The 111,544-nt window shown below is 33.7% G+C and overlaps 5 protein-coding genes, 2 long non-coding RNA genes and 2 pseudogenes across 9 annotated transcripts; 6 read left to right on the top strand and 3 right to left on the bottom strand.

Annotated features, from left to right (window-relative positions):
* The first annotated feature begins 20,754 nt into the window (after nt 1-20,754).
* LOC146938925 (uncharacterized) lies at nt 20,755-24,180 on the top strand. 2 transcript variants are annotated; one of them, XR_015031449.1, is made up of 4 exons: nt 20,755-21,024; nt 21,190-21,268; nt 21,839-21,954; nt 22,919-24,180. It is a non-coding gene; the product is annotated as an uncharacterized LOC146938925 (long non-coding RNA). The 2 variants fall into 2 exon arrangements; XR_015031448.1 differs by lacking the exon at nt 20,755-21,024 and having other exon boundaries at nt 21,130-21,268.
* A 21,539-nt stretch (nt 24,181-45,719) lies between these two features.
* On the top strand, nt 45,720-49,432 carry LOC146938924 (protein NRT1/ PTR FAMILY 8.1-like). 2 transcript variants are annotated; one of them, XM_085752772.1, is made up of 5 exons: nt 45,720-45,818; nt 46,195-46,316; nt 47,118-47,335; nt 47,412-47,965; nt 48,473-49,432. In XM_085752772.1, exons 2-5 carry the CDS (start codon nt 46,211-46,213, stop codon nt 49,305-49,307), a joined length of 1,713 nt encoding a protein of 570 aa, XP_085608898.1. In that variant the 5' UTR covers nt 45,720-45,818; nt 46,195-46,210; the 3' UTR covers nt 49,308-49,432. The 2 variants fall into 2 exon arrangements, with proteins under 2 accessions (XP_085608898.1, XP_085608899.1); XM_085752773.1 differs by having other exon boundaries at nt 45,773-46,067.
* A 2,035-nt stretch (nt 49,433-51,467) lies between these two features.
* LOC146938923 (uncharacterized) lies at nt 51,468-52,474 on the top strand. Its single transcript, XM_085752770.1, has 2 exons — nt 51,468-51,679; nt 51,822-52,474. The coding sequence occupies exons 1-2, from the start codon at nt 51,646-51,648 to the stop codon at nt 52,250-52,252; spliced, it is 465 nt and encodes a 154-aa protein (XP_085608896.1). The 5' UTR covers nt 51,468-51,645; the 3' UTR covers nt 52,253-52,474.
* Nucleotides 52,475-55,265: 2,791 nt separating this feature from the next.
* LOC146938922 (protein OCTOPUS-like) lies at nt 55,266-57,256 on the bottom strand. Its single transcript, XM_085752769.1, has one exon. The coding sequence runs from the start codon at nt 57,158-57,160 to the stop codon at nt 55,457-55,459; it is 1,704 nt and encodes a 567-aa protein (XP_085608895.1). The 5' UTR covers nt 57,161-57,256; the 3' UTR covers nt 55,266-55,456.
* A 12,403-nt stretch (nt 57,257-69,659) lies between these two features.
* LOC146938921 (uncharacterized) lies at nt 69,660-70,332 on the top strand. The gene has a single exon (XM_085752771.1). It carries the CDS (start codon nt 69,670-69,672, stop codon nt 70,288-70,290), a length of 621 nt encoding a protein of 206 aa, XP_085608897.1. The 5' UTR covers nt 69,660-69,669; the 3' UTR covers nt 70,291-70,332.
* A 629-nt stretch (nt 70,333-70,961) lies between these two features.
* On the top strand, nt 70,962-72,211 carry LOC146938920 (uncharacterized; annotated as a pseudogene).
* A 331-nt stretch (nt 72,212-72,542) lies between these two features.
* Nucleotides 72,543-73,160, top strand: LOC146938919 (uncharacterized; annotated as a pseudogene).
* Nucleotides 73,161-73,590: 430 nt separating this feature from the next.
* Nucleotides 73,591-77,304, bottom strand: LOC146938918 (uncharacterized). Its single transcript, XR_015031447.1, has 5 exons — nt 75,471-77,304; nt 75,068-75,207; nt 74,785-74,899; nt 74,608-74,688; nt 73,591-74,410 (listed from the first exon to the last, which is right to left on the bottom strand). It is a non-coding gene; the product is annotated as an uncharacterized LOC146938918 (long non-coding RNA).
* A 6,622-nt stretch (nt 77,305-83,926) lies between these two features.
* LOC146938917 (E3 ubiquitin-protein ligase RSL1-like) lies at nt 83,927-95,953 on the bottom strand. The gene is made up of 3 exons (XM_085749704.1): nt 95,169-95,953; nt 84,473-84,561; nt 83,927-84,075 (listed from the first exon to the last, which is right to left on the bottom strand). Exons 1-2 carry the CDS (start codon nt 95,951-95,953, stop codon nt 84,483-84,485), a joined length of 864 nt encoding a protein of 287 aa, XP_085605830.1. The 3' UTR covers nt 83,927-84,075; nt 84,473-84,482.
* Nucleotides 95,954-111,544: the final 15,591 nt, after the last annotated feature.

Raw genomic sequence — 111,544 nt, 5'->3', positions numbered from 1 at the left:
GAAGGCCTGTGAAAGAAGAAAAGTTCAAATGCATGAGCTTGAAGAATTGAGAAATCAAGCTTATGAATCTTCAAAGCTCTACAAAGAAAGGACCAAGAAGTATCATGACAAGAAGATCATTCTGAGACAATTCATGCCGGGGCAAATGGTGTTACTTTTCAATTCAAGACTAAGACTGTTTCCGGGCAAATTGAAGTCTAAGTGGTCTGGACCTTTCATGGTTAAAGAGGTCAAACCATATGGAGCTGTTGAGCTTGAGGATCCAGTCACAAAAGCCAACTGGACTGTGAATGGGCAGAGACTTAAGCCCTACTTCGGTGGTGAAATTGATCGGTGTTTGACGACGATTTCACTAATCGAGCCATGATTTCTTCAAAATGCGTCAAGCTCAGGATGTAAAACAAGCTCTTGCTGGGAGGAACACCCAGTTTTGTAAGTATTTTTAATGTTTATTGCATATAGTAGTAGTATATAAGCATTGAAAGCTGAATTGAAACAACAAAGAAAAACTGATCCTGAAGCATCACGCTAATAGCGTAAATTTCGCTATTAGCGTGGGAGCTACAGAAAGCTACGCTAATAGCGTAGGTTTGGCGTAGGAGAAAAAAAAAAAATTTTGGTGGGCCCAGGGGATTAACTCCCCTTAACTTCCCACCACCCACTCCTCTTCCCTTTTTACGGTTTCATTCTCTCATTTTCTCACAAACACACACAAAAACTTTTCTCTCACACACACTAACCCTAAAACTCAAACCCACTTTTCAATTGGTTCCAAGCATTCATCCTTGCATCATTCATTCTTGCTTGCATCCAATCACTACACTAACAGGTTTGATTCTCTTTCCTTTCCTTGTTTTTGAATTGAGAAATACATGTTTTGACATGATTAGCAATGGTTAGGGTTAGGGTTAGAATTTTGCTTTGTGATTAGAGACTGTTATTCATTAATTATAGTTTGAAAAGGAACAAGAATCATAACCCACATGCAACAAACATTCATCTTTTGATTTTGACCCATTTTGTAAAAATTGAAAAATAAGGGTTTTGAATGATTTGTGTGCCAATGTTGTGATTCTGATTCCTTTTCAAGATTATATTGTATTTTAGAGACATAGGATGAAACCTAGGGTTGAAAATTGCTGGTTTGTGCTGTGAAATTGCAGGAACAAGAATTTTGAAAATTTGAAAATTGCAGGTACGAAGAAATACGCTAATAGCGAAATCTACGCTAATAGCGAAATTTTTCCAGAAAAATTCGCTCTTAGCGTGGCTGGCGCTAATAGCGTAGTTCTTCATATTTGCCCAGATTTTCAAAATTTTTGATGTTTTTAAATGACCAATTCTAGTTTGTGCTAATATTTTCTATGCAATATGTTGGTTTTTCCTGGTTTTGTTGCAGATGGCACCTAAAAATGTTGAGAAAACTACCGGGACCAAACGTCCAAGAGAAAAAGCTGCCTCGACCTCAGCCACACCTGTAGCCCCAAACCGTTTCCCTACCCCTGTTCACTCTGCCAGGTTTAAGAAGATGGTTCAATACAAAACATGGCACGAGAAAACTTTTGACATTCACCCCGATGGTGAACATTGTGACCTCCTTTACATTTTCACTGATCGTAAGTGGCATAAACTCCTTTTTCCTACAACTGAGATTAACACTGATTTAGTAAAGGAGTTCTATTGCAATGCTACACCTGATGCCTCACCCACTACCCTTGCTGATGCCTTTTCTTGGACTTCATATGTGAGAGGGAAGCAAATCCCTCTTGATAGGGATTCAATCAATGAATTCTTAGGCAATCCCTTAGTCCTTCCACCTTCAGAAGATCTAACTGTCCATCCTTTGTGTACTTATGCTAAGAGAAATGCTCAAGGAAACTGGACCTATGAGCAAATTGAGCGAGACATTATGAACAAGGGTAGGTTCTTTGTGAAGAATGATAAGGGAGAGATCAGGCATGCTCTCACAAAAGAGATGAATGCTAAGGCCTGCTTAGTGTTCCAATTTCTTGTCCACAATGCTTTACCCCGAGCCCATACATCCGATGCCCCAAAAGCTGTCCTACCACTCATCTGGTGTATTATGAACAAAGTCAAGGTTGATATTGCTCGCATAATAGCCAATGAGCTGAAGGCTGTGGCGTTAAAGGTTGCCACCGGTGCTAAGAAGGTTGCACTATTCTATCCCGGACTTATCATGGCCTTGCTTAAGGCCCATGGAGTACCCATTACTGGACCCTTTGATGAAGACATTGAGGGGACCATTACTGATACTTCTATCCGCACCTGGGAGAAGAGAGAGCAGCGATGTGCCCAAAGCCACTTTGATGATGATGAGGGTGGCCCATCTGAGGGCCCTGGTTCCTTTGATTTTTCAGGTTTGCAGACTTTCATGCTGGAGCAGCAGATGCACAACCAGTACGTGAGGGACCAGAATAGCTTCTTAATGGATCAAAATGAGGCAATTTGGAGGAGCAACATGGGCATACACCAGGACCTCTACAATGCTCACATGTATCCGGGAAATGCTGATTACCCGGTCATGACACCTGACCAGTACCAGAGCTATGTTCATTGGCCTGAGGGCAGGCCAAATCCTTATGTGGGGGTGGCAGATGCTGTTGATGATGAAGCTACACCTGAGCCTGAAAATGCTGGAGGTGAAGATGATGATGTGGAGGGAGGATCTAGAGATGGATGATGCTGATGATGATCAGTGATGTGATTATGGCTTTTTAGTGATGTTTTTTCTTTTCGCTTTCGAACTTTTGCTTTCCTTATTTCATGTTGGAACTTATTTAATTTGGTTGTATTTTGCACTTTGGTTATATTTTGTACTCTTCGAGCACTGTGGTTTTTAGTGCTCGACCTGATACTTTAGTACTTTATATTATTATGGTTTAATAACTTAGCTTGTGGATTTTAACTTATGTTTTGGATGAATTTTTTTGTTTACATCTTGCTTGTGTCTCTCAAAAGAAAATTGCTCATGAACAATAAATTTTAAAGTGCTCCATGGAGCCATGTTTGAGCAAAAGCAGGTGAGTGATAATGATATTACTTGTGAGAAAGCGTAAGGCCAAGGTATTGGTTTCCTGTTATTCTAGGTTTTTAATAAGAATTTGAAACTTGTACTTTGCACAAAACATATATCATTTAATTCTTTTCATAAACATAAATATTTTTGAACCACTTAGTACTTAACATAAATGTGAGGTAGCTTCAATCTGTTGTATATATGCTGGAGACCGATAATCACCGTCTAACTTGTTTTAGTTATGTTAAATCTGATAATCATTTTGAATTGTGTGAAAGCATGGAAAGGATCAAGGCACTTTTTGAATTGAGAGTAACCTACTTGACCACATAAAGCCTACCTGTGAGAAGAGCGAGTATCTGATACCCCAATCTGAGCCTAATGAATCAAGTCCTCAAACATGAACTGTCAATATTCATAAGCACAATGCTTAGTGAATTTGTCTGAAATTTTTCATAAATCCAGTTCATGCTTGTCTTTGAAAGGACTTTGATAATTTTTAATTTGTTGAACCCTTAACCTCTTTGTACTTTGTCCCTTGCCTTAGGATAGGGGAACATTCAATTAGAGTTTTGTTGTATTCAAGTTGGGGAGAAAAGGAGGCATTATATGTCAAGTTTATGGTGAAAGTGTTAAAATAACCTGACAACATTGAATCAAAGAAAAAAATTGTACATTTGAAAAAGAAAAGAAAAAGATAGAGAAAAATCAAAAATAGAATAAGTTGTCAAGGTTATAAGTTTGATTGTTAATCACCAAAGGTTGTAATTCTTGGTAGGGAAGTATATGGATTTCAAGTTGTGATACAAAAAAATGTTCCTCTTTGATAGGCTTTCTGATCAATTGCCCCACATATGACATTTCTTTTGTAGCCCGGCCAAGTTATAACCCTTGCAAGACCTTTTGATCCATGCTTTTATGCTTTTTGAGACGATATTTGGATGGACACCTAACTTAAATAGGATGTTAGCATGATTGTTGGATGTGTGTTCATGACCTCACTTATTGTTATCATATCAATATATTTACTTTTAAAGAAGTGTGTTAGGTGTGGTTCATAGATAGATATGTTTATGTTTTGAAGTTTATGATGTATAGTTTGTGCTTAGGACATTTTTCGCATTCTTAGTTTGAATTTAGAGTAGCGGAGGGCTTCATGCTTGTCCACGCGATCTTATTTGAATCACCATTTGTTTATTTTTGTTTTGAATTATTTGACACCATGTTGAAAACCTTGTCCAAAGCCTTGTTAGTTTCCTTTTCAATTGATTTGTTTGAGGACAAACAAAAAGCCAAGTTGGGGAGAGTTGATAAGTGTTTAAAAGTGATATATTTCATATAGGAGTTTCGGCATTTTAGTGACTTGTTTTGCAAGATTCTCTATGGAAAACTCCAAATATTGTGTTAATATGTCATTTATGCTTTTGAGCCTTATTCTACCCTTGTTGTGCAGGAAAATACAAGCAAGGAGCAAGAAAAGTCAAAATTCAAGGAAGCCACGTCATTAGCGTAACCTACGCTATTAGCGTGAGGAAGAAAAGCCCAAGGTCAGAAGGGTACGCCAATGGCGCACCTGGAGCGTGAAATCTGGAGCACTTGTGAAGAACACGCCATTAGCGTAAGCTACGCTATTAGCGTAATCACTCCAGAAAGGTACGCTAATAGCGTACCTGGAGCGTAGCAGACCATGAAGAACCACGCCATTAGCGTGAGAGACGCTATTAGAGTAACAAGTCCAGAAAGCTACGCCATTAGCGTGGCTGGAGCGTAGAAGCAGGGCAAGGCCAACGTGGCAGCAGCCCATTGGCCAGATTATAGGCCGACTTACCACGCTATTAGCGTGGCAGGCGCTATTAGCGTAGGTACAAAAATACAGGCCCATTTAAATAGCATTCTTACCTCTCTTTTAGGTCATTCACTATTCCATTGATATTTTCATACATTTCTAGAGAGAGGTTAGAGCTATTTCCAAGAGAGAAACACAAAGCAAGTGATTAAGGATTAGATTCAACCCTAGATTCATTGAGACATCAAGGATCTTGGCATGGAATCTTCATCTTTCCTTCATTCCTTGCATTAGTTTACATGTCTATGTGTAACTATCACCTTCTTTGTAGTATTGAGGTAACAATCAAGCTATTATGTAATCTTTTGATCTTTTAATATATAAGGTTCTAGCTTAATGATTCAATATTGTTGTTATTCTTGTATTTAATGCTTTCAAAGAGATTCAAGATGATTTGGACACGAACTCTTGAATCTAGAACTAGAATAACAATTTATCTTATGTTTTATCACTCTTGACAAGTTTGTAAACCTTTGATAATTACTTTTAATCAAGATTTTAATGCTTTCGGATACTTAATCAGGCTGGACACGGTCGATTAAGTTATCCGATCGACTTTGTTATCGTTTAAGGAATTTGGACACGAATGTTTAAACGCTAACTTGGAAATAACGATGTTGCTTTGGACACGAAGGATGTTGTAGAAATGATTGTAATAATATTGGTTATAAAGCTAGAGTCTGTTAATCGATCGAGAGATTGCTGCTGTTATGCTTGCTCGTTATCTTATACCGCAAGCGAAATAGTTCGATCTCTTCTCGTTTTTACTTTTGTCATCTATGGATATAGTGTTACAAACAAACATTTTATAAATGATACCTTAATGTGAAAGATTGTGAACACGCTTATGATATACCGCAACTCCCTGTGGAAAACGATCCTATATATACTCACGTGTACATAGTTATATGACATGTAGAAATCCTACATCAAAATGGCGCCGTTGTCGGGGAGTAGCGTATTTTATATTATAAGTTTTGAAACAATTTTGTCATGTTAAGTCAATTTTGCACAAAATTCTTTCATGCATATACTTATACACATATATCATTCATTATTTTTGATGCTAACCACTTGGTATAGTCTTGGTAAACTTTGTTTATGCGAGGTACCGTTTCTAAAGAAGACCTTCAATTTGATCCAGAAATAGAGAGAACTGCTAGGTTACTTAAGAAGCAAGCAAAGGAAGCTAAGAGATTAGCCAGGCTGGCTCAGCCGGAATCATCTAGTTCTATTCATTCTCCTTCGGGTTCGGTTCAGACACTTACTCCGGGTGGTTCTCTACACACAACTCCACCATCATCACCGGAAAACGAAACTATTGTAACTATGGCTAATGAAGATGAGAATGCTCTTCCAAGTTGGGTTAGTCCAAGAAGGCTTGCTAACCTTGGTAATCAAAATGCCAAGCAAGTCGAGTTGAAATCGGGGTTGATAAATTTGATAACTCAGAATCAATTCACTGGAATGGATCATGAAAACCCTTACAAGCATCTCACAAATTTCTATGTTACCGCCGGTACTCTTGGTATGAAGGAAGATGAGGAAGAACCAATGTTTTGCAAATTATTTCCTCATTCTTTGATTGGTAAGGCTAAGGAGTGGTACTTAGATCAACCTACTTCTTTGATGAAAGACTGGCCTGCATTAGAGAAAATGTTTCAAGAGAGGTTCTTTCCGGAGGATAGGCATCTTGAAGCTAAAACATCACTCACAACTTTTTCTCAAGGTCAAAGTGAGTCTTTATGTGATGCTTGGGAGCGATACAAGTCTTTGCTTAGGAGTTGTCCTAAGCATGGTTATGATAGCCAGATGCAAATCTACTTATTTCGTCAAGGGCTTCAAGACATGTCCAAGACGATGCTAGATGCAAGTGCTGGAGGATCTATTGCTTTGAAAAGTCCAGCTGATGCTGTCAAAATCATTAACCAAATGGCTCTCAACACAAGAAAATCTTCTCACAACCGGAATCCCAATCAAAGGAAAGCCGGTATCCTTGAACTAGAAGCAAACGATGCAGTTTTGGCTCAAAATAAGCTTCTCACTCAACAAATAGAAGCCATGCAAAAGGAGATGAGAGCTATGCCAAAACAAATTCTTGAATCTCTCAAACAAGAAGGAGGAACATCTCAGGTAAACGCTTGTGAGCTTTGCACGGGAGATCATCCCACCGGCTTTTGTCCCACACCCGGATCTTTTGAAGAAGAGGTGAATTATGTGGGAAACCAACAAAGACCAAACCAACCACAACAAGCCGGAACTTCAATACAAGCTCAAAATCCGGGTACTTCCAACTTCCAAGGAAGATATCCGGCCAATCAAAACCAACAAAGACCTTGGAGAACACCTTACAACAATAACTACCAATATCCACAATCAAACTTCTACCAACAACCTTCCCCTCAATTCCAACAACCATTCAATAATCAATACCAATTTCCACCACCAAATAACCCCCAACAACCTAACAATTCCCAAAGCACCGAAGAAACCTTGAAGCAATTCATGCAAATGTCTATGGCTAACCAGAAAAACACCGATGCGTCCATCAAAGGCCTTGAGACGCAAGTTGGCCAGTTAGCACAACAAATGGCTCAAGGTCCTCCGCAAGTGGGAACTTTCACCGCTAACACTCAACCAAATCCTAAGGAGCATCACAAGGCATAGCAGTCAAAAGCTATTGCTACAAGGAGTGGTAGAGTAGTAGGTAAAGGGGTAGGTGTAGATATTTTTGTTGAAGAGAAGGATGATGAAGTTGTCAATGAGGAGGTAAAAGAGAAGTTCGAGGAGGATAAGGAAGAGATAGAGAAGGAAGTGTATATAAAGAATAAAGAAGAATTAGTTGAAAAAGAAAAAAATCAAAAAAGAGATCTAGAGGAACAAGAGGAGATGAAGAGGAAGAATAAAGATGTGGGGAAAGATAAAGGGAAGAAACAAGAAGTTGAGAAGCAAGTGGTGGCTCAACGCTTACCATACCCACATGCTCCATCGAAGAAAGACAAAGAGCGGCAATACGCAAGGTTTCTTGAACTCTTCAAGAAGTTGCAAATTGATATACCATTCTCAGAAGCCTTGGAGCAAATGCCGGTCTATGCAAAATTCATGAAAGATATCATTTCCAAGAAAAGAAGAGTCAACGATGAAGAGACGATCCAAATTGATGCCAATTGTAGTGCTATTATTCAAAGAACGTTGCCTAAGAAAGAGCAAGATCCGGGAAGAGTCACTCTATCGGTAGCTATTGGCACAACACATGTAGGTAAAGCACTACTTGATCTTGGATCAAGCATCAATCTCATGCCTTTGTCGGTTGCCAAAAGAGTTGGTGACCTTTGTATAAAGCGGACTAGGATGATGTTGCAATTGGCCGACAAATCCTTTGCAAAACCACTAGGTATGGCCGAAGATGTTCTTGTAAAAGTGGACAAATTTATTTTTCCGGCTGACTTTGTGGTTATGGATGTCGAAGAAGATGAGGATGTGCCTATCTTAATGGGAAGGAATTTCATGCAAACGGCTCGGATGATGATTGATCTTGATGATAATATCATGAAGGTCAAGGTAAATGATGAAGAGGTTACCTTCAACATCCGAGAAGCTTTGAAGTACTCGAAAGACAAGGGTGCATGTTTCAAAATGGATGCAACCGAAGAAGTCATCTTGACTACTCGGAAGCAATTACACAATAGAACACCCCTTGAGAGTGCTTTGGTGGACGCACTCAACGCTATTGATGAGGATGAAGCAAGTGCCATTGAAGAGTGTTTGAAGGAGCTAGATTCCTTGAAGGAGGTTCTTCCTAATCAAGCCATACTTGAAGATTTGAAAGAAGAATCCAAGGAAGAAGCAAAAGTTGATGACACCAAGGTAGAATTAAATGTTTTACCATCTAATTTGAAATATTTTTTTCTTGAGAAAGATGGTACAAAACCGGTGATCATTAGTAGCTCCTTGTCCATCGATGACGAAACAAAGTTGGTAGAGGTCCTCAAGGCCAACAAGGAAGCGATAGGGTGGAAGTTATCCGACTTGAAAGGGATAAGTCCATCTTATTGTATGCACAAGATTATGATGGAAGAAAACTACAAGCCGGTAGCACAACCACAACGCCGCTTAAATCCAAACATGAAAGAGGTGGTGCGAAAGGAAGTAGTGAAGTTGCTTGAAGCCGGCATGATTTATCCTATCTCGGATAGTGCTTGGGTAAGCCTGGTTCAAGTAGTTCCTAAGAAAGGAGGAATGACGGTGATCACTAATGATAAAGATGAGTTGATCCCAACTAGAACCGTCACCGGATGGAGGATGTGTTTAGATTATAGAAGACTCAATCAAGCAACAAGGAAGGATCACTTCCCCTTGCCCTTTATGGATCAAATGCTTGAAAGACTCTCCGGTCAATCCTTTTATTGCTTCCTAGATGGTTACTCCGGTTATAATCAAATCGCCATGAATTCAGATGATCATGAGAAGACGGCTTTCACTTGCCCCTTTGGTATTTTTGCTTATCGAAGAATGCCATTTGGCTTGTGTAATGCACCCGCAACTTTTCAACGGTGTGTTCAAGCAATCTTCTCCAACTTTATTGGTAAATGCATGGAGGTGTTCATGGATGATTTCTCAGTTTTCGGTTCGTCATTTGATATGTGTTTGAATAGCTTGGATGCCATGCTGAAGCGGTGTATTGAAACTAGCTTGGTGCTCAATTGGGAGAAATGTCACTTCATGGTTACCGAGGGTATTGTCCTTGGTCATAAGATTTCTGCTAAGGGTATTGAGGTAGACCAAGCAAAGGTCGATGTTATTGGAAAGCTTCCACCACCGGTGAATGTCAAAGGTGTTCGGAGTTTTCTTGGTCATGCCGGATTTTACCGGAGATTCATTAAAGACTTCTCAAAGATAGCAAAGCCTATGAGCAACTTGCTCAACAAAGATAAGTCTTTTATTTTTGATAATGAATGTCTTTTAGCATTTGAAACTTTGAAAGAAAGATTGACCACTGCACCAATAATCATTGCTCCTAATTGGAATTTAAATTTTGAATTAATGTGTGATGCAAGTGATTATGCTGTTGGTGCGGTCTTGGGTCAACGTAAGGACAAAATTTTTCATGCTATTCACTATACAAGTAAGGTTTTAAATGAGGCACAAAACAATTATGCCACAACGGAAAAAGAGTTACTTGCAATAGTTTATGCAATGGAGAAATTTCGTTCTTACCTTGTAGGTTCCAAAATTGTTGTTTATACTGACCATGCAGCTATCAAGTATCTCCTTACTAAGTCCGACTCAAAGCCAAGGCTCATCCGTTGGATGTTGTTGCTTCAAGAGTTTGACTTAGAGATCAAAGATAAGAAAGGCACGGAGAATCTTGTAGCTGATCACCTTTCAAGGTTGACAAACAATGAGGTAACCAAGAATGAACCGGAAGTTCGTGAAGAATTTCCCGACGAAAGGTTGCTTGCAATCAATGTGAGACCGTGGTTTGCCGACATGGTGAACTACAAAGCAACCGGGTTCATTTCGGAAGATTTTGAATGGCAACAACGCAAGAAGTTCCTCCATGATGCTAACCACTATGTGTGGGATGAGCCTTACTTGTTCAAAATTGGAGCGGACAATCTCTTGCGTAGGTGTGTGGATGATGAAGAGGCAAAGAAGATCCTATGGCAATGTCATAATTCGCCCTATGGAGGTCACTTCAACGGGGAGAGAACAGCCGCAAAGGTACTTCAATCCGGGTTCTATTGGCCAACTCTATTCAAAGATGCCAATTTACATTGCAAGCATTGTGATGAATGCCAAAGAACCGGATCAATGTCAAAGCGAAATGAGATGCCTCTACAACTCATCCTTGAAGTGGAAGTGTTTGATTGTTGGGGTATAGATTTTGTTGGCCCTTTTCCTTCATCATATTCAAATGAGTACATCTTGGTAGCTGTTGATTATGTTTCAAAGTGGGTGGAAGCCGTAGCATCGCCTAAAGCCGATAGCAAGACGGTAGTGAAGTTCCTAAAGAAGAATATTTTCACCCGGATTGGTACACCAAGAGTTCTTATTAGTGATGGAGGGTCACACTTTTGCAACACACAACTTGCCAAGGCCCTAGATCATTATGGAGTCAAGCACAAAGTAGCATCACCGTATCATCCGCAAACGAATGGACAAGCCGAAGTTTCCAACCGGGAGGTCAAACGAATACTTGAGATGACGGTCTCTACATCTCGGAAGGATTGGTCGGCCAAACTTGATGAAGCTTTGTGGGCATATAGGACTGCATACAAGTCTCCTATAGGCCTCACTCCTTTCCAAATGGTCTATGGCAAATCTTGTCACTTACCGGTCGAGCTCGAGCATAAAGCATTTTGGGCATTGAAGTTCCTAAACTTTGATCAAGAGAAGGCCGGTGAAAGAAGAAAAGTTCAAATGCATGAGCTTGAAGAATTGAGAAATCAAGCTTATGAATCTTCAAAGCTCTACAAAGAAAGGACCAAGAAGTATCATGACAAGAAGATCATTCTGAGACAATTCATGCCGGGGCAAATGGTGTTACTTTTCAATTCAAGACTAAGACTGTTTCCGGCAAATTAAAGTCTAAGTGGTCCGGACCTTTCATGGTTAAAGAGGTAAAACCATATGGAGTTGTTGAGCTTGAGGATCCAGTCACAAAAGCCAACTGGACTGTGAATGGGCAGAGACTTAAGCCCTACTTCGGTGGTGAAATTGATCGGTGTTTGACGACGATTTCACTAATCGAGCCATGATTTCTTCAAAATGCGTCAAGCTCAGGACGTAAAACAAGCTCTTGCTGGGAGGCACACCCAGTTTTGTAAGTATTTTTAATGTTTATTGCATATAGTAGTAGTATATAAGCATTGAAAGCTGAATTGAAACAACAAAGAAAAACTGATCCTGAAGCATCACGCTAATAGCGTAAATTTCGCTATTAGCGTGGGAGCTACAGAAAGCTACGCTAATAGCGTAGGAGAAAAAAAAAAAATTTGGTGGGCCCAGGGGATTAACTCCCCTTAACTTCCCACCACCCACTCCTCTTCCCTTTTTACGGTTTCATTCTCTCATTTTCTCACAAACACACACAAAAACTTTTCTCTCACACACACTAACCCTAAAACTCAAACCCACTTTTCAATTGGTTCCAAGCATTCATCCTTGCATCATTCATTCTTGCTTGCATCCAATCACTACACTAACAGGTTTGATTCTCTTTCCTTTCCTTGTTTTTGAATTGAGAAATACATGTTTTGACATGATTAGCAATGGTTAGGGTTAGGGTTAGAATTTTGCTTTGTGATTAGAGACTGTTATTCATTAATTATAGTTTGAAAAGGAACAAGAATCATAACCCACATGCAACAAACATTCATCTTTTGATTTTGACCCATTTTGTAAAAATTGAAAAATAAGGGTTTTGAATGATTTGTGTGCCAATGTTGTGATTCTGATTCCTTTTCAAGATTATATTGTGTTTTAGAGACATAGGATGAAACCTACGGTTGAAAATTGCTGGTTTGTGCTGTGAAATTGCAGGAACAAGAATTTTGAAAATTTGAAAATTGCAGGTACGAAGAAATACGCTAATAGCGAAATCTACGCTAATAGCGAAATTTTTCCAGAAAAATTCGCTATTAGCGTGGCTGGCGCTAATAGCGTAGTTCTTCATACTTGCCCAGATTTTCAAAATTTTTGATGTTTTTAAATGACCAATTCTAGTTTGTGCTAATATTTTCTATGCAATATGTTGGTTTTTCCTGGTTTTGTTGCAGATGGCACCTAAAAATGTTGAGAAAACTATCGGGACCAAACGTCCAAGAGGCAAAGCTGCCTCAACCTCAGCCACACCTGTAGCCCCAAACCGTTTCCCTACCCCTGTTCACTCTGCCAGGTTTAAGAAGATGGTTCAATACAAAACCTGGCACGAGAAAACTTTTGACATTCACCCCGATGGTGAACATTGTGACCTCCTTTACATTTTCACTGATCGTAAGTGGCATAAACTCCTTTTTCCTACAACTGAGATTAACACTGATTTATTAAAGGAGTTCTATTGCAATGCTACACCTGATGCCTCACCCACTACCCTTGCTGATGCCTTTTCTTGGACTTCATATGTGAGAGGGAAGCAAATCCCTTTTGATAGGGATTCAATCAATGAATTCTTAGGCAATCCCTTAGTCCTTCCACCTTCAGAAGATCCAACTGTCCATCCTTTGTGTACTTATGCTAAGAGAAATGCTCAAGGAAACTGGTCCTATGAGCAAATTGTGCGGGACATTATGAACAAGGGTAGGTTCTTTGTGAAGAATGATAAGGGAGAGATCAGGCATGCTCTCACAAAAGAGATGAATGCTAAGGCCTGCTTAGTGTTCCAATTTCTTGTCCACAATGCTTTACCCCGAGCCCATACATCCGATGCCCCAAAAGCTGTCCTACCACTCATCTGGTGTATTATGAACAAAGTCAAGGTTGATATTGCTCGCATAATAGCCAATGAGCTGAAGGTTGTGGCGTTAAAGGTTGCCACCGGTGCTAAGAAGGTTGCACTATTCTATCCCGGACTTATCATGGCCTTGCTTAAGGCCCATGGAGTACCCATTACTGGACCCTTTGATGAAGACATTGAGGGGACCATTACTGATACTTCTATCCGCACCTGGGAGAAGAGAGAGCAGCGATGTGCCCAAAGCCACTTTGATGATGATGAGGGTGGCCCATCTGAGGGCCCTGGTTCCTTTGATTTTTCAGGTTTGCAGACTTTCATGCTGGAGCAGCAGATGCATAACCATTACGTGAGGGACCAGAATAGCTTCTTAATGGATCAAAATGAGGCAATTTGGAGGAGCAACATGGGCATACACCAGGACCTCTACAATGCTCACATGTATCCGGGAAATGCTGATTACCCGGTCATGACACCTGACCAGTACCAGAGCTATGTTCATTGGCCTGAGGGCAGGCCAAATCCTTATGTGGGGGTGGCAGATGCTGTTGATGATGAAGCTACACCTGAGCCTGAAAATGTTGGAGGTGAAGATGATGATGTGGAGGAGGATCTAGAGATGGATGATGCTGATGATGATCAGTGATGTGATTATGGCTTTTTAGTGATGTTTTTTCTTTTCGCTTTCGAACTTTTGCTTTCCTTATTTCATGTTGGAACTTATTTAATTTGGTTGTATTTTGTACTTTGGTTATATTTTGTACTCTTCGAGCACTGTGGTTTTTAGTGCTCGACCTGATACTTTAGTACTTTATATTATTATGGTTTAATAACTTAGCTTGTGGATTTTAACTTATGTTTTGGATGAATTTTTTTGTTTACATCTTGCTTGTGTCTCTCAAAAGAAAATTGCTCATGAACAATAAATTTTAAAGTGCTCCATGGAGCCATGTTTGAGCAAAAGCAGGTGAGTGATAATGATATTACTTGTGAGAAAGCATAAGGCCAAGGTATTGGTTTCCTGTTATTCTAGGTTTTTAATAAGAATTTGAAACTTGTACTTTGCACAAAACATATATCATTTAATTCTTTTCATAAACATAAATATTTTTGAACCACTTAGTACTTAACATAAATGTGAGGTAGCTTCAATCTGTTGTATATATGCTGGAGACCGATAATCACCGTCTAACTTGTTTTAGTTATGTTAAATCTGATAATCATTTTGAATTGTGTGAAAGCATGGAAAGGATCAAGGCACTTTTTGAATTGAGAGTAACCTACTTGACCACATAAAGCCTACCTGTGAGAAGAGCGAGTATCTGATACCCCAATCTGAGCCTAATGAATCAAGTCCTCAAACATGAACTGTCAATATTCATAAGCACAATGCTTAGTGAATTTGTCTGAAATTTTTCATAAATCCAGTTCATGCTTGTCTTTGAAAGGACTTTGATAATTTTTAATTTGTTGAACCCTTAACCTCTTTGTACTTTGTCCCTTGCCTTAGGATAGGGGAACATTCAATTAGAGTTTTGTTGTATTCAAGTTGGGGAGAAAAGGAGGCATTATATGTCAAGTTTATGGTGAAAGTGTTAAAATAACCTGACAACATTGAATCAAAGAAAAAAATTGTACATTTGAAAAAGAAAAGAAAAGAAAAAGATAGAGAAAAATCAAAAATAGAATAAGTTGTCAAGGTTATAAGTTTGATTGTTAATCACCAAAGGTTGTAATTCTTGGTAGGGAAGTATATGGATTTCAAGTTGTGATACAAAAAAATGTTCCTCTTTGATAGACTTTCTGATCAATTGCCCCACATATGACATTTCTTTTGTAGCCCGGCCAAGTTATAACCCTTGCAAGACCTTTTGATCCATGCTTTTATGCTTTTTGAGACGATATTTGGATGGACACCTAACTTAAATAGGATGTTAGCATGATTGTTGGATGTGTGTTCATGACCTCACTTATTGTTATCATATCAATATATTTACTTTTAAAGAAGTGTGTTAGGTGTGGTTCATAGATAGATATGTTTATGTTTTGAAGTTTATGATGTATAGTTTGTGCTTAGGACATTTTTCGCATTCTTAGTTTGAATTTAGAGTAGCGGAGGGCTTCATGCTTGTCCACGCGATCTTATTTGAATCACCATTTGTTTATTTTTGTTTTGAATTATTTGACACCATGTTGAAAACCTTGTCCAAAGCCTTGTTAGTTTCCTTTTCAATTGATTTGTTTGAGGACAAACAAAAAGCCAAGTTGGGGAGAGTTGATAAGTGTTTAAAAGTGATATATTTCATATAGGAGTTTCGGCATTTTAGTGACTTGTTTTGCAAGATTCTCTATGGAAAACTCCAAATATTGTGTTAATATGTCATTTATGCTTTTGAGCCTTATTCTACCCTTGTTGTGCAGGAAAATACAAGCAAGGAGCAAGAAAAGTCAAAATTCAAGGAAGCCACGTCATTAGCGTAACCTACGCTATTAGCGTGAGGAAGAAAAGCCCAAGGTCAGAAGGGTACGCCAATGGCGCACCTGGAGCGTGAAATCTGGAGCACTTGTGAAGAACACGCCATTAGCGTAAGCTACGCTATTAGCGTAATCACTCCAGAAAGGTACGCTAATAGCGTACCTGGAGCGTAGCAGACCATGAAGAACCACGCCATTAGCGTGAGAGACGCTATTAGAGTAACAAGTCCAGAAAGCTACGCCATTAGCGTGGCTGGAGCGTAGAAGCAGGGCAAGGCCAACGTGGCAGCAGCCCATTGGCCAGATTATAGGCCGACTTACCACGCTATTAGCGTGGCAGGCGCTATTAGCGTAGGTACAAAAATACAGGCCCATTTAAATAGCATTCTTACCTCTCTTTTAGGTCATTCACTATTCCATTGATATTTTCATACATTTCTAGAGAGAGGTTAGAGCTATTTCCAAGAGAGAAACACAAAACAAGTGATTAAGGATTAGATTCAACCCTAGATTCATTGAGACATCAAGGATCTTGGCATGGAATCTTCATCTTTCCTTCATTCCTTGCATTAGTTTACATGTCTATGTGTAACTATCACCTTCTTTGTAGTATTGAGGTAACAATCAAGCTATTATGTAATCTTTTGATCTTTTAATATATAAGGTTCTAGCTTAATGATTCAATATTGTTGTTATTCTTGTATTTAATGCTTTCAAAGAGATTCAAGATGATTTGGACACGAACTCTTGAATCTAGAACTAGAATAACAATCTATCTTATGTTTTATCACTCTTGACAAGTTTGTAAACCTTTGATAATTACTTTTAATCAAGATTTTAATGCTTTCGGATACTTAATCAGGCTGGACACGGTCGATTAAGTTATCCGATCGACTTTGTTATCGTTTAAGGAATTTGGACACGAATGTTTAAACGCTAACTTGGAAATAACGATGTTGCTTTGGACACGAAGGATGTTGTAGAAATGATTGTAATAATATTGGTTATAAAGCTAGAGTCTGTTAATCGATCGAGAGATTGCTGCTGTTATGCTTGCTCGTTATCTTATACCGCAAGCGAAATAGTTCGATCTCTTCTCGTTTTTACTTTTGTCATCTATGGATATAGTGTTACAAACAAACATTTTATAAATGATACCTTAATGTGAAAGATTGTGAACACGCTTATGATATACCGCAACTCCCTGTGGAAAACGATCCTATATATACTCACGTGTACATAGTTATATGACATGTAGAAATCCTACATCAATATCTAGCATTTTCCATATCTTATATATCTATATAGAAAAGGGACACATACATGATTTTGGGCTGCCTTTTTATCTTTCAATTATAGCCTTGATTTTAGCTCTTCGAATTACAATTTTATCTTTTGTATTATATTATTTGAATCTTTAATTGAAAGATCAGTTAAATTCCATTATAACATGACCAATTTCACTACAATAAGAATAATATAAGTTAAATATTCATTTAGGCTTGTTTGCGAGTTTTGAGGGGAAGGAAAGGAAAGGCTAAGGAGGGGAAGCGAAGGGAGGGGAGGGGAGGGGGAAAGGAGGGAAAACCCTTCCCTTGTTTGGGAGTTAAGAAACCAACAAGAAAGGGAAAAGGAAGGCTTATGTGATAATTTTACTATTTTACCATTTTTTTTCTTCTTAAAATCAATAATTGTGTTATACTTTATAATTATTATATAAAAATAATAGTTTTTTTTTTTTACTAATCTTATAAAAAATCTTGAAAACATTTTTTAAAAAAGTGACACAATAATGATAAATTAATTTCACTATATATACAAAAATTATATTTTCTTTTATTTGATAAGTATTATTTTTGGGTACAAATTTCATTAATAATTTAAAAAAAAATAAAAGAATGATAAAAGAATTGGAATTTTGAATTATTGTGAGGGTAAAATTGTCAATTTGTATGTTTAACCCCCCAAAATCCCACAATTTGGGGGAACTATCAAAATTGGACAGAATAAGCCCTCCAAAACCCTCCAAAACCTACCTCTCTCTCTCTCTCTCTCTCTCTCTCTCTCTCTCTCTCTCTCTCTCTCTCTCTCTCTCTCTCTCTCTCTCCTTTCCCTCTTGTGAGCCGTCACAAAAACCCCTTCATCCACCAAAGAGGGGTGATTTAGGGTCAATTTTTGACCCAAAATCATCCCTCTAACTCGTTTTTTCTATTTCCCTTTTATTGAAATAAGTGATTTTCACATCTATTTCGTTTTATTTTGTGATTTCGTCGTCTTCGTGCGACGTTGGTTGTTCGTCGTCTTTGTGCGACGTTGTTTGTTATTCTTGTTTCTCTCAGGTATTTGATCGCTTCAGATTGTCAGATCAGCTTCGATCCAGTGCAGATCCAATCAATGACTTTGGCGTCATCCACGTTGCAGATCCGAAAACATGGTTATTCCGGAGATTTAAATAGTCATATGTGTAGGCATTTGTACTTTGCCGTTTTATGCTATTAACATGGATGTTGTGAGCCTGTTCACAAATTCATCCTTTTTGTTTTTAGCGAATTTGCATTATATCGATGTACTCTTTCAATTTGAATGAATGAATATCTTTTATTTTGTCAAAAAAAAACCTCCAAAACCCTTCCTTGTTTTTTTTAAATTCCCAAACAAGAGTTTATCTCCCCACAAGCCTTCCCTTCCCCTCCCCTTCCCTTCCCTCCAAAATCCAACTCTCAAACAAAGCCTTAATGGTTACTAGAGGAATGACGGGCAGTGCATGCTCGTCTATCCACATATTTCTGTTGTATTTTCTTGTATTTATATTTTATGTTGTTTTTCAATTTGAAAAAAAAAGTTAGATTGTTACGTGAAAATTTGTAGAGAAAATATTCAACTAATAGATTGTTTTTCTCTAAAAAACTAATAGATAGTTTGTTTTCAAATTTTCTATAATTTAGGTATAGATTTATATTTAAATTTGAAAAAAAAATTGGTTTTATAAGGGTAATTTTGTCCATGAAAAAGTCCAACAAAAAATTAGTTAACTTTGCAGTTGTCTTTATATAATGGTATAAATATTCCAAAATATTTGTTAGTAAATAGGTTAAATAAGCATACAATTAAGCATAATAGAAAAGTGGAATTAGGGGCATGTTAATGCCCGTATTGACGCTAGTAGATATAAATGGGATATATGTGTTTACTGGTGTTTTTGGTAAACAATAAGACTAGTTTGATTATTACAAGCAGGATCAAACCAGAAATCCTAAAACATGTTGTGCAATATTTTTCCATAATAGATATAAATGGGATATATGTGTTTACTGGTGTTTTTGGTAAACAATAAGACTAGTTTGATTATTACAAGCAGGATCAAACCAGAAATCCTAAAACATGTTGTGCAATCTTTTTCCAGAAAATAGTTGAATGTTCATCATATTCATAGTTTCCTTTATGAACATGATGAATAAAACCGCCTTTCGACAGATTTCAATGAAGAAAAATGCAAGAAAAACTTTAGAATGCAGAAAATAAAGACCACTTAAAGAAAAGTAAATTGCATTGCATTAAAATAAAGGTGGTTCAACAAATCTTTACATACATTCTGACTCTTTTCTCTACGTTGGTACTGTGAGTGTGTGAATTCTGTAAATGAGATTTGTGACCCGATTTTGCTATGAAAAACTACTATGTATACATAGAAAATAACTGCAAAAACTAAACTGTTGTGAACTAAACTTCTTCGACATGAACTGCATACTTTCCACGTGTCCGGACTTTCAAACTTGCTTCTTCATAATCCAACACTCTGTCTAATCACAATCTTCTGTCGAAAGCATTCCATTCTCTGACGAACTCATCACTTTCAACCATGGACTTGGAGGGTTTTTGCAGCTTTAAACCTCTTTCTTCCTGTCGAAAAGCACAAGATAAAATATAGGCTAACAATAGGATTTTAGGCTTCATTTTCATTCTTCCAATTATACCATTATTCAAATTTTTCTATAAGACTGCTATATTATGGAATTCATTGAAAAAGATAAGAATTTATATAAAAATTTCTATATTATTGGTGTCATTGAAAAAGATAAACATAATTTGTTACAATTTAAAAGTCACGAACATCTATACTTGTAATTTTAATCAAAATTAAAGTTTCTAAAAAACATTATTAATAATTTACACAAGTTAGCGCGATAAAAAGAGAGTGGATAAACGACGCATGAGTACCCGTTGAATGCTAGTTATAAATAAGGAACAATATCGTCTTAGTTATTAATTGATATTATTTATTTTTGATATTTCTATACGTATTTATTTCCGATATATTTGTTTTTGATGGGGGGAAATCTTAAAAGAATGAAGAGATGTGATGATCGGGGAAAATCTTATTTGATATTATTTTTTTGACCAAATTTATTAGGGTTATAAACATACTATCATATCATACTTATATCTAATCTTTGTTAACATTGCTAATGATTTTGCAAACCTTAAACCTAAATGGTTTTGGCTCCAAACAAGGGAGACCGTTGGATCTCATCATTTGGCTAAGCATGCATCTCATCCTTTGATCTAATTGGACTTCAAACTTTCATTTCCCTTGCCTGATACGTTAAATGCTCTTAGTTATGGCTTTCCACCTTTCATGACTACATTAAACATTGTTATTGTTTCCCAAAATCCTCCTATCACGTTTTCAACTTCTTATGTTTCCAAAACAGAACCCCTCTCTCCCTCAGAGAAATACTTATATCTAATCTTTGTTAACATTGCTAATGATTTTGCAAACCTTAAACCTAAATGGTTTTGGCTCCAAACAAGGGAGACCGTTGGATCTCATCATTTGGCTAAGCATGCATCTCATCCTTTGATCTAATTGGACTTCAAACTTTCATTTCCCTTGCCTGATACGTTAAATGCTCTTAGTTATGGCTTTCCACCTTTCATGACTACATTAAACATTGTTATTGTTTCCCAAAATCCTCCTATCACGTTTTCAACTTCTTATGTTTCCAAAACAGAACCCCTCTCTCCCTCAGAGAAAATCGTAACATTCATCTTCTTTATTCTTTCTCTCTCCAATCGATTCAATTTTTCACAATGAACCAGAGCGTTCCTTCATCTCGAACTGTTCGAATCGGCTGAGTCAAGCTTCAAGCTCCTGGTAATCGCACCATCTTCTGTGATGATCGTCAATCTAATCATCATCTTCGATTCAAGGTTCGCTCCATCCATTTCGTCGCATTGCACTTTTCCGATTTTGTTGCAAACGGAATTTTCGTAACTGTAGAATCTTGATATATTGCGTTGTTTTTTTTTTTTTTAGGATTTTAATTTCAGGATAGCTTTCTAAAGTAAATTGGTGATATTTCAATTGGAATTCAGTGAAATTGTAAGTATCGGAGATTCGGAGTGTAAGGATTGGAGTACATGGTTCAGATGGAATATTTTGCATCAGTTTTAGGTACTCCCTCTCTCACTATTTTTCTCTAATTTCTATCAATTTGTTAAGGTTTAGAAATCTCTACCACCACTTTATCTTTGCAAAACATTTTCTTTTTCTCTCAATTGAATCTTCAATACCTCTTCTATTAGGTCAGAATTTATCTTACTTGATGGTTCTATCAAAATGGATTCTAAGTTTGTAGAAGAAAGTTATGAACTTTTCAACTTAAAATCGTTGGTTTCTCTATTCATTTGTGACATTTTGAACTATATCGTTTGTTAGATTGGTTGTTTCTTAATTTTTGTTTTGAAAAGTTTCTACCTTTAGTTAAAAATAGTTGAAGAAATAAATGGGGTTGTGACTTTCTGTTTAGATTGGTTGAAGAACTATATCGAGGTGAAGGTCGAAAAGAAGAATGGAAGGGTTTATTATTTTACTGATGGATGGGCTTCAATGAAGGATTATTATAATATCCTAGGATGCTCTTGGATCACTCTCATATATGCAAATCGCTTCCTCTTTCTCTTTTGCGGCGTTACTAGGAAAGAAGAAGAATTTATCTCCTAAGTGTATGCTATTTTTCTCCAGGTTCTTTGAGGAACACCATCATTCCTAACGCCCCTGATGTTTACTTTCTTCCAAGGAAGTTTTACCACACATTTGAGAAGTCGTTGCCAAAATCTGATGTCAACTCAGGTTTTTTGGTATGATGTCTTTTGAATTTGTATGTCTATCTTTTTTTGGCTTCATTTTTTGTTTTTATCTATTTGTGTCGTGTGCTCAATGCTGCAAACAAATCACACATAATCTTCACAAAGAGAGAAAGAATATGACTGCTGCTATAATTTGGTTTGATATTTGAAATTATAACGATTTGAGAAGAAACGCAACTGAAGTATTCATTCCACCATTGATGCCGCAGTTTGATGCCGCATTCTACCTTTAACTTGATGTGCAGGCTATTCTTTTTACTGTACTCACTGTAACTTGGTCTGTTATATGCTTCAACTTTGTTTTCTATCTCTTTTACTTATTCTTCAGCAATATTAATTGATTCAAATGTACTGCTGATTGAGATTAAATTTATTTGTTAGGGGCATGAAATTCAATTGACTTCTCCCATGAATCTGATATTCTCCTAAAACCACTCTATATACAAATATGTTATAATGATCCGATATAGATAACGATCACCATGATAAAGTCGTTGTTCCTCTATATCCAAAAATACTAACATGTCATTTCTCATGAATCTCATAGTAAATATTTCTGAATAACATTCATTCACAATTTTTTATATTGTTGAAATTGATTTTGACACCCCTCCCATTAATCCAATTGCTCTGAAAATCCTTATTACCTTCTAAAATCTACCAACAAGTTTTTTAGGGTTAAGGCTTAACACAAAATGCTTTCAGAAGTGAACTGCATTAACGAACAGGACCATTCATTTTTATGCATCGTAGATTAATATGAGCCATTTTGTAAAGTTGTTGCAGACAAGCTGCAAACTGAATTAAACAAGGAGTTTAAGCAGATATGCACCCATGAATGGTGCCCTATAGAACAGAAGCAGTAAATGCTGATGTTTTTTGCTCAATGCACTTACCATTATTGCAAAAATCCTTGATATACTAAAGACAACTACTTCAGTTTATCTTTATGCAGGGCTCGAGGTAAATTCCTGTTACATGTGTCGTGTGCTCAATTATAGCTACTCAGCATCCACAAATGAAATTGAAGATAAGCATTGGTATAAGTAGTGTGCTCAATGTAGGCCTATACCTGATGAAATAACTCCTTTCAGTTCTCAATGTAGGGTGGCTTACGCTATGTGATAAGGACCTCAACATTCCTAAAAAATTAGCTTCTTCTCAGCAACCAAATCCATGGCATTGCTGCTATTCAAACTTATGTGTGTGTCTCATATTTATATGAATCAGCTAAGAAGTCCGGGAAATATCTCTCTGCACATGTTGTAAAAGCAGAATGTGAATGTTTAGTGACATGGAAATGGGGATAGCAACAACGCGCACAAGAGAAATATAAAGGGTTCTTTCATCTTCTTTCGGCCAAAGCCCAAACCATCTCCATTCATATTGCTTTTCCAAATGATTGATTTTGATATACTAACAGTGACTATGGTTTATCCATTAATTGTGAGTTTGACTAATGATTTACAATGGAGTAATGTTTCTTTTTCAATAACTTTTTACGATTAATTTTTTCTTTCATGTCCGTAAATTTTTTGGTCAACAGTATACTAGAACTCAGATTTTTCTTGATGATTCGAAAAACTATGACAAGAGAAACGCTTTCATAAGCAGTTGTTTTGTTATTTGAGTTTGACTATTTTGGATATTTCAATAAGGTTGTTGATTTTGGTTTTTCACTATAGTTTAGTCCTTTAAAGATTTCTATTTCACAATTCTATGTGATTCATATCTATTTTCACATTTCTACAACAGTTATAAATATTTTATTACCTATAATATTTTGAAATCTATATACAGTTACTCCTTTTCATTGGCTTGATTTGTGTTTATTGAGAGGCTCATTGATAGTTGATTCTGGGAGGTGTATCTTATTGCTGTCAATGGTGCTTTTGCCAGTGATCTGTAGGTGTCAAGCCAGAAAAACTATATATCAAATGTAGATGGGATGATAGCATTAACTATATGATGTAGTTCCAAGGTGTGCATTGGTGTCTTCCATTACCAATTTGCTGGTGGTGTAAATTAGAAATGGGGGTGTGATACCATGAATTGTATATTGGTATTTTTTTTTGTTGAAAGGATTGTATATTTGTATTATCGATGGGGAATTAAATAAATGTTTTTTAAGTACTGGTGTATAAACTCTATATTTTTACTTTTACTTAAGGATCTACAAGGTGAAATTGATCCCATTCCTTTTTGTATTATAAGAAACCTTGGTGTAGTTTTTTTTTTGGACATCCAGCAATAGAATTATTGGGTGGCCTCTCAAATTTTCATAAAAATTGAGGAATGTCTACTAATGAAGCTGAGCTAGATGTGAATTAATGAATCTTTTTAATTATCCTAAAAGAAATTATCATGTGCTTTGTAATGGAATTCAGAAAACCATACAAGAGATTAAAGTATAAAATTGATTTCAATTCTATTGATATTGGTGTAACATTGTTTCTAATGATGGACAATGGATCTTTAAAAATAGGATTATGTTCACTTCAACTCTTACTCAAATGTTTGGGAAAAGATTTATTTTATATTAAATGAAATGTATTAATAACAAGATTCATGAATTGACAAAAAAAGTAATTGTTTACCTCTAATAAATAGAACCAAAAAAATAGAACGAGAAAGATTAATCGTTAAAAAACAATAGTGCTTCAACTCTAATAGACCCGTGCGATTGAATGGATGACAATGGGGACCGTAGCACGGGTAAAAGTTCTAGTAATTAGTTATGCACAAAATGGAAATTATATAGTAGTTAATGCATTGAAATTGTGTAATTAATTTATAATAAAGTCAAAAGCAGTTTCCTTTTATAGTAATAATTCCCTTTTATGGTATGCTTAACCAGTGCCCCGGGGGCACCTGTTAGCAGGACCCAAATTTTTTTGGTAAAAATAATATATAATAACTTTTTCATTAACAACATGGATATAATGGCAATCAAATGTCATTTACTTCCATAATTAAGTTTACTAAACCGTAGAATTGGCTAGCATAATTCTTATGAATGATAAATAACGAAACAACCAAATATTAATTGGATTTATAGTCAATTGCCATATGAGGATTTATAATAATAAATGGTGCTTTGCTGTTACGGTTTATGGCTGGCAACGGAATAAAAGATATATGGAGTTAAAATGCAAAGGATGGGAACAATGTCTATATAAGAGGATAAAAAACATTGTAAAGGGAGATGTGATTCTAGTGGGTGTGAGATAAAAAGAATGTTGTTTTCTCTTCAACTCTCAATTATTCTAGTGGGTGTGAGATGAAAAGAACGTTGCACGAGTTGAGACACACAATTGTGTAAATCTTGGGGAGCAAAAATCGGGTATTGGGTTGCACCGGAGGTCCAACAGAAATTTGTTTTCAGGACAGTGGCTTTCGCCACGACACAACAAATCTCTTCTATTATTCCTAACTATCTCAATTCTATTTTACTTTTAATATTTCCAACAATCTAAAAGCAAATTTATTTATTTAATAATATTTGGAAATATTAACTTTGTGATTTTTCTATGTATCATGTTTGTTCGAATTGCATGGAAGCAGTTGGATGTTAAAGAATATGGCATGTGAGATTTCAAATAAATTATCGTATGATTTGAGGTAAACGATGAGATGGGAGTTCAAGTAAGCCTTAAACTCAAATACATTTATGAAATTAAGTTTTTGTTTGCAAGGGATCTCTATTATATATATTTGCACTATTTTTTTTTAAAAGTACACGTGGCATCCTATTAGTGAAAGGTTCATTTAATGATTTTTATTAAAGATTAAGGATTATTGTTATTTAATGCATTTAATGTTTTATTTCATATTTCTTATACACTCCAAAATGTAATATGCTAAAATTATAAGGAGTATTTGATTTTTTTTTTTTGATTTAATACACCATATCATGATCAATATTCAATGCAATTATGTGTCTTTCTAATTTTTTTTTTGTTAAGCTTTACTTACCAACTAGCCGAACTATGAATTACTAGGTCATTTTATTATCCTACGAACCGGATATGAGGTTTAATACAAAAAAAATGTTTTTCTTTAAAAAGAATTAAACAATCATTTTATAATGAACCGTACATCAAAATTGGTCCATAAATTTTTGCTTGAACAAAACAAAATGTTTTAAAATTCCATTTATTTCGGTCACCTAATTTGTGAATTCCTATAAATAGTTTTTTTTTTGGACAGAAATAGTTATATATCACTCAAGATTTAAATGATAATCAATATTGTTAATTAGCCTATAATCATACCCATTAGTTTGCTCGGTCATTTTATATTAACATTTTGCTCGGTCATTTTATATTAACATCATTGTTTGTCTATAATCATACCCATTAGTTTGCTCGGTCATTTTATATTAACATCATTGTTTGTTATTTCTTTTTTTTGGTGGTGGCCAGGGTTTGAACCCCGGACTTTGCATATTTTTATGCATTGTCCATACAACTGAGCTAAGCTCACGAGGACCATCTATATCTATATCTATATCTATATCTATATAATATAAATTTAGGACTCATTTCAGCTAAGCTCACGAGGACCATCTATATCTATATCTATATAATATAAATTTAGGACTCATTTCAAGTCCCATTATGGTAATGTTTTTCTCCTCCTATCCTTATGACACGTGGCACTCTCAACAAACCAAACATTGTTTTTCTCCTCATATTCTCATGACACATGGCACTCTCAACAAACCAAGCCTCCTCATGCATTTGTCTTTCAATACTCTTCCCTATTAATATTTGTAACCAAATATATCATTTATATTTATATTATCATTTCTATTTTTATTATAATGTAATGCAATATCGATATTAATTTTTCTAATACAAAATATTATTGTGACATTGACCGATTGCTACCCTATCGAATTGATCTTTTAAGTCAGTTCACATCTTAATGAAATGAAATGAACTAACTTTTATTTTTATATTCATGATGATAATATAATAATAATATTGTGAGACAATTTTGTAAAGATTATCAAATTTATAATTTATCACAAAGTATAGAATCTAAAAAACTAATATTAGTAAAACAAATATTATTCACGTTTTTATTTAATTAAACTGTTATTTTTTTTTTTTAAGAAATTTCATTAAACTGTTCTATTTTTATTTTAGGGTAGAAAAAAAACAGAATTGGAGCTGATTGCAATCATAGACATATCATTAATAAACAAAATCATAATTGTATCAAAAATATCAATTCAATTTATTGTATTTAATTCACTTGCTAATCATAATCATAAACATATCAAAAATGTTCAGTTTTTCTTTTTGGGTCTTAGAAATGTTCAGTTTATTTTTTTGGTGGAAAGAAATGTTCAGTTTTTATTGTTAAAAATTGTAAAAGTTGACTACGCTCTTTAACAAAAAAAAAAAAAAGATAAGTTTTTTGGTAAAAAAAAAATATACGTTTTGCTTAATGGCTAATCAAATTTCTTTAAATTGATCAATTTTTAGTTCTAAAAATAATTGGAAATCATGGGCTGATTGGAAGAGATAATTTATTTGGTTACTTTAAAACAATAAAACATAATAGGATGAGGTGGGAATGAAAGCCTATGATGGGGTGTTAGTCGAATGATATGATTTTATTGATATTATGAAACAAATACAGCTGAAAAAAAAATACAAATACACAGACCGCGTCTAATTAATTTGACAATAAATTACGGTTCCTGCCCAAAAAAAGACGGTTCCTACCCAAAAAAAAAACTGAAAATGTAATGCAGCTGGAAAAAAAAAATACACAGACCGCGTCTAATTAATTTGATATCAAATTTAATTTGGTTATTTTACCGAATTACCCTGTGAAAATACTATAAGTTAGACTTGTGACTTCACAATTTTTTCACACCACAATCTCGACTCCCCTTCTCTCTGTGTAGTTTTTTTCTCTTTCTATTGTCTTTCTTTTTTGCTCTTTACAATTCCCATGACACCGAAAATGATTTCATCTCTGATATTTCCCCTTCGAAAGAAAATTGTAATATTAGGTTTCGAGTCGTTCAGATGTGATTTATGAGAGACATGAACAAGGACAAACTAATTCATTGGAAATGGTTTTAATGGACAATAAGGTTGTATGACCTATTTGCTTTTTTATGTTTCTAGATTTATTATTATGTAGTCGATAGTTTGTTTTTTTAATTTTTTTTACTACAATTAAATATGACGAATTCGTTCCCGATATCTCTCATTCGCATAATGAATTTAGGAGCATATTAATCGAATCAGGTGGTTGATTTGTTATTTTAGATAATTTTTCAAATATACATGTTTGGTTAATCTCTCATACGTAAAAAATTTGAATCATGTTTATAATAAACGAATTCAAATGGGTATTGATGGATTATATGATATTAAATAGTTTATATTTATGGATTACATGTTTGGTGAATGGACGGATCATGCTTTGGAATTTTTTAGCAAACTATTTAATCCACCGTTCTTAATAATTGAGAAAATATGTTTTGTTGGTGACAACTTCCTCACCCATCAATAAAATGTAGGTAACACAACCCTAAGTTGACACCAATCAAAGTTATTTATTTGTTTTCTATTATTTTTATTATTAATATATAATGCATGGGTAGTGTTACCCACCTTTTATTGATGGGTAAGCAAGAATTTCCCATATTTTTAATGAGAAAATATGTCTTCAAATGGGTATTGATGGATTACATCTAATCCGAGGTTTTTATGAACATTTGGGTTGTTAAAAATTTGAAGTACATATCTCACTCTATCATTCTATATCTCATTTAATGTTTTTATTAACCAATCAAAATGGATTATGACACATTTATTTTATATCAACCAATAAAAAAAATATTATGACTCATTTGTGTTTCATGAGCCAATCAAAATGGATCAATGACTCATTTGTAAATTAATACATGTTTTTTCCCTATATATAGACAATTCATTTTTATCATTTTCATCTTTCTCCTACAAAAAAGGTTCAGTGTGTTTTTATTTGCATGATTGTAGATTATGGGGTTGATTTTCTTTTTTTATTTGTAACTACTACTAAGTGTACCTTTTTAGGGTTCCCTTGAAGAACATGTGGCTCCAGATTTTGAAAATTGATTCATTTTCTCATATTAATCCACTATATATTGTATATCTTCATGTATATTGTCCAAATACAACGACTTATCGCATAGATCTAATCACGTAACTTGAAGAATGTTTATGTACCAAGAAAAAAATTGATAATGTGTATTTGATAAGTCTATTGTAGGCGTTTTTTTCTAACGACTTATCGCATAAATCTAATCATGTAACTTGAATAATGTTTATGTACCCAAAAAAAATTGATAATGTGTATTTGATAAGTCTATTGTAGGCGTTTTTTCATCTAAACTGATTGTAACGACCAATTCTATATTCTATTGGAGTTTTTTCTTTAGATTTTTGCTCATTCCTCTTTTCATTTTTGTTAAAGATTTTGCGATGTTTGTAAGTTTGATTACCGTTTTCACTCATTCTATAAAGGAATTTATTTTTTGTGTTATTGTTTTTTATATACATCATTATTGGAGAATGATATTTTTTTTATGGATTTATCTATGAATTGTGGTTTTTTTATAGATTTTATTGTGTCATTCATGTATTCGTTAACCTTCCCTCAAAAAATGTATTCGTTAACCTAGATAAGAAAATACGATTTATTTTGTTATGAAATATTCTTATGATCATATTATTTTGTATGTTAATATTAATGTGCAAATAAACTTTTTATTTTTGCAAGATTCACAAGAATTAATAATTAAACTATATAATATTATTTTATTTATAAATCTCTTGCTCAAAATCGTAAACATGAACTTTTATTTTTTGCCAACAAAGGTATCTAAATTCTATTTATGGGGCCAAATTATTAACATAAATTACAATAAACTCTGATACTTTTTTTTAGGGAAAACTCTGATACATTTGGTATCACGATAAATGTGATCGATAACATATAAAAACATTAATTGTCACTATTAACATATATAAAAAGTCAATTAAAAAATCAATTTCTCATCGATTATCGTTTGTTATTATAATTTTAAATCAAAACCATAGTAAGTTGACCACAATTAATGTCAAGATATATTCAAATATAACTTTTGTAATTATATTGTATGTTTTCCGGACCATATTTTGTAAGTTTTCATGTGTGTTGATATTTTATTTTGTTACATCGTTATTCTCTTCTTCTTTTATTAATTCATATGGGTGATTGATAAATCTCTAAATAAATGCTCTAAGATAGCTTTACCAAAAATTTTAATTTATTTTTTATATTGATAATAATAATAATTGAAAATATTTAAAAAAATACTAATGATTAAGGTCCACTTTTGGACCAGTCCATATCTTGAATGACTAAGGCTACTCAAATATGCACAAATTATGGAAATATATATTAAGCAATTAAATAATAAATCTCCCATAAAAAAGTTAATTAATAAATATTTGCTCATATGGAATGAAGAAATTTCAATCAGGTTGCACAAATCATCAAAGAATATTTAAGAAACTTTTTCTAAAGAACATACATCATGAAATAAATAAAAAATCTAAGTACTATATCGAAAACTGTGTATTTAATTATTTAAAATTTAAAATATTGTTATCTATTAAATCATGAAAATAGGTCAGATCCATTTCCATAATCTCTTAATTTCAAATAAATATAGAATAAAAAAAATCAAACCTAATAAGAATTCATTAATCCAAATCAATTAAAGTCATCAAAATAATTCATCCCATATGGGTCGTTCTACCAAACCGAATAAAATGTAGGGTTGAGACCTTAAAATTGAAACCCAATTTTTTTTAGCACTTTTTATCCTGGCCCAATATATATAGTCTGATACCTTTTAGGAATAGCCCTTATGAACTATGGGTAGTCCGATCAGTCAACATTACTTAAAATGCTAAATAATTAGTAATATTTATGAAACACTAAAGCGTTATCTTCTTTTAGCCACACATATATTTTATTTGACGAAAACGACGAAAATAATTACAAGGTAGTTTAATGCAAAAATGTTAATAGAAATAAAAAATATTCATGATTTTTTAAGAAGGAAAAATTGTTTTGTAAGTTTTAATAGCTTCGTTAATAATAAAAACTCTAAAGAGCAATGAGTGCATTTGTTGTCCTCGATTCTCTCATTCATTAATGATCCATCAACTCTCTGCAAAACAACAACAATCTTATAAATGCCCCTTTCAAGCCAAACAATCTGAAACAGATCTTTTAGAACACGACGTCGTGACACAAACTGCAACCCACCTTGAAACTGGACCTTGAAAGCAGTAACCAATCTGCTGAATGCAATCATGAAGGAATTGAGATAATTTTAAGAACATTACTGATTACTCTGACACAATGGAAGCAAACCCATAATCTTTGGATCATGCAGATCTCAATAGATCAGGGTCAGAATTCGAAAGTTATAGCAATTATCATTATCAATTATTTTATAGAAACATATAATATCAATTAACCATCCATTATTGTATTTGTAGAAATAACAATGGCAATCAAATGGTTTCAATGCAAATATATACATATGACAATATGTATTGAAAAATAGAAAAATTGAAACCTTAACCATTATTTCATTTATTTGTATTCTCACGTATTTGTAACTCATCAAATTATTTCTCTAATTTATCAAGAGTGCTTCTATATGAAGCGAATATTTTCTTCCAGCAACATTCACGAAGGTGTATTGTGGTTCAATAGGAGTTTTGTGACAAAGTAATATTATTAATTTTAATTTTGAATGGTTAAAATAGGACAAAATAGGAGTGCTAGAGCAAAACAATTTTATTTACTTTAATACCGGATTTTACGGAAATCATGGGGTTATGTTTCCATATCAACATATCATGAAGGTTTCTTGAAATTACCTCTCGCGATACTTAGCATTACGTATTTATCAATCATAATATTCTCATGTTTTTTCATTGTAAGATTCTTCCAAAGACCAAAAAAAGAAGGAATTTGAAATAACATAAAAAATTATATTTAATATAAAAAATAAGCAAATCATATTCAAAAACTAACAAAATATTTCATCACAACATTTGTAGTTCTAAGGGAGCTACGATGGGTTGGATCATCGTACTTGGCTAAGAGAAACCTCATAAATGATATTGACACCACATCTTCGCAAACAAGTTTAAGACATTATGTATATGGGTCATCTTACTTACATGGTACTCAATATCTATTCTTGCATCTAATGTGTAAAGTTTAACTCACACATGACACATTAACATATATTCCTTAAGCGTGAGACTCTTTGTATCTATGATATGGTGAAATAACCAAATAAGGCCATAGGCACAACATGGTAAAGAAAATGTGGGTTGGCGGCATTTCATAGACGGGGGGGTTTCACTCATTTATTTAATGAGAAGAGAGTAAATAAATTAGAAAAAGAAATTGGATGAAAAATGAATTTGAACATGAGAGAAAAGGTAAGGGAAAATAGTGAATTGTTGGTAATTTTATGGGTTTGTTGAAGAAAATGGACATAATTGAGTAATTATGCTACCAAAATATTAAACTCATTAAAATATTCCACGTCAATTTTAAATGTCAAATTAACATGTATTTTGTCAATTTAGCATAATGCATCTATAATTTTCCCTTTTCGAATTCCACCAAAGACCAAAAGTGAATTAATTTCAAATAATAGATGTTGAATAAAAAAATATATTGTCTTGACAAAACAAAATTGCATGAAAGTGAATGACATTAACAACTAAAATTTAAGATTAAAAATATTAAATTTTAATCTTAAAATTAACAATTTAAGATTAAAAATATTAAATTGCTCAACAAAAAAAAAAAGATTAAAAATATTAAAGAAATGACACTCAAAAACTAACAAAACAAATTATCATAATGTTGAAACTTCTGGTGTAGCCTACGGTGGGTTCTATCATCACATTAGGTTAAGAGAAACCACAAAATTGAGATTGATAACATGTTTGCATACAAAATCTTTAGGCATATGTATATAGTCCATCTCACTAATATGTTATTCAACACTTTCTCTTCTATCCATTGTAGAATTTTCAACTCATATTTGACACATTAACATCACTCCTTAAGTTGGGAGTCTCCACGTCTTTAATTATGTAACATAGCCAAACAAGGTCAAATGAAGGCACAACATAGTAAAAAAGGCGTGATGGTGGTAATTTTAATAGAGGGAGATACATGTTTCTTTCTTTCATTAAAAGAGAGAAAGTAAATTGAAAAAGAAAGAAGATGATTTTTTTTTTAAGATTTAGATAAATGATAAAGGTAAAAAAAGAATTGCATGTATGTCGACGATGTCATAAGAAATGGAGTGAGTTCTTGGTAATTATATGTGTGTGTTGAAAAAGTTGGAGATTTTGGGTATTTAATTTACCAAAAATTTATACTCAATTAAAAAACGCCACACCATTTAAATCTTTTTAATAAACACAAATTATGTTAACTCAACAATCTAATGATCATTTTTCTATAGTTAAATCCAACCAAAGATCAAAAGTGAAGGACTTGAAATAATAGAGATTGATTAAAAAAAACAGTGCATGAAAGCACACAACATCCAAAAACTTACATTTAATATAAAAATCAAATAAATGACATCCAAAAACTAACAAAATAGTTAATCATAGTGTTCGGAGTTCTGATGAAGACTACGTTGGGTTGGAACACCACATTAAGTTAAGATAGACCACACAAGTGAGATTGATGCCACATCATCACCAAAACTTTAACACATTAGATATGTTGATCATCTCACGGAAATATTTCTTAACATTTACTCTTGCTTCTAATGTGGAACTTTAAGTTGCAATTAGTACATTAACATATCTTCATTAAGTATGAGACTCTCTTCATTTGAGATTTGTTGATATATCCAAAAAAAGTCAGACGAAGGCACGACATCATAAAAAAAAGGTGCGTTGATGGTGGGTTCATGGAGGGAGATTTATGTTTCCATATTTCATGAAAGAGAGAGAGAGAAAATTAGAAAAAGAAAGAATATGAAAAAGAAATTTGAACATAGAGAAATGATAAGGAAAAAAGTAGTGTGTGTTTTGTCCGTGAAAGTATTGATAATAGAGTGAGTGAGTTACTGATAATTTTATGGGTTAGTTGAAGGAGTTAGAGATTTAAGAGTAACCATTTCACCAAAAAAATAGACTCAAAAATAAATCCACATTATTTTTAAATGTTTAATAAAATGTATTTTATCAACTCACCATAAAATATCTGCATTTTTCCGTTGTTTAATCCCATCAAAGACAAAAAAAATGAAAGTATTTAAAATATATAGGTCGGATAAAAAAATTGAATGAAAAAAGAGAGACAACATCGTGTCATATCTTCTCACTTATATGTTAACTCACATATGACACATTAACATCTCTAGGACTCTCTGTGTATATGATCTTATGAGATAGCAAAATAAGGTCAGAGAGACAACATCGTACAAATTGTTGGTTGGTGGCGGGTTCATATAGGGGTATACTTTTGTTTGTTTCTTTTACCCGTAGAGAGAAAGTAAATTAAAAAAAGAAAGAAGATGAAAAAAGAATTTGAACAAGAGAGAAACTATGAGGGAAAAAATTAAGGAGTATATGTTTTATCCGTAAGAGTATATATAATATAGTGAATTGCTAATGGTTTTATAGATTTGTTGAAGGCGTTGAAGATTACTTTGTAATTATGCTACCAAAATATTACTCCCTCCGTCCCGGAATAACTGACCCATCTTCTAAAAAAAAGTGTCCCAAAATAACTGACTCATTTCAATTTTCAATACAACTTTCATCATTCCCAATATAATATAACACTAAATAATACTACTTTTATCATTCCCAATACAATATATTCCACTTTCCCCTTTATTTATACATTTTCTTAATCTGTGTGAAAAACCAAAGTAGGTCAATTATACCGGGACGGAGGTAGTATACTCATTACAAAAAAAAATACCTCATCAATTTACTGTCTAATAAGCATCTATTTTGTGACCTAACACATCTACATTTTTCATTGTAATCCCATCAAACACCAAAAGTGAAAGAATTTATAGTAACAGAGTTTGAATAAAAATATTGCATGAAAGCGAGACATCTAAAAGCTAAAATTTAAGGTAAAAAAATGACAGTAAAAAACTAACAAAAAAAATCACCATAATATTGGATCTTTTGTGGAAACCTACAATGAGTTGCATCATCACATTAGATATATGGGTCACCTTAATTACCTATATGTTGGTCAACATCTACTTTTGCACACAATATGAAAGTTTTACTCTCAACTGATAAATTAACATCTTTTCATTAAGTGTCACAATCTCCGTATATGTGATCCACCACCAAGAACCGCTCCCCCACAATGTTGAACCGGGATATGATATCATCGCTGAACCTTCCCGGGGAGACAACAATGGTGTGGATTGACGCATTGGAGAAAGAACTGCCACACAAGTGAGAATGATACTTCATCTTCATCCAAAATTTTAAGGCTATGAGTCTTCTTTTTTTTTCAATTTATTTGTTGCTCAACCTTCACTATTTTATACAATGTTTGACTTTAATCGGCGCATGATATATCATAATGTTCTATAACTAATTTCTAGCCCGTGCTTGGCACAGGTGTGGATTGACGCATTGGAGAAAGAACTGCCACACAAGTGACAATGATACTTCATCTTCATCCAAAATTTTAAGGCTATGAGTTTTTTTTTCCAATTTATTTGTTGCTCAACCTTCATTATTTTATACAATGTTTGACTTTAATCGGCGCATGATACATCATAATGTTCTATAACTAATTTCTAGCCCGTGCTTGGCACGGGTGTCCATATTAGAAGTTTAACCCACACATGACACATTAACATCTTTCTCTTAAGTGTGAGACTCTTTGTGCCTGTCATCTGATGAGATAGCCAAATAAGTTCAAAAAACAACATGATAAAAATTATGGGTTGGTGACGGTTTCATCATATAAGGATATTTTTGTTCCATTTGTTCATGCAAAGAGAGAAAGTAAATTAGAAAAATAAAGAAAATGAAAAAGTAATTTGAACCTGATATCAATGATAAGGGAAGACTTTAAGGAGTGTGAGTTTTACCTATAAGAGTGTATGGAATAATGAGTTGCTATTAATTTTATGAATTTGTTGAAGGAGTTGGACAATATTGGGTAATTATGCTACCAAAATATTATACTCATTTATAGAATGCTAAATCAATTTAAAATGTCTAATAAACATTTATTTCTAAGGATAATAAACATATATTTTGTCAATTCAGCAGCTCACGTATATATTTTTTCATTGTCTGGTCCCACTAAAGATCAACAATGAAATATATCGAAATAATAGAGGTTTAATAAAATAAAATTGAATGATATACAAAAGCTAAAATTTAAGATAAAAAACTAAACTAATGATGCCTAAAAACTAACCAAATAAATCATCATAATATTGAGACTTATGTGGGAGCGCACATTGAATTGTATCATCATATTCGGCTAAGAGTAACCACATAAGGGAGATTGACATCACATCATTATTCATATAGTCTTAAAACATTAGGTATATGGATCATCTCACTTTCAAAGTCTTAAAACATTAGGTATATGGGTCATCTCACTTACATACCGCTCAACATCTCCTCTTGCATCCAATTTAAAATTTTAACTCACTTGACACATTAACATCACTCCACTAAGTGTTGAACTCTCCGTGTGCGTGTTCCACCACCAAGAACCATTTCCGCTCTCCAACAATGTTGAACCGAGATATGATACAGCTGTTGGGTCTTCTGGAGGACTCAATACTACTGTGGATCGACATATTGAAGAAAGAGCAACCACACAAGTGCGAATGATACACCATCTTCTTCCAAAATTTTAAGGCTTAGGTATGAGATTTTTCACTTAATTTTGGTTCCACTTCTACTCTTTTATCCAATGTTGAGCTTTAAGTGACACTTGATAAATCACAATATTCTCTACCTTGACTATAACAAAATTCTAGCCCGTGCTTGGCACGGGTCTACATACTAGTTAAGTATATATTTTTCTATCGGTGAAATATTGCTGAAAAGTTTAAACGAAAATTTCTACATGGATAATATTGATAATAATTTAAGAACATTGTATGAAATTTTAATATGTCAAAAGTGTTTTTCATTAGGGATGGGAATAGGCTAGGCCGAGCTAGGCTTTGCAAGGCCTGAGCCTGACCTGCCAATTTTATTGAAGGCCTAAGCCTGGCCTGCGGCCTGTCATAGGCTTACTTTTTAGGCCTGAGCCTGGTCTTCTGAAAGCCTGATACGGCCTGCTAGCCTGTTTAAGAGCCTGTTTCATATGAACATCTTTAAATAAGCAATGTGATCTAAGTTTAAATAGACTAGCGAACTAATATATCAATTAGATTAAACTCTCTTTTGATAATCAACATAATTTTTTAGGGTATTTGACTATATATTGTATAAGATTTCAATTCTAGTTTATAATAATACATATAAATATGCAAAAAAATAATGTAGACTAATAAGCTTAAATTACTGAAACAGTTAACATAATTTTTTTTAATTCAAAGTACAAAATATAATATAATAATAAATAAATAAAATTATTCATATTTACTTAAATAGGCCGGCCTAATAGGCTTAAGAGGCTTTTTGAATGGCCTTCGGCTTGGCCTTTTAAGCTAAATAGGCTTCTAAAAAAGCCTAGGCCTTCTCTATTTAAGAAAAAAGTCTGGTCTGGCCTGGCCTGTCGTAGGCTAGGCCGTAGGCCCCTGTAGGCCGGCCTGGCCTATTCCCATCCCTATTTTTCATATTTGTAATCTTCATGTTAAACTAGAAGTTGTTATAGATATATTTTGTTTAAAAATCTATGGAACAACTTTTCTAAAATTTATAATATAAGTAGAGGCACAAATTTGATTATCTATAAGATAAAATAAAAAATAAAAGATATCTTATAGATTTCACAATTTTCTATTGATATATTTTGTGGCCTAAATGTTACTCCCTACGTTCCTTTTTAAGTGTCTTTTTAGGGTAATTTTTTTGTTCCTATTTAACTGTCGATTTGGTATTTTAAGGGTACGATTTGTCAATTATACCCTTTGTCAATTACTCTTATATTTTTCAATAAAACTAATTAATGCTATATATTTGGAAAACTAAAACAAACTTTAGTTTTTAAACAAAGTTTGTTTGTTTTGTTTGAAATCAAAATTTGTTTCATGTTATCTTCAAATTTAAACAAAATTTTGTTATCTATGATAATGGTTCCATGAACAACAATATTTAAATTTGGCAAAGGAGTAATCTCAACGTTCAAATCTATGTCACACGGTGTGAATCTAACATTGATTAAAGTCATAGTTGAAGCCTTAATTTTGATTAAAGGAGTTGGAGGAAAGTTAATTTTTTCTTAACTTTTGATTAATATGATGAAATGATTTTGTTATAGACTTAAAATAATTAAAGAGATATGCACAATATTTAGAAAATTAAAAATTTGTTGTTATAAGAGAAAGATAAAACGCGTAATAAAATAGAAATTTGCTAGAGAAAGGGAGTAGTAACTAACAATTGTTTGTTACATATTAAATTTATTGGAAAGGTAAAGTGTGTGCAAGAAAGTAGGAAATTATTAGTGGATTAAAATGAGGGTATAATAGGAAAAAGATGTGCAAAAATAAACTTCGCTATTTTTGTGGTAAATTTGCAAAACGACACTTAAAAAGGAACAGAGGGAGTACCATTTATGAAAGTGGCTCAATTTTTAGTATTTTAAGATCTTTTATGATTTATTTTATATCATAGACTTATGCGGATGAGCAAAATAAAAAAAAAAAGGTGTGATTATGGATGTCTTACTGGCTATCCATAAATTTCTCATTATCTTCCGAGGGTGTTTGCATGCATGAATAAAATTATGAATTAATTTGATTATATTGCATCACATTCTAGAATTTTTTTTAGTAGAGTCATTGATGAATTTATATGGTAATATATAATTATTTTTTACTCACATGTGGTTGAATACCTAAAAAATAAATTATAAATATAGAAAAAGTGTTCTCAATACCTAAATTACTTAAACTGTGGGGTCATGAGAATACATTTTTTTTATTATGCAAAAGTTGTTACTTTGTCTTCTATTAGTATTATTTTTCAACATGTGTAATATGTTGATACTATTGAGACAAAAGGAAGTAAAAGTTTTAGAGAGAAAAAAACTTTGCCGTTGATTTTGTTACGTTTTCTTTTAGTGGAAGTAGAAAATAATAAAATATATGAAATGAAATTAATAGATTATATTTTATTCTTATTAAAAAAAACTTTTGAAGTGAAATATGTTCCATGTTAAATATGGTTTGAAATGAGTGAGTTTGCATTAGGGTAGTAATATCGTAGATAGTAAGTGCAATTTTAAAACATAGTCTCTCAATTTAAGTGTGAGCAAACTCTTGGGCAATCTTTCTAGAGCACTCATGAGCAACCCAAGGTGATAACAGTCTTAAATATTGTGCAAATAATTATCACAAAGCTATGACAATCTTTAAGATAAAAGTGTGTGTTGTGAGGGTCTCATATTAAGTTCAAGAGTACTTCACTTTATGAACATGATGGGTTGCCTTACTTCACTACGTTTTAATTCAATCTTTAGGACATTAACACTTAAGCATGAAAATAACTTTCCTGTCCAAACTTTTTGTTTCTCTCGATCATACTTTGCCTAAGTTATAACTCCTTTTATTGCTTGCTATTAGTGGGGGATTTTAGATATAATGACAATCAAATGTCATTTACTTCCACAATTAAGTTTACTAAACGGTAGAATTGGCTAGCATAATTCTTATGAATGATAAATAATCAAACATCGAAATATTAATTAGATTTATACTCAATTGCCATATGAGGATTTATAATAATAAATGGTGCTTTGCTGTTACGGTTTATGGATGACAACTGAATAAAATATACGTGGAGTTAAAATGCAAAGGATTGGAAAAATGTCTATGTAAGAGGATAAAATACACCGTAAATGGAGAGTGGGTATGAGATGAAAAGAACGTTGCTTTCTCTTCCATTCTCAATTACTCCGGATATTGTTTGTGAAGCTCCCTTGTGTTTTGTCTCGAGTACACGAGTTCAGACACACAATTGTGTAAACCTTACTGAGAAAAAACCGGGTATTGGGTTACACCAGAGGTCCACCGAAAATTTGCTTTCAGAGCAGTGACTTTTGCCATGGCACAACAAATCTCTTCTATTATTCCTAACTACCTCAATTCTATTTTACTTTTAATATTTCCAACACATTGCACACATAATTTTTCATATCAAATTCATATAGTCCTTTCTCTTTTCACTTTATCTCACGTCGATGCAGTGGTGAAGAACAAGAAGATGAACAATTGGTGCATCAATATATCCAGTTGGCAATGCACTCTTTATGGAAAATATGGAGCATCTTGTAAAAAAGAGTTCTAAATGTAATCCATTAAGAAACTCTATCAAACAAATTGAACATTCATCGGTAGAATTTGAAATAGTTTCAACATCCAATACTGGTGATCAACCCACATTTTGTCAACAATTATCACTTTGATAATATTTATCTCATTGATATTCTTCTACCATGTGTGTGGTAACCGTACGAAGCAACACATTCATTTTCAACATTCCACATCCTTGAGAATTTTGAGTGTATCCATTTTTCTAGCACAATCTCTCATGTCACATAAAACTTTGTCTTATACATCATTAGGCACATCCCAGAAGGTCGTACTAGAAGAGAGTATTGAATCAGTAAAATTCATGATTGTATGTTCATTATAATTGCATAGAAATAGGTTTATTGATCTCATGCAATTATAATGAACAAATAAACATATATGTTGCTGATCCTAACACTCTCTTTTTGCACGACAACTTCCGTAATGTGCCTAATTACGTATCAGACAAAGTTCTATGTCACATGTGAGATTGCCTTAGAAAAATGGTTGCACTCAATACTGAAGAACGTGGAATGTTGAAGATGAATGTATTGGTTCGTATGGTTGCCACACATATGGTAAAAGAAAATCAATTTGATCAATATTATCAAAGTGATAATTTTCAACAAAAGTTGGTTAGTCTCCAATATTGGATGTTAGAAACTATTTTTCAAATTTTACCAATCAATGTCAAATTGTTTGTGGAGTTTCACAATGAACTGCATTCAAAACTCTTCTATATGAGATGTCCTCTTATTTTCTATAAAGAGTGCATTACCAAATGGATCTATCAATGCATCAATTGTTCATTTTATTATTCTTGTCCATTTTGACGACATGAGATAATGTGAATATAGAATGAACTATACACATCATATATGAAAAATTACATGTGGGCAACAATATGGATGGAGAAGTTCTTATTATTGAATTTACCAAACAAAATTCTCATGTTATTGAAATTGTTGAATTATGTTACTTTTTCCTATAAATAAAAATTGTCAATCTATAAGAATTACAATATTCCTTTGCATATATATATATATATATATATATATATATATTATCTAAATATTTATGCAGAACAAACAATACATACATTAGTCACAAACAACTGAAGTCAAAAGTGGGAGAAACGCCCTTCAATGGTTGGTTTCATATTTTTGAACATTCTCCAAATTTTATATTTTTATATCGCTTTTTTCCTTTTTTTTTTTCTTTCAATTTTGAGATTTGCATATCTTCGAGAATCTACATTTTCCTGCAAGATGAGGAAGAATAAGGGAAAAAAAATAGTAAGAAGATGAACAAATTGAAACTATGAGAGGATAGAGATATAATAAAGTGAGAGATAGGGGAAGGGATCTCTACTTGATCAATACCACCACACAAGACCATCGATTATTTAAAAGGTTTTTATTTAAAAAGTAAATATCGTACGAACAATGAGTTCAACATCTCTCTAGCGTAGGGTTCATCCTTATATAAATTTTATCTCACTCGAAGTCATCACTCTTGCCCAAGAGCAACGACTCGGGGGCTACTATTCTGTACAATGAAAATGGCTAAGCCCATTTTAAGTATAGGTCCAATAAAAACAGGCCTAATACAACATTGGGTTGTCTACTCATTTACACCCCTCCTTGCGAGGGTGGTGCTCACAACAATCTGGGAGACTAATTCAAATTGAATTTGTAATGTCACCCACATTGTCATAAAATCTCGCTTGACGGTTACGATTCTTGAAGATATGTAACCGTCAAGCGCCACGACATGCCATTCACAACGGTTCATGCGTCTCCTCACTATATAAGGGGGCTTTACACAATTTTCAAATGTATAATTCATTTCAACTCTTAACCCTTATTTTTGTTCTTTTACTGACTTGAACGTTGAAGTGTTTGCAGGTACACACACCTCTGCCGTTCTAGAGCTTACATGTATACAAAACTGTTGCACCGAACGTCATTCATCTAATCAGGTTAGATCACTGCCAATGACTACGGTGGCTAAAATATTGTTGAATCATATATTCAAACAACTTCTCAATCATATATAGTTACTAATTAGTTGATTCAACAATAAGTTCTAGATATTATAAAAGGTTCAAGGAGTTGTAAAAGATTATATTAGATTGAAAAGAAAAAAAGAGAAATCAAATTGAATCTTCCCTAAAAAAATTACTAATAAAACGAAAAGCGTATATTATAGATAGGGTAAATTACACTCACCTCCCTTGAGGTTTTCTTAAATAACATTAACACCCCCTCTAGTTTTTAATTCGACACTAACCTCCCTTATTACTTAACACCGTTAGTCTCCGTTAATTAATTCTTTCAATCTCATTGACGTTCTTACTGGTACTGAGTATTTTTTTTTCCACATTGTTGAGAGATCTTCTGCCACCGTATTGCAAGTGTATTTGTGGATTGTTTTATTTCTATTGATCGCTTTTTATCATTGCAATTGATTTGTTTTAGTGTCTTCTTTTTTGTTTCACCTCATGATTTGATCAAAGTTATTACCCAATTTGAAGAGATAAAATTCATTCAAACTCTAGGAAAAGCCTCATCATCAAAACTCTGCAAAACCATCATCATCAAAAGACAAAAATATAAATTCATTCAACTTCCCAAACTCCACATCTAGGGAACTACAAACTCTAGGAAAAGCAAGAAAAAAAATCCTCAATTTCAAATTATATTAGCGTTAGGGATGAATTCAGGAAAATTGGACACAACTTTCAAATCATTGGCCATCAAATGTTGTTTTTTGAAGAGGCCCAATAAAGAATTGGCCTTGATTGTCAGTTCCAGCAAAATTGGATGGTAGTTGAACCAATAAGTTTATAGAAACTCAAATTAATTCTGAATGCTTTTGAGAGAATTCATGGAGTTATGGAAGATGCATATAGGGAATTTTGTGAAAAGTCAAAAGATTTGAGGGATTTGAGTGTGGTTGTAGAAGGAGGAGTCGAACCAGATAATGAAAAGTTATGGAAAGAGATTGATGAGGGAATTGAGTCAAACAAGTTTCTGAGAGAACTCGTAACAGAGAATGTGAATGTGAGGATGAGTGAAATCAAAAGAGTTAGTTAACAGAGAGTAACGGCGTTAAGTGAAAAGGGAGGTGGTTGTCTATTTGAATAATAAACAAGGGAGATTAGTGTTGAGTTTAAAACTAGAGGGGGTGTCACTGTTATTTAAGAAAACCTCAAGGGAGGTGAGTGTAATTTTCCCTTATAGATATTCATGCGCCAAATTTTTATATTTTTTTTTAACTACATACGCCAACTTATGATGTCTCATAAACATTTCTAATGAATTAAATCCTTGAACTTATTGCACATACAAGATAAATTTTTCCTTTTCAATTGAATCTTTCTCACACGCATAAATCAGAAATCGAACTCTAACTACGTGTTTAAAGAGTCTAAATCTCTTACCACTAAGACCAATCCATTATTTTTATAACACTATTCATATATTATATAAAACTTCTTTTTTTTTTTTAATGATGGATATACAAAACATTATTGTTCGTCGATCATCACAATCATTATTTTACATATTTCTTCTTCTATCGGTGTAAGCCAAACGCTACGTAAATGTAAGCATGAGGACAAGGATCCTCAAATTATATTTTAGTTTATTGGGTGAAAGGGTGAAGCTATGATCAGCTACTCATATACATCCAAAATATTACTTTCGTTTTTATTTCTTATATTATTTTAGAAATTAAAATAACCTACAAGTCAAATATGTTTGTATTTATTTCTACGTTGTTATCAATCTATCCATATTTCATATTGATCATATTATATTGATTTTTTAATGACAAACCACGTATTTGTTCTTCAATGATGCATATGCCTTAGTATATAGGAACCTAAGTCATATACTATGTATTATTCCCTCTTGGCCAATAACCCCTATCCAAAGAATATATTACCGTTAATATTAAAGTAATTAAAAGTAACTTGTATCTTGACTTAATCTATATAAATGATTTGATTTATTAATTATTTATATCCCAGTCCCATAGTTTGTTTTCTCATTAATCTAGTTTGTGACATCATGTGAAAGCTTATCTTATAAATTTAGAAACTCTTCCTTTATCTATCATAGCTACTTTTTTTTAGCCACTACGGTGCATTAGTTATTTTTTTTTCTCCTTTGAAAATCTAACATTATATAAATGAGGATGGGAATTCTGCTTTGTCTTTTAGCACATTTATGTTCCCATTAGTGTACACACTATATAGACCCACCTCACACTTACGTATTAAAATTGGAAAGACATTTCATTTTAAATTTTATTAATATTTTTGTATCATCAATTTGGCATAAGAGTTTTAATTATTCTGTATATCCCTGAATCTGAACTATTTCAGAACTTTTAAATAAATTTCTAAACTAAAGAGAGTTTCTTTTTTTTTTTTAGAAAAATCAAATAAAGTTGTAGACAGATGGTAATGGTTAACTTATTTGGATGGGATAAATTGTTATCACTAAGAATTGAATCATGAATTTTATTTATTATTGTATTCTGTTTTTTTTTGAAAGGATTTATTAATGTATTCTTGTAGTTACTTAAATTTAAATGCAATAAATATTTAATGAAAAAATATTTAACATTTTTTGGTTATTAAAGTGGAATTTTCTCCTCCAAAACCAGTTTTTTTTATGGGGCAAAGATAAAACCTCGTACCACATATTTAAAGTGTTTAAATAACTAAACAATTTTTGTTACGGGTTGAACTTCCTCCTCCCAAACAAACTTGTTTGCTATGTAAGACGCAGGGATTAAACTCGTGAATACTTGTTTCAAGCGTTCAAATCACTTACTACCTGGATCAATATATTATTTGTAAAAACGTTTTATTAATATTTTAAAAATAATAAATAGGTGCAAGAGAACTAAGTAATTGATAAGTCAACCTATTTAAGTCCAAGTCCCTCTAATTTTCTCTACCCATGTATTTGACCTCAAACATAGGCTAAATCCAAAAATCATATGTTTTCAACTCAAATGACATCACAACACGTAAGACAATTCAACAGTCTTAAACTAGTTGGTAAGATCATCATTCAAAGAAAAAATGATGTCATATTCTAACTTATACAAGGCCATTCTATAAATAAAGCAAACCCACCTTTAGCCCATTATTACAATTCACAATTATATACAATATAAATATTAAATTATTATACACACAATATATCTAGTTAGCTGGATACTGCTTCTCTGAGTTGCCAACTTTAAGGTAAAAGATTGACTTATTTCATTCTATATACTGTCCTTTTGTGTTTTGATCTTGGGATATTTCTTCTAGATTCCAACATTGGTTTGCAAACAATATTTTACACTCTCTTTGTTTTCATCAAGTGATTCTGGATTTATGTATTTGATTCCTTCACTATTTTGGATATCCTGAATAAATTGCCTTTTAAAGAAAGAAAGAAAGAACTCATTAATCATTATACTTCTACTAGTTATATCTTGTTCAAAAGATGTGATTTTCTTTTTCCATATAACCATGTCCAATTTTGAGAATTTTTTTTGACATAACAATTATAAATTATAAAATGTTATTCTAAGATCTTGATGTTTCAATTTCATTGTTTCTTGGTTGGTTGCAGTTGCAAGTGAATTACAATGGAAGAAGAAAATGTTTACTCAAAAGATGGAACAGTGGATTATCTTGGAAATCCAGCTAATAGAAAGAAAACTGGAACATGGAAAGCCTGCCCCTTTATCTTGGGTAATTCTTGTGTTTATACAAACTCAAAACTGTTTGAATTGACATATTTGAGTTTATCCACTGACATAGACACTTTTGAGAGTGTTTGAGAGAGTTATGAAAATAGCTTATGGCATAACCATCAACCATTTTTAGCTTATTTTCATTAGTTCTCTATGATAGCTTATGAAAAGAGCTTATAACTTATTAAAATAGGTTGACTTTATACAAGATAGAAGATCGACACTTAGGCCTGTAGATGTTATGGTGTACGGATGGGTAGGAGGAAAACATGCATGTCTGGACTTGACCGAGGTTTCACCACTCGTAGGATTAGGGGTCGGGGATTTTAAGGTAGGACAAACATCCCTAAAAGCTGCGTCAAGCAAAGTGGTCAAACACGAAAAAGTGTGTTCTGACAATCAACATGCTTTTATACCATTTGTCTTTGACACTTGACTTCCTAGCACCAGAGGCTGTTGACCTTCTACATAGAGTTCAAAGGGTCATGCAGATCAATGTCATGACTCCTAGGTCCACGAATGTTGTGTTTACAAGGATTGGTTTTGCCACGCAAAAAGGCTTAAGGGCGCAGCTTGTTGCCGCTTGCCTTCTATTCATGTGTAATTAATCCTTGATATATATATGAAATAATTTTTTGAAGTGGTTAAAAAAAAAACACTTTATACAATTACTTATATGATATGATAAGCGCTTATCATATTTTTGGGACGTAGGGAGTAAAAGCTAAGTTCAGTTGTTTATCCAAATAGGGTCATATGTTTATGCTATGCTTATTAATTCAAGATTCAATTTATACAGGAAATGAATGTTGTGAGAGATTGGCTTATTATGGGATGAGCACAAATTTGGTGCTTTATTTTAAGGAGAGGCTGCATCAGCATAGTGCTGTTGCTTCCAAGAATGTCTCTAATTGGTCTGGAACATGCTACATCACACCATTAATTGGAGCATTTGTGGCTGATTCCTATCTTGGAAGATACTGGACCATTGCCAGCTTTTCAATACTCTATGTTATTGTGAGTATGGTCACTTCAATCTATACTTGATAAGTAGCTATTCAATAATCTAAAAGGTATTGTTGTTTTTGATCAGGGAATGACACTATTGACATTATCTGCATCAGTTTCTGGCATAAAACCAGAATGTCAAGGAAAAGATAATTGCCATGCTACCACTCTACAAAGTGCAGTGTGCTTCTTAGCACTTTACCTCATAGCTCTTGGCACAGGTGGAATCAAGCCTTGTGTTTCATCCTACGGAGCAGATCAGTTCGACGACGACGACGAAGACGAGAAGAAACACAAGAGTTCTTTCTTCAACTGGTTTTATTTCTCAATCAACATCGGTGCTCTCATTGCATCTTCTTTATTAGTTTGGATTCAAGACAATGTCGGTTGGGGATGGGGATTTGGCATTCCAGCAGTTGCAATGGCAATTGCAGTGGTGAGTTTCTTTTCTGGAACTAAACTGTATAGGAATCAGAAGCCTGGTGGAAGCCCCCTTACTCGTATCGCTCAGGTGATCGTTGCATCGATAAGAAAATACAGTGTTGATGCACCTACTGATAAGTCTCTTTTGTATGAGATTGCTGATACAGAATCTGCTATCAAGGGAAGCCGCAAGCTTGATCACACAAATGAGTTGAGGTATAGAAAATACAACAATTACCTACTCAACCAATTTGGTTTTTCTTTATTGACTAATCAGTATTAGAAGCGATTTTTATGTGACAATTGAATTCTACAATAGAGGCAGGTTTTAGTCTATATTCATTCCATGCTATCATATCAATATATGAAAATCTCATGATTCATGATCTCTAGTTTTTCAATTGTTCTTGAAAGTATTATGTGGAAATGGATTTCCTGTAGCCATGCAATCACACTGTTGAAGATTCGGACTATCCAATCTTCATTAAACGGTTCACGATTAAACTTCGTGTTTTGGACTTATTTTGCAAAGTTTGAATACAAGATTGGATGACTGAGATCGTGTGACTGCGTGAATGCAGAGTTTTTCCGACTAGAGTATCTCAGTCCATATCAGGCACGGACAAACCAATTAGACATTAGCAGCCTGTGTTTAACGTCATAAAAAAGAACTATAGGTTATTCTGTTATTCAGTTTTTATTCACCTGTTTATTGTGCAACAGATTTTTCGACAAAGCAGCAGTGCAAGGTGAATCAGACAATCTGAAGGACTCAATAAATCCATGGAGACTTTGCACTGTTACACAAGTGGAGGAACTGAAATCCATTCTAAGATTGCTTCCTGTATGGGCCACTGGCATCATATTCGCAACTGTCTACGGTCAAATGAGCACCTTATTTGTGTTACAAGGACAAACCATGAATACTCATGTTGGCAACTCTAGCTTCAAAATCCCACCAGCATCACTCTCTATCTTCGATACCCTCAGTGTCATATTTTGGGTCCCGGTGTACGACCGGATCATCGTACCGTTGGCAAGAAAGTTCACTGGCCACAAAAACGGCCTAACTCAGCTCCAAAGAATGGGAATCGGCCTCTTCATATCCATATTTTCAATGGTAGCTGCAGCATTTTTGGAGCTCGTAAGACTTAGAACTGTAAGAAGAAACAACTACTATGAACTTGAGGAGATACCAATGACAATATTTTGGCAGGTTCCACAGTATTTTCTTATTGGTTGTGCAGAAGTGTTCACATTTATCGGTCAATTGGAGTTTTTCTATGAACAAGCTCCTGACGCTATGAGAAGTTTGTGTTCCGCTCTATCGCTACTCACTGTTGCGTTTGGACAGTACTTGAGTTCTCTGCTTGTGACAATTGTGACAAATATCAGTACAAAGAATGGAAGTCCTGGATGGATACCTGATAATCTAAATTATGGTCACGTTGATTATTTCTTTTGGTTATTGGCAGTGTTAAGCATACTTAATTTGATAGTGTATGTTTTGGTGGCTAGGTTGTATACTTATAAGAAAACAGTTGGAACTCTTCGCTGAAAAATGTGTCGAGTATTCACTGTAATCTCTATGTGAAATCAAATGTTTGAGTTGAAGCTTTTCAAAATGTTGAAAATTGTAAAGTTCTTACTATTAATACTTAAATTTGAGACTATCATTCAAAAGTGCAGAGATATTTTAGTTTTAGAATCAAAAATTTTAGTTCGGTTTGTAAGGAGTCTAGTAAAATGTAAGACATTAAATTAATGACATCCCTAGTTGATTAATCCACTATTTCTGGATCATGACCAATTCTACTTTGGTGAGTTCAGCTATCAAAACTCAACATTTCCAATCTGATTTCAACAAACAAACCAAGCCTTAAAAGTACTAAAATATATGCTTTTTTTATATTCCTTTCTTTCAATTCATGTCAGGAGAATGCCAAATAAGGAACGCTGAAATTCCAGTGCCTTGATCTGGAGACTTTAATACAATAGAAAATATGTTAAATATATTACAAGTTTCAACATGACTTGAATTAATTTTGAAACAACCCGAATAAGGTTCTGTTCAGAACAAACAGAATTTACCTGAGGAGGATAAAAATAACCGTTGGTGGTGGATCAACGGAAGTAGGTGCTCCAGTGGTTGATGGCAATGCTCGGATAATATGAGGCCGCAACCTCGTTGAGGAGAAGGGGGTTCTTGTCCCTGCAGGCGCCCTGACGTTCAAGTCAGTATGAGAGCATGAGTGGGCCTTTGAGTAAGTGAGCCCTAATTTATAGCGGGTTAGGCTTTTGGTTTTGGCTACTTCCGAACAGTTCGATATAAGTATGTAACTCAAGTTTTAAAGCAGTAGATAACATTCTTAATGTTTGATTGCCATAAAGTAAATGAATAAATATGGAGAATAATAGGGAAGGGAAACTTCAGTTGAATTGACAATATTTTGTTGGGAAATTTACCAACAAATAACTTCTGATAAAGTGTATATTTATGATTTATGAGACACGAAATCATCAACCTTTGTTTTATCATAAAAAAATTCATACATATTTTGTTTTGAAAACTATTCCTTTGTATTCTAGTGCTCGTTAGTGTATGTATATGTAGTGTGAAATGCTGAAAATGAACTATAGTTTCGTTATAAAGGACTTATACTTGGTCAAAAATAAATAAAAATCGTTACAGAGAACATGCAGACGACGGAACGACACGATGGCATGCTGTATGGGTGGACGGAAATAAATCATGAATAAGATTCAATTTATCTATTTCACAATATTTTTTTATCAAATCTATTTCACAATATAGTTATATTAAGATTCATTTGTCGAGCTTAGCTCAGTTGATATGGACAATGCATAAAATATGCAAGGTCTGGGGTTCGAACCTCGGCCACCACCAAAAAAAAAATTACGATTCATTCACTTTTTATTCAACAACTCACCTTAAATAAATCATACTACAAAATTTTTAGATGAAAATTTATATATAAATAAATAATTTATTTATTAAAATAAATATTTTTATTAAAAAAGAAAGCAAATGGCCACCACTTTACTTATTTATTTATTATTTAAAAATAATTTTAGTTATTGATAAAAAGTTATCAATTTAAAAAATATAATTGAAATAATATAATAATTAAATTATTTATTATACATAAATTGTTTATCTTATTGAAATTTGAAAAGTTAAATAATTAGACGGATAAAAAAAACGTTAATAGATGAATTGAATTAGATTTTTTGATACTCATTCTCTTGTTTCTAGGAGAAAATTACTCTAATAATTGAAAGTTCTATGAGGTAAGTAAAGTCCGGTAAAAAAAATATTTCATTGAAAAGTGAATTCAGTTCTTCTGAATTATTCTTCTTATACGAAGCTCATTAATATGAATTGAACTAAATTGTATTTAGTAGATATTGACAATGAATGACTTAAATTTTATTCTTAAGTTTTAAGTAAGTTGGAAATGACCATCCATTTTGTCATTAATAATTATTATTAATCCCAATCAAAAAAGAAAAATTAGTTTCAGAGTTTAACTCAATTGAAGATTACATGTAAGGGTTAGAGTTCCAACCTTGTATTTTCCATTTATTTATCTTTGAATTTTTATCCAGTAGGATTATTTGAAAAAAATACTATTATTATTTCCGATAAAAGTTCCAAAAAAATTTGCGAGGCCTTTTTTACTTTATCATGGCAAAAAAAATGTCTTGAGTTCCCATAATACTTATCAGCTGAATACATCTCTGTATCAAAGTTTTCACAACACAAGCAAAAACAACGAACCCCCTTATCATCCCTTTTGGTCTTGAAGATTATTATCATTAATAAAATCACTCCCTCCCTAAACTAACTAACACATCAAATTTCCTATTTTGCAATGTTTCCCAAGCGTTTTAAGGACCCCAAAACAGGTACCTTTCTATGCTTAATAAATCGAACTGATCTCAATACAATCCAATTCTTGCTCACCAACTGTTTGATAAAATGTCTCACACAAATACTGAACTCTAATAATTTCTATAATGCATTATGTACTTATATATTCAAATGCAGGTTTTCATATGCTGAGTTCAATGCATGCGAAACAATACATGAATAAAATTGGGTTGGAAAGTGAAGATTACTACTTTTATAAGCAAATTGGGAAGGCCTTACTTTGCACCTACACCATACTTGGTGGTTTGTGGATTTATAACGGAGGTTCGCCGATGGTGTGGTGGAGGAAGAAGTCGCCAACGATAAAGGAGAAGTTTGAGGAGGCCAATTTGTACCTTGGTGAGGTAGAATCGGTGAAGGAGTTTATGGCGAAAGGAAAAATGATTGGAAACACCCTTAAAGGGATTGTTGAGAGTGATGATAAGGATGCAAGCGGGCGGGAGGAGATGAAGAAAAAGAAGGCTGATCAGGAAGCTCAGAAGATGTGGTTGAAGATGAAGAATGAGGTTGTAGCCGAGCTTCGAGAAAAGGGAATTGATGTGGAGTGATTGCATAGGGAATGTCTGTGTCACTTCTATGATTCATGAACTGATTTGGTTGCTATTGTAGTATACTTTAGTAAACATATGTTATGGATGCTACATGATAAATGAATGATAAATAATGAATGATAAATAATGAACTGATAAAAATGTTTGATTAATTCTTTCTTTCTAAAAGAATGTTTGATTAAACATTGGATGATGATCAAAGGGAAAGAATCTTAACTATGCCTTTCTTTGTTGGTGTGGATGCTCATGTGTTTGTCTAATGTTGCGTTTGGATCAGTGTTTTGGTTCTCTTTCTCGCGTCCCAAGGCAAAACAAACTTGATTTTTAAGAAGCTATAATTAGTAGCATCAGCTCAAACACACGTCTGAGCTTGTTTTGCCGCAGAAACAAACGGAGGCAGTAATTTCCTTTGCTGGATTTTTAGTTGGTTATAGGCTACTACAGCTTTCTTATTTTCATTTTTGCATGATTCTATCAATAGGAGTGGAACAAATTTGTCAAAACTTTTGTTCTGTTCATAGCACCAACTTTGTTATGTTCATGCTGAGCTTAGTTATAGCAAATGTTAAATCTGTGAAGAAAATAGGTCCTTTGTTTTTGTACAACAAAATAGTTCATTATAACTACCATAAAAAAAAAAATGTAGAACCACTTTTCACTAGAAATAGAGAATTGCTAGCATTCACCAAGCATCAAGAAGAGTAATCAGAAATACAATGGTAGTGCAAGAATTTAGATGGTTGAACCGTGAACCGATATTGCTATTGTTACCGTTTGATATTTTGAGTGGTTTGATCATGCTTCCACCCCGATTTGAACGGTTTAATACAATTGCACCATAATTTTAAGATCTCGCCGATTCAATATCAGGTTCAATTTGGATGCCAATTTATGTGGGCTAATTGTTCAATTTTTTAAACATTGTGTTAACAGGCAAGAAAGTTGAGTATTTTAGCCCTGGGGGTTAATTTAATTTTATTGATGAGTTACGTTTCAACTTAAAAAAAACCTTTCAAAATGTAATGATTACCAATCAAGCACTTCCACCGTTTGCAGGATAGAGCTTTTTTGCAGAATGTCTCTGTAAAGAAAGACATGAAAGGAAACAATAAGCATTCCTGAGAAAAAGATCAGTGGTGTCAAATCCAATTCTATTTCTTTTCATGGTTTACTGAACGATGAATTTGGGTAATTATAATGTTTAAGCAAAGGAAATTCTTTATATCAAAGTCAACTCGTTCTTATGCATCATTATGTTATGTTAGAGGCACGACATGGTTGGAGGACTAGACAAAAGTGCAAGTTTGGTAACTATTGTTATGTTAAGGACAAGACATGGTTGGAGGACTAGACAAAACTGCAAGTTTAGTAACTACTTTATGAAAAGTAATATTTCGACTGTACAATGTTAACTGCTAGAAGCCTTTTTGGTAGTAACTGCTCGAAACCTGACATCATCATGGTCAAGATCTGAAGCTGGGTTTACCTTGGGTAATGATAATGTTTTTTTGAATCAAATAGCTGATCAGCAAAACTTACTATAATAAGACTTTTACATGATGAAAATTTTGAAAACAAAATTCAATAAAATCAGTGAGTGAACAGTGAAAACATCTCCAGAAGTAGCAGTTACACTTTCATCAGAGATATCATGACTAAATCCCAAATATTCACTTTTAAGAAGCTTGGGGGCTGCATCAAGGCATCAAGGCATCAAGTGGATCACAACATTGGGTCATCAGAGGATTATCTTTGAATCAGACTGCAATATGTTAGTTGATGACATGCATTCCAATAATGTGAATCATTCGGAGTATGGGTTAATAGTTAAAAATTTAGAAGTTTACTCCAAAATTTTAACAACCATGAAGTTGTGTTTACTAGGCATCAAACAAATGGAAGCGCTCATGCTCTTGCAAGGGCAGCTTTATCTCATGCTTCACTCAATATTTTTGATGTAATTCCAATGGATAGCATTTGGGTGACATTGTGACATTGTGGTTGACTAATGTCACCAAGCATAATGTCACCCAAGTGCTCCCCAATTCCAAGTTTCTTTTTTGTGGTGGCCGAGATTTGAACCCCGGACCTTGCATATTTTATGCATTGTCCATACCAACTGAGCTAAGCTCACAAGGACACCCAATTCCAAGTTGTATTGCTACTATTATTTTTAATGAAATGACATAAGTTTTGTTTGTGTAAGAAAAAAATATATTCACTGTTAACAGAATAACAGTGGCAGAAAATAAAATGACACAGTAAGCTTACCATCAACACTTGAAATAAATTGAAATTCAACAAATATGAACTAAATTTTATTCATTTCCAATCAAAACACAAGCAATACATAAATTCAGTGAGATGAATTGCTTAGAACTACAGAAGCTAAGCACCAAAATATCAACATAAAACTTCAATAGAAGCACTGAGAAACAAACGTTACAAATGCAGAGGCTAAGCACCAACATATATCTTCAAACTCTAATGCAAGTAAACTAGATTTTAAGTCTGCCATATCCAGTTTCAAGCCAAACCACATGAGTGAAGTATTAAGCAATAGCATACAAACTTTGATGAGATGGGATTATCCTAATTTTGATTTATGTAACTGTTAAAACTAATTTATGATCCTGTATTAAATTGTTCTTATGAATTATGATTATGATATACCAAATTACGAATCAAATAGCCGTCCTAAAACTTATATGGTCATACCTCACTGTTAAATCAGGAACTCAAGGCCAATTCATAACATTCATTTTCTAATTTCTAGATTATATATCAAGATTCAAGAATGAGAGAATCTATATCATTAATGTGTACTAGTTTAAGCATAAAAATACAGGGGAAAGTTACATACTATGGGCCAGAAATTGGAAGTTAAAGCATATTCCATGCTACCATAACAAGCTATGGAAACCTAACCTGCATCTTACCCAGATTAAGAAGTCTTTCTGCAATAAAATCTAAGTAAAATCTAGTGTTGTGTATCATGTTACTCCTAGCATTGTTGCAATCAGAAATTTATTATGCTAATAATATCATGGTATCGATGTTCTATTCTGCTACAAACATAATGTGAACACTGAACAATTGCAACCAAAAATCTAACAACGTGATGAACTTTATCTAATGGACAAGAAACAACAACACTATATATAATTTTTCCAACCAGATAATCTATCAAAAGTTACAGCTTTACACGAAACTTCTGGCCGATGGATTCAAATCCTTTGAGCTACTCTTTCCCGATCTGCTTCGCCTATAGCTCTTCAACGGGGTCAAATAGAATCTCAACAACCCGGTGTCAACATTACTGGTCGAATACCTAACACTCCTATTCCTTTGAAGCGTAAGCTCTTGTCTTCCATTCAAAACATTGCCTTTGGTTTCCGGTCCTCCACCAAGACCATTAACTAAACTAGCCGTTCTACTATGATTTCTACAACTAACACTATAGCTACGAATAAGCTTTTGGCTAACCGATTCGCTCCCTTGTCCATTAACCACCCTCCTCAACTTCTGCCAAGACTCTGCAATCGGCTTATTAACAACATCACCAGCAACACATTCTTCCTCTCCCAACTTATCTTCCTTTCTCTTCTGTACTAATCCCAACTTATTCCACAACTTGCCCCATTTGTGAAACTTGTTTGTTCCCTTTTGATCACTTCCAATTTCAACATCACAAGCTTCCTTAGAAGCAGACCCTGTTCTACAATCAGATTGAACATTAACAATATTCTTAGGTTTCAAATTAGCATCCCTCAAATCTTCCTCAGTGATCAAAACCTTTGCACCGTAGAATAACTCGGTTGTAGCCGGAGAAACCTTGGCATTAGATATGACTCTCAATTCATCAACATCTCCAATCACCGCCGATTTCCTTCGAGGGTTTGACCTATCGAAACTCCTCCTCCTCCGATCCGAATAGTAATGCTTTGTTTCAGCTGAACCACCAGGATATAGTCCACCAACACTACTTTCCGAATTCACCACCACCTCTTCTTCTCCTACTTCATCTTCTTCTTCTTCTTCTTCTTCAACCAAAACCCTATCATCATTTATAGCAACCATTGGCGAAAACCTCGAACACGTTTTCCCAATCAAATAACCATCCCAAGAAGCACGAGGCGCATCGAAAGAAAACCTCGAATCATCCACCGATAACCTAGGATCAGTATCACATGATCTTCTACCCAATGATAAACCATATTCTCCAACCTCAGATTGCGTTTCTCTCAAATTTCTCCTACTTTGCTTCTTAACCTCCATACTCCTCAAACCACCGCCATTTCCGGTAACAACGCCGCCTTCGCAATCGGCATTGTTTCTCTTCAACTTTTGTTTCCTCTTCCATTTCCTCAATCTCTTGCTGAAAACCGAAGCCGCATCCCAGAAACTCGTTCTAGAAGAATCTCTCCCTGCATTCTTCCCGCTACGAATTTCAAGATCTATAAACTCCTTCATCGTCTTCGTCTCTTCTTCATCATTTTCATCTTCACCTAAAACCCTACCAATGTCACAACCACCGTCGAAATCGATAATCTCAAAACCTGATTTTCGAGATTCGTTTTCGAGACACCGATTCAAACCAGGTTTCTTCTTCTGCTTTTTCTTCTCGTCGTCGATGTTAAACAGGTCAGACAGCGTGCCACGGTTCTGCTCCGGCGGAGCGAGGATCTCACACGACCTACGACGAGGCTCGACGGCGGAGGAAGAAGCTTGGTCACCGGCGCGGCTGCCAGAGCAAGATTTGGTGCGACGGAGTTCAGGTTCGGCTTCGGCGGAAGAGGATTCGATGCCGGAGAGACGTTCGGTGAGGCAGGAAGCGCAGAAACCGGTGATGGGTTGGGAAGGGTGACGGTGACAGGTGGTTAAACGACGCGTTTTGGAAGTCATGGGTGAGAGTGAGAGTTGGAGTGGAAGCAGAGTATAACAGTGTGTGAGAGCATGTTAGTTACAGTGGAAGTGAAAGTGAAGTGAATGAATCGACATAATTAGCGTTTACTTTGTTAAGGGTATATATAAATGGTTCTTTCCTTATCTTTTTATATCATAGGATCATAGGCCTTACATATCAATAAACATGACCCTATATGACAAACACCAGGCCTTGTTTGGACACACAATTTCAACAGTCTACACATGCACTGTATATAAAAGGGTCTTGTTGCTAACGAGTGTTTTCGGGAGACTCGTTAAGCATTCTAAGTAAAGTAATTATTCTTTTACTCCCTCCGTTTCAAAATGAGTGTCGTTTTAGGTGTTTACACACATATTAAAAAATGCAATGATTAAAAGAAAGAGAATGGTTATTTTACCAAATTATCCTTATTAACTATTGGTTAGTTTTAAAAGTAATACTTTGGAATTAATGACGGGGCAGTGTGAGTTCGTTGATTAAGTTTCCATGTCATTAACAGAAATAATTAAGTACATACAAAATGTAAAAACTAATTCATTAATATCTAAAAAAACAAAAATTGAATTAAATTATAATAAGAAAATGAATCAGGTTTGATAACATGAACCCTAATTTCTAAAATCGCTAATTTCTTCAACCTCCATCTACTTTTTCCCCGCAAATACATGACTTTTTGGTGGTAAAATTAAGCTAGACAACAAAAACAAGAAAATTGCATTTCTCACATTCTTAAGTTCCTAAAAACACATGGAAATTACCTAAGTAACCCTAGTGGTAGTTAACTACCGCTGCGATTTTCCCCCCAAAACCAGTACAGCCCACACCGCCCTACCTCTTATTCATTCCTCACCTTACATGACCCTAAAAAAAAAAATCCCCAATTTCAAAGCAGAGAAACATGGAAAGATAAAGATGAATTGCTCGGTTGGGTACGTCGATAAGCAAATATGGTTGGATTTACCGTTGTCATAAAAAGATCTTGTGCAATAAGGAATCCAATGTTGGAGTTGGTTTGTGAAACAAGTGGCGAGCACAAGGTACCAAAGAAAAAATTGAAGCATGAAGCAACATGATCAAGAAAATGTGGGTGTTTGTTCAAGTTGCGTGGATATGTTGTTAAGGAAAAAATGCTTGGAAGTTGGCTATTCCTAATGGTGTTCACAACCATGAGATGTTTCCATATTTAACAGGGCACTTTCTTGCGGGAAGATTAATGGAGGACGACAAGGAGATTATACGTGACTTGACCAAGAGTTTGATAAAACCAAAAAATATTTTGACAAATTTGAAGGGAAAAAGAAAAGAGTCCATGACAAATATAAAGTAAGTATACAATGAACGTCATAAATTCAAAAAGGCTCAAAGAGGAAACTTGACGGAGATGCAATATCTAATCCCAAACTTGGAAGAAAATAAATATGTTTATTTCATAAGAGAAAAATGTGACACTAATACTATTCAAGACATATTTTGGACTCATCCACAATCAGTTAAGTTGTTTAACAATTTCCCGACTGTTTTGATAATGGATTCCACATATAAAACCAACTTGTACAAGATGTCATTGTTTGAGATAGTGGGAGTCACCTCAATCGATATGACATATTCGGTTGGTTTTTCATTCATGACGGCAGAGAAGGAGAATAACTTTACTTGGGCATTACAAATGTTGCTTAAACTTCTTAAACCAAAGAGTGATATGCTTAAGGCGGTTGTGATTGGCAGGGATACGACTTTGATGAATGTCGTAGCAATTGCTCTCCCTGAAACTAGTGCAATACTTTGTTATTTTCATGTTGGAAGAAATGTTAGAGCAAAAATGCATCACCGATTGTAGAGTGAAACCAAAGGTTGTCAAAGTGGATGGGAAAGAGAAGCATGTCAACGAGGTGAAGCCTAGTGAGATAGTTGATACCATATTTAGTGCATGGGAAAAAGTGGTTGAATCTCCTACCCAAGAGTCATATGCAAGTAATGTAATGCAATTTCGAGATGTTTGTAAAAATTTTCCAAAGTTTCTTGACTATGTTCAAAGTAGCATTTTGGACATTGTTAAGGAAAAACTAGTGAAGGCATGGACAAACCTTGTGTTGCATCTTGGGTGTAGGACCACCAACAAAGTTGAAGGGGCTCATGGTATAGTGAAGGCATATTTAACCACTAGTGTGTGTGATTTGGGTACTTGTTATAAGAAAATACATGAGATGTTGGTAATCCAGTTAGTGGAGATACAAACATCATTTGGTATGAGCGTTACTGTCTTGGAACATAGATACAAAGATGTCATTTTGTACTCTGGTTTGGGGGGTAATATGTCTAGACAAGCCACGAACAATATTTTTGTGGAAGAAGAGCGTGCTAGGCAAACCTTATGCATGGTCAAGAAAACTTGTGGTTGTGTTCAAAGGACATCGTATGGGCTACCTCGTGCATGCATCATTGCTATGAAAGTCCGTCACAACAAGCCTATTCGATTGGATGAGATATACCTTCATTGGCAAAGGTTATATTTGGGTCGATAACAAAGTAATGAAGAATTTTTTTTCTGACGCGGAGAAGTGGGGTGGTATTTAGGAACATCTCCAAAGAGTCCCTTACCAAATGAAACTAGAAATCAAAGAGGGTTTGCATCAGTTAGCGTTTCTAGAGGCCCAATGATGTCACCACCTCCAAGAAAGGTGCCAACTAAAAAAGCCAAGAAAAATTCAAATCTAAAACAAAAATAATATTGACTAGTCGGATCCCATCTTCGTGGGAGCTTATTGATTTTCAATTTCCGAATAGTCAATCTTCACAAAAAAAAAGTCTTCACTGTTGGAACAAAATGTGTTTAACAATGAACCTTAAAGAGTTTTGATGATAACAAGGTATTAAAAATTGTAAATTGGACTAGCTAATATTTGTTCAAGTGTACAGGACCATAATTATAAAGTTACATCATCATTGGTTCTGAATGAGCAAATAAAGAGCAAAGGAAACAACGAAAATTTGAAGCTTGGACGCTCCTGAAGGCAACTTGTTACTGAAGAGAAAAAGCGCTCCTGAAGTTAAGTCGCTTCTGAAGTAAGGATAGTGCTCCTGAAGACAAGAAGTCCAGAAGCCATATCATCAGAAGCTGCAGAAGTTATATCATCAGAAGCTGCATCATCAGAAGCTGCCTCATCAGAAGCTATTTCACCAGAAGCTGAATCTCAACTGGATTTGCAAAAGATTCAAGAATTGAAGAATTATCAATGCAAAAGCTGTCTATTGGATTCAAAAACACAAACAAAGGATTAGTGGAATTTTGCAACGGTCATTTCAAAGGTGTTTGAAGGCTTGTGCTTGCAATTTGGACGAAAGCGTTGACATTGTACTTTGTACGAATTGTACAACCACGTTCTCCACTACTCTGTTTTGTGTCCACGCTACAAGACAAGAAAACAGCTCCAGAATACGGTTACGCCTGCATAGATGTTCCTTTGGATAAGGAATGGATTTCAAATTTGTTCTTCATAGGACAACAACCAAATCAGGCAAAAGATCATTGGTGAAAGATCAAGCTTCAACAACGACTCTTTGGTGTGCTGGCAATTTCACAACGTCTCTTTCACACCTCTATATAAAGGAGTGAAGACCTAGAGATTTGGTAATGCATGAACGCTGAACGAAAGACTCATAACATTTTTACAAGTACCAAACCTCTGCTGAAATTGTTCTGCATTCACTTAGAATTTCTTTGTCTTATAGTCATATCTTTGAAATTCTTAAGTCCATTGAGTCTGTATCTGATTTGTATTGTGAGCACCTCTGATTGTATATCAAGTGTTCAACCTTAAACAATTTTCTGTGTAATTTTGTTTAGTTAGGAAGTCTCCTGCTTGTGTGCTTGAGCAAAGGAAGTCTCTTGCTTGTGTGCTTGAGCAAAGGAAGTCTCTTGCTTGTGTGCTTGAGCAATTGTAATCAGATATTACTCTTAGTGAAATCTCCTTGGAAGTGCAAGGGGGACTGGACTACTTCCGGATTGTGGAAGGAACCAGTATAATTGCTTTGTGTCGTTCTTCTTCTCTCTCTGTTTTTTCCGCTGCATTTAGATTCTGATCATCACTTCAGAAGCTGTCTCACTTAGCTTCTGATTAGTGTATTCAGTTGTTTAGGAGAAACAAAGAATTTTTAAAAACACAATTCAACCCCCCCTTCTTGTGTTTTTCTCACCTTCATTCACAACCTAGAAGAAAAAGTGCTCACATTGACATTTCTCCACGTTCCTCGATTCCAACGCCTATTCGGGTTCCAAATTCTATCTCGGTCCCAACTACTTATGATCCATCGATGCATATTCATCACATGCCAAAATTCATGAGACCATTTATTAAGAAAATTGTGGATGTTAGAGGCGATAGGAATTGTGGGTTTAGGGATATAGCTGAGTCCATGGGTTTGACGGAAGAAAGTCATTTTATGGTGCGGAGAACATTTATTCGAGAGATGAAAGAGCATAGGAACCACTACATGTGAATATATGCGGTTGAGGACCGTTATAACTGTATCTTGAATGGATTGCATCCTCCACAAAATAACCAAGAGAAAAGATTACCATTTGATGTGCTCTAAGCACTTAACGGCAACATACTCATTGTCTCTCCACCTCTTCAATTACCGTCTCAAACCTTTTTTTTTCCTTCATCTACTGGTGTTTTTTTCCCCTTTCAATCCGATCTGCATTTTAATCATTAAATTTATGTAATAAATTTTGTAAATATCATGTGATTCCAATTTTGACTCTTACTTCAGTATGATATTAATTCTTTCAAATCGATAGATTATATCTTTAGATTGAAACTCACATGCTCCTGAACAAACTCATGTCACTCAAGTTAGTTAAATCATCGGAATACCATGTTTTAGAATTTGTTAACGTTGACATCCAGATCATTGATTAAATCTGTAATTGACTGAAGCTGGTCTTTCAATATAAACCAAGCAAAAATTGCAACATGACGCAGAATCAACTCAGACCACGGAATCACACAAAAACGTAAGAAAAAACTTGATATATGTGGAACTTATTTAGATTAGGATACATATTTATTATTTATATAAAAATAATAGTAAAAATTGTATACATAAAAAACATAGGACAAATTATGTCATCTTTGTCATTTTGCATTATTTTGACAAGTTTTTTAGTCTATTACTTTATAATATTTAGTTAAATTGAGTTTTTTTAATGTATCTTCTAAATAATAATAATAATAATAATAATAATAATAATAATAATAATAATAATAATAATAATAATAATAATAATAATAATGGATATATTTTCCTCACTTTATGTTTCTTTATTCTTTTTTTTCCTTGGTTAGTTTTTGCGTTCTCTCCCCTACCGCCGTACACTCCCGTCTCTGCGTTTCCAACCACCACACCTCCATCAACCCAAACATTTCAGGTGTAGCCTTTTCATGTAGTGGTGCGATGAGATCATTTCTTCGCACCACTGATTCACCCTATCTGGATCATTTTCTCCGTTTTTCCTCCGACGTACCAGCAACGGATCTAGCCTCTTTCCGCCGTCGTTTTCGTCGCCGGTTTTGTCTGGATTGGTTGGTACCGGAGATTTTCTGGGTTTCGATCTAGTCCTGGGTTTGACAGTCGCCGCCTCCTTCTCGGCGGTGGTTGCGGGTTGCGCTGCTGCTGGTCTCCACAGTAGCGATGTAATATGATTGTTGTGGTCGTTAATACGTGGTTGTGTTGTGCGATCTGATGTGAACTCGGTACATTGGCAAGTTTGGTCTGGATTCTCGCTGATCTGGGTTAACCTGTTTTAATTATGTCCAGTATGTCGTTCGACGATTTATGTCGGATAATTCAGATGGATGTGAGCTCGAAAGGGCTGGTAAAGCTGCTGTATTTTTATTGACAGGGGCTATTGGTTCGTGAATCTTTCTGTGTTGACAGATGATTCATACACCGTTTCTTAAAAAGTCTTCTCAGAAAGTTGGGTTTGATTATAATTAGGCCTGTTTTGGTTACTTTGGTTTCTCGAAAGGGGCGATTCTAGCTTGTTATTGTTTTGCAGGGAGTTGATGGATCTGGAATTGTTTCTGTGTTGGCAGATGATTCATACCCCAACTTAAGATTCACCATTCATTTTGTTTGGATTGGACTGTAGGGCTCGAAAGGGTCGTGTAGCTTGCTGCCATTATTGCAGGGATTTGATGGTACATGAATTGCCTCTGTGTTGACTGAGGGTTCAATCACCGCATAGAAGACCTTTAATTAGTTTTAGGATTAATTAGAGGTTGATACACTTGTGTGTTGTTTTAATTTCTATATTACCCGTTTGGGGTCGACTGACACACTTGTGTGGTTTTATTGGGTTAGGTTTATGTCCTCCCAATTTTATTTTATTTGTAATTTTCCCCCTTTTTTTAATAATATATATGAGTAATTGACACAAGATTAGAGTAGCGTACCAACTTAGTTGGCGTTACCCTATTTGCTCTTGGCTTATAAAAAAATAAAATAATAATAATAATAATAATAATAATAATAATAATAATAATAATAATAATAATAATAATAATAATAATAATAATAATAATAATATTAATCATCATTATTGTCAAACTCGTAGACTCATATGAGTCTAGAAGGCAAAAACTAGTTGAGTTGCATGTATAATCACTTTTATGATGATTGTTCCATTATACATATACAAGTCATTTACTTGTTACTTACATATTTTTTTAAGGTCAATTTTAATTTTCCAAAGACTCATATGAATCTATAACTCGAGCTTACGAGTAGAGTCTACAGACCTTTTTTGAGTCCATGTAAACTAGCGAGTCTGTCAACCATGATAAGAGTAATTACAACTTAATATAAAAGAAGAAAAATGCTAAAAAGTGTCCTTAAGAGTTAAGACACTATTTAAACATAAAAAATGGTAACTTTTATATTGAAAATTGTGTGGTTAAGACTTTTATATGTCTTTCACATAAATTTCGAAGACAAATATTTTTTTCTGGGTTCCTTAAATAATGTGCTCATAGCATTTCTTAGCAAGACCCAAAAAAGAAATCGTGCAAATGATACATATTTAATATATAAAATTACAAATATTTGTCGATTACATATAAAAAAACACAGAACTCTCATACTTATCATTCATGAAATGCTATTATTTGTAGTAATTTGACATATTTTTAGTTTATCGCTATTTTTTTTTTAAAGCTCGGTATCCAATCCAAGAACCGACTAATATGAGGGGACCAATCCCACCGCCCACTTGCGGTGCCCCGTTCTAAGCCAGAGCAAAGCTCTGTATGGACTTGCCCACTAAAATTGGCATCAGAAGTAATCGAACCTGAGACCTTCAGAGGAGCACACTCCAAGATCCGAAGCCAACCACTAGGCCAACCCCAAATGGGTTAGTTTATCACTATTTAATAACAATTATTTCATTTTCTTTATTTTAATGTCATCTTTATCAATTTTTTTTTCTTATTTCTCGATGCAAATAACATTGCAAATGCGCTTCAACCCATAACCCACACGCTCGGTCTTGCAGAAGATGAAATAGAGCCAATTTTTATACGATCAATTTAAAAGAGAAATAAAGGAAAGAGTACTCATAGTATAGATTGTAGAAAGCAAGGACCAATTTTACGTTGCTTTCTTGTGTTTAGACTTTAGTGTCTTTCTTAAATATGAATGTGTGATGGATTCATATTGTGTTCCTGCTACACAATGTATTTAAGTATTTTGTACGGGCGTTATTCAACATGAGGCAGAGCAAATATGCAGTGCACCAGGGCCGTTCCGATAAAATCAGAGACCATGTTCAATTATTAAAAATGGGTTATTATGAAAAAACAAGATTTTTTTAAGCAATAGATGATTACTATTTAAGTTGTAAATAACATAAAAAATAATCATTCTTATTAAGTAAAAGTAAGTTTGTATGGGAGGTACTATCTAACTTGTGTTGAACTTCACTATCCACTAATTATTTTAATATTAAAAATTGTGTTTGTAATAAAAAGAAACGTCAAAAACTTAAAAAATCATCACTTTGTTTAGTACAAAATGGATCTTTAAGTATATAGGTTGTTGTTGCTTAAATAGTGACAAACTAGTACTAATATCGAAAAAAAAATAGTAGCAAATAGTACTAGCATGCATGATTAAACTTAAAAACAATAGAAAAAATACAAAATATTTAACGGATTTAATTTGTGTTGTTAATGGAAATATATGACAAAAAATTTAAGATATATAATAGTTTTCTACATTTAGGGATAACTCTGAAATGCTTATTAAATTGTAGGCTTAATTGCACTTTTGACCCTCTATCTTTCTAAAAGTTGCGATTTTGGCCCCCTAACTAATTTAAATACAAAACAGCCCCCTAAGTTTTACAACTGTAGCAGTTTTGGCCCCCCAAGGTCAAAAAAAATAAAAAATGACATGTGGCACCTCACTTAGGGTGCCACGTCAGCGTTGACCGAGTCAAAATCGGTCATGGGGGCCAAAACTGCCAAAGATTCAATACTTAGGGGGTTGTTTTGTATTTAAATTAGTTAGGGGGCCAAAATCGCAACTTTTAGAAAGATAGGGGGTCAAAAGTGCAATTAAGCCTAAATTGTAATGGCCTAGTAGTTGTGTATGTAATTGAAACTTTTATATTTAGTTCAAATTCATACAAATGTTCGAGACTGAACCTCAATACCAAGGACCCAAATGCATTCCATAATGGCTATTGAATTTTTATATTTTATTATATACACCTAACACTTTTAGATGCTATATTAAAAATTGAAAAATATTTGAGGCTCCTACGATGCTATATTAAAAAATGAAAAATATTTGAGGCTCCTACGATTGCGAGGCCTGGTACCGTAGCTCACTTTGCGCTTGCTAAGGGCCTGGCCTGGCAGTGCATTGGTTGGTTTCAATTGCAACAAGCACAAGGACTGAAGGGCATGAAAATGTTTTTTTTTTCCAAAGGCGATGAAAGTTAACATTGATAGTTTTGTAAATTTAGTTGCAATTTAAATTTGCTTTGGCAATACTAGTCAAATATGTAATTAAACGTTTTTCGGTCGTTCAATTTTCCTCTTGTAACAGATGAAATAGTATTTGCTACAAGATTGTAGAATTTCCATGTTCAATGAACTTAATAAAATATTCAATACTCCTTCCGGTTACTATTATAAGCAAAACTTTATTTTCTAGATAATTAATTTATCTATTCTATAATAAAAACTAGATACATCAATTATTCAATGTATCTAAAAAGTTGAGTTTTGCTTATAATAGTGATCAGAGAGAGGAATATGTAATAATGATGAGGATTCAAAGCACAAAACATATTTGCCCGACAAATACACTGATAAAGAATCAAAGGAACTCTGCAACATTAACCAAACTTGCAGTACAAACTACTAAAAATGATAATAAATTAATTGTCTCCAAAGCTCTTGTTAAAAAAAAAGTCTCCAAAGCTAAGTTAAAAGAAAAAACTGCCAAATCTAGCTTTTTATTAATCCCAGTACTATGTTGGTCTAACTTCACTTGATTAGCATGGATCCTGAGGTGCAAAATCATGCTTGTGGATGGTAGAATCAAAGATTTGCGAAGCATTTTTTCCTTAATAGTGAAAAGGCAAGACATTTAAAAGACAATCACTGTACACAGCAGAAAAACCAAAATTATTTAAAGTATCCGAATCTTTTACCTTTACCTGAGATTGTTGATTTGATTATGAAATTTTGCTTTTGGGTTATTTTTTTTCTATCCAACTCTTGAGCCTTTTTCTACATTCCTTCCTTCCTTTTTTTTTTCAAACCTTTTACATTTTCCAAAATCGTTTGAACTAGTATTGTAAACCCCTCTAAAATTCAAAGCACTTAATAAATTATCATCATTTTGCATGGTGAGTTTCTGTTTGGAAAACGAAGCTACCTTCTTATACAGTTAATAGATGTTCATTTTGGCATTAGCTTCAGCAATTTTTCCATTCATGTCATTTTTCCATGCATTGCCAATGACTTCATACTCTCCAACTTTATAAAAAAGTGCAACTAAGTATTTCTTCATTTGATCAATTTAATTGCAAGAAAGAATTTATGCAGCACAATTCCAATCAAACTCATTTTGAAATAAAGAAAATGCAGGAGTATAGAGCTGTCCGGCTTGCTTCAGCAACGGGGAGTGTTCCATCTTCAGTCGAGGTAGCTTTCCCTAGCATTGCACTCAGCTTCTAGCTCTTTATACTGCTAAGAATCTACAACTCGCTGAAAATGTTTGAAACTTGCACTATATCAAGGCTTGATCTCATGTGCTCTTTTAAATGGCTGTTAAAACTTTCACTAAGTTGAGTACTACACATTCTTGGCCCTTGAGTACTACACATTCCAATTGTGTAAGCCTTCTTCATGGAGCAATGGGCAAATTTTTCCTTCCTACAAATGCTCTCAGCCCATGTGTTTCCATCAACTTTATATTTATAAAGAAAAGTATACCAAGCCTCGTGAAATTTTAATTCATCTTCATAATCATACATGCAACTTGCAAGCTTTAAATTCTTTCAAAATACCGGAATCATTCTTCGCCAGATTTCCAAATGCCTTATAAGTTATGGCATTTTGCATGGTATGCCATACACACAACCATGATAAGTGTTCGGCATCACCTCAGCCAAAGCTTTTGCCAGGGCAGGATCTTTATCAGTATCAAAATAGTTCTAGGATTTGTTTTACTTGTGAACACTGCTAAAAATTATTCAAAATAGTTCTAGAAAAGACTCTGCCATCTCATCATACAATAGAGTAGCTAGCTACAAATATTAAAGTTTCTCGGTGATGATTAAATCCATAGAAAACACCCAATGACCTATTTTTCTTTTTGCAATATGTGGTGTCAAAAATGATTACATCACCAAATAATGTATAATCAATGATCATTCTTGCATCAGCCCAGAAAATACTAGTAATCTTTTCCTCAAAATTTAATTGTATAGTATAGTGAAAAGAGTGATTATCATGTAATCGGCGTAAAAAGTACTTTAGTATACTTCAGGCTTCTCCATAAGCTAACGTTTTCTTCGAAGATAGCTCTTTTGGTCTTGTTTGATGTATCCAATGGAATTTTCCCCACATGTTTGCCTACTAACCTATTCATGTGTTTCCTTTGGCCTTATATCGGAGTCGTCTGCAAAATCAATATGTAAATCTTGCACTTCTAAAAATTTGTCTTCGATGATCCTCCTTTGCACATACAAACCTTGCTATTCACACACTTGCCTATTTGACTCTTATTTGTATACAGTTGTCGAATGTCAAAACGTACCATTACACCGTAATATCTCAGACACTCTCAAGCTTGTTTTGCTGTAATAAACTCCATACCCAATTTTGGTATTTGTTATGGTGTAATTGGCCAAGTATTAAAAGATAGTATTAATTAAACAATGAAAAATATGAAAAACAATTTTATTATTTATAACAAAGTGACTATAGGTGAATTTTGAGAAAAAAATACCCCTTTTTATTGAATGTTACGAGTAAACAAAACAAATATGGACATGAGAATACAGTCAACCGCCTTCTTGATTGAGTTTTGTCAATTTCTTCTGAAGACGTAGATTATTTAGAAATGATTGACATTTCTCTTTCGAAACATCTTCCATTAAACCACTTCTCACACAACAGAGTGAATAGAGATGATGATTTTCGATAAACAAGCAGGAAGAAACTTCTAATATTCAAAACATTATTTATTTCGATATAAACGACCAATTTCACTCCGACTTCATTAACATGAATGAAAGGTTGTGATGCAAAATACCCAGTTTAACGTTCACTCTATGTCGTCTCCGATGGTGGATGAAATATGTTGTCCCGCTATTGTTTAAAGTCGCTACTTCTCTTCTTGGCCAATGCTTCAAGAAATGCCTCAAATAAAGAAAAGGGAAGAGATTTGCAAAGAAACATTGGTCTTAAATTTTGCAGCATCCAGAAAACCTTTTTTTTTTCCGAGAAAAAAAAAGCTTAAACATGTCTATTATGCAATCAAAAAATGCTTCTAGGTTCACTTTAGTGTGTCAATGTTGACGTGACTTTCAAAGTGAACGTTATATGGTTCCTAACGTTTAAATGATTTATTTTTAAAAATAATAAAAATATAAATAGTTGATAAAAATCTAACTGATTTTTTTTGGTTGAAAAAAAAAAAGAAAAGTAATTGAACCTGTGGAAAGAAGCACCGATTCAAATAACACTTAACACGTCCCTCTTTGAACAGATACACTGATACCATGCATTTTATTAGGACATGTCTGTTACATTGAACCTATACCCACTCTCTTTCAAATTCCAATACCATTATATTTCTCTGGTCTTGCTAACTTTTATTTTTGACTATATACTTTCTTTCTCTTAGCCTAGTCACTCTATTTTCCTATTTCTTTCACGACCCATTACTCATCCAAAGAAACATGAACAACAACAACAACAACACTGTAACACCATTTCAGCGCATGTTTCTTCCCGAGGCATCAAATCCTCCTCCACCACCGCAACACGCCGCCGCTAACCGTCATGCAGTTCGTGGTCGCCGACGAGATCCACCACGTAACGATCCAATCCCAATCCCTTTTATATGGGCAACCGACCGCCGAGCAAAAATTCACAGCCTCAATCATCTTCTACAAAATGGAATCTTTAACATCACCGGCGAGGTTCAATGCAAGAGTTGCCAAACAAAATTCCAAATGTCTTTCGATTTAGTGGCAAAATTTGATGTAATTTCTCAATATTTGGTCACAAACATGAATACCATGCATGATAGGGCACCAGGGATTTTGATGAATCCAAGATTGCCAAGATGTGTGCATTGTAATCAAGAAAACAGTGTGAAGCCGATAATTGCCGAGAAGAAAAAGAATATCAATTGGTTGTTTCTGTTGTTGGGACAAATGCTTGGTTGTTGCAATCTTAAACAATTGAAGTATTTTTGCAAGTATAATAACCATCATCGAACAGGTGCCAAGAATAGGGTTCTTTATTTAACTTATCTTGAACTATGCAAACAACTTGATCCTTCTCTACCCTTTTGATATTTATGGTTTACTCAACAAATTGGTAGTGCTATGCCTATAAAGAACTATGAATAGGGTCTTTTTTATTTCTTATATGAATTTATGTTAGTTTTAAGGTTGGTGTGTATTATTCTAATTTGCAGACTCCATGAATTCACTTATAGTATGGATCATGGAAATGTATAATTTTCCTTATGTATTCAGCAAAAAACAATTATAAATTTTATGAATTTTGTTTTGTCATTTTTTATGTTTCATATTGAATTTGATTCAAATCTTTATATACACTATCCTCGTCAAAGCATATGACTTTGTGAGTTTCTTTATGTAGCAAACAAAGATTACACTTAATGAAAACACAAATGTCAAGTATACTGGTTCCAGCGTTACAAATCACTGCTCCTTAAACATATCAATGAGTTCCTTTCATTGATGTGTAGTTGGTCTAAATTTTGTGTTTGCTTTCAGGGAATAATATTGATGTTCGTTTACATTTGTTTTTTCATAAACTATAAAACAATTAATTCTTGGTTATTGTTTAGGCATATTTTAATTCAAAGGTATTTGATTTTTATTTTTTGGATACCATTTTGTTATTTGATCTTGTGCACCCGCTGCAACAACACTTGGGAATTTCTGTTAAAATACAACAAAATTTATTCTTGGTTTCCTGGACAGATTTTATTTCCATGGCATTTGATTTGGTTAGTGTTTTTTTTGTGTGGATGTGATTAGTTATTTGTTCCTCGTACACCACGTTACATGAAAAGTTTGCCACAAATAAGAATTTCTATCAAGTCTGTGACTGTGACTGTTATATTATATCTATCCATTTGTCATATCCCAGTCTTACTCATTCCCTTGAATCTACATTCACGGAACAAACCTTTCCATGAACCTTTTCTCTCCAAGTCACTCTCCTCAGTTCTTTCACACTCCATAAGAGAAAAATGAACGACTCTCTGAACAACCAATGCAAAGTCTTCCTCTTCCGATGTTAACGCCGTTTCAACTCATATTTTCCCACGCAAATATTCCACCACCTCATGATGTCGGCACTAACAATCCTTCCGTTTGTACTCGTCGACGAGGTCCACGCATACCGGACCAATCGCTATCCCTTTCATATATGGGCTACCGACCGCCGAGTGAAAATTGACAGTCTCAACCATCTTCTCTAAAAGACTGAATCTTTAACATCACTGTCGACGTTCAACGCAAGAGTTACCAAATAAAGTTCCAAATGTCGTTCCATTTGGTGAGGAAATTTGACCTAATCTATCAATATTTGGTCACAAACATGAACACTATGCATGATAGGGCACCAATGCTTTTGATGTATCCATGATTGTTGTAGTGTGTGCATTGGAATCAAGATAGTGTGAAACCGGTACTCACCGAGAAGAAAAAGAATATCAACTAGTTGCTTCTGTTGTTGGGACAAATGCTTGGTTGCTGCATGCTTGAACCGTTGAAATATTTTTGCAAGTCAACCTCAACCATCATAGTACGGTGCCAGAAATAGGGTTCTTTATTTAGCATCAAATGTACGTTTAAGAGATTTCAAACAAATTATAATCAAATACTATAAAATACGGTTAAATTTAAGCATAATTGAAAAACAGAAAGACGGATACGTTAGTGATCGTCTTGACGCTGATAATAAAAATAAAAGTTTGCATTCCTTCAAATTTTTTTTGCATTATTACTTTTACGAAAATGCTAATTTAGCATGACCCAATAATATAATTTCATGATTGCAAGGACTTGCCCTAAAAAAGTTGATTGTAAGGACGAAACTAATTTAAACTAAATATTAATTATAGATGGATTTTTTTGTGAAGAATTTAATTAATTATAGATGGATAACAAATTCAATAGTGCACACGTCATAAATACTACTACATTATAGGACAAGTCAGTTCCTTATTTGACTTGAACAAATTCCACAGATTCAAAGGCAATTTAATTTGGAGAATTCAGTTGCTTTTTTTTTTTTTTTTTTACTTAGCTATTTGATAGTACAACGGCAATTATTATCCATTCTTTGAACTTGGACAGATGCAGTATATTTTAAAACAAAAAACAGAAGTCTAGGAGTTTCAACTTTGAACTGAATCTACATTCCATTCTCTTCAAATTTAAATGGATTAATCTATTTATTAGTAGTATTTTTCTCCTTCCTTTTTACTTCTGTCCTTTCACACTAAGGCTTTCTTTCTCTCCTAGTCACTCTCTCTTGTTACTCTTTTCACGACCAATCCAAGAAAATGAACACCTCTTTGACACCATTTCAACGCATGTTTATCCCCGAGGCATCGAATTCTCCTCCACCTCAAGATATCTCCGCTAACAATCCATCCGTTCGTGCTCGTCGACGAGGACCACCACGTAGTGGACAGATCCCCATCCCTTTCATATGGGCAACCGATCGCCGAGCGAAAATCCATAGCCTCAATCATCTCTTACAAAACAGAATCTTTAACATCACCGGCGATGTTCAATGCAAGAGTTGCAAAACAATGTTTCAGATGTCTTTTGATTTATTGACGAAATTCAATGAAATCTCTCAATATTTGGTTAGAAACATGAACACCATGCATGATAGGGCACCCAAGATTTTAATGAATCCAAAATTGCCAAAATGTTTGCATTGCAATCAATAAAATAGTGTTAAGCCGGTAATTGCTGAGAAGAAAAAGAATATCAATTGGTTGTTTCTGTTGCTGGGACAAATGGTTGGTTGTTGCAAGCTTGAACAATTGAAGTATTTTTGCAAGTACAACAGCCATCATCGAACAGGTGCCAAGAATAGAGTTCTTTATTTGACTTATTTTGAACTATGCAAACAACTTGATCCTTCTGGACCCTTCAATGTTCGTTGACTGATGAGCAATATTGTAGTACTGTGTACTTAATATGGATATGATGATCTACAAAGTTTTTTTTTTTCTTTTTCTGTTGTGATTTAAAGCTAGTTTTAAGGTTTGTGGTTATTTAATTTTTTGAATTCGCAGACTCTAAAAGAACACATATTCAAGAAGAACATATGCAAATTTAATTTTCCTAGTCATTTTTATGACTTATTATGACTAGATCGTCTACCCGTGCTGCCGCACGGGTCATATATAGTTAAAAACACAACTCAATGATATGCGATATACTAACAAAATTACCTATGAAAGATATGAGATGCTCCAACAATAACACCAAAAAATGGATGTTCTAATAACTGAAAAGGGTTTTAATAAGTTCATTCTTTTGATAATTCAACTTAGCCAATTAGCAGAAAAATAATTAAAAGGAATTATCTAGAGGTTATAGCAATGAGGCCAAGCACTCAAATATCATATAAATATATTGACCACATCCTAAATTAAACATGGCTTAATAAAATGTAATTGACACTCAACAGAATTTTCATTAACATAATAATACAAATAAATGGTCATAGTAATAAACAACAAAAACGATAGGGAGGATTTTGAAATAACATGATATTGATACCGAGACTTTGGATCTTGTTCCTGTGATCTAAAAGAACTTAGAAGTTGTTAGAGGAGTAGGTAAGATGATATGAAATATCATATGATGCACTTGAATGAAGAGCTACTAATGAAGCATAAAGCCATAAACACAATGAGTAATCTTCATCAACACTTCATGTCTTCCCTTTTCAGCCCCCACCCCATTTTTAATCACTGCTATAGTATCAGCCCCTTGAATTGTTGTAAGACGGCGAGCCACCACCACAGTAGTTCTGTTCACACTCACTCTATCTCGAGCCTCTTGAACTAAACGCTTTGACTCAACATCAAGTGTCCTTATCGCCTCATCAAGCAAAAGTATTTTGGGGTTTTTCAGCATGGCTCTTGCAATAGCAATATGCTGCTTCTGTCCTCATGATAGTTGTGTGCCTCTTTCCCCGACAGAGGTGTCATCACCATTTGGAAGAGAACTTATGAAGTTGTGCGCATTGGATGTGTTAGCTGCTGCAATTATTTCATCCTCCGGAGCACCTCCTTCTTTGCCATAAGCTATGTTGGCACGGATGCTTTCATTGAAAAGAATAGGCTCTTGACTAACCAAACCCATTTGATGTCTCAGCTTAGTCTGAAAGTTTTTATATCCACTCCATCTAGTAATACATGTTCAGAATTAGGATTATAAAATCTCTTTAAGAGACTTATAACTGATGATTTTTATATACACAAATGACCTAAAAGACTACAATTACGTTTGTTGAACACAAAATGTCAAAAATAATCACAACATTATAGGTATATTTTTATCAAATCTTATGGAAAATAAAAGAAAATTTACGATCAGCCTTACCATAAACCATAAATTTGGTTTTCCTAGATGAATTTCACCACAATTATTTTAGATTGTGTCTCAATGAACTTGCATCAAACACTATTCAAGAGCTAATGTTAATAAAATATAGAACAAAAACTTAGTATGATCAAGCTTAAAGCTTTTCACATGCATCTTTTTCTCACGTACACACACCCCGTTGTGGATATTTTTGTGAATTTGTTAAATAAAATATGGCATTCACTATCTCGCCGCTGCACATTGTTTGGTCAACTATCCATCATCGAACTCAACAACTATGTACCATGATCTGAAACATGTTAAACCAAACGAAAAATTCGAAAAGTTAGCAACAGTAAAGAAGAAGAAATTGCTAATAGGTACGAACTAAAAATATGGTTAAGGATCTGAATAATAAGAACTAACATAAAACAATACCATAAGAAGCAACTTTCTAGCTTTTTTATTTTTACTTTACCTTCAAAATATTGTGTTAAGAAAGTGATTTACCCTCTTCTCTAGCATTCCACATGATTTAGCATCGATAGCATGTCTGAAGCAGCGTTTAGAATAACTCTTTCCACATTGGATCCTGCAAATGCAATTGAAGTTCATATTCTGTTCCACATCAAAATTGCAAGAAATAAGGTCAGAAAAATATAACAATAACCTTATGAGTTATGAGTAGCTTCAAAAGCAGAAATTCAAAAGAGACATTAAGATATAAAATGGAGATCAGGCAAATTGTTTTCCCTTGATTTCAGAAATTTATCACACAAAAGATAAATTCAAAATTCAATTGAGTTAAAAAGTAAATGTTTCAAAAAGCTAAAGTGGTGGTAGAAATTTGCAAATGAGAGGGAAAATGAGAGAGGGAGTACCTAACACTGATGTAACACGTTCCATTCTATGTTTCTGCTCTAATCCTGTTCCATTTCATTCCATACTTCTTACCTCAACGGACAAAATCGAATTGTCTCCGAAAGGGAGAAGAAGGTGAAAGTGAAAAGATGAGCAATACGCTTTTGCAACAGTGTGATGACCATACGTTTTTGCAGCAAAGACTTTTAAACCAGTTTTAAAGCTCCAATGAAAGGGCCTTATGAGTGATCAAATTTGGAGGAGTTTGTTATTGGCTTGAAGAAGAGTACTTCAGATGAAATAAACAACATATAAACTAAATTGAGTTCCTCAATTCATGTTCAACATCAAAGGAGGACTATGCTTAAATTTGGTGGAGGAAGCATTGGTGTTAATGGCCTGCCCTTATTTGCATTGAAAACAACGAATGGCTACACAGTATTCTTTTTTTAACATCTCAAATTTATTGAGATCACACCCAATCAGAGCACAAAATGTACACTTCCTATTAAAATAGAACAACACCACCACAACATAATAATTGTGTTCAATACAGAATGAAAGTTCCCTTATGCATATAAACCAAAATCTGCAAAAACAAATACTAAGCCATTCAACAACTGGAGGGAACAAATGTAAAAGAACATTGACAACCAAAAGGAGAGAACAACAAAATGAAAATAAATGAACTTCGACACAATGTTCCAAATCACTAAAACTGCAGTTGCTGGAAAATGCATCATTAAGGACACTGAAAGAAAGATGGTATTTTCCACATTTTATTGTTTAGCTGCAAAAAGAGTGCAGATAGCTAATGCACAATAGAATAAAATCCAAATACAACTTAATTCATCCCTTAGAGTTACTCGAAACTAAAACCATTCTAATGAAAACTGTTTACTGGCAAATGAAAGAAGAAAAGAAAATTTAGTTCAAACATGAACAAACAACACAAAAGGAAACAAAAATAAAATAAAAGTTATGTCTGCACAAATTAAGAGGTTCAGGTTGAATGATTGTTGCCCAAAATAGCATAAAGCTTCTATTCTAAAGAAGGTACATATGATTCTTCCATTTGCTGTGAGATTACAATAAAATATAAATGAAATCAACAACTTTGGAGAATGATTTATGTAATTTCCTGATTAGAAGACAAACAAAATTGAAGCAGAAGTCCCAAAATGATGAGTTAATTTCAAAACCCTCCATTTGCAATCGTACGTGCGTGCCTCGCTCAAAAACACCGGCGTAACTCTCCTCGATTTCGCACAACCAGTACAACAAAACCTTCAATATCTCCTTCTATGATTTTTACCTTACCCCTAATAAACTTGTGGCGGAGGATTACAACCGAAGAATGGTGAGAAAATGAGAGAGAAGATAAACAGAGAGAGAAGGTACATATTGAAATTCGAGCTATATAGTGCAGTGTGCACTCGCGGCGATAATGCAAATGAATGAAAGGAAAGAGTAAACGTTTTGAAATGCTGAGATCCATCGAAGAAGCTGAGAGCGGTGGAGAGAGATGAAATAGAGTGTTGACAGTTTTTTGGTTTGAGAAATAGAGTGTTGATTAAAAAAAACTAACCACCGTAAATATCTTCTGTCTCCTTATCTTGATGAAGGGAGAGAGCAACGACGGGAGCTGAAAAGTGGGAAGAAGAGAGTGGTTGAGTTGTGTGAGGAGATGTGTGGTGCAGAAGGGGAGAACATCAGTGGATTGAGGGAGAGGCTCCGCCGATGGATAGCAGAGAGGGTTGGCGGCGGTGATGATGATAAGAGGAAGAAGAAGAAGAAATTGTGTTTTCTTTAGAGAAAGAAACGCGTGTGTTGTGTTTTGTTTTTCAGGCTTTTGCAAATCCCAGCCCTTAAGTCATGTATATTGAGTAGTGTGCACAGTAATTGTCATGGATTTTCAAAAATTCAAATTTCAAATTTGAATTGATTGTTGTTTTGGAGCCAAATTTTTAGGTTTAAGGTTGTGCAATTAGGGTTTGCATGTTTGCTAGGATTAGATATAAAGGATTCTGAGTCAAATCTATATACCAAGATTCCGTTCCTTAATGTTTAGTTTATCTAAAAATTTTGTAAGCCATCAAGAGTATTGACGTGGATCCTTTGCATTTTATTGTTTGTTCACGCTTATAAACTTGGCTTCTTTATCTCCTATTTCTTAGGTTTGTTATGATTTACCAGCAGTCAACATATGTATATAGAGAAATGCTAGATGTTCACCAAAAAAAAAAAAAAAGAGAAATGCTAGATGGTTTTTTTACTTCGATTCTTCTTTTTCTTTGATTATTTCAACTATTTGATTTTTTCCTTCAAGTTTCTGGGATGAGTATATATTATTTACCCTTTTTTGTAATTTACATTTGTTTTAAAAGAAAGATTTTGGATTTACAATTTTTAGAATAATAGAACAGGTACAGTCCTGCCACAAATTCTCATGGGTATGTTTGTACAATATTGATATGTTAATATATTTTTCCGGGTCATTACGTCATTGTATGAATTATCATGGGTTTGTCATGAACAACCCCAGGCCGGAGAGGATCCCTTTTAACCATTTTAACTCATGTAGTGGTAACCACTGCCCTATACTCAACCTTAGTCGGAGACTGGGAGACATTGTGTTGTTTCTTTGTATTCATGGATTATCTTTCAACAATCGAACTAATCTTAGTGAGCTTCCCAATTAATGTTCAGTATGTGCCTATGTGGTTGATGCATGAATTGAGACGGTGTCCGTATCTATGCTTCATAGGTGGGCACTGTATAATATTCCATGCTGAGTGAAACATACATAGATTAACAACCAAATGTTGATATTGATCGGTATTTGAAAGAAACTATCTCGTAGCAAGTGTGTATATATTTACGCTGACAAAGATAAATTCCACTAGGATTTCTTGCAACTTCAATACCTAAAAAATACTTCAATATACCAAGTTCTTTCATATGAAAACATGTGCTAAGGCAGAACTTAAAGGGCCTAATTATAGCAGAAGGCTTATTACAAGCAATAATTGAATCATCAACATATACAAGAACCACAAGTTAGGTGTCTTCTTGGTTTAAAGTAAACAAGGAATAAACAAAAAATGATTGTTAGAATACATAAGATTTGAGGGCAGTAGAGAGATTGGAAAACCAGCGACATGGATCTTGTTTTAACCCATAAATCGACCTGTGTAGCTTGCAGACCATGTTCGGTTACAAAGCCGAAAAACCATCGGAAGCATTTTCATGAAGACGTATGATAACTCAATATTTTAGTATATTTTTTAGTATTGTTTTCTTTAATAAATTAATATTTTATTTATGTTTTATTTTTGTTTTACTACATTTCGTTTTTATTTTTAATAAATACATATTGCAAGAGGAATATTAAGGAATGGTGCAAAAAAGTGGTAAACACTTCAAAGATTTAAGACTTGTTGACTAAACCAAGAAACTTGACATTTACTGACAGCTAAAAACCGTAGGTAAAAGTCATCCTACCGTAGGTATATCACGAAATACCTACGGATATGTTACTGAGCTTAATGAAAACTGATAAAATGTTTTGCCGACGGATTGTCGCTGTAGGTACAGAGCTTATTAGGAACGAAAAGTAGTTTTACCTACAGCTATATGAAACCAAAAGTAACTGATCAAAATTTGCTTTCTTGATCATTTTGTTTTTTGACATATATAAATTTAAATATACCAAAGGCCTTTCATGTGAAAACATGTACTAAAGTACAACTTAATTAAAGCGCCTGATGATGGAAGAAGGCTTTTTCATGAAGACTCAAAGTAAACAAGGAATCATCAAGATATGAGTGTTGGAATACATAAGATTTGAGGGAAGTATAGAGATTGGCACACCAGCAACGTGGATCTTGTTTTAACCCGTAAAGCGACTTGTGTAGCTTGCAGAGCATGTTCGGTAACGAAGCTGAAAAACCATCGAAGGCATTTTCATGAAGACTTTTGATAACTCAATATTTTAGTATACTTTTATTAATGTTTTATTTAATAAATTAATGTTTTTATTTAAATTTTATTTTCATTTTACTATATTTTATTTTTATTTGTAGTAAATAGATATTGCAAGAGGAATATAAGGAATGGTGTAAAAAGGTGGTAAACACTTCAAAGATTTAAGACTTGTTGACCAAACCAAGACCTAGGGCAACAAAGACTCTTTCAATGATCAAGAAGTGCGAATAAATGTTGATGGTCGAATTAGAAAGTGTACTACATTATCGTAAAGTATTAATATTTACAAAAGTTTGTATCTGCGGGGATTGTGAAATTTCGACTTAACAACTACGATTATGATTAAGAAATGTAACTTGGGTTGAACTCTGCAATGGTTGATGCACTTAACAAAATAAAACAAAAAACAACGATTAGGTGATGTTAGATTCCCTTCTCTTTCACTACTTGGTATAATTGGGTTCGATGTCTACAATTGCTTACTTAGTTTTACGAAGTTTTAACATAATAGCTAAGCTAAATGTCTTGGTACTTAATCTGCTTCTCCGGTCACAACCCCCTAATGTCTAAGGTGATTTTTTTAACCTTTTAAGGTTTGTTAAAACTCTTACTACAAAGACACTAATAGAATATGTGTAAAGTTATGACAGACTGAACACTTAAAATTAGGTCAAGCCCCAAAACAAGAGTTATTAATATTTGAGACCTAGATAATTTTATGGACATTTATAAACACATACTAAGCATTAAGAATAATATTAGGTACAAATACAATAATCTCCCTTGAGGTATGCTCTTACATAAAAATACCCCCTTTATTTAAAAAAAAAAAAAACACAAGCATCCCTCTGCCAAGACGTCGTTAAGCTACCATTAAAAGAAAAACAAAAGAAAACTAAACGCTTTGTCTTCATGGTTTCATTATTTGCTTCTAGATCGGAATTATTTTGAACCAATTTCCTTTCGCTTTATTCGAAAAGCCTTTCACCACATAAAGCTCATTGTCATCAAGTAGTTCACCCACCTACCAAATTGTCTCTTCCTTTTTTTATAAGGCAAGAGCAAAATGACATAAGAAAGAATAGTGTCCAACTAAGTTGGTGGCCCACTCTAATCTTTTGCCAATTGCTCATATATATTATTAAAAAAAAGGAAAAATTACATAAAAACTGGGGGGACATAAAACCTGACCCAGTTAAACCATGTGAATCAACCCTAACGGGTAATATATCAATAAGAACAGCACACATTGTATTCAACCCTAATCAATTAATTCTAACAAACGAACACCAACCGGGACCATAAAATGAAAGTGAACATTCTTTTCTTCTATCAATAGCTTGCTGGTATGTTGCTTCGCAACCATCAAAAGTGTTCTTCCTCAAATACTGGGCCAAAGAAAAAATCACCACAACCAAACCATAAAATCAAATGAAAAAGGGAGAAAGGGCTCCCATTCTTTACGATAGAAATGTAGAGAAAATAAATATCTGTTTGACGATGACCAACAAACCATGACAATCACAACGACCTCTAAGTGCACTGTTAATGTTATTAATTCATATTCTCTGTTGAACTCACCAGAGTTTATTAAAATGAAATTTGTCTATCCACCGTTACATTGGGGAAAACCAATCATAAATTGACGACCCACAATATTGAAAATAAAAACTGCAGTAACTAGTTTTTTTTAGGAGAAATTCACTTCTTCGTCGTTCTAATGTTATTCACAATTAGTTCACCACCAACTTAATTTTCCAGTTCTTCTTATTCACTGGTCAAAAACTTGGTTTTAAGAAGTTACTAATCCACAAATAAATAATTAATATAGATAGATTTTTGTCCTCTAAAAAAAGGATAGATTTTTGTAAAAACTTGACGGAGATCGTCAGTGAAGCAAGCAAGTAACCCTTGAGGAAGAAGATAACCCTACATTTTCTTTCTTCCTGATTTAATGGAGGAAATATTACTTCCTGATTTGCTTAACTCCGTTAGTTACTATTTGGGACGTTAACTTTGGAGGGAAGTGATAGTCCATTGTTTGAACAATTAAGGGATGTAAATGTCTAGTTTAAAAATAGAGGGGATCTAGGTGTCATTTAGAGAGACATCAGGGGAGGTCATTGTAATTTTCCCATAATATTAACCAAATAAAACTAAGCAGCACAATTGCAATCAAATGTAAATCAAAATATTACATGGTTGAAGTAGCTACTTAATAGGTCATAGACTTGACCTAACCTAGGAAATTAGCTACTCATGCTAACTAAACATAAACAAATGAATATGTAAATAAATGCATTAATGATCAATGTGTGATGATTCCTGACCTCCAGAATGCTTCTGGTCTCTCATAGCCTTTCCAAATCTCAATTTCGCTTATTTTTGATCATTATATTGTGTTTTTCAAATGAGGCAGAACCTTTCTATATATAGGCGAGAATTTCCAATATTTTTGATAACTTCTGTGCGCGAATTGCACAATCTTGTGCACATCGTGTATGAGAAAGTAGTGGTACGCTTGACTAATTTTCCAGTATGCGCAGCTATGTGCATGCATTGTGCATCTACCCGGGGCTTGACACCTCTGAATTTCCTTCAATTGTGTGATGTGTGGGTCGTAGTTGATCCTTTATCTTTTCTTCATCTCTTGTCTCATTTCTCCTCACTGAAATGTATGAAGCTACCCCAAGAAATCAGTTGATATATCGTGTAAGAAAACATAGACGACCACATAGTCGTCTGGTTTGGGTGATTTTAAATGTTTCAAGGTCTTGCATCCAAAAAAACAACAATGAAACAATATTTTGATAAGCTACAATTTGTAACAATTAAACAATATACAAGCTAAAAATTAAGAATTTATTTGAGTATTTTGAAAGAGAAATGCTAAGGATTTTGTGTATTTGCATTTGGTTTGTTAAGTTAGTTGTGCTATAAATGAAAATTACTACGAACCAAATAATTGAGGATGCCATTATTTTAACTACTTTTTAAAGTTACTGTGTGTTAATAATGAGGATGTTGCTATCATGATATATAAGAAGTTATGGACAAACACTACTGTTTTGGTTACATGAGATGATGATTTTTTTATAAATTTGTGGTCATGGTTGATACTTCTGTTCCAGGAAATATTGGCTTGGATCCATAATAGAAATGAGTCTTGGTATCAAATGGATGTTGATAAGCAATAATTTGCAAAACTCTGTTGTGCAGATACGTATACATTAATTTAGCATTTCATTTGCAGTTGCTTAGTGCCATGTGCTTCTAACACTAATTTTTTATGCCTGTACCTTTTACATCATGCTATAAACCGTGCTTATACTACCGAAAAAATTAACAGTGTTTATTCCTCTACCATTATTTTATGATAATCTACATTTTACATCTTTCATTTGACAATGGGTTGTGGAATCAATAACACAAAAGCTTTTGATACTTCGTTAAGGAAGGCCATACAAGTTATTATCTTACAAAGTTTTTTTTTTTTTGCATTGCGAGGAATGTTACTAACATTCATTTTTTTTTGAAGGAACTAACATTCACTTTTTAACACTCTCTCTAGCATTCGCTCATTTATTGGATGAAATCAATGTATATCCCATCATTTTATGGAGGTTCGATTTTCAAAGTGTAAACACGAAATGATTTAAACAAATAAGAAAGTGAATATTAGAGAGGGTATTCAAAAAAGAGAGTTGCTAGTATTACTCATTGCATGTATCTATAGTTTTAAAAAACATTCTCCTTCATGAGTCCAATTTATTTCTCTTTGAAATAGTAATTTATGTAACTATTTTTTGCTGCTTCATATGGATCGAGTTTTGAACTTTTTTATTCTAAATTTGAAAACTCACAACTCTATCCATTCAATGTAACAATGAAACTCTACATTGTGTCGGAGGATAGAGGTAACTCAACTGATGAAAGATAAAAATGTTAATATGTGAACTAATTATTAACATTTGCCCATTCAAAAAAAAAAAAACACACACACACACACTACACATTATAAAATTAAAAAGGTATAAATGCAATTTCGATCCCCTATTTCCAAAATTGTTAATTTTTGATACCTCATTTTCTAAAACCAACATTTTTATCCCCTTAGTTATAAAGTCAACCAAAATTTTAAAACCCCTTCCTCTTTGGATGATGTTACATGTTCATTAATGACGTGGATCTTACATGACATTGCTTACGGTATATCATTTGACACATTATTTCCATTTTTTTTGAGGGAGACACATTATTTCCATGTCATTTTAATTAAATAATAAATTAATTTTGGTTGACTTTATAACTATCAAAATGTTGGTTTTAGAAAATGGGGTATCAAAAGTTAACAATTTTGAAAATATTAACAATTTTGAAAATAGGGGATCAAAATTGCATTTAAGCAATTAAAAATTACAACAAAATAGGGAACATAAGAAAAATTAAGGAAATCAAATTTTCAACATTATTTCTCTTGTGCCTAAAAAAACATTACAACTTTTCTTTTGGAACAAAAGAAACATTACTAATCTTTTAGCTAGAATGCAATATTACAAATGTTATTTTCTTGTGATAATAACCAATAACTAGAACTTCATCCACTTTTCCACTCGAGCTTTCCAACCCTTTTTGCACCTGTGATCTGCCAAATGTTAGTAGTATTACACTAAACTGGGAGACTAAGCCCAAGAAAACAAAATAATTTGACAACCCTCTTCCCTAATCTTATACATGACTAAAAATTATATGCATTTGATCTGAACATAAACCAAATACACATAATAATTTGTTTTTTTGTTGCAAATTTTGGAGACTAGAAGGAGTATGTCATACCAAATTATCTTACAGCTCAATACCCCATTTTGTCATAGATGACAATCATATTGGGATCAATATGTTTTGAGACCATGTTGTGTATGAGAACATAAAAACAGTTATCCCAGATTGATCATTGTAAAAATTAAAAACCTTTTTTTTTTACCATTACTTAATTATGTATCAATCAAGATGAAATTTCAATATGCAAAGTTACCTATGAAATCTTATGGTGACTGCGGCCTATTGCATATATGTCCATGCTTCCAATTCTTCCCACACATGTAACAGAAATTACATCCACACCTGAAAAGACAAAATGAAGTCATTATAATTTTTTTCTTCATTTTCAACGTTATAGAATTAGTAAGTGAAATAATTAAGTATACATAATAATACAACCTGCAGAGAATATGTTCACATCCATGACTTCTCTCAACATAAATAGAGCATGTAGGACATCTCTGCCATGATTCTCTTTTGACTAACTCCAAAAATTTCCTATCATTTTCAACTTCATCTTTCATCTTCACCAGTTTTTTACTATACACATCATTTTTTGAGTCACACCATTTATAGGGATTTGCCTATTTGGTTCCCATAGTAAAGGAGTAAAAAAAGGGGTCAGCGTAACAAAATTGCAGTGGATGTACATAAAAAAATTAAATAGCAGTTAATTTCTTTTTGGGAGAATTAAATAGCAATTAATTATTTAGTGTATAACGATACGTGCGCACAGAATTATGAAACGAGACCCAAACTGATAAACTCCCTAGTAGGATTGTAAACAGCTGACCAGGTCATCAAAGAATATTTTCAAAGTCTAGTCTTACTTTTCGAAACTTTAATTGGAATAAATTATTCAATTTTCGAAACTTTAATTGGAATAAATTATTCAATTTTCTATATAGAGTACTAGTAAATCACCAATTTACTTCATGTTTTTTTATAAGTAATCACCAATTTACTTCATCATTTTCTTGGTAAATTTATTTATATCAGCGGAAAGACAAGCACTAATGTGTCATGTGTCTGTTGATAAGACCGCAAGATCAATGTTTTATCATCGTAATAAAAAATATTGATCCCACGTAGAGTTGTGAATTTCAATGTTACCTTTTTTGTCTCCTAAGGTATACAAATAAAAAGTTTTTTTGGATTTTATAAAATTAATGGTTGAAAATTTGTCTTCAAAATATGAAATGATAAAAAGGCCTTGGAATAATTGTAGTTCATCGTTACAACGAATATTTCAAATCATATTCCTTTCTTTTTCCTTAAAATTGTAAGAATAAGGATGAGATATTCTCTTTTGTATCAATTAATCTATAGCTAGCAATAAAGGAAGTGTTTCACCAACATAACTCCTTATTCTTATGGTTTCCACATTGGTATGACCCATTAGGCCCGAATATTCATTTTCATCACAAACGTCTGTAGGCTTTTGTCGTGCTTCAAACATTTTGTCTAGTTTTATATTTTTAGCAATCTTCCTTCATTCTCATTTATCGGAAGATTGCATAAGTTTTGATTAAGTAAAATAAAGCTATATTTAGGTGAATACATGTTTCTTAACAAAAGAAAGAAATTGTGATTATGGAAAGCTTGTCATAAAACTACTTTCCATGATCCCGAGACTAAAGAAAACTACTCACTCATCATAAGGATGAGATTCCAAAACAAAATAAACAAAGTAAGAAAAAAAAATCAACGGAAAATACAAGTACAATAGTTCTTTGATGGTAAGTGGTGCCAAATCAAAGCAAGACTAAGCCTATTTATAGCAGGCTAGGCACTGATAAAAGAGGATTTATGACTTTCCTCAGCACAGTGGTAAGTATGCCGAATTTTATCAAAAAATAAAATATTGAATCCACAAAGACAACGCTTAGCTCGATTCTTGCTCGTAATGACATATTTTCTGAACTATGTTTTATAAAAGTGTTTTAGTGACATGGATCAAAGTAAACTGAATCAGAATAGATAAAGTTGTGTTGTGATTGAATTTAAATAAATATTCCTCATATGTTTCATCTTAATCGATTGTATACTTTTTATTTATGCCTATATAACTCCACCCATCCTTCAATGTGTGTCTCCTGCTAAGGTTAACAACGCGAAATCCATTTATCATTTAACGTTCGATGATTTGGGGTAAAATAATCGATTGTTTCAATGACATAAGCTCAGATAGTTATACATTGATATAGACCTACCCATTAGCTCTAGTGTGATAACACCTATATATAATTTAAATCGTGTCCTTTTAGATAGTCAGGCCGACTAGGCTCAAACTAAATCAAAAGATCAATTGTGGAATATTACATCAGCGACAAAGCATTAAGAATATATTTAAACTAAAGATTATATTGAGTGCAAACATCATATAAAAATAGGCAGATTAAAAGTACTACATATATTCCTAGCTATTTACATTCAATCTTAACAAAAGAGAATTTAGTTAACCATGAGATGCATAACTAACATAAGAGAGTTGATAGATGTTAGAGACGCATCAACAAGCTTGATTCAAAGCTTCCTAAACCTCCAATGGTGACTCATGCTCTCTGTCCTCTTTCTCTCTCTATTTTGGTTCGTTTTTACACCTCTATTTATAGGAGAAGTAAGGATCGCCTAGCGAATCGAGGTTTTCTTATTTGGAAGGAAAAATCAGTTGTCTTCAGATATTTTCTTAAACAACATTAGTTCGCTTAGCAGACCAAATCTCGCTTAGCAAACCACCTTTGGTTTTTCCTTCTGGAACTCTTTGTTTTGGCCCACTTTCACCTTGCTTATCTCGCCCAGTGAATCGAGTTTTCATTAGATGTCTTTGTGGTGCTCTAGCTTGGCTTCTGATGCGCGTGCTTGCTTTCTTTTGGTCCGTATTGGTGTAGTCATGCTCAAAACCTATAAAAAAAGGTATGGGAAATGGACGTAATGGCTTTCTGGCAATGTTTACAAATATAAACGATATTTATATCAAATTTGGGGGGGGGGGGGGGGGGGGTTATACTGAATTACTATCAAAACAAGTCGATAGGTGCTATGGAAAATAAAAGTAATTTGACAGTTATCAGGCACCACTGAATTCATGTACATTTATATATTTACAAACTGAAGACTAGCATTTACACGATGATCTTTCTAGTGTCAAATGAAAAACCACGAAACTGAAATCATCAAGATTACGGTTGTAGACACTCACTACGACTGGTCGTAACAAATTTAAGTTTTTTGGTTCGATCACTTGTCTTCCTTCATCATTTTGTGACGGTTTCAGAACTAAAATGTTACAAAATCTGAAGTGTTGCTAAGGTAAAATCCAGCTCTTGATCATTGAAAGTGGATTGGCTTTAATGTTGACTTGATCAACAAGGCTTCACAAATTGTACTATTACTTCATATATCTCTTGTATTTACTTATTTATTCAAAACAAAAGAAAATGTAGTAAAATTTAAATAAAACTCAAGTAAGAATACTAATTCATTAAAATTAACATAGCTAAAAATACTATAAATTATTGAGTAATCAACCGCCTATTCGATTTTTTATTACGTTTAATTGTATATCAACATTTTTTTTTTTGACAAGGATTGTATATCAACATTATTAACATTTAATTTTATATATACTGCATATGACACTCAAATAATTTTGGTAAACAAGATCAAAATAAGTTCCATTTTTTCACTAAAAAAAATGCCCCGTCTTAGAACTTCTACATATGCACAACTTGTATGGTCTCCTTATTCTTATATTATCCTTTTCATGCATTTGTGAAATAACTTTAGTTTTAATGCTAGGTTCGATAACTCAACTAGTTTGAGTAAATGTTGAGTTAAGGTTTAACGGAGTTGGAAATCTTAGATTCAAATTTGGGTAAATGAGAAAAATTGCTAGCCTAACATCTACTCTCCATTTCTTTTAGGTGTTGTTTTAGAAAAGTACACGTAAATTAAAGAAGTGGATTTTTGGAGTTTTTTCTTATTATATCCTCATTTTAATGCATCAATGAATTCATTTTTTTTCTTGCACACACTCTTTTTGCGATAAATTTGATTTGTTATCTTTCTCCCAAACATACAATTGCTAGTTACTCTCTCTCTCTCTCTCTCTCTCTCTCTCTCTCTCTCTCTCTCTCTCTCTCTCTCTCTCTCTCTCTAATAAATCCCTATTTTTGTTTCATACACACTTTATCTCTCTTCCATAACAAGCAATTGTCAATAGTCTAAATGTTGTTTGTAAAGCAAAATAAAATAAAAGTTTTCCATTAGAATTAATCTTTTATTTTGCACTTGAATTTTTTTAACAATGTTACTGATCTTATTTTCAATATTTTAAATATTCATAGAACCATTGTTATATGTAAAAGTAACAAAATATTGTTTCAGAGAAATTTAAATTTGCAGATAATAAAAAAACAAACTTTGTTTAAAAAAATAAACTTGAATTTTTCAAATAGTTAACACTAATTAGTTTTATTAAAAAAAGCAAGTATGAGTAATTTACAAATTGTATCCTTAAAAACATCAGAACAATAATTAAATAAAAACACAAAATTCATAATCAAATGACACTTAAAAAAGAATGTAATTACTAACATTGACCTTGCATTATACCGAGAGAAAAAAAAAGCATCAACCATTGCAAAAAAATGACACTTACAAAAAGATCTGAGGGGGTAATTACTAACATTGACCTTGCATTATACCAAGAAAAAAGCATCACCCATTGCAAAAAAATAAAATAAAATAAAACATTTCGATTCTATAGTCTTATAAACTCATTTGACTAAAAAGAGCAGGTTTGATGACCACAACTTTGTCACGAGCTTATATCTTGTTTGTGTTAGCTTATATCATTTTTTAATAAGCTAATCCAAATGGTTTATAGCCTATCATAATCCTTATTTATTAATTTGATTAGGTCTGCAGCAACTTAACCTAATAATTTCCTCTAAAATGCTGCAATAGGTTAGCAACAATTTAACTTAACAAATTCCATCTAAAATGCAGTGCACCAATATTTAACCTAACAAACTAGACTTTTGACCCGTGCGACGCACGGGTCTTGTTGACTAACATGTAATAATTGTTAAACATCAAAAATTGACTTGTAATAATTGTTTTAAATTTCTACTAACATGAAAAACAAAGTCACTTCAATTAATAGAATTTCAAAATTGCACGTACATCTCTAAAATGAATAATTACACTTTGATATTTACTAAAAGTAATAATGTATTTTTCCAACCAAATACATATCATATCTGCATATATAGAATTTAATAATAGAAGAGATCTTATACAATGTATTAATTATTTTGAAGATGTGTGCTTGGTTGAAGAGCTGTGTAATTTACCATGGTTTAGGTTTTTTTTTGTTGAAAGAAACACGGTTTAGGGTTTACTATATATAGCCGAGTTTGCATGGAAATTAGGGTAGCCGAGTTTGCATGGAAATTAGGGTATTCTGTTTGTAAACGTATTAAATAAGTGTACAACAACTTGCAAAAAAAAAAGTATTAGGTTAAATGAGCGGGAAAATATTAGGTTAAATTGCTGCAGACCTAACAAAATTAATAAATAAGGATAACCTAATACAACAAATGAGAGGAAAAATTTTAGGTTAAATTGCTGCATACATAACAAAATTAATAAATAAGGATTCCCTCTACAAAGCAGCAATCCCTAATATTTCTCCTCACTGATGAGTTTTTCATTTCTATCATGTTGTGTCATCGTTTATATATATCTATTGTTTCTGTAGACTTTATTTTTTTTTTGAAAGTTGTTGTACACTTATTCAACACGTTTACAAACAGAATACCCTAATTTCCATCCAAACTCGGTTACCCTAATTTCCATGCAAACTCGGCTATATATAGCAAACCCTAAACCGTGTTTCTCTAAACAAAAAACCCTAAACCGTGGTAAATTACACAAACAACAGAAGAATCATATATTTTGATATTTTGATTTTTGCAAATGGAAGGACGTGACCTTACAACCTTCCTCTCATACCACTGCTTAACTGGTATTCTAATTTAACATGCTTAACTGCTCAACCGTCTTATGCATATTCTGATAAGACCCGTGCGTCGCACGGGTCAAAAGTCTAATTTATATCAAATTTACCCTTGTAATTTTAATTGAAAAAAATTAAATATTCATTAAACATATCACTTTTATGTCATTTCATATTTATATGGTAGTTTAACCGCTAAGTTTACCAAACACTATAGATTCAATCAGATTGATTATCCGTTATAAGCTAACTTATTAGCTATTCGTTGTATTTTAATAAACACAACCTATATCTTTTCAAAATATGTTACACTTCCAGTAAAAATAAAAAAAGTGTATGTTATTGATTATTTTTTCATTGGTATGTTGGAATAATAGTCAAGCTAAAATTTGAAGTTGGTCTTTTGCGTTTTAAAAATGTTGAGTTGGTCTCATACATTAACGTAAGTTTGTCATTTCTGTCAAATTTTGAGTTAACTATTCCTAAAACTATTTACTTGACAATGTTTCCGACGGAAATTTGACTAAAAAGACTAATTTATTGCAACGTTAATAACGTAAAAAAATTTAAAGGTAGGGACTAACTTAAAAATTAAAATAAATGTTAGAACTCAGCATGAAATGTAGCCTAATACTTATAGATCTCTGTAGCAAAAATACTTGGATTTTTTTATACGCATATGGAGTGGAATAGTTATGTATGATCAACATATCAATGAAAATAAATACCAAAATGATAAATTCACTCCACATTTCACGTTGTACCTATCTTAAATACTTAAGTCGACTAACTGTAACATTAAATCATATCACCGTTACCATAATCACTGCTAAAAAAAAAGAAGAAAAAATAGAGAAAAAAGAAAGTTTGCAACATTGATATGCTCTTTTAGCTAGAATGTCATGTACCAAATTTTCTTTCCTAACAGCTAGAACTTTCTGCATAGTTGCCATGCGTGCTTCCTAACCCAAATGTTCTCTGTATTAAGCACTGTACACATAAACAAAGAATCAGTTTAAACATTAACAAGGCTAATCAGAAAACATGTAGCAAACCCGTCTCTATTTATATAGAGATTGAATTGTACGTTGTAGATCCATAAATGTTTAGTTTGTGATTTTTATTTAAGTGAGTATGTCACTATGTCTTTATTTTAAATGTATACTATATAGGATTACATGCTTTCTTAAATATTTTTGATTAGATGTACATAACAAGGTTGAGTAGGTTTACGTGCCTTTTTATAATGCCTTATTATTTGGCTACTAGTATTTGGACCCGTGTGATGCACGGGAAGTTGATTATTTCATTGATTAATAAATGTGATTATTCCATTTCTAATTTTATCTCATCTAGTCTTACCACACATCCAACACAACATTCTCATCTTCGCACACTTACTTTATTCTCGTGTTGGTTCATAACAGCCAATACTCTGTTCCATAAAACATCCTTGTTCTGACAATTGTCTGATATTTTTTCACTTCAACTTAAACAACACATTTGTATCACAAAAAAAACTTGAGGCTCTTCTCCATTTCAACCATCAAATTGAATACAATAATTTACATCTGCTTTTATTTCTCTGTTATTTTGTATTATAAACCCAAGATTTTTTTGTTGAAATAATGAACCCAAGATTTTTAAAATGTGTAACTTGTATGACATGATCTCCAATTTTCACCTTTAAGGTCGAACTACTTCGTCTTTTGCTGAAATTACATTACATATACTATGTCTTGTTTCTACTCAAACAAAAGTCTTACGCTTCTAAGATTTGTCTTGAAGTCTCCAACATCCCATTCAAATCCTCCCTCGACTCTCCAATTAAGACTACATCATCTACAAAACCCGTACATCTTTGTGCTAGCTATTGGATGTGTTTTGTAAGTACATCCAAAAGTAATGTAAAAAGATAAGGGATTAGGGTTGACCCTTAGTCCAATTCTTGTTATGAAAAAATCATTGTTAATGCTTCCAAAAGACAATAAAACCCCCAAAGAAATTTTGACTTCAACAACATTTTTTGCTCCAAAAAGTTGTCTAAGAGACATAAAAACTTTTATAAATAAGATACGCAATTATTTTCTAAAAAATAGAGAAACGACAAAAAATTAGGAAAGAAATGTGCAACAACATTTTTTGCTCCAAAAAGTTGTCTAAGAGACTTAAGAACTTTTATAAATAAGATACACGATCATTTTCTAAAAATATAAAGAACAGAAAAATAAGGAAGAAAATTTGCAACAACTTTTTTGACTCCAAAAAGTTGTCTAAGAGACTTAAGAACATTTATAAATAAGATAACTTGTTAATGAGTTTCCTAAAAAAAAAATGAAAAACTTAATATCCATTGACTATTGCCAAACAAATCATCCCAATACTTTATGTCTGTTTTCACCACATAAATGTGCCTAAGAAAAACAGAACCAACTAAATAGAAAACTTGAAATTTCCTGCTCTCCATTGTCAAATATTACAAGCATACAACTAATCCATACAGCTAACACAGAATTTAGCAATTGACATGTTCAAGAAGTTTACATGTCTAGTATGAAAAACTTCCATATTCACATAACAATGTAAGATTAAATATGTTTATTTAAAATAAAATATCGACCATTCCAGTTCCTACATAAACTTTATCCAATTTTAATCTCTATTTTAAAACTCTTTACAAAAAGTAGATATTTCTAGTTTCTTTAGGACTAAAAAAGCAGTCCCTTATAAGGTAGGAAATGCACTTGAAAGTACATGATTTTTTATATATAGAATAAAAATAGTCCCATATTAAACTAGGTGATTGAGTTCAAGTGGTTAACGAGCTCAATTTGGAACAATTGGCTAGCTATTCATACCTCACAAATGAACCCCTGATTATCAGGTCCCCTTTCCCTTGAGAAGCGGAGAGTATACATCATTTTCTATCCAAAAAGGTCGTGTATCAAACTAGGCGAAGGAGATCTCCTTATTAGGTACGGGTTATAACATTCATGTGGTTTTGAGAGGGATTTGACAGGGTGAGGGATCTTAAGTGGAAAAGGAATCTTCGTGATTTTGAGAGAGTTGCTTCATAGAGTCTTATCTTCTCTAAAAGTGTATATTTTTTGTTATGGAACAATGATTCGTTTAACGTTTATTCGATGAGGATAGCTTATAGGTCCATTCATAGAAAAGCTAGTGAGGTGGATGAGAGGTCGAAAGAATTTGTGCAGCTTCTTTCAAAGGGGTGTGAGTCTTGGTCTCATATAAAAGTAAAGGTTTTATCTTGGCAGCTACTTCAGGATAGGATTCAGAATCTCCGTAATCTCTTATCTAGGAGGATTATAGTTGACCATGAGGGTATTTCTTGTGTTTTCTACAATGAGCATGTAGACTCGGTTTGCCACATTTGTTTTTATAGATGTCCTTATTTTAGACGAAGAGCGGTGTCATGTGCTTAGGTGGTTAGGGTGAGAGTCTTCTACGTATTCTGTTAGACTTGGATGACGAAAAAAGGAGGTTAGGTTTGTTATTTGTTTTTTTTTTGAAGGAAGGAGGTTAAGTTTGTTATTAATTTGGAAAAGTATTGTTGTGTGGTCCTTATGGAGATCTCATAATGCTCACATATTTTTGGAGCAGGAGACGTTTGTGCTCCACTTGGTGGATATAGTTAAATTTATCTCTTGAAAGTATTATTGTCAAAATCCCGACTTAAACCCTAAAATCCAGGATTTTGCGACGTTCTTCACCTTCAACGACCCAAATCAATAGTAGAATCCTAAAATAGGCAAAATCCATAGATTTTGATTGCGATTTTACGATTTCTTATAAACTAAGTCATTTAGGACTATATACCATTTCTAACAAATATTTAGTATTTTTTTGTTGGTAAAATCAATCGATTTTGATTGCCATTTTACGATTCCTTATATCGATTCTACAAAAGTAGTTGAATAAAATCCTTCAATTTTAGTTGCGATTTTACTCTTCTCTTTTGACCTGATGCAAAACCCCGATTTTGACAACCTTGCTTGAAAGTGATATTTAGGAAAGCATTTCGGTCCACATGTTCCTTCTATGAGTGAGATTATTAACCCATTTTATGCTGGCACATATAGTGTCATGTGGCAGATTTGTCTAAGGGTTGGTTTACTGTGAGGTTCTAGTTCTATTCTTAGCTTTCCTCCTAATAGGCTAAGGTTCGGTGTTCCTAATAAAAGGATAGATGGCATTTTGGTGTTATGTTTTAGTCTCGCTCATTTTTTTACTAGGAAGGGATTTTTTTTTTGTTACTATTCTACCATTCATCTTCTATTATTTCAGTTCATTGCTTATTAAAATTAATTTTAATTCTACATGCAAAGAGTTTCATAGTTACCGTGAATGTTATAATCTAGGTGTATCGCACTTTCCTTCATGAATCCCCTCCTTACCACACTTGTAGCAGAATTTACATCCACACCTGAAAAGAAAAAAATGGAGTAATCACAATCCATTTTTCATCAATAAAATAATCTAATTATAATAAACTATACATTTTTTTTTTTTGGTACATAAAACTATACATATTCAATTAAAGTTAAATTACTGAAAATGATCAAGGGTGCTTCTAAACATTCTTTATATAAATTTGGTAATGTGAGGCTAAAAATAGAACATTTTCATATTTGGTAGAAGTTTATAAAAATTATTTATTTTTAATTCTTAGGAATTAAATTTACACACAACTTCTTAAATTTTTTAATCCATGTTTAGAGGTTGTGAATTCTTTTATTCCCATGAGTATAACACAACTATTAATAACTATGAATTTTCTCAAGCACACAAATTTACCAAACACATTTGTGGATGATTCCTAAAAACTAATTTGAGAATAAATTTCAGAGATGGTAAGATATATAACCTGCATGACATGTGTTTACATCCACTAGCTCTCTGGACATGCATAGAGCATTTGGGACATCTCTGCCATTTTTTACTTTTAGCCAACTCCAAAAACTTCCTATCCAACTGGTATTCATCTTGGCATGTTTTCTGAAATTCCTGACAATTCATACCTGTGTGCCATGGAACTTTACATTGTGCACAGAATGGCCTGTGACACGAAGGGCATTCACAACATTCACAACTTGTAACACCCTCTTCCCCATCATTCACCAACAAAAGAGAACAATTTTCGTAAGGGCAATAAATTTTTTGGTTCTGATCAATATTAGACTCACAAATAGCAGATTCCCAATCAACAACGAATTTTTTCGGAAAAATTGATTGAAAATGTTCTGGTTTCAGTTCAACAAAGCATTCTGGATCTGGACAGTTCACTTTCACCACTCTTTCTTTTCTTTGAACCATCACATACTTGGATATGCATTTAGTACAAAAGGGATGGCTGCATGAACCGTTTTTGAAAATTTCAGAGTCTAATTTCACAAAAACAAGACATATCCCGCATAAACTAGTGGCTGCTTTCTTTGTCTTTTTTTCCTTTTCATCATCACTGTATTCTGAAAGAGATTTTCTCTTCATTGTGTTTTGTGATCCATTTGCTGAAAGAGATTGATGTTGAGGATTTGTTGTTATTGCTATCCTTGTCTTCTCCTTGTTTTCATCATCGTGGTCTTCTGAAAGAGATGTTTTCACTGAGTCCAGTTTTCCATTTGCTGAAGGGGAAATAGGGAAAGAAGACATGGGGATTGTTAAGGATGGGAGATAAGAAGCAAAAGCAAGTGGAAGCAGGTTAGGGTTTGAACAATATGAATACTGCCCTTCAGGTTAGGTTATATAAAGGAAACTGTTGACTACTTTTTTTAGGTTATATAAAGGAAACTGTTGACTACTCTTTTTATTTTTCTTTTTTTCGGGATATTGTTATGGTAGAAATTACCCTTATCTATTTTGTTGGAAGCAGTGGCGGTAGGCTCCCCCCACTTTAAATTATTTTTTTTACATAGGAAAAGACCAAAGCACCCCTCATATTGTTTGATATTTTCAGTCTGGCACCCCCCACTCTCACACCTCCTAAGCTCAGTCTCTCTCTTCGTGAACCAATCTCCCTCCTGCGATTCAACCGCGATTTTCGAAAGAAACTGCACTCACAACACAACAATCAAAATGACAACATCTCTCTCTCTCTCTCTCTCTCTCTCTCAACCGCGATTCAACATGTCTCAGAGTCTCTCTCGCTGCTTGAACAGTGAAAGGGTCATTTTTAAATATGTTATTAATCTACTGATATACACACACTATAATAAAATCATATTCCAGCAAAATTTCATAATTATCGTCGATTAAACCCATATTCTTCTTAATTTTATTAGTCCAATCGTCATTTTGCAAAATAAAAAACGAATTTATTCATATTTTGAAATTTGTTTTGTTTATCTTACCAGCCTAAATAATTCCCTATATATCGTCATTTTGCAAATTTATAACTTCCAAACCTAACTAATTAAATTTTTTTCGTTTATCACTTCCAAGCTTAAAACTAATTACCTATATTTTGCAAATCAAAAAGCCAATTTGTTTCCTCGATCTTTCTTCTTCTTATCATCCGATTCCCTCTATTTTATTTATTTAATTATTTTTTTTATCTTATCGCTTCAAAGCCTATACATAATTCCTTATATTTGTAAATAAGAAATAAAAAAAGTCAATTTGTTTCCTCATTTGTATCCTTATTATCTGATTCCTTTAATTTAGTTTAATTAATTATTTTAGTTTATCACTTTCGAGCCTAAAACTAACCTTATATTTGTAAATAAGAAATAAAAAAAGTCAATTTGTTTCCTCATTTGTATCCTTATTATCTGATTCCTTTAATTTAGTTTAATTAATTATTTTAGTTTATCACTTTCGTGCCTAAAACTAATTCACTATATTTTGAAAATAAGAAAGATAATTTTTTTTTCTAAAATCGGATTCTTATTATTTTTTAAATCTCCCAAAATATCCCCGGCTAGACTTCTAATATCACAAATTTGGTGGACTTCATGGTCAATTTACGATTAAATAATAAGGAAAAGCAAGAAATATACTACGCATAGATATAGGAAAACAATTTATTCAATTTTTTTTAAAACAAGAGTGTAAGGCACACTGACCAATTTCATTAACAAGAAGATGGAAACATACAAAAGATAAGATGGGATTAAACACTAACCTACTCAAAAGGTAGTGAATCTATAGTTGGGAATTCCAAACATGTTTCTGACTACTTCACTTCTAATTGCACTAGGGTGATCATTCCACCAAACAAAACCAGTGACATGTAATCCTGTGTTTTTCAAACTATCTGCATAGGAGTTACCTTCCCTGAATATATGAGTGATCATAAGCAACATAGATTTTCTCTGGCCAAACATCGAGCCAATTTCTTTGATTTGCAATTTCTATAGCAAACATTGCACCAAAAGTACTTTCAACTATAAATGTAGAGTCAATGTGCAAGTTTCGAGCAAAGCAACCTACAATGAAGCGAAAAGAGTTTCTAAAAGTTCTACCACAAGCTTCTTTCAAAGGGTTTTTAACCACAACTCCATCAGTGTTTACCTAGCCAGTTGGTTATTGGAGGATGCCATAGCACTTCCTTGATGGTTGGAGCTTTGGGTGGATATATGTTGATCTTAAGAGCCTTTAAGATCACAAATTTTTTCATATTCACGGCAGAAGTTTTTGATGTCTTGTTTCCATAGAGAGTTGTGCTTGAGATGATGATGTTTATCGCTGGCTTCCAAGCAATCTTTTTGTTCTGGTATCTTCCTTGATTCCTAGCAAATCATATTTATCATACCCCATTTTTGACCCATTTCGGCATGGATGTTACTTTAAAGTACCTCATTAAGTTAGTTCCGAAGGCGGTATTTTTAAGTTTTTTATTATCTTTTATTATTATTATTTCTTTTTTATTTATTTTTGTTTTTAGTTTATTTTATTTTATTAAATTGTTTTATTTTTTATTATTTTATTTATTTCTTTAGTACGTTTTATTATTTTATTTATTTCTTAAGAGCCTTTAAGATCACAAATTTTGTCATATTCACGACAAAAGTGTTTGATGTTTTGTTTTCATAGAGAGTTGTGCGTGAGATGATGATGTTTATTGCTGGCTTCCAAGCAATCTTTTTGTTCTGGTATCTTCCTCGATTCCTTACAAATCATATTTGTCATACCCCATTTTTGACCCATTTCGACAGAGAGGTTACTTTAAAGTACCTCATTAAGTTAGTTCTGAAGGCAACAATTTTAAGTTTTTTATTATCTTTTATTATTATTATTATTATTATTATTATTATTATTATTATTATTATTATTATTATTATTATTATTATTATTATTATTATTATTTCTTTCTTATTTCTTTTTGTTTTTAGTTTATTTTATTTTTTTAACTTGTTTTATTTTTTATTATTTTATTTATTTCTTTATTACGTTTTTACTTTTTTTTTAATTTAATTTAATTATGTTTTTATTTTATTTTATCCAAAAGGCCCAATGTCCAGTTTGTCCTTATTTTGTCCAGATAGGTAGGGGCAAAATCGTCCAAATGCATTATGTACTTTGGAATTTTTTCTAGAAATGGCCAGATCACCCAAAACCCTAATTTTCATCAGTACAATAACACCAAATTGGTCCAAAATTCCCACTATATAAGAACAACCAGAATCATTCATTGGGAGAATTCCAAGAAACCCTAAATTACAACAATCACAAAAAACAGCAGCCAACAAACTCTGGAATTTCCTGAAACAACAAATCCACCAAGAACAACAAACTACCTCAAGAATATTTTCCAAAAATAGCCTCAAACCACACAACACATAATCAAAAATCACAGAAGGCCAACATCCAAACCACAAAAATCCATTCAAAACTCCATCAAACACAAACCTCATAAACCATCTCAAACCAAACAAAATCGGCCAACAAGCAACCAAACAACACCAAGGTCGAACCATATAACATAAACCAACACCCCTCTTTAAGAAAAAGAAACCGATTTAAAAAAAAAAAAGAAATAAGGTGGGTTTTTGTACGGTGTTTATTTTAGATCTAGGAGACTTGAAGTTTTTTTAAAAAATTTTGTTTGAAAAAGAAGAAAGAGAAGGAGAAAGGATGTTTAAAAGTGTAAGAATTTTTTTAAAAAGAAGTATTTTTTAATTCCGGCAAGGCGGCGCCGCCCTCTTGGGCTGGCCACCACCGTGCCAGAATTTATTCTCCAGCTGAGTAAGAAACGGAGAGAGGGAGGACCTTCCCTCTCTAGAAGTAGAGTTAGAGAGAGAAGGGGATTGCAAAAATGAAGTGGAAGTGCAGTTTTGGGTATTTATACCCCATCCTTTTAATCATGCATGCGCTAGCTTACACTTTTACCATGCATCTCCATCATTCCTGGCTCTTAGATCTGGATCATACGATCCAGATTCTTTCTTTTGAGCCCATTTTCGATTTGCTCTAAACCCATTCCCTCTTCTTTTTTAATTTTTTTTGCTTACACACACGCACCCTTTTATTTCTACACCGCTTTTTCTTTATTTTTTTTCTTTCATTTTATTATTTCCGCACCCCTTCGATCAATTTTAATCATATTTAGACTTTTATTTCTTCATTTAAAATCAATCAAATCCACTTTACTTTTGCCACTTCGGCATTTTACCTTTAAAATCAATCAAAAAAATCACTCGGCTTTTTACCCCGAACTACGTGATTTTGATCCCTCTTTGGTTACGTAGGCAAAAGATTTTGTCTTTCCAGATCAACAAAAATACAAAAACGTTTTCTTTCTTTCTTTATTTACGCTTAACTTTTTTTTACAAGCAAGCAATCAATTTAGCACAAGATAAATAAAAACAAGAGGTTCCTATAGAGTACTATAGACGTTTAGGGTGCTAATACATTTCCTTAACGTAACCAACCCCCGAACCTTTAATCTCTAAAAATTAGGGTTTATTCGAACTTTTCCCCTTTTCATTGGAAAAAATAAAAGCTCGGTGGTGAACTAAAATTACGAGTCAACGCTAACTAATAGCTTGATATCCGAAAATCACGGCGACAATATTGTACTGAGGATGTTGTTTAAGTAGGCATTGATGGCTACTTTACATTGAGGGGTCCAGCTTCTATCACATATCTTCCAAATATCCTCAATGGTAGTGAACTGCAAAGAATTGTTTAGAATATTTTCTAACCAGGACAAAAGGTTGACAACATAACTGCATTGAAAGAATAGGTGGAAATTTGATTCAGATTGTGTTGAATAGTTACTAAACGTGGAAGCAAGATTGCTCCCTCTCTCCATTATCTTATCGTATGTTGGCATTCTATCATGCATGATTCTCCATAAAATAAAAGATTTTGAAGGAGGGATATCAGAGATCTAAATGGTTTTGGCCCAATGGAGTCTTTGTACAGGAGTGGTTTTGTGCATGTTTGCTTCCTTGAGGGACAAGTTACATGTGATGGTCCATTTGCACACTACTTTGTCTTCCAAATGAACATGAGGGATGGTAACACATGTTGAATAATTTGATAAAGCTGAGGGAAAACTTGTTGGTTTATATGAACTTTTGGAGATTCACACATATCAAGTTCACACATATCATAATTTATTAAGTTTAGAGATTCAAATTCTAAAAACACTGATTTATATGAACTTTTGGTTCATTTATGTTGAGTGCAAAAAATAAAATTTTCTAGTCATATAACTTTGGAATTAAGTGTAAGTTACTCAATTTTAAAATTAAACGCTTGTTCACATGATAAATTTTGACATGTCAAATATTAAAATCACACAACTTATAAAATAGAAGGAGAATTTCATTTTGTACATAGCATCAAAGGTGCGGTCTTTTCCCACAAGCACTACTAAAAAAACTGTGTTTTCGGACGGAAAAGTGTTTGAATGAACTAAATTTAATTTTTCGGACAGAATTGGGACAATTAAGAATGCATGGTGCACAAGTCTCTTTTAAGTCTGAGTTAACTCAGTCTTGTTCAGTAGAAACCTGAAATTCAAATTCTTTCTTATTTTTGGAGCATGCATGACGTCTTAGAGAGAAATATTCTTTTTGAACGTGAATTGCAACTTCATATCTCCAATCCCAATGTAAGAAGAATCTAACAACACTTTCTTATTCTCAGTGGTAGCATATAATTTTGAACATATCATACTCATAGCGAATATGGAACGAGGCGCAAATGTTTATCCATTAATTAATGTCTTAATTCACCAACTAGATTGATCTAACTAGTCATCCGTGAATTTCTTTTCAATCAAGTTACGTCATGAAGCAACAATTTACTTGTTCATATACTTGCGGGACATATGATATGGTTTCCCACAATTGTATTAAATAAATTGTGAACTAACAGTGTCATTTCTTGATGGTGGTGACTGATTTTCATTTAAGACCATTTTGGGGTTCTTATTCTGTTGGCAGTTATAGCTACTTATTCATAGTACGATTTTAATTTTTGAAAATAAATTTCAAACAGCTTCAAAGTCGCATATGTGAATTTGTTAGTGTTGTTGTTATAACAACAAACACTCGATCGTGTTCAGTATAGAGATGTATTTCGATAGCCTTTTTTTATCCTTCTTGTATTTAGGTTAAATAAAATTCGAGTTAGTAATTTCTTCGGTAGATATGGCAGAAGGAGACGTCTTAAAATTGCTGTTTTTGGATTTCCAAACTGTTGTATTTGGACTTCCAAATTCTATTTTGAAAAAGAATATCTACCAAAGTTGTTACTAGGTTGAGTCACGACCAGGGCGCTCTCTTTAAGACATTACGTGGCACTGCCCAAAATTGTGGAAGGCAGACTATCAACCACGCCGCCTCCAGGATAAAACAAGTCTAGCTACAATTGTGAGGTTGACTACTGCACTGTAGAAAACCATTCGAGATTTACGCCTCCAATATGGTACTAAGACCACTCTTTAATATTGAAACCACTCTAATATGGTACTGTGACCACTCTATTATGGTGTTAAGACCACTCAAACACGGTGTTACCACCATTCTAATCTTTAAGTTCTCCAAAATATCAATATGGCATAATGACTACTCAAATATGGTGATACCACCATTCTGACTTTTTAACTTCTCCAAAAGTAGAGAAATTTCGAAAGAATATTTATATATTGTTAAGATCATTCTTAATTCCAATGTGACATTAATATTCCAAAAGGGACTATGATCTTAAAGTTACTCTTTATTCCAAATGGACATAAATTATCGAAGGGACTATACTGTTAAGCCATTATTAATTTTGAAGGGACGTTATAACCGAAAAAGTACTATGGTCTTAAGAACACTCTTAATTCCGAAGGGACAAGAAAAGGAGATGAGGAGAAAAATAGCTCGTTAACACAAGCTGGAGAGAGAAGAGAGAAAGAGTTCTCGATAGCTCAATAGAACTCTGGTGTAATTTTTGAACTGAGTGGAGTCCTCTATTTTGTAACTGTTTTAGCTAAAATTGTGGCAACAGTTACTCTAATGGAACACTTGTGGATAAGATTGAAAAGAAACAAATCCAGAAAAGTAAAGGAAACAAACTCATTAGATATGAATGAAGGAAAGATATTGTAACATCCCAGACGACTTTAAGCATTGTCGACTGAGATGTTACAAACGGTATCAGAGCAGACTTCTCCCAGTACGGTGTGGTTCGGGGACGAACCAAGCGGAAGCTGGTGGGCATGTAACACCCACGGCTGACGAGGGCAGGGGAGTGATCGCCGGTGCACAAGGCATGACAATGAGCGGCTCCTGACAGCTTATAGAGAAACCGAATCACATCGGAATGAGAGGGATCCTGAGGTCGTGTAGGTATGGGACTACATGGTTAAGGGAAAGCATATAAGAATTGTTTGGTACTACCTATATCAACAAGATGCATCTTCTTTTCGGTAGCTCATTCCATAAGAACTCCACAGTTAAGCGTGCTTGACTTGGAGCAATTTTGGGATGGGTGACCTACCGGGAAGTTTCCCGGTAAGCGTGCGAGTGAGGACAAAACACGCTGAAAAGACTCGTGTTGGTTTGTGAGGTCAGTCGGCAATCCTGAAAGCAGTCTGGGATGTTACAGATATGGAGTCTGGGATGTTACAGATATGGAATTAAGTTAAATTCTTATTCTTATCTCTTATCGCAACCAACATAAGCTAAATTTATGGGAAGTGACATCCACAAACAAAAATAATAATAACTATTACTTTTATCATTATCAAGTATTTAAAAATAAATACCACAATTTAAAAACTACTAATGTGTGTGTTCTATTGAGTATTGCTATTGTGCACGACTAATTAATAGCACGACTCACACACAACACGGCTTAACTTTTGTTGAAATTAAATTTTAACTAAAATAAATTTTTAAAACCAAAAAGAGTAACTTGTTGAATACAAATCGTGTGCATTATTACACGACAACAATTGCCGTGGTATTAAGCATAATTCGTGTTCTATTTTATGTGGGACCCCCACTCTCTGTTTTTTAAATTCCCATCACACTTGCTCGAAGTCTTATTTCTTAGCGATTAATCCTCCAATTTCCTTCCAACTTCACATAAATGTTCCAACAACTCTCTGTAGCAAAAATATCAATGGAAACGTTATGTATGATCAACATATCAATGGAATATAAGTAACTTAATGATAAATTCATTCCACATTTCTAGCTGTATCACTTTGAAATACATAAGTCGACTAACTGTAACTTAAAACATATCAACATTAGCATATAAAATTTAAAAATCACTGCTAAAAAAGAGAAGAAAAAATAGAGAGAAAAGAAAGTTTGCAACATTGATGTGTTTTAGCTAGAATGTCATGTACCAAATTTTCTTTCCCATCAGCTAGAACTTTCTGCATAGTTGCCATGCGTGCTTCCTAACCCAAATGTTCTGTTTTAAGTACTGTACACATGAACAAAGAATCAGTTTAAACATTAACCAGTCTAATCAGAAAACATGTATCAAACCCCTCTTCTCTTTACAAGGCCAAAACAGAACCATTGTAATACTCAATGTAAATAAAGAGATTGAATTGTACTTTGTAGATTCATAAACGTTTAGTTTGTGATCTTTATTAGAGGGAGTATGTCACTATGTCTTTAATTTTAGAGGTAATACTATTTAGGATTACATGCTTTCTTAAATCTTGTTGATTTGATGTACATAACAAGGTTGAGTAGGTTTACGTGCCTTCTTATATTGCCTTATTATTTGGCTATAACTTGTTAATAGTTTCCTAAAAAAAAATGAAAAACTTAATGTCTATTGACTATTGCCAAACAAATCATCCCAACACTTTATACTACATTTGTTTTCACCACATAAACGTGAATAAGAAAAACAGAACCAATCAATACCCAATAAAAAACTTGAAATTTCCTGCTCCATTGTCATACAATACAAGCATAGAACTTATCCATACACCTAACAATATAAGATTAAATATGTTTATTTCAAATAATATTGCGACCATTCCAGTTCTTACATAAACTTTATCCAATTTTAATCTCTATTTTTATAACTCTTTACAAAAATTAGATATTTCTCGTTTCTTTAGGACTAAAAAAGTAGTCCCTTATAAGGTAGGAAATGCACTTGAAAGTACATGATTTTTTATATATAGAATAAAAATAGCTCCTTATTAAACAAAGTGATTGAGCTCAAGTGGTTAACGAGCTCGATTGGGAACAATTCTTGGTTAGGCTAGATATGCATACTTCATGGATGAACTCCTGATTATCAAACCCCCCTTCCCTTGAGAACTGGAGAGTAGACATCATATTCTATCTAAAAAGGCCGTGTATCAAACTAGTCAAAGGAGATCTCCTTATTAGATATGGGTTAGCCAAAGTCTATTGATTGGTTCTCTAATAGTATCTCCATAAAGGTTAGAGATGGTCGGTCTAAAGATTTTTAGAATGATCCCTGTTGAATGTTATTTCTTTGAGGATTTGTTTCCCTAGGCTAGTTTAGAGTTCAATCCAAAAAGAAGCTAAAGTTATATATATGTGGGTGAGGGATAGTGTAGTATAGTATTGAATGTATCTATGTAAATAAAAATATAATCAATTTAATATTTATATACAAAATTCTACAAACGTGTAGAAAATATGTTTTTACCCTTCTCCACTTAAGATCCCTCACCCACACAAACCCCCCTAATCATATATATTACTTTAGCTTCTTTTTGGATAGAACCCTAAACTAGCCTAGGGAAACAAATCCTCAAAGAAATGCAAAGATGGTTTGGTTTGAAAAATATATATAAAAAAAAAACTCATTTTCTTTGTTCCAAATTATAAGTAAAAAACATCAACTTTTATCATATTAATTTAATTATGTTGTTTCAAAAAATTATCTTTTCCAAAGAAAAATTAAATGCAAAGTGCATTCAATTTGCTCTCTCTTTTATTTTCTCAATAGCCAATAACCATTGAAAATTGTTTTTACATCTTCCGATAAAACTTATTTCAAGGATAACACAAAAAACTATGTTGCAAACTACTATGTTTTAGTTTTCTTAATAAGTGCGATTTTTTTTTTTATAACATGGGATGGAGGGAGTACTATGAAATAACTTCAAAAAAACAACAAAAAAAAGTGCAACAATTACACCAGTTTAAGCTATTAACTTTATTTTCTTACCAAATAATGTTACTAGGTTGCAACTTTCATATTCGATTACATTCATGTTAAAAGATCAACTAAAATAAGAAAATTGAAAATAGTAAAAAAAAAAAATCAAAATTCAAAGTGAGAAAGCAAAGTTATGTTATAATCTAGTGTAGTGATTTTGGCAAATAAAAAGTCAGAATAAATAACTTCAAGTAATATAATATAGGAGAAACAAAGATGCTGACAAAAATATGAAGGTGAGAAAAAACACAAGAAGGGGGGTTGAATTGTGTTTTTGGAAAATTCTTCGTTTCTCCTAAAAACTGAACACACTGATCAGAAGCTAAGTGAGACAGCTTCTGAAGTGATAATCAGAATCTAAATGCAGCGGAATAAATCAGAGAGAGAGAAGAAGAACGACACAAAGCAATTATACTGGTTCCTTCCACAATCCGGAAGTAGTCCAGTCCCCCTTGCACTTCCAAGGAGATTTCACTATGAGTAATATCTGATTACAAATGCTCAAGCACACAAGCAAGAGACTTCCAATGCTCAAGCACACAAGCAAGAGACTTCCAATGCTCAAGCACACAAGCAAGAGACTTCCTTTGCTCAAGAACACAATCAAGAGACTTCCTGCTCAAGCACAACTGCAAGAGACTTCCTAACTAAACAAAATTACACAGAAAATTGTTTAAGGTTGAACACTTGATATACAATCAGAGGTGCTCACAATACAAATCAGATACAGACTCAATGGACTTAAGAATTTCTAAGATATGACTTTGAGACACAGAAATTCTAAGTGAATGCAGAACAATTTCAGCAGAGGTTTGGTACTTGTGAAAATCTTTTTGAGTCTTTCGTTCAGCGTTCTTGCATTACCAATTCTCTAGGTCTTCACTCCTTTATATAGAGGTGTGAAAGAGACGTTGTGAAATTGCCAGCACACCAAAGAGTCGTTGTTGAAGCTTGATCTTTCACCAATGATCTTTTGCCTGATTTGGTTGTTGTCCTATGAAGAACCAATTTGAAATCCATTCCTTATCCAAAGGAACATCTATGCAGGCGAGACCGTATTCTGGAGCTGTTTTCTTGTCTTGAAGTGCAGACACAAAACAGAGTAGTGGAGAACGTGGTTGTACAATTCGTACAAAGTACAATGTCAACGCTTTCGTCCAAATTGCAAACACATGCCTTCAAACACCTTTGAAATGACCGTTGCAAACTCCACTAATCCTTTGTTTGTGTTTTCGAATCCAATAGACAGCTTTTGCATTGATGATTCTTCAATTCTTGATTCTTTGCAAATCCAGTTGATATTCAGCTTCTGGTGAAATGGCTTCTGATGAGGCAGCTTCTGATGATGCAGCTTCTGATGAGATGACTTCTGCAGCTTCTGATGATGCAGCTTCTGATGATGTGACTTCTGGACCTCTTGTCTTCAGGAGCACTATTCTTCAGGAGCAGCTTACTTCAGGAGCGCTATTTCTTCAGGAGCAGCTTGACTTCAGGAGCGCTTTTTCTTTAGGAGCAAGTTGCCTTCAGGAGCGTCCAAGCTTCAAATTTTTGTTGTTTCCATAGCTCTTTATTTGCTCATTCAGAACCAATGATGATGTAACTTTATAATTATGGTCCTGTACACTTGAACAAATATTAGCTAATCCAATTTACAATTTTTAATACCTTGTTATCATCAAAACTCTTTAAGGTTTATTGTTAAACACATTTTGTTCCAACAATCTCCCCCTTTTTGATGATGACAAACAAAAGTATTTAAAATTGATCAATTGTTGTTAATCTAATTAACAAGTTGACTTTGGGGTTCTGAGGTTTGTAAGCTCAGAATCTGAGGTTTGTAAGCTCAAACTCCCCCTGAGTCTGATAGTCTTTAAGGTGAGGTTTGTAAGCTCCCCCTAAGTTCTATCCAGGTTAATTAAATTCATTTTGCGCGCAATAATTATTATCAGAGCTTAAAAGCAAAACTGAATCAATGAAAGAATTTACTTATAGATAAGAAGAATGGTTCAATTAACTTTACTTGAATTTTGATACTCCTTCGTTCATTCATAGCTTATACCAATAAGGTAAAAACATAGAAGTTTTTCAAAAATTTCAAATGCCATTAATGGGGCTCAGAGCCTTTAAATACTTGTCACATATACTCCCCCTTTTGTCATTATCAAAAAAAATTAAAAAAAATCTAAGCACAAAATACAAAAAGATATGAGAAAAACTCAAACGTGAGAGAGTATACTAAGCAATGAACTAAATAAATCAGAGCAAAAATCATGTATATTCAATTGTCAGAAGCAGCTAAACAGTCAGAATCAGTAAGCATTCAGAAGCAAAGAGAATTAAAACAGAATGGTTTCAGAAGCAAGGACTAGGAATTCAAAACAAACAACAAACAAAAAGAAAAACACAAGGGTGTGCAACTAAGTGTTGGTTTGATGTTGTTTCTTCATCTCCTCCATTTCTTCAATCTTCTTCTGCAACAGTTCTTCAAGCTGTTGTTGCCTCTGGAGAAGAGCCTGTTCCCTTTCCTTAGCTTCTTGCTGCTGCTGTGCCATCTGTTTCTTCAGAAGCTTACACAACCTTGCTTCTCTGGTCAAGTAATCCGTTTCTAAAAAGAAAGGCTGGTTTGCCAGGAGCAGTGTAGAACTTCTTATTCTGAGACTCTGATTCAGATGCTCCATTAACTTCCTGACAGAAGCTTCCTTGCTTCTGATGCACTTAGCCCTTAAGCTTTCAATTAGCTCAGTTGCCCGGTTCTGAAGTGATGCCCAGGAGTCTTCATATGCACTTGTGAGATCAATTGTCCTTCGTTGATCCACAAGATTAAGCAATTGACTAAGGATTGTCTGAAGCTCAGAATTGATATATCCAGATTCCAGGATGTTTGTGGGTGGATGTTCAAGGATTTCAAGATCAGAATCACTGATTTCTAAGTCTTGAATAGGGTTAGGAACTGGAATGGTAAGGTGTGTTTGTGTGTTAGAAGATGAGGGCTGGTCAGAATCAATGTGTGTGGTGGAGGTTGAGGCTTGAACATTGACTAGAGAGATGTCAACATCCATGGGAGTTGGTTCAGGAGAGTGTTCAGGTAAAGGTTGAAATTCAGTTTCAGATGGTGGTTGTTGTGGTGAAGTTGATGTTTGAGTGTTGAGTTGGGGGTCAATGGTAGCTGTTGGTGATTGTGGGGGTGTTGTGGGTTTATGTGGTTCAGGTGTTTGTTGATGAGGGTTTTCTGAAACAACATTTTCAGAAGCAGCTGCTTCTGGAGTTGTTTCAGAGGCTTTTTCTGAGGTGGATTTGTCTATGGGTAACTCACCTGAGTAATGGAGAGCAAGATTGTCTAAGACAGAAGTGTCTTCTATTGGTTCAGGTACAGATGTTGAAAAAGGTGAAATGGGGATAGAGGTGACTGGAATCTGAATTACCTGATCTGCAGGGCCAGCTTCAGAAGTGATCTCTTGTGGATCAGCAGCTTGAGGAACTACTTCTGAAGTTCCCTCTTCTGGAGCATTTTCAAACATGAGCATCATATCGTCTTCCTCATTGTCTTCAGTGGGCTTACCAGCAATGGCTCTTACTTCAGCCAATTTATCTTTGTAGAACCTATCACAATCTTCCAATCCCAAGGCCTTGAGCTTTTCATCTCTTTGATGAGTGTATTGTGCTTTTAGATCCTTTTTGTCTGCAATAAGTTCAGAAGCACGTTCATCTGCCATCCTTTTCCTTATTGGAGTCATCTCAACCATAGGACTCACAAGTTGAAGGGGAGCCTTCTTCTTCTTCAGCTTGGGATCAGCCTCTTCTTTTTCCATTTCTTCGAGAGCTTCCTCCAGCTGCTCTTGAGTGATTACCAAGTCTGCCTTACCTTTTCTTCTCTTCTGAGGAATAGAAGCAGCACCAATCTTCTGCATCTTTCCTTTAGTAGGAGCAGCATCAGATTCAGAACTAGTTCTGGCCCTTTTTCCTTTAGGTGCATCAGAAACAGCAGCTTCTGACACAGCAACTGCTTTGGCCTTCTTGCCTTTTCCTTTAGCAAGAGCAGCTTCCTCCTGAGACCTCGCATCTTCCTCCAAGACGTACTCAGCTACTAATCTAGCTAAGTGTTCAGGATTACTTTCCTTAACTATGGAAGGAAAGTCTCTGATAATCTCAGATTCTTCTGTGGTCAACTCCAACCATTTCTCATCTTTAGGAGCTTCTTTGAAGAACTTCATAGAGTGTAAGCTCCTGCTACTGATAGTCCTTTCAGCAGTAGAGACTTTGAAACATTTATCAGAAGCACTCCTTGTCCTTTTTAAGAACTCCAGCACTCTTCCTTGATGAAAGATTTCAGACAGCAATCTTCCATAGGGTACTTGTTTTCTTCCTCTGATAGTGCTTTCATTTATGGCCCAGCAGAGATGATCCATTACATATCTTGGGAAGTTTATCTTTTCCAAAATAGCCATGAAGTAAATTGCTAGCTTCTGTTGATTGTTGGGTTGGTCAGATCCTCCTGCTCTTTGAAAGAAGCAATCATTACTGAATTTCACCAACATCCTGTTGTGAATCTCCATTTCAGAAGGCTTTGCATCCTTCTTCCCACCCAAAAGAGTGTTGTAGTAACCTTGTAGCAGGACATCTTCCTTCCTGACTATTTCTTGGAATCTTCCCTCTGCATGCCTTCTACAAGCTTTAGCTATAACTTCCTCAGTGATGGTTATAGGAATGCCCATCACTTCAGACCTTATTTCTAAGCTGTCAAATGATGTAGGATTCATATCCATGACCATTTTCCCTTTCTTTGACCCAGCTTGTTTGCTTACAACTTTTGCAGGCTTTTCATTGTACACTTCAGCTTTTAACCAAAAGTCCTTGACCAAATTCACATATGTTGGCCCATTTAGCATTCTGAAATACTCAGACAGCTCCTGTGTTTCTATTAAGCCTTCCATGTTTACTTCGTACTTCTTGAGTGAAGTAAAATCCACTGGTGACTCTATTTGGACTATCAAGGATTCCCATGGAATATCCATAGTCTTTTCTTTGTAGATGGACCCAGATTCTGATACGCTTTGCTTGTTTGAAGTAGATTCTGAAACTTTTCGTTGCGAGCTTGATGATGCCATTTGATGATTGACGAAGATTTGAAGAAGATGAAGATTTTTAGGGTTCTAAGGTTGAGAGAATGCGCTTACTTCGCAAACGGTTTGAGAGCAAATGTGTTTGTTGTGAGTGAGTAGTGTGTGAATTGACAAAGTGTTAAAAGTAAAACGATTGCAATTCAAAAGAGACAAACAAACATAACATTAATGACAAAATTGGGGGGGCGTGAAAAGTACTTTCAAAGCTTTTAAATCATCATTGCCCTTTTAGTTATACACCAACACATACAGGCCACGTAAGAAGTTCACAGAGTAACTACCAAGTTAGTGGGCCAGAAGTTACTTTAAAAAGTAACTCCTAACGTTTCCACTAATCCAACTATTCAGAAGCAACAAATCCAGCTTCTGGACTTCAGATGCTGATGTCATCATCAGAAGCGAGTTTTCCTCAGAACCTCAATAAAGAGCTTCTGATGGACTACTGCTTCTGAACTAACTTCAGAACCTAAAATCCTATTCAGGAGCAAGCAAACATTTAATCAGACACGAA

This window comes from Medicago sativa, chromosome 3, assembly GCF_051527215.1.
Source record: "Medicago sativa cultivar Bolivia chromosome 3, Bolivia_mono, whole genome shotgun sequence".
Classification (NCBI taxonomy): domain Eukaryota; kingdom Viridiplantae; phylum Streptophyta; class Magnoliopsida; order Fabales; family Fabaceae; genus Medicago; species Medicago sativa.
This window is presented reverse-complemented; position numbering and strand designations above follow the sequence as displayed.

Coding starts and splice junctions, on each gene's coding strand:
- LOC146938922 (XM_085752769.1), bottom strand. CDS start 57,160: ATGACTTCCAAAACGCGTCGTTTAACCACCTGTCACCGTCACCCTTCC.
- LOC146938923 (XM_085752770.1), top strand. CDS start 51,646: ATGTTTCCCAAGCGTTTTAAGGACCCCAAAACAG. Junction 51,680..51,821: donor TTTTAAGGACCCCAAAACAG/GTACCTTTCTAT, acceptor ATTCAAATGCAG/GTTTTCATATGCTGAGTTCA.
- LOC146938921 (XM_085752771.1), top strand. CDS start 69,670: ATGAACAACAACAACAACAACACTGTAACACCATTTCAGCGCATGTTT.
- LOC146938917 (XM_085749704.1), bottom strand. CDS start 95,953: ATGTCTTCTTTCCCTATTTCCCCTTCAGCAAATGGAAAACTGGACTCA. Junction 84,562..95,168: donor TGTAAACACATGTCATGCAG/GTTATATATCTT, acceptor TTGTCTTTTCAG/GTGTGGATGTAATTTCTGTT.
- LOC146938924 (XM_085752772.1), top strand. CDS start 46,211: ATGGAAGAAGAAAATGTTTACTCAAAAGATGGAACAGTGGATTATCTT. Junction 46,317..47,117: donor AGCCTGCCCCTTTATCTTGG/GTAATTCTTGTG, acceptor CAATTTATACAG/GAAATGAATGTTGTGAGAGA. Junction 47,336..47,411: donor TTTCAATACTCTATGTTATT/GTGAGTATGGTC, acceptor GTTTTTGATCAG/GGAATGACACTATTGACATT.